The 144,179-nt window shown below is 44.4% G+C and overlaps 1 protein-coding gene and 2 long non-coding RNA genes across 3 annotated transcripts; 1 reads left to right on the forward strand and 2 right to left on the reverse strand.

Annotated features, from left to right (window-relative positions):
* Positions 1-4,063: 4,063 nt before the first annotated feature.
* LTK (leukocyte receptor tyrosine kinase) lies at positions 4,064-103,811 on the reverse strand. Its single transcript, XM_055715732.1, has 29 exons — positions 103,722-103,811; positions 58,482-58,592; positions 54,177-54,332; positions 53,334-53,556; positions 46,246-46,385; positions 44,165-44,302; positions 43,094-43,246; positions 41,904-42,004; positions 39,906-40,072; positions 34,666-34,760; positions 29,601-29,702; positions 27,587-27,764; positions 26,918-27,068; positions 25,272-25,403; positions 24,569-24,725; positions 23,527-23,709; positions 22,885-22,983; positions 22,242-22,394; positions 21,358-21,468; positions 20,515-20,701; positions 19,572-19,662; positions 16,601-16,665; positions 13,993-14,122; positions 11,531-11,628; positions 8,935-9,027; positions 8,210-8,311; positions 6,712-6,846; positions 6,246-6,336; positions 4,064-5,501 (listed from the first exon to the last, which is right to left on the reverse strand). Exons 1-29 carry the CDS (start codon positions 103,762-103,764, stop codon positions 4,725-4,727), a joined length of 4,362 nt encoding a protein of 1,453 aa, XP_055571707.1. The 5' UTR covers positions 103,765-103,811; the 3' UTR covers positions 4,064-4,724.
* Positions 11,322-12,319, forward strand: LOC129736464 (uncharacterized). Its single transcript, XR_008733106.1, has 3 exons — positions 11,322-11,556; positions 11,834-11,967; positions 12,237-12,319. It is a non-coding gene; the product is annotated as an uncharacterized LOC129736464 (long non-coding RNA).
* On the reverse strand, positions 59,848-61,736 carry LOC129736463 (uncharacterized). Its single transcript, XR_008733105.1, has 2 exons — positions 61,289-61,736; positions 59,848-60,230 (listed from the first exon to the last, which is right to left on the reverse strand). It is a non-coding gene; the product is annotated as an uncharacterized LOC129736463 (long non-coding RNA).
* Positions 103,812-144,179: the final 40,368 nt, after the last annotated feature.

The raw sequence follows: 144,179 nt of genomic DNA on the forward strand, positions 1-144,179 counted from the left end.
AAGCAGTCAAACTTCCAGGACTGACAGCACTTCTCCAGCAAGACATTGTCCTTTTACCTGTGTGCAAAGGGTACTTAGCAGAGAGGGAAACAAATTGCCACCATTAGCGTCTCTTTATTTCGTGTTGCAAATATAGAAGTATACACGTGTCCAGCTTTAAATTGCATAGAAGCAGGCGAGTCATCTACTGATGTACAGTAGTCACCCAGAAAGGTGAGTTGGCCAGAAGTGCTGCCATCGTCCAGGGTAATGCCAAATCAAAACCAATTCAGTTAAAAAGTGGTGTGGCGAGACGGGAAGATGTCGGTGATGTTATGCCTAAGCTCTCTGCCTTGGGTTGGAAAGGGCAGGCGGCCAGGAGGAGAGAGCACAGCCGTGCCTGCAGGAGAAGCTGCCTCGCCAAGCCCTGCGGCTGGGGGTCTGAGGAAGTGTGGTTCCTGGCTGGCACGGCTGTGGGGTGCAAATACTCCCAGGAGCAGCGTCTTCTCTTTTGGGTAAGTAGGGGGAGGCATTGGAAGTGGAGTCAGTTACCTCCATTGCATTAGACTTGTGAAGCTTTCTTAGTGCACACCTGCCTGCTGGCAAATCAGTGGAGAACTTACCTCAGGAAAAGGGTTGGTATGAGGGGGACACCTTAAATCTGAGCCGTTAAAAATTCTCTTTCTTTAAAGGGAAGGTAAAGATATAAAACACTTCAGTTGAGGAGAGAAAAAATGACTAAGAAATCAGAAGCAAGAATATCAAGAAATGTGAAAAGAAAGCAGAGAAAGCCAAATGGAAATTTGCATTATTTCATCTTTTGTTACTCAGCCCCCTCTTTAAGATGTAGGTATGAGGTTGTATGAAGCGACATATAGTGCCAATGCTGAGCCCAGAAGAAAAAAAGACCCAACTATATACACACAAATCTAAAACCAAGTTGGTCATGTGTGAAAAGACAAGACACCAGTCAGGAAGGGCAATTAATAATAATCCCATAAATGGCTGATTCTCCAGTAGGGAAGCACTGGAAGATTTTTCATGTGGATTACAGAACTGAATTAATCCCAGATCTCCAGCTCATGTCATTCGTCTAGGAAACAAAATCGGGTTTTGCCTTTCAGTTGCCAAAGTAATCTGATTTTGACTCTGTGGGTTCAACTTATTGATTATGCACTAAAAGCATCTCCCTAAAAACAGTTTAAAGCCAGTTATATTTTTAAATGGTAGCAACTGAGCACTGTGAAACCTGTGGTTGTCTGAACAGTAAGTTTCAGTCTCAGCATTGTAGGACTGATGGTGGTAGTACATGTCATTGCGATTGTTATTTTTCTTTTTAGATAATATAGCTTGGACAGCATGTAGCATTTCAGCATCACAACAGGAGATACATTAGCATTTTATTACATTAGCTCCAGGATATTATTTTAAAATTCATTATTCGTGTGGGTTTTTGAAAAGCAGCTAAGACATCAGATGTACACAGAAAAACTTGCAGCTCAAAGATTCACGGCAACTGTGCTGACAGAAGACGGTTTACCTTTAGTTCCATTTGAGGGAGTTAAGACCTTATATAAAACTTAGGTTGCTAATGCAGATTCTTTTAAAATTCCTGTCTCTTTCTTTTAGTGCCCCTTTGGTATATGTGCAGCTCCATGTTCTGTCTTGTTACAAGACACTGCATCTGGCTCAGTACATCCCTGAGCTATGTGCTGTTGTAAACCAGTGAAGTAGCTCTAGCAAATAAATAATCACTACTCCTACAGCTGCCCTTCAACACCCCACTGTTGGTCACCCTTAGGGGTTAGACAGGGGGAGGATGGAGTTTCATTCTGGCTCAGTGCAGCTTTGTCTATATTCTTCCTGTAAATACGTACCTTGACGCAGCTATGCCGTAAAACCAGGTATTTGTCCAAAGTGCTGGACTGAAGAACTGGCATTTTGTTTATAACACGAAGGCATAGCTGCAGCCCAGGCTGCCTGTGGCGTTGGCAATAGAACTGTGCTCTCCCGTCGCTTTTCAATGGCTTACCTAGTTTTATCATGAGTGGCCTTTCTAGGTTTGTGAATTATGCTGAGGCAGGTGCTGTGTACGGGGAAAACAGCAGCAGCTGAAGCTGGGTAGCCGTATGTACAGCAGGGATCCTGCCTGCTTCCCGCTGGAATCTTAGGGGAGGTACAGGCATTTCCACGAGAAGGACAGAACTCTTGCGCCTGCTACTGAATCTAAGAAGTCTGCAGGAAGGGAAGGTGGTGTGAGGTTCCACGGCTTCGGAACAAGTCAGTACTCACCCCTCTCTCTTACCACCCATTTCCCACCCGTGCCGGTGGCTAAGGAGAACTGAAAGCAGAGTCACATGCGAAAGCGTGGCCGTGAGCCCAGCGCTGTGCTCGGGACAGCCTGGAAAGGGGTCCGGCGCCTGCCCGCTGCAGCTGAACTGGGAGCGCTGCATTCTGCTTGGCCTTGCCCCGCGTGCAGGGAGGAGGGGGCTGAGCTGCTGCTGCCCGGTCCCAGCTGTTGGAGGGTTTGAAGCTCACCTTTGAAGCAAAACCTACTCGTGCATAAACCGTAGGGCTAACATAATCGGAGAGGTAAGGATGTTGTTGATAAACTGATGTTATTCTAGATGGCTAAGAGTAGATGTATTTACTGACTAGCATGTTCCAGAGGTGGCCAGCCTGAAACATGACCAAAACTGTTAGAGGAAAGAATGAGGAAATTTCCTGCTAACTGGGCTTTCCTGCCTCATCCAGCTGAGCTGAGCTGTAGCAGCTCCTGGACATAAGATAGGACAGACATTGAGCTAAATATGAGAGAAGCCAGAGAGCTAAAGTGAAGGTGAAATGGAAAGAAGGGCGTGAGGGAAAGGCAACCATCTCCCTTGGCCACTAAGCCCTTCAGCCCCTGCACCGCTCCTGGAATTTGCCCATGCACAGAGGGACCCCCCTGTCCTGAGCATCTGTCATTGGATTTGGAATTATTTCCATACCATACGGGTCATTACTGAGGGGTGGCCATTGTCACCACTTGGGTCTGGACATGATGGTATATAAAACTATTCACTCTAGAGCCAAAGCCCTAAAACTGTTGGAAGCGTGCAACAGACCACCAGGTGCAAACCCGCACCGAGGACGTATGTCACTCGAGATGGGTTCGGAGCCTTCACTCTGTACTTCCCTCACTGCATCGCAGCCATGTCCATCCCCGAGCGACGCTGGGGACAGGGAGCCTGCGTGGTCGGAGCAAACCCTCCTGCCAGCCCACACTCCGACTGGCCGTACGGGTGATCAGCAGGGACTCTCCCCTCAGGCAGCCTGCCAGCACCCTGCCATAGCCTGTTACATGTCTGTTTGCCACTATAGGCTGGCAGGGCAACATTCAGGAGTGGGACAAGGACAGAATGTCTCTGAGGCCGTTCAGGCTTAATCCAAATTATTTGGATTTATCCAAATAAATATCCAATTTAATTTTTCAGTTTCCTATTTTTCAGGCTTTAACCAGTAAACATCAGTTTAGACCTTAAGCAACAGAACAAAGTCTTAGAAACGAGCTGCCTTCCAAAGACATGACAACTACCAGCAGGTCTGTACGCTTGCAAGGTGAGAAGAAATGCCGACCTGCTCGGGTGTGTGGAGGCAAGTCACGATTTCAGCCTTCTCAAATGGCTGAGCCGTTCTGCCTCCCTGTGTAAAGGGCTCCGTGCCGTACCAGGCTGCCCATCCCTCTGCCCTCCCCTCCATTACCTGGTTTCTAGCGCAGAGGAGCAGGTGCTAAAGCCAAGAGCTCCAGCGCACCAAATGCTCAACAGTTACCAGAGAACCTCAGCTTAAATGCTTACCAACATCGCACAGGAAAGTACTGCTGGATGTTGAAGTACTTACAAAAATGAAGTTCATCCCAAGTAAAGCCCATTAAAGAGAGAGACAGTCAGTTTCTCATCACGCCATGCAGCTCACCCTTTCTCGAAAAATCACCTGTCCCTTCCATGCCAGGAGCTGGGAGGAAAAAGACACCATGAGGCAGGGAGCACACTTCCTTCACTATTCAAAGGGATACTATTAGCTCCACCAAGGTGTTTTGGTCTTTTTAATAGTAAATATGTTTTCCTCTTCATTGCCTGTTTTCAAAGCACATGCTCAGAGGAGTCTGGATTTTTTTTCATCCCTCCTACTGCTCAAAATGGAAACAGTACCTTCATTTTCATCTTTGTCTGCAGGGTCTGCTCATAAAACAGATGCAAAAGTGGCTGCTATTTAGTTACTTCCCTTACAGTGCACAAGCATCATCAGGAAGTCATCAGAACTGTAAAAAGCTCTCAGGAACGCAGCAGCCTTTGCAGGGTGGTTGCTGCTGGCACAGCACGTGGGTTTGGTTTCTAGGGTCAGAAGGAAGCACAACCTGTGTTGGTCATTATTTCCATCCAAATGCTGCGGTCGGAGGGTAGGTCCGTTTCTCTTCACTTGAGCAGACTGAGGAGGAGTCCACTCATTAGTGTCATATGCTGAATCAGAGCAGCGGTGCCACTGTTCTCCACCTCGAAGCTGGTTCAGTGGAACACATTCGATGGACAGAGATAGAAATGCAACTGTCTTTAACGATCTGGGGGTCTGGCAGGTAGAAGGAGGAAGCAGAACGTTGCTGATGTTGAAACATCACCCATCTCAAGGAACCTGAAGGGAGGAAGTAAGTGAAATAGGAAGCAGTCCTTCCAGACATTCCCTCAGCTTTGGAAGAACCGTTTCTGTTATACTGGCGTAACACTCAGGTCATCTGACAAAGACAGACCAGAGTCCCTCTCTCTCACTGTTTTCTCTGCTTTATAAAAAGGCTTTTCCTCCCTGTGCAGACTGGAGCTCCTTAGCACAGCTGCTCCGGCCTCTGCCAGAGCTGAAGGCTGGTGGTCACTGCTGCAGCACAGGTCGTCGTAAGCATAATTTACATTGCCGCAGGGGAACGCCTGGAGTTTCACCAGTTCAATCCCACTGATACCCAGGTGAGGGCAGTTGCTTCGACTTGGAGACGCTGGAGATGCCCGAGAGCTAGGAGAAGAACTGCAATTCCCATCAAAACCCGAATCTTCCCGCTCTGGAGCTGCTTTGAGATTGGAGTTGGGGCTGAAGTGACAGATGTTGTCTAGCACCCACGATCCATAGGTTGGGTTCCAAAGATTTTTTGTTTTGTTTTTAAGTCTGTGAGTGGGTGGATTGCTGAGCTCCACCTTCTGGTTTGAGGTCTGCTGGAAGCAGGACCCGCTGCTGAAATCACTGAGGCATGGCAGGCTGGGCCCTCGGGCAGCCCGGCTGCTCAGGGTCTCCACCAGGAGCTCCTGGGGACACTGGACAAGTTTGTGTCCGGCATGCTGGGAGCCCAGCGCTTCAGGCGTGGTCTGAGGAGTGAGAGAAGGGCTTACCAACAGAGGCACCACCCCACTGGAAATGTTGGGGCGCACGACCATACTCCCTTCATCCTCTGGCGCCGGGCCACACTCCACGGGCAGCTCAGTGTTGATCACATCAGGGTCCTGAAAAAGAGAGACCAGAATCTGTTACACCCCAAGCACCCCCGGGGTGACTGTCACCGCTGCGTTTTAAGAGAAATAGCGATGAGAGTGAAAAAGCTTTTGGCAGAGGCTGCCATCAGGTTTGGGCAGTATTCCTGCATGCCACGCAAGATGCTCTGTGCCCCCTGGGTATCACACGCTCACAGGGCTCGCAGAGATGCTCTCTCATTTACATGCTCCTTTTGGGCAGGGGCTGTGCTTCACTGAAATCAGCAGCTAAGCTGGGGTCACCAGTCTATAATTCCTCCCTTGGGAGGTTGAATCCAGCTCTGTAGCTGTGAAATGCTCCCAGATGATGAACTCACCGTGCCAGCTCATCCCCTCCCTCCACTCCACACCAGTTCAGCTATGGCTTCTGAGCAGCATTAGGCAAGGTCAGAATATGGACCCTAAAAGAGATTCTTAACACCTTTCCATCACAAAATTGAGGACATTTTGCTACTGAACAAGCTGAGAGCTGAAAGCATCCACCTACTCAGAAGCAGTATAATCTCATTTCTGTTGGGCTGAAGATGGGAGAGTGAAGGCAGATACCAGAAAACCCAAATTAAAAGAGCAGCTGAGCCAGCAGCACCACCACAAATGGGAAAGGAATCCACTCAGCCCGGCAGGACTCTTCACTTGTTTTGGGCACTAAATCTAGTTGCTCTTGGACAGCTGGCAGTCCATGGATTACCATTCACCTGGATAACCAAAGAACAGTACCTGTGTGCAATACTTGATTCTTTCCAGGATGGTGGAGAAGTTTGGCCGATACTCTGGGCTGTGCTGCCAGCACTGTGTCATGATCCGGTATCTTAACATAAGAAGAGAAAAAAAAAAAAAAAAAAAAAAGTATTGATCAAGAAAGGTAATTATGCCAAATGTGTTCCAGTATGAAGTGACCATGGGTCCAGAGGAACTGCACCTGGTGCGGGGCCCAATGGAGGGGCCCAAAACTGGCCATGTCATTTCTGCATCCTTGGATCCCAAGCCATTAGGGGACCACTACTTCCAGCAAATCCCAGAGTGCTCTAGGCTCTGTACGGGAGGCAGTGGCTCAAGAGACATTCCAAACTACCCCCCCAACCCTGGGGCAATACCATTCCCTGGCTAAGGGCGTCTAGTTGCCTCTGTCTAACCTGTTTGCCACCCACTATCCCTTGGGCTGTGGGAGTAAGGAAGTACTTACACTGGTCCCGGACAGTTTCTTGGTGGATCCATTCTTCCTCCACTGGTGACAAATTCCAGCACTTCCTGATTGGTTTTGCAGGGGTAGGGCATGTAGCCTAGAGAGAAAATCTCCCAAAGCAGCACACCAAAGGACCTGTGTCAGGGAGCAGCCAACAATACCAGTTAGGTTTGCTTTGTGCTCCACAAACCCGGCATGAAGCCACGTAGGTAACACCACAGCGCCAACCTTCCGAAGCTGTAGGCCAACCACAGTAATGTACAATTAGCATGATTATGAGTCAACTTTGATACAAAAAAATAATCAATCAAAACCTTTGCTCAAGCTCCAAAACTAGCTTTGCAGAGGTTTCAAAATACGTGAATAACTGAAAATGTTCCTTCTGCTGCATTTGTTATGTCAGAGCAGGCATCGTCGGAGCACCCTACCCTACGGATGGGCTGACTGTTGGGTCTGGCATGGCGATTCCCACCTGGCCTGGGAAGGCTCGAGAGGCTTGAGTCAACGTTTGGGAATAGGATGTTCAAGAACAAAACCAAGTAAGAGCCAGCCAGTGAAACCGAAAGGCAGCAGCACTTATTTTTTGTCCTGGTACCTTGCTCTCCTTCTTGACATCTGTGGGTCAGTGCGGCAGTGCAACTGGAAGTTACATGTGACAGACCCAGGGCAGTCCAGAGAGTTCTGACAAGGCTTCAGCAGGGTCAGAATTGTAACAGTCACCATTTGCTGCAAAGGTGGAAGAAATTTCCAGTACTTTTCACTTACAATAGCCTATTACGGCAACTGTAGCACTTCACAACATTTAGTACCGGCTGCTGACAGTGGGATGCCAACAAGCAAGCCCTTCTCTTGCAGCACCACCAAGAGCTTCAGGAAGCTGGGTCAGCGTGGTGCTGAGGGAACGGCTCAGCACACCCTGCGGAGACCCTGCGGGACGGGGAGAGGGAAAGATTCCACCCCCCATGCCTGCACGTGCTGCTGCTGGGGGTGCTGATTTCAAAGAAGGATCAAGTTATATGAGGAACCGATATATAAATATTGTTTCCTCAGCAACCAGCAAGGACTTTGATTAAATCTGCTGTCATTTTATACAGAACAAAAAGAAATTATACGAAAGAGTAATCCTAGGTGGTACATAGAGAGTCATTTACAAGACAGATAAGCAGGCTGTGTCACCGATAGAAACTGAGTGGCAGATCCTGAGGGTTGAGGGAAATGTCTGATGGCATTTTGATTTTTAACTGAGACTTCTTGGGAATCTAAACATGATACTCTACATTTATGTATAGTGAACTTTTATTACCTCCTTTTACATTAGATTTTTTAATTCATTCAGAATCCTTTAGCTGTACTTCTGTTGAGAAGGGAAGACTTCTAATATTCTGTGAAATTCTGACCTTTTTTTAAGGTTCCTGCCGAACAGACTTTTTTATTCTCAAGCAGTACATTTCTTACCCTTATCACTGAGTAGCAGAAGTGATTAAAAGACATTTGTTACCAGGTGTCGGTCTTGGAGGTGAAAATGCCCTCTAGAAAAGCTTCTGGTGGCATCCACTTGACAGGAAGCATGGCTCTGCCTCCCTTGCGGTAATAACTCGCTCTGGGAAGAGAAAACGCGCGGAGAATGTCACACGTTGGAAAGGGCTCAGATATATAAAAGCTGTTCTCACCACAGCAACAGCAGCTGGGGATTGCATGCAGCAATGGGGGCCGAGAGGGAAAACCGAGAAGCCATCCCCACAAAGAGCGCACCGCCGCAGTACCTCCTACCGCGGCAGCTGGGGTGGGAACCCAGGGTGCTGTAGGTGCACAGCTGAAGACATCCAATTTGCCGGTGCTTCGCACACTGTGCTGGTGCAGCAAGTTTTCTTGACATCATAAACTGAGAATTATGGTTGGGGTTTGGTTTTGTTTTATTTTTTCTTTAATTTGAGATTATTTATAATCAACTAGCTAATAAATTTGCCTATGCTTGGTTTAGTGTCCACATGCGATTGCAGCGTTCCCTGGGGCCCAGTCTGGAATAAACACAGCTGAAGCATATCGGCTAGTGGGCACAGATGTGTTAGTGTACAGCCTGTTCACTCCAATTAGTTAACCGGTAATCAAATCCAGACACATGACGGATGTTCCACTGCTTCAGACACCATGAGGCAGTTCACACCAGTCAAAATGACACAGATTACTGAGTTACTCACAGGACTGAAATGGCCTTTCACTTACCTGTAAATATCCCTCGCCATCCCAAAGTCACCGATCTTGGCTATTCGTCCTGCTCCAGTGCAGGTCAAAAGGCAATTCCTTGCAGCTATATCTCTTTAAAAAAAAAATAAAATCTAATTCTAAACTCTTAAATAGCTAAAGGAATAAAGAAAGATTAGATACAGTCCTGCAAACCTTAGCCAAGTCACCTTTACACAAATGAGAAAAGTTTATTAAAAATAAGAAATAAAGCCAGCTAGCTACATTATCATCTTCATTAACCAAAATTCTTAAACTGCATTTCCATTACATTTTCTACCCAGTGTTTTCCAAACATTGGCCGCTCCGGTCTCCTTTCACTAAGGCAGAAAACAGGGTCAGTGTTGGACCAGGGACAGACCCAACCTCTTTTGTTTCAACCACATTATGACAGATTTCTTTCTTGCTGTAATTTTTTTTAGAAGAGCAGCATTGCAGCAGTGTCTCCATCAGTTACAGATGTGATGCTGTTGGGTAATCTTGGTAAGCTGCTTGGGAAGTCCGTGTAGACCCAGATCTGGTAAAGTGTTGCTTTGCTGCTCCTGCTACCTGCGGTGGAGCCAAGCAAAACTACACATGGGAGCAGCCAGCTGCTGGGGCAGGTGTAGCCTGTGACGAGTGGCAGCAATGACTATGTGGCCAAGACTGAAGGATTTGTGTTCACCTTGAATACGCATTCTGAAAAGAAATTCATTAAAAATCATAGCACTGGTGGGGGGGTGTCCTGTTCGCTGCCAAGAAAAAGGAGCTCCTTGAACAACTCATGTTTCTTCCCACTGCCAGCCCTGAAAAATCCCTCCAGATCTGCAAGCCAAGCTCAGCTTTCTCTTCCATCAGCAGCTGTGACTCCTAGACAAGACCTGCCCTTGGTGACATCTCCACAGCCCCACTAGACCACTTTTCCCCCAGGGTACTTGCTGTCCGCAGCAAGAACCTCCCCTTCCCGACCCGCTCCGAGCAGCACTAAGGCGCAGGAGCCTGAGCACGGTTCTCCTGCACTCTTTTCCTGAACTGAGGCTGAAACAAAATGAGTCCCTTCCCAGGTTGCCTATACCATAGATCCAACAGTGCAAAAACTGACCCAGAGCCTTTTATAAAAAAGCTATGCTGCTGTTAAAAGACTCAAGCACGTTTCTTCCATCTCTTTCCTGAAATGGAGATCAACCCTGGGCAGTGACAGCTGACCTGTCCCCTTGGGACCAGCGTTACAAGCTGTATGTGATGGCTGCTGGGCTCAGTGACCTACGATAAGAAAACCAGGGAACATCTACCTGACAGGAGGAAGGAAAATTGGTTTTATAAAACACCTGTGGAGAAAAAGTCTGTGCCGTTTCTATTGGACTTCTGGCAGCAATCAAAATCTGTGCCGGTCATAAACTCAGCAGATCAGGTGGGCAGAGGTTGGTGAAGGACATTGCTATTACAGTAAGGGTTGTTAACAGGTAATGCTGTAGTGATTAACTTTAAAGTTTCCAATTAGAATACGGATCCTCTCAGGTACTTAAAAGATCCAAGAGTCAAAACTTGTGACATGCTTTTACTGTTCCTCCTTTTTAAGGGCAGAAAAGTTTAACCCTTTCTTCAGAGGAACTGATATGTTGTTCCAGGATGAAGGAGGCTGAAAACTTCCTCAGATGCTCTAACCATGAGGCCATAACATATTCCGTACCCCCACGTCATGGCTTTTTGCTCCCATTGCTGCTTGGCACTCGTTCCCCGCAGTCTCCCCAGTCCCTGTCCCTCGTGCCCAGCTCTGCCCCTCTGCTCCCCACAGGTAGCCCGTGTGGGGCGAAGCCAGGCGCCCCCCACACAGCTCCCAGCTGCTCATGCCACCCTCCCGCGCCGGCCGCCCCCGGCTCCGCACAGCAGGGCTGAGCCCACACCGGCCAGCATCACCCAGCAGCCGGCCAGTACCACCCAGCAGCCGGGCGTACGTGGTGCCTGGGACATGGCGAGCCGAAGCAGTTCTTCACCAGAAGCAAAGGAGCCCAGTATCTGACAGGGAACTTTAAAAGGCAACAGTCCCAAATATACACACGTTGTATAGATACATAGATACAATAACCCTTACATCTTCGATAACACTCGCCTTATTTGATTATTTATAAAATAAATTTACATATAATAAGTTTCTTATAAAATAAATTTATTATTTATTATATTTGACGCCTGCCACCTCAACATTTTTTTTGCTCTGCGAACGAGGAGAAAGGGGCGCGACCAGCCCCCTCTCCCCCGTGCTGGCCGGGCGGGGGGCGGTAGGGCAGGGCCGGGCGGGGGGCGCAGCGGCCGCCGCGCCTCAGCGGCTCCCACGGGCGACACCGCCCCCTGGTGGCGCAGACCCACCCGCACACCCGCCCGCCCCGCAGCCCGCCCCGGGGAGGGAGGACGGGGCTCTCCTCGCCCCCCGCAGCCCGAAGGGCAGAGCACGGCCTGACTCCACCGCAAACCAGTGAGACCAGTGGGACCAGCCCGGACAGCCGAGCCCGAGCCCGTGCTGGCAGGGGAAACGCCGTGCTCTGTGTAACCCGTGAGCCCGTCGCCCTCGGGCCACACCGGAAGGGGCCGTTCTCCTCACCTGTGGATGAAATGATTCTCCTCCAGGTATCTGCAGCCGCAGGCGATGTCCCTGGCGATGTTCAGCAGGTCCTGCATGGCCAGCGTGGACGGCTGGTTCTGGGGGAGGCGGCGGGCCGGCGAGGGAGGAAGAGCGGAGCAGGACACGGGCCAGGCGGGGACACCGCAGCGGGCAGGGCGATAAGGCAGAGGCGTACCCGCGGGGCCAGGCGGGAGCAGGGAGGAACATAAGCAGACCAAAGCGAAAAGAAAACTCCTGTTTAAGCCAAGCGACGCTGAGGTTTCCCTTCCCCTCCCCGAGCAGCGCCCAGGGACGCAGGGCCTGGCCCGAGCAGCCCCGGTGCGGGGATCAGCCCCGCTGGGCCCGGCTGCGGGACATCGGAAGCCAAGCGGCCTTCGCAGGTGGGGGGGAGAGAGCATCCCACACACCGCTAAAGAGTTAGTAAGTTTTCTACAGCAATTAGCACATGAACCTCGGGGGGAGCGCGGGATGCGGGTGGGCAGCGTCCCCCACCCGCTGTGGGGAAGGGCAGAGCCCTCGGAGCACGGCAGGCGGGATGCTGAGCCGCGGGGCTGCGGGACGGCACCAGCCCCTCCTTACCCGCTCCCCTCACTAAGCGCAGCGAAGCAGCCCCTCTCCAGCAGCCCTGCTTATCTTCATCCCATAAGCCCTGTTTATCATACATCCCATGTTTACTTCCCCACAGGGAAATTTCCCTGGTGTTTCTCCAGGAACTTCTGTACTGCTCTCAGCAAGGATGGGGAGGAATTACTACACTGCTGATCAAAAGCCCAAGAGATATCAAATAAATTGTTCTTTATAAGGCTGCTTTTGTTTCTGGATGCTGTTATTACTGTAATTTCTCATGCTCAAACCATGTAACATACACTACAGCCACTGAGCACTATTTTTACTGGCCAGGCAAATTATTATACAAAGCGCTTGGATATCTGCCCGGGAGAACTTTGACAGCCATAAGCAGGCATTTCTGGAGAGGAAATGAGGAGCAAGGAGGGGAAATCGAACCCCAGGCGTCCAGACCTCCCTGCTCTGGGATGCCTCTGTCGGAAGAGGTGGGTGGACGTGCCCTTTCCCTGCAGCCAGGGACACTTGCGGTGAAACCCGTTAATGCTGGGGCCACTTCTGTGTTCAGAAAAGGTGCATTGGGGAGCAGGTTTTTCAGTGCTAAGGGGACCTGGACTATTGTATTTGCTATCCACGAGCACACCGGCTAACATAGCGGCAGGTTTGGTTTCACATCATATTTAAAAAAACAGTTCTTTATATTACAACTATACATAATATTCAGATAAGAGTATTTATTTATTTATTATTCTCTGCTGCCCACAGGCTTTATCTGCTCACAGAAATTGTACCAATTTCACTACAAATGCCAAAACTCCTCCATCTGGGTGCTGTAAGCGCGTTTAATTAGTATATTTACTCCTGTATGAGGAAGAGGTTAAGCTCGACCTTTCAACATGTTACTACCAGCACAGGAGCATGTGCATGTGAAGCTGTATGGTCATAACTATTTGGGGTGCACATGTGTGTGGAGAAGCAGCTATGCAACTGCAGCATGCGGTGTAGGAGTGCATGAGGCACCAGCCAGCCACCCCTGGCCCTGCCGGCAGCCAGCACAGGCACCTCAGTACAGCAGGGAGTAACAGCATCAGGCCTAACTCTTATTTTTTTTTTTTTTTTTTTATTTTTGGAAGCCTCCACTCAAGAGATATATACTTATTTAACAGAGGTGCCCAGGATCACACTGTTCAGAAGAACACATACCTGGAAGCAGCTATTAATTATAGGAACACCGAAACTAATTAATTCCAAATATTCATCATACTTGGTTGGCATTAATATTGTATTAGAAATCAGAGATAATTTGCAAAAACCCTCACAACAGCTTTCGTAAAAGTGGTGTTTTCTTAAACAAAAATATTTGACCTGATAATTTCATTTGCATTGATTTAAATCCCTGTCACAGTGCTACTGTGTGCAGGCTCAGCTCTTCAGCTGGTTTTTATGCATCTCCATATGGTGCTGATGCACACCTGCTGGGGACCTCGTGCTACCAATTCCTGTTACTGCCTATCAGTGTCGGAACTTCAGCTCCTTGCGCACCATCATGGCGCACAGAAAACAAGGCAGACATTGAGGAAAGCAAGCCCCGTAATTTGTAGTCTAGTTGGCAGAGAACTCTAGAACGGCAGGACAGGATTTTCCTCTTTCCTCCTCAGTTACTAATAGACTGCTATTATGTTTCTGGCGCTGCTTTCATTTTCTCTCACTGACCATCTGCTTACGTCCAGTGGATAGATGTATGTATCCTGAAGTTTGTAGGGGCTGGGACACATACACAGCCCTGCTTGGCTTCAGGGCCTTTATCCAATTCATAAAAATCATAAAAAGCAGGCATAGTAAAATCAACCACAAGTCTAGCAGGGAAGTTCTCTCACCACTCTGGGTCGATTCTGCCGAAGAAAGCTCTTCATATCTCCTCCAGCCATGAGCTCAAGCAGAATGAAGCGAGGCAGCGTCTGGAGGCTAACCCCGACGCACTGCACGATGTTTTGGTGATTGAACTTGCTGGAATCCAGGATCACAGCACCAGGGGAGAGAAAGACAGCGTCAGGACCTGGCCAACAGCCATCACGCTCACTGTGCCTGGAGCTCTGACAACCTGGATCGGAGCAAATCCTGAGGCAGAGCATGCTACCAGGCAAATTCCTACTCCAGCCATATCGAAATGCCCCCCGGACTATGCCAGCCCATGACCATGGCTATGCTGCCTGGCTTTGCCTCTGAAAAGCTTTCAACAGATGTGAAAAGCTGACAGTAGAGCAGAGCCTTCTGCCTGTGAAGGGGGAATCTAAGGGACACACTGACTGAAAGATGGGGGTGACATGAGAGGGAAAAGGAAGCTTAGCACCTCAAATACACAAATATTATTGGTGTTTGTGAAACAGAACCCTGACCGATGGGGATTTTAATTCAGCATTGGTTATTTTAAGTATACATCTGTCTAGTTTGGTGGACTCAGTTCAGTATGTACTCTGCCAAAGAGGGACTCAGCTAATACCTACTGCACCAGCTGCTTACGTGATGGCTTTCTGCCTCTTACAAAAGGACGCTGAGATTGTCAAGAAGCTCAGTAAGACTCGGTCATTAGGAAGCAGCATCTTCCCTTGGATAATGATTACCTGGATAACACAGGAACTAAAAATGGAAAGGAAGCTGGGGAAGAGAATCACGTGCTACTAAGTGAATCAAAGCACTCTGCAATCGATTGAAATTGCTCTAAAATCCTATACATCAGTGTTACCTCCTGCTCAGCTGCCAAAGGTCTCGAAGACTTTAGGAAGTGACACTGTCATGAGATTCATGCCTTAATAGCAGAAAAACAGCATCTACACATGAGCTCGGCCAGACAATGAGAAGAGGAATTTCTTTGTTGCACAAATTAAAAATGCATAAATTCTGATCACTTACTATTAACCTTCACTATACTACTATTTGAAAGTCATCCTTGACTATACTATTGTTTTAAGGTTCTGGATTTGGATTAATGAAGTAAATTCCAAGACTAGAAGCTTATAACAATAGGAATGGCTGCCTGTTATCTTTTCCAGGCAGGTTTTATAGATCTCATCGTTCACTGTCGGAAGGTTGCATAGATGAGACCTTACAAAGGTTCTGTCAAGCTTGCAAAGACATCAAAAGCCAGAACACATCTAAGAGAAGCAGCCACAGAAGGGCTGTGCCCCACCTCTGCGAGCCACATTCACCGCCTTATCCCTACAGAGATTTCCAAGCATCTCACTCAATTATTTTTGTGCAAAGAAAGGGACCTTCACTGCAAAAAGCGCTTACCTATGGCAAACAGTTCTGCCGATCGGAAAAGCAGAAAGGCTGCACACACACTTAGCTACTAACTGAAAGCCACAATGGGAAAAGCTTTCCACACCTTCTCCTTCTTCAGCTGCCAAACCTGCTCTTACAAAACCTCTCACTGTTATTTGCAAGAGATAATGTAGTTAAAGCCCTGGGCTCCAAGGCTGAAAGCTTCCCCCCAGCACACAGCCTGTGCGTACTGCCCTCCCTGGTGCTGGCCTCCAGAGCCTGGAGCTCTGCGTCACTGCGCAGGGGGCTCTAATCTTTACCTCTCCTATTGCTTGCCATTTCATCATTGAAAATGTTTTGCGAGGGCTTTGGGACATGATCTATACTAAGTAAAAGGGCAATGGGATTCTCTGAAAAAGAAAATGTTTCAAACGCAGAATGTGTTTGTATAAATATGTGCCTTTTTACTCCTCTGAACATAACCAGCAGAACCAACCAGCAGAAGTTGAGATATACTGCTTTGGGCTGGGTTAATTTTCTTCACAGTAACTCATATGCTGCTAAGTTTTGGATTTGTGATGAAAACAGTGTGGATAACACGTTTTAGCCATTGCTGAGCAGGGCTCACACAGCATTAAGGCTGCTCACCCCTCCCCGCAGGGAGCAGCTGGGGGCACAGCCAGGACAGCCCACCCCGACTGACCCCAGGGACACCCCATACCACACGGCATGGTGCTCAGCAATAAAAGCTGGGGGAAGGAGGAAGGAGGGGGTCATTCGGAGTTTGGCATTTGTCTTCCCAAGTCACCGTTATGCACGATGAAACCTCGCTTTCCTGGAGGTGGTGGATGGCCAAACACCTGCTGATGGGAAGCAGTGAATGAATTCTCTGTGGTGCTTTGCTTGTGCATGCAACTTTTGCTATACCTGTTACATTGGTTTTGTCTCAGCTCGTGGTTTTCTGATTGTCTTACCTGTCCCACTGCTGCGTGGGGCTGAGCTGCCTACTGGCATTAAACCACGAGAGATGCGCAACAAAAGAACCTCAGTTACCTCGTTAGAGATGAAAAGTAGCCAAAACCAGTAACTCATATGCTATTAAAATGCCATCTGATGAAAGATAAGGCTGGATTTCTTTTCCAAATCCAAGCAAGTGGATAAATTATTCTTATTACATGCATTACTTTTTCTCCCCCTGCCCACCATCAGAATAAAAACCTGTACCTGATAATCAGCGCTTCCATCAGGAAATCCATCTCATCTTGCTCAGAGCAGACTTCTGGCAGGGTCTGTTGAGAGATAAAGACAGTGAGGACCATCCCACCAAAGAATTGAGAGCATTTAGGTGACTACCAAAGGAAGAGAAAGAGAGAAAGAGAGCAAGGGGGAGAGAGCAAGGGGGAGAGAGCAAGGGGGAGAGAGCAAGGGGGAGAGAGCAAGGGGGAGAGAGCAAGGGGGAGAGAGCGAAGGAGCACGAGCGAGCGAAGGAGAGAGAGCGAAGGAGAGAGAGCGAAGGAGAGAGAGCGAAGGAGAGAGAGCGAAGGAGAGAGAGCGAAGGAGAGAGGGAGCAGGAGAGAGGGAGCAGGAGAGAGGGAGCAGGAGAGAGGGAGCAGGAGAGAGGGAGCAGGAGAGAGGGAGCAGGAGAGAGGGAGCAGGAGAGAGGGAGCAGGAGAGAGGGAGCAGGAGAGAGAACAGGAGAGAGAACAGGAGAGAGAACAGGAGAGAGAACAGGAGAGAGAACAGGGGAGAGAACAGGGGAGAGAACAGGGGAGAGAACAGGGGAGAGAACAGGGGAGAGAACAGGGGAGAGAACAGGGGAGAGCGCGCGAAGGGGAGAGCGCGCGAAGGGGAGAGCGCGCGAAGGGGAGAGCGCGCGAAGGGGAGAGCGCGCGAAGGGGAGAGCAGGAGAGAGAGGGGAGAGCAGGAGAGCGAGGGGAGAGAGAGCAAGAAGGAGAGAGAGAGCAAGAAGGAGAGAGAGAAAGAGAAGAAAGAGCATGTAACGTGAATGATTTCAGGGAACTATGAGGAGGGTCTCCTCTGCAGTGCCCAGTTTCTCAGGCTGCATGTGACCCACTGGATTACAGTTACCGAGGGAACTGGTGACCTGCTCGGAGATCTTTTGTGTGCATGTAACTAAACGCAGCGTTCTGGAGCAAAACAGCTTCAGGTACACATCAAGAAAGGCATTAGGCACTTTAAAATGAGAGGTGTTAACGCATGTCCCTTTTCCATATGTCCCCATCGCAGCACATGCTTGCAGCCAGCTGCGCTAAGCCACGGCGCCAGCGGCCCTAGGGCTGGCTCTCCTGCAGCAGCCCTGGGCAGCACCTGCCACCCATGCACCGCCTGCTGCTGCACCCACTGCTTTAGCATTACGCGCTGCCTTGGGCACAGCTGTGCCTGGCGCCCGCTGCCCAGCTGCACGCGGAGCGCTGGCACGGTCGCTGCCCGCTGGTGTGGCTGGCATGGAACCCATTCCTGTCATCAGTAGTGCCGGCTGCAGAAGGCAGGGTCACAATTTGCTATCAGAAATAAGTGATTGCTTCACCCAGCACACCACAGATGATCTATTGCGTGGGTGGAATACCCACAAACGATGTGTGGGGTGTGTTGCAAACACATTTTTTAATTTATTCCCTGTCTGCACCTGTTTCTTCTGGAAAGTCACATCAGGACTGGCATGCTCCATCAAAAAGCAATGTGAGCATGGTCACAGCGTGGATTTCCACCAGGGAGAGGAGCAGCCTTTTGGGGATGCTCAAGGTGTTGCTTTGCAGGGAACCAGGTGAACAAGCAGCAGGTGGGAGCAGCAGAGGCCTGACAAGTACCCACCGTTGCTGAGACTTTCAGAACTGGTGACACCCTCCCCGATTACCACAGGTGAACAGCAGGGCCATATGCTTCTGCCCGCCACTGCCATGCTGCTGCCTGCAGCCTGGGCAGCTGCAACTGCTCACCAGTGTCTGCTCTGGGCTGTTGTGTACATCCCTTCAGAGGCACAGGGACATTCCTAACAAAATGCCAGAATGTATGGCCCCTGCACTTTTTTCTTTTCTTTTTTTTTTTCTTTTTTTTAAAGACGGTGTTGAAGGACAGGACAAACAGCAACCAAACTTTATATTAATGAAGGCTACGTTTGGGCTGAACTCATAGAAGTTCATAGACTTGGTTCCCTGAGTCACAAGCTTATAAAAGAACAAAAGCAGGTTATGATCATCCTTAACTTCAGGGTTGAGTAACTGACAAATCCTGATGTAACAGTAGCAATTTCACAGAAAACCAGCCTGTTTTCTCTTGCCATTAACAATGTGAAACAGCATGATATCACAGCAGCATATTTAACACTGTGCAATAATAAAAGACTACCCGAAAGTTTCACATACGGTAGACAAACACTACTCTCAGTATAAAGGAAACGTAACTGAGAAACAACACAATTTTTTAAATATGGCAATGTCATGTGAAAACTTAGGAGTAAGCACTCAACACCACTGAAACACAGAAGTAATAATATATAAGTATTACTACAAATGTTTGCTGCTTGCTGTCACATAAATGCTTCATACTAACAGTAATTCTTTTCTTTACACAAGATTTAGAAATCTCCTTCTAGTCCACTATCTCCCCAAAACATCTGTTTGTTGCTATTTTTTCCCCTTAAGTTTCTTTTTTTCTTGGCTGCTCAGATCTATAAATCATTGTGGCAGAAAAGCCATTGTGGCCGATTCTCAGCTGGGGTGAACTGGTGGCACTCTGTTGATTTCCAGGGAGCTATAATTATTTATGTCAAGAGAGAATTTGTTGTTTTATTTTAACTAATTATGTTATGCAGTCTCCAGGTGACCGATTCATGCAACTTCCCATCTGAGGGCACTGATTCTGTCTCTCCTGAGCGGCAGGAACGGAGCTCACAAAGCAGATTGCCCTTTCTGGATTCCCCTCCCGGGCAGACCACACCTTACAGCACTATGCAGCAGACAAGACAGATGCTTTACTTTCAACCTGCTGCTCTTGCCACACAACTCAAAAATCAAAGCTTATAATTCCCGGATGCAGCAGCATGTGGAAACCTGCCTCATACACATGCATATGTCATTATGCATGTGATGAACACGCATCTCCAACTGCAATAGTAATAAGGTAATATGGCTCTTATGGGTAGTTATGGTTGCATAACAAAGGTGTGTTTACTGACCTTGATAGCCACTTGAAGAGGGTTGGGGTCCCCTGCAATGCCCACCACGGTTCCCTCATAAACCTCACCAAATGCACCATGTCCTAGTGCCCTAGAAGGGGGGGGTGGGGGTGGGAAGAGAGAACAGATGTTACTGTGGTCCTGGATCCAGCCTTGGCCAAACTCTTCTCTTCATCCAGTACAAGAATAGGAATAAAACCTGCTGTAAGAGATGGAATCAACAACAGAGTTTTGTTTCCATCTCAAAGCTTCTGAAAATAACTTCTCAGTATTTTCCACCACTGTCACTAAAGCAGGGAGGTTGGGTCCTTAATGGTTCAGAACAAATAAAGCAGCCTGCTCAGTCCTAGGGCACTATCACCACGGATGGAAACAGCAAGCCAGGAAAGAACTGGAGAACAGAGTAAGGTAGCTGCAAGCTAATATCCTCAGAAGATGGTGCAAGACAGCACATAAGAATGATGAAGTTTTTCCTGCTAAAGTTTACATCGCTCTGATCAGTACCATTCGGGCAGTATGGAGCTGAAGGGCAACAGAGCATGTATTTCCATGTGACAGGAAAAGCTGAAACAGAAATACTGCTATAGGTCTGGAAGGGAGTTACTGCCAGGTGGCAAGTGTAACCCAGGGCATCGTGTGAAAATGTGGAGCTGAAATACCCTACGCTGTGTGTGGGAACATGGAACAGGAGGCTCGTGAACTTATACTTCTGCTCGAGGGCTTCATGGTATCAAAATATCTTAGGGAGCGTTAAGTGTCACATCTGTCATATTTTGGCTGGCTTGGACAAGGTGCTTTCCAGCTAGTCAGACAGGTGGCCCTCGCCTTCTTCTCTTGGATGCTTGACAATGAGTAAAACAAGCATGGGAGCGCCATCCCTGCCTTTGCTTCAGGCTGCCTCCCCTCTCCATGGCCAGCGAGCCAGCCCTGCAGCAAGCCTTACCGCAGCAGAGAGATGTTCTTCCGTGGGATCTCCTTCAGCTCGCTCAGAGTGGCGGCCTTCCCTGCAAAGCAGTAGTTGGGGTTGTAGTCTGTCATGATGGCTGATGTGCGGATTTTGCTCAGTTTATATTCTGGGCTCTGCAGTCGTGCTCGGGCTCCTTCCAGTTGCTGCTTCCTAAGGTGATAAACTGCAGGTGGGGAGGAAAATAAAAATGCACAAACAGTATCGACACCTGGAGAGAAAAGATAATGCTGGCCACACAGAACAGAAAGAAACCAACTCTGTAATTAGAAATGCTCAAGAAGCACCTTTAGCTTGCCAGTATCACGCTCTCCTCCATGCTCTGTAGCGATCTAGTACAGGCTATGCAAACTGCCTTATTCCTGCAGAATCCTAATTACCTGGGAGCGATTAGGCACCCTCTGCTTCTCTGTACATTGGCTGAGGAAAGGGTGCTCCACTAGACATCTTGCTGGCATCGAGTCCCCAGAAGCGCACCCTCTCCCTGAATGAATTATAGGCTTTACTACTGCTGTGACTGCAGCCTATATAGCAGTGGCTGCTAAACAAATGCCTGCTAAGAGGGCTTTCCAAGCTCTTTTCTCTGTAGAAAATACCAGGACAGAGCAGTCCCTACCCTTTGGGATGACCCTTGTGCCTGACTGTGGGGTGACGATGTTTTCTATCACTTCTTTCTCCCTGTCCCTCTGATCCCCCCCTTGGGGGATCACAACACTTTGGCTCCAAGCATTAAATAAAGGTGTGTGGCCAGGTGGCCTTCTTTTGTCTGATTTAACCAGGAAAAGCCAAGTCAAAGGGTGATAAGCAGTAAGTGTTCCTTACCGATAGATAGGCTGCCACAAGTGAGGACCATTCCAAGCACCACAATCACAGCCACCACAGCTAAGAGGAGTGGGAGAGGCAGGTGTCCCTCTGGGATAGGACCCTGTGGCACTGGGGAAAAAAAAAACCCAGAGGTGCATTAATCAGAAAGCAACCAGGGCTGCTGTAAAGCACCACTCTAAAGGTCACTCCTACCTCAGAAAACAATACAGACATTATGGCCAGACCGCCTTATAAAAATCACGGCAAATTCCTCTACAGCCCTGGAGATTGCAAAATTACCCAAATAATTCTGAAATCATTTGAAGATAGAAAACTAACTGGTAAAACACAGATTTCTTATCCAATTCTTCACTTTTTTAAATAAATGGGTAACATCACTGCTCAGAAGTTGAAACTCTCTACAGTCTTGATGCTTTGGTGTTCCAAGAGTCTGTGTCAGGAAATAAAAGCAAATATCAGGCATCAGCTGAACAGGCACAGTGGGCAACTGCTGTGGAAGGAAGTAATTTGTGGCTTAAATAACTCAGCAGTAGGGGTGGGTGGGTGTGTGCATATATGTACACACTGGAGAGGTATTTACGCTTGAATATCTGATACACTGTGCCCATTCAGGGAACTTCAACTGTGTCTCTTTATGCATATTTTACCTTCTACCTAATCCAAACCTGAACTTTGGAGATGGTGACAGAGACGCCACTCAGTGTGTAAGGAAAAGGACATCAGGAATTTTCAGTCATATCTTTGACTGACATTTGTCCTAACACTGTGTTTCCTGGAGCCGCTAGCTGTAACCTGGGGAGCTGACCATCAAAAAAGCCAGGAGGAGAGATCATACCAAGAATACAGACATTATCCAATGAGGATAAAACTTGACATCTTACCAGTGCAGGTGACATTGTCATTAGCTAGCACAGCCCCCATCTCGCATTGGCAGACCGGCAGGTTGGTGTCGGGGTCCCGCTTGCAGTTGTCCGAGTGGCAGTGGCTGCAGTTAAGATAGATCTGAACCTCCACCTCGCCGTGACTCTCCATGGCTGAGCAAGGAATCAGACGATAGACGGGCTTAGTTCAGTTTTCCCATCTTGTTCCGGTAAGGACAAAAACCCCAAACCAAAACGCAGCAGGCACCTACAGCTTCTCTCCTTCTCTGCAGGAGAGCAGATAGCCCAGCAGAGTGTGGGCATGACAGAAACCTGGTGGGGGCCAGGAGGGAAGAAGGTATTGGGTCCCTCAAACAGAGAGCTCTGGAAGCAATTTGACCTGAAAAGGTCTGGGACTGAGGATATGCAGTTGAACCTGATGACTGGCATCTCTCCTGGCCTAGAGATTGAGAGGAAAAAGGTCTCAGAGCGCTACAGAAATACTGAAAGAAATGACCACAGCTAAAGATCTGATCTGCAGATCTGCCTGAATAAACCGCATAAAAAAAGCAAAGACAGGAGAAGGAGTGGGAAAGAGGAAACAGAGAGGAAGAAGGAAAAAGGAAGAAGAAAAGAACTAAAAGGAATGAAAAGTATAGTGTACCTGCCAGGGGATGCAAGAAGATCTCTCCAATGGGGTTCACAAAAGAGATGCCATCCTGCCCACCGGCTGTGATATCATCATTATCAGAGGCATGCCCCCCTGGGAAAGGAGAGCATGGCTAGCATCAGTGCTGCATGCTGCAAAAACGTGGTGCTCTGAAGGGCTGCATTCGTTCCTGGCTCTTAGCACCTGGGGTCACTCTGTAACCTCCCAGTGATATTAATACGTATGATGTCCTTGATGGATAAATGCTCACTTGACCCAGCCAGCACCAAGGTAGTGGTGTGTGAAGGGTAGCGAAGTGACTTATTCCAGTGTAGGCTTCTCGGTTTAGCATGGTAAAATATACATGCAGAACAAAGAAATGGAACATCTTTCCTGGGCAACTTGGGAACGAATGGCGGGGTGATTTCCGCACACCTTCCAAATACTGAATCACACAGGAACACTTCTGTAACCTTGATTTCCCCAGTTAAAGAGCGATGGCAGGGAGCAGGGTGGGTTTCACACTGTTCAGCTTGAAGTATCGATGAGCCACCTTCTGCAGCAGTGTACCGCTGCATTGCGGGCTCTAGCCCTTGACTGCGGGTGCTCTGAAGAGCACAAAATCAGGCATCATAACTATTGCTCCAGCAGACTTACCTCTATAGCCTCCACCGCCGCCACCAGAAGTACAAGCTCCTCCTCCCCCACCAAAGCCACCAGAGGTGGCCCACTGGAGCTTGGCTAGAGCTTGGGAACAAGCTTGACCCCCTTCTCCACCTTCCAGAAGGGACTTCCCAGCCTGAGGAAGCAGACTGTCATCTTGCCAGCCACCACCGCCACCTTCAGCCAGAGAAACCAAAACAAGAGCAGGTGAGGGAAGCACAAGCAGAGGAAAGCAGGAGAGAGACTGCAGAGAGGTAGAGATTGGCACTTACTAATTTCTGAACTGCCTGCATTCAAGTTAACTCCTTCTTTAAGGTTAAGAGAATATACAGACAAGCTCCTTGTTGCCATGGATGACAACGAAGTGGAAATGTAACGCACAACCTGTGGCATGCACGGCATAGCCAGCACCTTAGCACTAGTGGCATTAGGGAAACACAGACCCACCCTCCCCTTCAGGGTAAGTGCCTTGGGCTCTCAGCCCTGGGCATGCCGAGTTCCCTGGGGCAGCAGAAGCAAACTGGATTTCCTCATCCCACTCTAGTGGCCCCTCCATGAGGCTATTACAGCAGGAGCTGGAGAATCGCTAGAGTGTCACTGGAGTTTTTGGTCTCTTAGGAATGGATTCTAGGCACAGATGTTACAAGAGTATAAATAAGCTTCCATTTCTGGTGTAATTCCCGTGATAGAATTCTTGTTGTTCGGGTTTCAGGGGAGTAACAGAGGAAAGAGTCTTCTCTTCGAAGGCCCTTGTTACGGTGTGGAGGAGTGGGCTCCATCCCCAAAACATCATTTTCACTGAGTCATTCCATAGCAGAGACGAGTCTGCCTATGCAACAGCCTCTACCAGACCACTGATCACCTTATGCATTCTTCTTTACCTGGTGACACGCCACACAAGACAACATCCATTCCAGACTACAGCACATTTCTGACAACTACTGCCACAGAAAAATCCCCAAAGACCCAAAAGCAGCCCCTCACTTCATGCCTACAGGACAAGGTGTGTGTTCAGACACGTGGTTCTGGTGCTCACCTGCTGCCCCAGTCCTGCCGCTGACGCCGGGCACTGCAGTGCTGTTCTCAAACTGCTCCAAGGGGATGGCATCCAGCGAGCTGTCCTGAGCCTTCAGGTAGGCTTTTCCTCCTCCTCCTGCTGCGATGAGCAAAGGTTCGAAAATCCCATCCTTCTGCTGGAAAACCCCCCATCAAACATCAGAAAAACTTCACGTCCCTTGCATACGTGAATCACATAAACTCATCAAAAATCATGAAAGCATCCCAAAGGAGAGCGGCCCAAGGCCAGGGCAAAGCTACCGACTGTTTCCTAAGTTCATTACAAAAATGTTTTACATTGTATTCCTGTGTACAAAGCAACTGTTTAACTGAACACCAAGGTTTTGGAATTATCTTTTCCTTTAGGACTGCTGCCAGTATTAAAGGTGGTATCCTGATGTGATTCCCAGACCTGGGCTGTCAAGAACCAAGGAACCAGTTCAGCTTTGTGACAGCGACAAGTATGATCAAGGATATGACAAGAGATACAGATTTTAAAATTGAAGAGACAAAGAGAGACAGAAGGAGAAGGAGGCAAGGAGGGGCAGGAGGGTGAGAAGGACATGCCTTTTTCATCACCTCTTTTTAAGAACTGTGTATCGTATCATACACCGTGATCGACAGTGGAAGCTAGTTGCTCTGCCAGACACTGCTCAGGCAGAACACGGAGAGGAAATACTTACCCTAAAGATGTAGGTTGCTCCTCCTCCACCCCCCCCTCCTCCAGCCCAGTCCTTCAGGTGCCTTTTTTTTTGGTAGTCTTCTTCAATGAGAGATGACTCCCCTAAGCAGATCTTCTGGGTTTCAGAATTGCCCTGAAAGGAGACAAGAGGTGCACTTAGATATCAGCAAACTCCAGGTCTTGAGAGTTGTCTGTATATCTCAGTATAATAATAATGTATTGTTTGTGATGTATATCAGGCGTATATAAATCAGTATATAAATTATCTTTGCTGAAAGGGAACTCTTCTATGAGGACCAACATCTGAGGGGTAGGTCTGTCTGTTACCTCTGATTTGCAAACCCACATCACACACATAAGTGAAAATACAGATGCTCACAGAAAAAACCAAAGCTATACAGCAATAACTCATTGATAAATACGTAATTCATATTTTGCAGTGAAGGTTTGGAGCTGCAGAACTTCTTCAGAGAAAGGAAAACAAACATTAGTTACCCAACATATAGATTCATCAGGATTTCCAAAGCCAAAGAAAACTGGGCTTTGGAAGTGGGAAAAATGAACGGAAATTTTTCCAATAGCACCTGCCAAAGGGAGCCGTTTAGTGCTGGGTTATGCTTGGCAATTTGGAGAACCAGTCATGAAGTGCAGGGGAATAACGGACAACTTTGCAGATAATGACCCAAGTCTAGGGAGTGCACTGGAGAGGGAAATGCAGATATATAAATGCATGTTTTAGTACAAGAATTTTATCTAAGTATCTAAAGTGAAGAAAGGCTGGTTTTAGAACCAGTTGCAGCATCTGTATAAGGCATCATATGCTCCAGGCAAGGTAAATGGTAACTTTGAATGCCTACAAGAATAGTGTATACAACCCAAAACTTGGGAGTCTGTCTGGGGGGGAAAGAGAAAACATTTTTTTTTTCTTCCTGGGCAGGGGCTGACAGATCTCATTTCTGGAAAGATATCAAAGAATTCCTGTTGAAGAGGTAATTTTGGGGCTTAAGTGATAAAAGGACTTTCAAATCATTGGGTCTAGAATTAGAGGACACATACAAGCATTCACATCATCAATTTGTTTCTCATGAGTGGGTTTTTTTGTCATTACAAATGTCTGATCCAGGGGCCACTGGCGTTAGTGGGAATATTGCCACTGGGTTTGATAGGCTTTGGATTCAGACCTTAGTCTTTAAGCTTAGAGAGTATCCGGCACAGTGCAGCCACAACACTGCTGGATGCTTCCATAAATAATATAAATTTTCTGAAATCCTGGCAGACAGAAAGAAACCTAGGCTGTGGAAAAATAAGAGTGGGAGCATACAACTCTCACCTACTAGCTCCCTGCTTAAAATAAGCAGAAGAAAGCTGATGAAGAACTTACTTCAAACACCAGGAGCTTAAAGCAAAGTTCCTGTGGGCTTCATATTTGTTTGTTCACTTTGGGATTGTTTTTCTTTTCAGAGTTCTTTATATTTGTTTTGAGATTCTTTCTGACTTGGTTTATTGGTTCTTCCCAGCCTCCTGACTGGATTTCATTGCTGGATTCTGGGATTTCTACCTTTCATCATCAGCCCCCAAGCCACCCACTGAATCTCACTGAATCGTATCTGCAAAGTCTCTGCCCTCATGTGCTTGTGCAGTCCTCACCCCTGGGCAGGCATCCTCCCCCTGCTGCCCCACTAAGATGTACAGCAGCTCATCTTTCTCCAGCTGGAAAGTGGCTGAGATGAAGACCCCGTGGGACCTCTTGTTGTGGTTTTTGGCCCCCTTCCCCCCAGCTGCTCCGTAGGCAGAAATCCTGGAAGAAAAAGTAAGCAGTTAAAGAGAGAAATCTCACACTTCTCATCCCCAAAGCAATTCCATCTGCAAACTCTCCCCAGCCTGCACTTCCAAACAGGCATTGCTTCAGAGCAGGCTCTCCTGCTGCTGCACCTTCTGGCTATTCTTTATCTGAGACCCATGTAGCCCGACGGCGCAAGGGGACGGACCAGCTCTACAGCAGAGCACTACAGGCAGAGACTTCAGGAGCTGCTACGACCAGATCTAGAAGACCGAGGCTTTGGGACTGAAATGACGGCAGTACTTCCACTTGACTGCATGCCCACACTCCTGGTTCTGATCTCTAAGTCACCACTCCACCCTCACATGCTCCGCAGTAGCTCAGGCACAGACCCTTACACTAGTGCTCCTGTTCCCCTCTTACTTCACCGCCCCCGCTCGCTCAGCACGGACGGTCCCCACCCTCATGGTTTCCGAAACCCCCCAGACAAAAAGCAGCCGCACGTGGCCACCGCACCAGCACACACTGGTACTCGCCTGTATCGGTTTGTGGCCGGCACTCTCCAGACCTGCACTCCCCGGAGCCTGCCCTCCTTCTCCACAGTCACCGACACGTTGCTGTTCTTGTAGGCGCTGTCGCACTGAGCTTGAGTTGGCCCATGTGGGCCACTGGCACCACACGTCGTGAACCACCAGAGAACAACAGATGTGCCCCCTGCGGCCGAGACAGCAAGAGTTGGGGCAGATCTGAGCCTCCTGTTATTTCTCAGACACATGCAGTAACTCACAGAACTATGTAACCAAAGGGCAAGTGTCATTGAAACAACCAGCCACCCCTGTGGATATCTTTTTTTCATGATCCTTCAATAACAAAATAAATACTATTATTATTCACAAAGAACATTAATGATTTTTATATAAAAAATCCCAGATGATCAAAAGGAAGACCATATTGCTACAGTGTATGCTATCTACAGAGCTTTAAAATTCAATACATCTATTTGCTCACTTGTTTATTATAATTATAGAATAAAATCCTTAAACTTGCATTTACAATGTTGAGAACTTGAAAGCCAGTACATGCTAAAGTTAAATTACCTGTTCAACTTTAACGTGGCTCCCTTGTAATACAATCCACCGAGATACACCCTTAACTGTACGATCGCAGGGTACTTCCATTATCCCAACCTCGTGCTAGTCCCAGCACCACTACTGCTCTGTGCATAGACACCATCTGCTTTTTTCCCCTCTGGCCTGATTTCCTGCACACCATTTAATAAATCCTGGGCTGCAGAGAAACCCCATCGGCTGCAGGGGGAAGCAGGGGGGGCTTCTGAGAAGGGGTTTTATCCAAGTGTCTCACAGACATCATCACATCTCTTTTCTCGATGCCAGTATGAGGCAAGGAGATACTACTCAACTTCCCAGCTGAGAACCGAAGCGTGTATACAGGAGCAAAGGCTGCAAACACCTGCCATTCAGCTAGTGACCACCTGTGAAACACGGTGGAAGTTTTAAGGGGCTTGGCTCAGGTTCGCACCAGGACCTGTGGCAGCTGCCACAGTCAGAGGACAGGGACAGCCTCTTGCTCCTTTCAGGAGGGACCTTCTCCTCCAAGCAAATTTTTTCCTGGCTCTCATTAAGCATCATTCTTCCATTTCTACAAAAATGCGGCAGATAACCACCTCCTCCATTCCACAGCCCTTGCCCAAGACCCAAACCTACCCATCTTGTCTGGTGACTGAGATGAGGCCGAAGAACAAAACTATTCAGCGATGTATCCGAGGCCTGCAGGCTGCAGGGCAGGCACGAGGGCCAGAGGCAGAAGCAGGGTGGCAGGGGACAACGCTGGCTGCATTACAGCAGTCTCTGCCCCGGAGAGCTGGCAGCAGCACAGATCGGCACGCTTTGGGTGGGCACAGCCCTCAGGAGGGGGCACAGCCACACGCAGGTGTTGGCTGGCAGCAAAGGAGCCTCAGGCACAAGATTCCCTCCCCAGGCCCTGCTTCAGACAGCTCTTCTCAACCACACAGCTGCTCTCCATCCTCCAGAGCGGCAGTAAACTGGTCCCCAGTGTCCCCCGTACTCCTAGTTTTTCATCCATTTTTCCTCCTCAATAGATTTCTAGATCCTCCCTTACTTCCCCTGCCTCCCTCTTCATCTTTACACCCCTACATCTCCGCTCGTTGGTTCAGTTTCACTGCTTACTAAGTCCCAGTAAACCTCTTCCTACCCCCAGCTTTCGGTACTGGTCTACACCTTTCATTCCTGAGCTGACTCTTGAGTCATGCAGCTTCTGCTTTTACTTAAAGCTTCTTTGCTTGAAGATTCTGCTATTGTTCATAAAGATCCTGCTGTTTAAGGGCTGGCAAGTCAGGCTGCAGCAAACTGCTGTCCTGTGGCCAACGGCCACCTGACACGGCCACCACCTCTCTGGGACGGATGAGACCTCGTTGCCCTGTTGCTACAAGGCAGCAGATCGCACACCTGAGGTGGGCAGGGAGCCGCCTTTTACAGCCAAGAGACAGGTTTGCAGTACTGAATCGCATACCTGGGAGGGAGGGCTCTTCCAGGGGGTTCAGAAGATGCTCATCCAGGTTACTAACCTCCCGTGGGTACTGGCGCTTCCCACTAAAATGATTCGGTTGTCTTCCTGTAATTGTAGAATGGATGAGAGAGATGGGAGGACGGTAGAAAAGAGAGATGGATAATTTAAAGATAACATGAATGAACCAAGTACAACCATTTGGTTAAAGTAAGTAAACAATATCTTGGGCAGAAAAGGTGTTCTAAAACAATCATGGGTTTTTATTATTTTTTTGGGTCCATGCCTTGGGTTAGCTCCTTGTGTCTGTGCTGAAGGCAGTGCGTCTTCACACGAACACAAACCCTCCGTGTTACCTAACTCAGCCCACGCAGGCTCACCACCCGGATAAGCCCCTTGGCCAGCCGGCGGCACTGGCTGTGATCAGAAGAGGCTTCAGGAGAAGCAGTGTGGGAGAACAGATAGCAGGTGTTAATGCTCTGCTTTGCAAAGGGCGGGTGGCAATTCTGGGCAGGCAAAGGCGCGGAGGTGTAAAGGACAGCGATCGCATGTTATCTTTGCTTCTGAATGGCATCATGGTAAGTAAACCAGCTTAAGAGATCGCTCCCCTGTCAGCAACCAATTTTGAGCACCTCGGACCTTGCTCAGAGAATAAAATACTAAATAAAATTACATGTCTCACTAACATACACAGTTAAGAAACAGCACCATACCCGTGACACAAGCTGTAAATCTCGGACAAACCTTTTTGAAAAACAGCATCACGCTACATTTCTCACCAGCGAAACAGGCCTTTAAAAATCAGCCCTTTCTCAGGGAGGAGGGGCTTCACAGCAGTTGCTGACCCAAAGCACCTGAGTGCATTGAGAACACCACACTAAAGCTGCCTTACCACAGGAAAAAGTAAGATCAGAACCCTTGCCCTAAAATCTGTAAGCATCCTGTTTCAATAGCCAAATTACCCATTTTATGCAGATATTTGATTGGAAAATCTCTATAAGAAAAAGGAGAGTTTTCCTTCCATTTTCTGAGCCCTTAGTTCATTTAATACTGAACATTTTTCACCAGTTGGAAAACATTACAAATATTTCAATTTGTTCCAGTTGTGAGAATCTAACAGCTGTTTGATGCTCTGTTCAAAAGAGACTCACTCAGTTCCAGCTGGACAATTATCTCCACCACAAAGCCACTGCTCTAAATAGCGATAATTAACACCCTTGTTAGCTGTGTCAGAAAGGCCAAATAACTAATTGAAGCATGGAGACCTTGCTGAGCTCTTACTCCTCAGAATATTCCTCCGAGGTCTGCCTGAAAGCACATTGATGGGTGGAAGTAAAAGGGAGCTTTGTACTGACACACTGTTCATAGCGAGATAGAGAACTTCAAGGGATGAAGTTGTCAAGCCAGCAAAAAATGAAATTAACCCAACACAAATGAACTGGATCAAAGACAAGAAGGAAAATCAAATGAAAAAGACAATGCATGGCCAGAAAAGATGCTTGGTGTCCCAAGGCCTGCACTGAATTACGAATCCCAAGGGTCATCACAGTTTCAGATACTTAGAGATGTACAAGAAGTCTGGTTGTGTTTGCCAGAGCAAAGGAATGTAAATCACTCTCTGAAACAGAGTCGGTCTGTGTGTCTGCACTGATTTTTTTTGCAGCATTCTGACCGAGTATCCCAAGGCAATGCCTCATTTCCAAACAAACAACCTCTCCTCCTCCAAACAGTCACAAACCCTCACGTGCTGGAAGAAGGTTTCTGTTTCCTCCGTGCTTAGCAGCAGACAAGCTGCAAGACAGGCTGAGCATCACCCTGTCCACATGAACTGTTAGAAGGCTGATATTTTATACATATCAGAGGTCAGGTGGCATTTCCTACAAACATGGTGGAGCCCTGGTATCCAGGGGCTGGTGCTCCAGTCTATTTTAGCTTCCATTTCCTCCTCTGATGGCCAGCATGTTGTCTGTAAGTGAATGGAAGGGCACAAGACTTCATTCATGTTAAGGTGTCCAGATATCAGAAAAATGTAACCAGAAAAAGATGAGCACAGGACTCCTTCCTCCAGGATTTAGCTAATGCTGTTGATTTCCACACCGAAAATGGAGTGAGGGAAGTGGAAAGAAGAAAGACAGGGCATCTCCTGTGGGCAAAAAGCTAAAGTAACTCACTCCTACTTCTCTGTCTCTGGGACTGTAGTGAAAAAAGCTGTAGTGGTCCTGTGGCCGGGATTAATCAGAGTAAGGTGCCCCACAGGATCCTCAAAGTGTGCATGGTCTGCTCAGAGATCCCACCTTCCTGAGGCAGGCTGGAAGTCTCTCCAGCTTGTCCTAGAGTGGGACAGAGAATGAGGAAACTGCACCAGCTTTCCCCTTCCCCATCCCTTTGGCTGATCTATTGCATTTCTAGTCAACACCTTCTTAAATCGGCAAAATGAGGCGGTAACGAGGTTTGAACTGCCCCCCCCACCAAGCACCTCAAGCAACGAGGCTGGCAGGTCAACAGAACCAGCCTTTGCTGGGTCAGGGACTCCCAAGTCACGCACCAGAGATAGGCTATACAAAAGCTCTCTTTGGTCACTCTTCCCATTTATAAACCAGTCTTGGAAACTGTAAATGATGCACAGAAGGAAATGTCGTGCCAGGGCAGCAGAGTGCACTTTGACAGACCAGAGACCTGCGATCCTAACGGGAACAGCATTGTCCTCGGAGCAGCAAAAGGTAATAGCAGAAGCAGCGATCACACAAGCGCCGAGGAGGGCAACAACCAGCACCCTATTTGCTGTCCCAGCCCGCATTTTCATATTTAGACACCCAAAATGCAGACCTCTTCTCTGAAAGCACTAGTTAACTGCAGCGATGAGACACCTTTGTGCTGTCCCCTAGAAGTCCTCACAATGAACCAGACCCATGTCACCTGGTCTGTGACACAGTCTTACACGAGGTGATTGTATGAACCAGAAGGTGGTTTCGTCTCACCTTTTTCACAGGGAAAACATATGCCACTGCCCAGGAGGTGCCATCCAAAACCAGTCTGTTTGGTTTGTGTCCTTATTGGTGTCCCTTGAGCTGCCCTCACCACCCACTTGTTTTCCTCCTAAACCTTACTGAATCTTTCCTCCCAAGTTTGAGGTATATGGAAAACCTCACCTTCTTTCATAGCCTGCACGTAGACAAGCAGTGCTTTCAGAGTCTGCACTGGGTTTTGTAGAGCAACTGAATTGAAATAGGTGGAGAAAATAATATTTACATCCTAGTAAGCAGCAAATTCTTCCTTCCTGCCATATAACCTTCCTGCTGCCCTCATGCAAAGAATTTGCTGCTTGGATCTTAATTGGCTCCGTCTCTGACATCTGAAACCTCTCATTGCCAGGGAGAAATAATTTCATTACTGAAAACACAGCAGAGCTGCTGGGCTTCTCTGCCATCTAACTGAATTAAAGTCATGAGAAGACAAATGCAACGTGGTTGCCCTCAGAGGCGAGAAAACGTCAATTTGCAAAGACAATTCAAGGAACAGTGGCAAGTGCAACGTTTCTGAGAAATGTGTTTCCTTCGTGATGTCTGTCTTCTGCGTCAGTCACATATCTCTGGGTCACCCCTCCAGATGGCATCAGTGCCAGCTGCTCCTGGACATAAGTGCTATTTATACTAATTGAAAGCAAGGAGTAACTTGGGGGTTCTGTTGGACAAACTCTGGTAACTTTGCTGCAGCAGCATTTATGCAGCACCTATTTGCCAAAGGATACATCCCTACACCAGAGCCAGCAAAATTCTGTGGGTAAACTGGAGGCTGTATTTGCTTTCAGGAGGGCAGTAAACTCGAGCAGCTGGGGGCACATCAGCTGGCACAAGAGCATCTGGAATCACTCCCTTCAGTATCCTCAAAAGACTTCAAAACCAAGTGTTAGCATGGAGGTCCAAACACTTTGGTGTTTGGGAGCCAGGGCTGTTAAGGAGTTAGGGTGAATAAATGACATTACCATCAGGGAACATCTTTTCCTCTTAATTTCAAATGAAAATGTGCATGCTCAACATTTTATAGATGGGTGGTTTCAGTGCCCACAGACCAAAGGGACCGAGAACAGGAGACCGAAGGGGACAAAGGTGGGAAGGAAAAGGCGCTTTTGTCAATGAGCTTTTAACCCGTCTGTTCTGACATAAGCCTTCCCACGTGTGATGTCAGGCTACAGCTAGCTTCCGCAGAGACGTGCTACCACCCTAAATGCTGACGCACTGCGCGTGCGACACAGGCCCACCGATGCAGTTTGTCTGCAACAGAAGTCACAATTCAAGTGCTGCATAGTCTCCCATTTCTTTACAACAGAGCACACAGGTATTTTCTCCAAGTACAAAAATAAGGCAGCTTCTAATATTTGCAAGTGGTTCAAGTATCTAACCTCTTTCCACTTGTCTGCTAAGAAAATCCAACTCTTACTAACATGCTTCAGAGGGTAGCACTGGCTCTGCTTTACCATGGAATATACTGTTGTCAGCCACGTGTGCAGTAACAAAGCAAAGGAAAACACATCTGTTATATATATATATCTATCTATAACATCTAGCAGCGACAGTGGACGTAACTCCTTGCAGAGCAAAACAAACTTGTTGCAATACTCAAAACTTTACTGTCAGAGTCACTTTATTCCTTTGTTTTCTTCCTTTCCTCCACACTAAAATATGGTGACTTTCCCCTTTGATTTCAACAAATTCTCTTCAGCTCTCAACTGCCGGGGTGCATGGGTCAGCGGGGACTGCTGAAGGACAGGGTGATGTAATCCTTCCACTTAGAGGCTAAGGAATAAGTTGAGTGTTTCTTGCCAAGACACACAGACAGGTCTCAACTACGTGATACAGGATATCCCAGATTAGAGAAAAAAAGAGCACTAGGAGGCTGACACACTATAAAATTGCCTCTACTTGCAATCTCCAGTAGGTCTGAGATCAAATGGCATTGTGCTGCAAAAGCTAACACAAGTGATCCGAGAACAGAGCGTGTGTGTCCTGGATCTGTGGGGTGCTGATTACAGTACCCCAGCTCCTTAAGGGATTCTGCAACATTTGTGGCTCACCGTCAGTGAAGCAGTCCAGTCCAAACGTAATATTGTCGACAGCAATGTCAGCTCGGGAATTCCAGCCCCAAGTTGCCAGGAGTTGCAGTTGAAACCTTTGCAATAAGACAGAAGTTTTAGATAAGACAGACAAAGGGGCAGGGGGGGAAAAAACCCCAAAACCTAAAAATACAATGTTCTCATATCATCAAATCATGATCATCACTATTTAGAACGTTTCCTCCAGACAAGCCCTGCTGAGCAGCCAAAAGGGCTTGCTAGAAGTCTTATCCACATGTCAACAGTTAGTGAGGACCAACCAACATTCATATAATGCTACATTTCATGGGGAACAAAAATAAGAGCCCTATTTCCCCTACTATCTGCATGCACACGTAGAAACACAAGCTACTGTCCTTCACTAACAGTTATACACGCACAAACATCCTTACTCAGTTGCTATAAACAGTCATTAAAACAGGGAACAGGGAATCAGACCTGTGCAAAGTGGAAGAGAAAAAAGAATAAAAACTGAACAGAAAAACAATATCCAAATAAACAGGAATCTGGAGCCTGCTCCTCAGCCAATGTAACTCAACAAGGTGACATGAGTTTATTTCAGCTGAAGGTCAGAACATTTTAAATTTCAGCCATAACTCCCTGAAGTATTATCTTTCTGGGCTGTCTCATCTTTTTCCACCATGACCAGGTGTTTAGCTACTTATCTAGGAGGTCTGCCATGTCCCAAGTGCGTTGCCATGTTGTGAATTCACAAGGAAGAAAGGAAATCGGCTGAGGGATCTCCCTCTAATGGATGGGACCGAGTTGTTTTTCATTAAATTTCAGAAATAAACAGATGTCTCATGTCCAGTCCATTTAGAGCTTATTAAAAGCATATGGAGAGGACCTCTACTGCTGTCACTGGTGAAGCTCAATGATGATTTATGAGAGATCAAGCACTGACCTGCCTATGCATTAATCATTAACCCTAGGAGCGCGCTTGCCCGAAATTATTGGCAATAAAGTATGTGTGCGTATTCCACCCACTGGCCAAATGCTGGTCCATATCCACAGTTAATATAACATTGCATAGCTGCATCAAAATCTTTAGGGATCAGCTGCTTTTACCCCAACTCAGGAATGGTCCCTGGTGCTTAAATGGAAGCGTTCACACCTACAGGGTCTGAGTACTCTGGGAGTAAGTGCTGGTGCAGCAAATGCAAATCAAGGGTCTCTTGAGTAACCACTGCCTTAGCTACGGGTTAGCAGGGGAATTTGCCATCAGATGTCCTTCCCACAGAAGCCTGCCTCTTTCTTAGCAGGTTTAGCAATACTTGTGCATTTTCAGACCTTGTACATCAGTCCACTGAAACTAGGCAGTAACTCCCCCAGTCATTTGATGGAAGAGGAAGTCACGGCACCCTGAGCCTTGGACTAGGGCACTTCTCACTCCGCTCAAGCTGCTGCATCTGGTCCGTGGAGCCAGAGCAGGAGAGGGCCATGGCTCTGCGCCTGCAGGGGGGTTTCTGCTCCAGCTGAGTAGAGTGGGAGCCTGGGGAAGCACTGCCCTCCCCCAGTGCGTGAGAATAGATGGCTCAAAAGCTCTGGGCTCTGTATGCCTCCCCTTCCTCCTAACTTCAGAAAAGGGGAGGAATTTGCCTTTTGAACTCTGCTGTGTTAGCCAGAGGGGTTTCCAGGGCTCCTGCTCATTGAGCTCATTTTGCTGACTCCAGCGTATTACACTCTCCAGCTCTCTGGTGTCTGGTCTTCTGCCTGTCGATTTTCCCTGATAGCAGCCTTTTTCCCTGTGTGTGTGAACCAAGCGACTGAATTTAGATGCCCCGCTGGGAGGCTGATCAGCAGACTGCGTAGTTTGTCCTCCTTCTCTCCTAAGAAATACATTCACTGGAGGAAGCTGTTGCTAAAAACTACTTATATATCCCCTCCATAGTCTTCTCCTATCCGCTAAGGCTGCTTTACTTCTGGCCCCATCAAGCCCTCCATGCCTTGCTACAGCAACTATTTGTGTTGCGACTCATGTCTACCCTTTCTTGTGTGATCTGTCCCCTCCCACCCTCTTTGCTCCGGGCTATCATCCCTTTGAGGAACCAGGGAAAAATATAACCCTTTCTCACAGCAAGAGAAGGACACATGTTTCTTGGAGATTCAGGATACAGAAAAATGACATGCCAGCCCAAACTCTGCACTAAAAAAATTCCCCAAGCACAACATTGCTGGAGTTTGCGTTACCAAGGAGAGCTGCCAGCACCCACAAATATACAGAAAAGGCACCCACGGAGGTTTATACCAAACTGCTACCATCGTACAGCAGTGGCTCACCATATGCCTCCGTTTACAATTGTTTGCAACTTCACCAACCTTCAAGCAATTTAGGCTGAACTTTTCTATTTTGGGTGATTTGGTATGACTTGCCTAGCAGTCAAAATGATTTCCCAGTGTTGAGGATGAGGCAATGCAGGGATTCATCATTTTGACCATGCCCAAAAATGCTGACATTGTTTTAAGTGCTCTGTGCTACCAGGGTTTGCAAGTGGGAACTGAAATTTGTGAGGAAGAGAGTCACATGGCAGGGATGAGCTTTTTTCCCCTTTTGTATGATAAATTTTAGTAAAATGTCCTTGAAAATTTAAATCCCTGCCATTCCATGCCTGGTAGAACCTTTTTAATCCTGCAGTCTCCTCTTCCTTGGATATCTCCAAGTCTGGGGCTAAACAGTACTTTCCACGGCAGTGCTGTTGTGAACTGCGTCAGGTCCTGCTTCAGCTACATGAAGCGAGAACTGCCCTTCCAAAGTAACAAATACACTTTTTCTTCCCCAGTCCTCCTTTCTTTCGCTGAACCTGGCTAAACAGGAGAAAAAAACCTGCCTAAACCGAATCCAGAGCGAAAAAGGTAGCCTCTTGGAGAGGCTGGGGAGTTCCCTTGGTATTTATGGCAGGGGAGCTTGGACTTGGGTGTGCAGCGGGTTTGGGGCCAAGATCTAGGGAGCAGACAAACAGCCAAACAGGAAGGCTGGGATCATCAAAACAAAAATGCACAAGAAATCACCGGAAGGAGAAGGGAACAGGAGTGCAGGGAAGGAATTAAAACTTAACAAAAAAACCAGCACACAGAGACATAGCAGCTGCTGGAAGTGAGATGGAAACAAGCAGCAGGGAGGAGTTCAGAGAGGGAAATTACAACTGGAAGCATGAGAAAGATAAAATGGGTTCACAAATGGGAGCTTGAAGGAGAATGAAGAGAGACGAGTATATGAAAAAAGCAAGCAAGGTGGCGAGTGCTCGCAGAAGCAGGTGAGATGAAGCGGGAGCAGAGCACGGAAAGAACAAGGCAAGAGGCCTGGGACAGAGCCCATGTCCTGGCAGCACAAAGACCAGGTTTTTCCTCACCTGGGGCAAATACCTGCAACACCTGCCAGCAAAGCGTGTGCTGCTTCTGTTTCTGTAATAGATGGGTGCAGCAAATGGCAACTTACCCCTCCTGTTAGCCCCCTGGCCAGCCCAGGCAGCACAGGTCTGCCTGCTCGGCTGAGCAGTTCAGCCTCACCCACCTGGACTGCCACTGTCCCGCCAATCGGTTTAAAATTTGTTTGAAAATGGCATACAAAAAGGTTACATGAAGGGAAACAAGATTGAACTACTTGAAACAGTGTCAAAGCACGTGAACACATGACATACCTACTTCTTTGGTTTTGTCTAGGTGCTCAACCGTTTCAAACATTACAGTATTTCAATACCAGTATTTTCCAAGCAGTGCTGTCCAGTGCTCCCTAAAGCCTCTTGCCATCCATTCCCCCCAGCCACACAAGATCCATTTTGCTTCAGAACTGAGGGCTGATGCAGAAATCGGAGTCTTCAGGCAACAAGCATAAGGGACCGTAATATCAGAGGAGGCAGAAGGTCTTAAATACCCCTGAAGAGCCCCCAGGACTCCGCTGCAGTTAGGTCCGCATGAGAGTACCTCGGGAAAAGAGCTATTCTGGACAAATTCACTGGTCATACTTTACATATGCAGAACTAAACAGATGCTAATCCACAGGGCTCCAGACTGTGTCAGACAAGAATATTAAATACACTGCCAGCATGCAGATCTAGCCTATCCTAACGGAATAATTCATGGCAAAGGTGCATATGGTGAACACATGATAATGCTGAGACCAAAGGCAATCATGAAATTAAACTAGAAAGAGGGTAGAACAACATTTTCTCTTCTCCAAGTTTTACTGCTGCTTGGGTCTGAATTGCTGTCGCTTCCAGAGCCAAATCCCTTAGCGCCTTTTACACAAAGATGCAAAGAATATTTGGAGTTAAAAGGAATCCCCTCACACCTCCTAATCCATGGCGGTTTGAAACATCCTTCATTGCCAATATTAGGTAGATATTTTCCCATTTATAATATTCACTGTATAGACTGAGATTTTTTTCTCCTAAGTGTCATGTGAAACAGGCCTTCCTGAGGAACATGCGCAAACACAGCTGGGAGCAATTTAAAAATAATTTGTGCCGTGCACAATAACCAGCTGAGCTTCCAGCACCGGCTACATGGCTTGAGACTGAATGACACTGGGTCAGGGAGGAGAAATACCTCATCAAAATTAGATTGCGTTGAAAATCTTTGAAACTTCAGTATTTGACTTCATTTGAAAACCAATGTCATGTTGTATTTTCACATGTAAAACTGTGAAAACGTTAGTGCAAGGCTGATTTGGGCAGCAGTCTTTTGCTGAGATTGCTGCATCAGTAACGTGGCAATGAATGGCCGGCAGCTGCCCCGGCTGCACCGACACAGGTCCTCACCAGGCGGCTGTCTGGGCTGACCGTGGGTTTAGACTCATTTGACTCACGTGGCTGGGTTTACTGTGGAACTACAAGGTGCAGCTACGCCAACATACCCGTCTCCCTACTGGGAGCACTTGACCACTGAAAGTACACTGGCTTTCTCAGATGGGTAAAACGTTTCCAGTGCTGACACTCCTGTTCCCCACACCTAAGCGCTGCCCGGGGCTGCGTGGAAGCGCAGACACACGGCGTGGGCCTGTGCTGAGCCGGCTGAGTACGTGCACGAAGATGCATGCATGACAGAATGCTTCCTCAGCAAGCGTAATCACAGCACTCTGCAATTTTTTCAGTAGAAATGGCCTTGGAAGAAGGCAAGAATGAATGTGCTCCTTCACAACAAAGACAGTAACGATTCACTAGATCTCTAGGGAGAGCCCTGGATGCTGCCAGTGGAGCTCTTACCGGTTCTGAAGCACTGGCATCGGAAAGGTGATGAGAAACCAGTGGTCGCTCCAGCTGCCTGCCCTTTCCCACATGGGCCAGGTGACTGGAGCTCCCTTTATCTCTCCCCGGACAGAGAAGGAGACGGTACCGTTGTAGCTGCCAAAAACATGCACTGAGAACTGGACCTGTAACAGAGGAAGAAGAGGAAAGGAATGGTACCCTGTGATAAAAAGGGAAAGGTACTCATTTCTCCCCTCCCCGGGGATCTGAGACACCCATCCTTTGATCCTGGGTCAATCTGTTTAATCACACACACCACCAAGACCCCCTGTTGCCTGCGTATGACTTGTCACTGCTCCTGGCATGGAATTTCCTCAGCGGAGACCCCCTGACTGACACTCCCTGGGACAGCGGCTCTCCTGCCACTGACGGCAATACCCACGGCCTCGGGCAGCCCTGGGCGAGCGGGCGCTTGTTTCCCTGTTACCTCCTTCAGGAACAAGTAGGAAAGCAAAGCAACACAGGCTTCAGCTCGAGAAATGCCTATCATTAGATGCTTCCCCTGGAGTTAGGTTACTGTAGAAACCCAACCCTAACCGCATTCCTCTGGTGTTCTCACCAGCTTAAAGATTCCTGTGAAAGGGTTTGAACCACAGTTTAAATCTTTTAAGGATTCCCACCATAACCACCCAGGTTAAGGCGCTGCATTGCATGGCTCGGTCTATACCCAGACACCATACAGGGCACAGGGGCACCCCAAGGGAGAGTGCCCTGCCCCAGGGACCCTCGAAACAAGGAATTGTCTCCTGAGGCAGGAAACCTCAGTCCAGACCTTTGCTCCAAGTCATAGGCACCATCTGGACTGTAGCACCCATATAACAGGTGGGCAACCGGATCACCAGGCATTTTGAAGCAGGACTCGTTCCTCTTAGGAGAAGCCACTTCCACCTTGGCACAAGAGCGGACTGCTATTTCCACCGCTGCTTTGAGTGCTCCCCTGCCCCTTCTGCTACAGAGGCCCGCAGCAGCAGCAGCAAAGGGAGCACGCACAGGCACACGCTGTAACAAACAGCCACGGGAACGTCCTCGCTCCTGACACGGGGATTCAAGTCCTTGGCAGCGGAGGAGAGAATGGGTCCAGGTCTCCTGTGACCTGTACACCACAAGCAACAGTTACTGCTTCTCCTCCTCCTGGCTTTGTGAACCTAGCTGAAGCACATTTTATTTTGTTGGAATTACGCAGAAAACTTGACCTAGATTTATAAATAAATATAAATGCTGGTTACATTTTTGGCACCTGCACTTTATTTCTTTTGCCAGCTCTAATTAGGAGGCATCAAAGCTTTCTGTTTTTCTCTAGCAGGGCTGGACGCCAGCTCAAACTTGCAGCTTAATTTTCTTAAGTGTTATGAGTACAGTATTATTTAATACTTTTAATTCCAGCATCTCAGAGCTCCTCTTATTCTTTGTAGAGATTTGGGCCGAAGGCAGGTTATGTTATTTTATCTATGCCAGGTTGCCCTCACCTTTCAAAATTCCTGAAGAATATGAACAGAATTTATTATCTTAATCTATTCCTGGAAAATCTAATCCCTACGAACTTCACACTCCTGTTCTCCATGAAACTGTCAAGTTTATTAACTGTTATGAAAGTGTTGCAGAATTTATGAAGAGAAGTCTCAGCAGCAGGCATCCTGCATGGCTCGGCAGCCCAGCCAGCCAGCTCCCTTTCCTACAAATCCAGGCCATCTCACCCGACCCAGGTGCCGGCAGCCCTTCCAAGGAACAGTCGGTGCAGCCAGGCTGGGGAGCTTTCCATACTGAGGGGCTGACTGGGGGCTCTGCTTTCGCTCACTGAGGATGCACCTCACGTCTCCTTTCCAGTTTCCAACAAGCAGCTAGTTGGGCGGTAGAGCCAACTCTTCTGCTTTCCAGTGTCCTGTAGGGTGTGCAGAGGCACAGGAGAACGGGCCGTGCAAACAGAGCCTACAAAAGTGCTAAGGCAGAGCGCTATACCTGGTAGTCTTCAGTGGCAATACTGGCTGGCAAGCTGGTACTGTAAGCCTTGGCCATACCACTCGTCTGATTGCTGTCTGCTCGAAGGTAGAGGAAGTGTCCTGTGAGCAGAAAAGCAAATCAGAAAACAATAGATGATGTTTTGCTTTTTTTTATACTCTCTTGGAATAATGTAACATCATTGTGCTGAAGCTCAGTATAAGATGACAAACATGGCTTGAGAGCAAATCTATTAATGATGATACAAAAAGCACCCCTGGTAGATTTCAGCAGCACAAAAGCCAACATCCCAAATGCCTTCCTGGAAGGCGAGTGCATCAGCCTCAGATCTCAAGTATCTTCCCATATCGGGGCTCTCACCAACCCACAATGAACTCCTGATCAGTCCTAATTCTTACACCATGAGCATAAAGGAGACTTGCAGAGACAAACACTGGGCTGGAAGAGCTTATCTGCAGCTTTTATTCGCAGGGACAGTTTCTACAAGTTCTCAAGAGACAAAGAGGACACTCATTTGAACACCCTTCATTTTGATAGGGAACTCTGAGGCAAGACTCATCTGTGCTAACACTCCTGACTTTCAACCTGAACATGTGAGTGTTTGGCCTCCTTATTTACCAAGCTGACAGTTCTGGGAATTATCTGACTCTTTTTCTTGTTGTTGTTGTGGTATTCTATGGCACACAACATGTATGATTATCTTGGGATACACTCACATGGGGTGCTCTTCCTAACCCACTGGCAGAGCCTGGCAAGGGCCTCCAAAGCATTTGTTTCTACAAGCAGCCTTATTCTGTCAGGCAATTTTTACTTTGTGATGCAGCAGCCATCATGTTGCTGCTGAAGCACTCTGCAATTGCACAGCTCATGAGAGGAAGAAGGAGGGAAGAAGTATATACAGAGAAAAGATAATCCATTATATAATTCTTTAAGGTGATGGAGAATCCTAGTCTCTGATAGTTTCATGCTAACTTTGTTGCAGAACTTGTTCCATATAACGTTTTGAATCATGTTCAAAAGTTAATTTTAGCTACATTTAAAGTTGTTATAGGTAATACTGATGCTAAAAGTTCATTTGGCCATGATGCCAGAAATTTTAAATCAATTAAAAAAACCTCATTCAAGGCTGTTGTATATATACATACACACACACATTCACAGAGAGTGAGAGAGAGCTATCAGGAACCTACCACCAGTGGCTTGCAAGGTAGACCCTACAAATGAGTGATGTTGAATTATTTCAGTAGAGCCCCAAATAGACCAAGGAGATGCTGCAGTTTCGTTCAGTGTCCACCCACATGGACCCTCTTCAAAAGAGCAATGTGAACCCTCTGGGAGGCTGTCTACAATGGAGAATAAGAAAAAGCAGGAAAATAGGAGAAACTTGATTGCAGAAGAACACAAACAGCAGCAAAAGTAAAACTCACTGCGGCTGTTTAAGCTACCCAGCCTATGCTACACAGTTTTTCAATGTCAAAATATTAATAGGTCTCATTCATTTATTTCCAGAGTCACCATCAGAAAGCCAGAACTTTGCTTCTGGAGATATATGAGACTTTGCAGTTCTGTCCCGCTCTAAATACTGTGCAAAACTGCAGCTCCCACAACCGAAAGAATGGTGAATCACTGCCATGTGTTTGTAAAGGCCTTACTGCACATCAAATTGCAGGCATCACAGAGTTTTCCATGTCCACTTAAAGGAAGGCAAATCAGTTATCATTTTAGATCTCTGCCACTGTACTTGCAACAAAGGTAAATGATGCTTCTTAACACCACACATACTGAGTAAGGAAGGGGATTTCTCTGTCATGGTGTGCAGTAAGGACTGAACTGGGATCTTGGGGGGACAGATCTGCAACCATGTTGGTGGCTGGGGCACTAGAAAGGTGATCAGTGCCTTCCACTGAAGGCAGGTTCAGACCTTGGATCCAGAAGGAATTTCTCACCCAACTGCAGACATGTATATAAGGTTTCGCCTTTCTCTGAAATAGCACCAACTATGAAAAGCAGGTTACTGGGCTCCTTACCACAATATTTTAAAAAAGCAAAGCAAACCAAAAACCCCAAAGCCATTTTATCCTATATAGGGTGAATTTTCAAAGAGAATATTGGTATCCAATTAATGTAAATAGGCTAAAGTAATTTAGGCAGCCAAATACTGAATTAATCTAGAGATGAAATTAATCTAAGCTATTTTTAATTCTAAATTATTTCTTCTAATGGGAGGAAGGTTCCTATGAAGCACCATGCCACATACTCACCACACCTCACTCCTTCCTGTTCTCCGGGGGGGCAGTCACTGATGAATTCACAGAGTCGTAGGTGGCTGACACAGCCTCCATGAAGGCAGGGGAAGGTGGAGCCTTTGTCATATACAGAAAGACCTTGGTTTTCTTTATCTAAAGGAAAAAAGAGAAAGAAGCCCAGAGATGAGTTGGCAGAATGTGTATGACCCTTCAACTGTATCAGCCTTTGCATCTAGGACCTCAGAAAGTGTCCTTTGGGTGACAAACGATACTCACCTCCACTTTCTACCACTTAGGTTTCTACCCAGCATGAGATTCCTACAGATCACCACAGTTCTCACGAAGACCAAATTTATTGCTCCTTTCTCTCTCATGCACTGTCTTCTCTGTTTGTGCTGTCTTTAGATAATCCATTTTTTTAAAAAAAATAATAAAAGAAGGACCTTGCAGTGTCCTACCGTGGTGCTGTCGGCTCTGCATGTGTGACTGCGCTCCCACCAGGCAGCTGTGGCATGCTGCACGACACTGCTGTGGGGGGCAGAGGTACCCTCCAGTCCCGACAGACGCATCTGCTGTGCCCTACTGCGGCTCAGCCTCAACTGCCACTCACGCTGCGGGCATGTTCCCGTGCCAGCTCTGTGCCATCAGCCCAGGAACACAGCTGCCACCCCAGCGACCCGGCTCGCTGTGCGGGACCTCCACTCGTGCACCCCAGGTAGCCTGGTCGGCTGTACTCCGGGGGCACCTGACTGACTGCACAGGGACCCAGCAACCAGGCTGGACACAATTTTTAAGTCTGATATTTCCCAAAAGTATAGCTCTTAGTGCAGCCAGCCTGTCCTGTAGATGTGCGTGTGTGTGCCTGTTATGGACCTGCAGGTTTCTGTAGGTCTCTTCTGGACTTGCTCCCCTTTAGCAGAGCCTGGCACAGAAGTTCCACTAGGATTATTACCGCTCTGGAATAAATGCAGAAAGTTAGGGAACCAATTCCAGAAGAAAGAGAAAAGGACATCTCTGCAACTATCCAGGTAACATGGTCAGAAATGGTGTTTCTTCATGGCACTGTGTTGTGCTGGGTACATGCACCAGCTTATTTTGAAATGGAGTGTTTAGCATAGTGCTTCAGGCTGTATGCATCCCCTCAAAACTCCATGACTGTCAAAACCCCGTTACATTAAAAATATAACATTTGTTAAATTAAAAGATTAATGACTGCAATAAAATTATATCTCTAGCATGATCAAAACCAGTCTCATGATATATTATGAAACAGCTCTGTGAAATCAGTATTCTCTTTTCACATTACACTCCAAGCTATTCCTGCAGTGTCTGCAAAACGGAGGCAAGAACATTTTATTAATGCACCAAGACCAGGGAGTGAAGATGATAATGTCTCCAGCCTGCAGGCTCCCTGCGCTGACAGACTCTTGTACTTCCAAGAAGCCTAAATGACATTAGCCAGCTTCTGCACAGCTACCGAGGACCATTCGCATGACAGCACTCCACGTGCCAGGTAAAACTGAGGGTTTCTAAGCTGAGCACTCAGTACTTTGGAGAAAATAATTATGTTCCAATTATTTTCAGTTTAGACAGAAGTTCTCAGCCTGGCAGTAGCAAATGCAGAGTGCAAATCAATGTTTCTTTTCATTATAGATTTGCATGATAGAGCCCCAGTATGCAAAAAGCTTTGGAAACACAGGGTAGTCTTTTGTTCTTGATTAATTAAGAAAGGAAAGTATTAAATGCTAAAATAATCTAGGCAAAGACTTTTTTTCCATGCAGCGTAATCCTTGACATTTTCTCACACAAAGATCAAACAAAGCAAAGCTGAAAAGCGGAGAGGATCGCTTCAATCAGTTCTATAATTCTGAGCTTCACCACTACCTTTGGAGCATGTACACTTGCATGCACACACATAACACACCCACCAATGTGACCCTTGAAAGGTAAGCACTGCCAGAAATCCCAGAGGAGACTCAACTTGCATTTAAATCCCATCTGATCGACTCCCTGACCATTCTCACCAATTTTGGCGAGGATGCTGCTCTTTTCTGGCTGCGTTTGGTTATTCCAAACCTGACTGTATTGCAACATACCATGAAAGCAGTTCCTGAGTTGCAAGGAGCCCACTGCCAACACTTCAAGCTCTTCTGCTCCACAGTTTGAATACAGCAAGGTGATTTTAAAAGGTCTTTCTATTCGGCCAATCTGGGCCGTCAGGTATTTCCATTTCATCCTAGAAGACAACAAGAGCTATCAGACACACACAGAGCACACTGCAATCCATAGACTCTCTAGCATAAAGGTTCTGCACTATCCCAAACAGAAGCAATAGTATCCACATGGGGAATAGATCAACGCGTGTAAACTCCAACATAACAAGCAGGTGTTACTATAAAACAGGGGGTGTGCAGCCTAACAAGCTCACGTTCAATTATCTTCACTGCAGATCTTATTGCTAACGATGAAAAGATACAACCATTCCCAATGATTCTTAAGTTAAAATGAGGCTTCAATTAGCACCAATTTCGGACACGCCTCCAAACGTGCCTTCCACATGCATGGTTGTGTTCTGTTGCTCTTGCAAGTAGAGATCAACCAAGCAGCTGCACAAGTCTCTGGATCTCTTCAAGCTAACCCTGACACTGTGTGCTCTGGAAGTAAATGTCTGGCCTTGAACGTTTTTCGGTTGTGTCAAGTGTGAGAACCTTTTCCTGTGTGTTCTCTATGTCATCTCCCAGCTTAACAAGCCCGAGTGCACCCACAAAGCAAGAGGAAGAAGAGAAGTGGTGTTCCAGAAAACGCAGATTGCTCTGGCAATTTACATTTCACAGCAGAACAAATGCCACAGCCCCTAGACAGCAAAGGTTTTGCAGCTGCACAGCACTTGTGGCAGTTGAGAAAGACAGACGGTCCCACACACTCCAATTTTAAAGGTGGTTGTTAGGCATTGAAAGCTAGAGAGAGATACTGAATGGGAATTTTCAAAGTGCCTCACTCAAATCAGCCTGATGGAAGTCAGGGTATTCAGGTACCATTAAAAAAATCCAGTGGGATTCTTAAAAATCTTTTAATTTTAATTTTATTTTTAAAAATTGTCCTTCTACCTCATGTTAAGACAATAAAATACAGTTAAAACCATATGTTATTATTTTGTAAAGGGGTTGTAGCAAGGGTGGTGACAAAGGAATCCTTCTAAGCTCTCCTGAAGAGTCCCAGACAGAGATAAATTTACCCGTACCCTATGTGCTGCTGTTGCTGCCAGGGACACCCTGGGCAAGTGACTCTAAGTCAGTGCCAGTGGGATGATAAGGAGGCCAGGCCACCGTGTTCAGATGTGCTGCTCCTAGTATATCTTTTCATTTGGGAAACACCTTCAGCTGCCATGAAGTGATCACCTAGCCCTCATCCTGCACCAGAAACACATTAGAGAGCAACATCCGGGCAAACACAAACATCTCTGCTGGACACAATATAAACATCACAGACCACCTAATTTGTAACTTACAAAAAACTCCAAAGCTACTTCATTTTTTTATTTCTCTGTCCGCTTTTGCTTGCCACTGATTAGTTACCTAACTCATTCTTCCCTCCACAAACTAACTATACACCTTCTTTTGGTGAGAGTTTCTTACTATCCCGTCTATGGCATGCCCCCGTCTTCCCCATTTGCCATTGTACACACATAAATACACACAGACACCATAAACTCATCTGAAGTCGAGCTACTCTTATCAAGATGACCCTATTTCTTGTTTCCTGCCCTATCATATCATATTCAATAGTTCAACTTAATTTAATTCACTTTCAGAAACATCCAGCCCTGAACCACAACTGCACCATCTCTAGGACCTACCAGAGCAGAACAGCTGCTTTACTTTCATTTTGTATTACAGTGCAGCTTCAGGAATGTCCAGCACTTATAAATATATCTTCTAAATACACTTCTAAATACATGCCTCCCCACCACACTGTGGCACAACATCCAGGACCGTTCAGCTCTGACCCAGAATGAATCCCCCCGCCGCATGGCACTGCTTGCTTCATCCTCCGCTGCATCCTGTTGGCCACAAAAACCAACGGGCCTTAATCAAATCAGTTCAATGAGCCACTGAAAGTAAGGGAACTCTCTAAATCTTTCAAAATTACCTATTAGAGCATACTAGACCTTCCAAGCACCGAGACATAGTCCTAGTACCTCCACCAAGTTCCAACCCACCCTGCAGCTGAAGCATCACAGTACTGCCGGTGTTATGACAGCCCCGAGCGCAGCAGCCTGCAGCCCACAGCCTCTGATTCACAGCCCATGTCCCAGCTAGCAGCACAGCCGAAGAGATACTGCCCACAGCTGAAAACAATGACTAGTTCAGCTGCTGCACCTTAATCCTACATGGTTTATGAGCCAGACGCTTTGGAACTTGCTGTCTGTAGCCTGGTATATCAAAATAAATGAAAACCACTAGTGATCTAAGTCAATAAAGCAAGCTCTGAAACATCACAACTGAGAAAGACACACCGCCCATTCTGCCATCTCTGCTGGGAGAACAGGGGCAGCTGGTAGAAGAGCAAGGCCACTGTCTTAAACCACTACTGTGTCAACTGGCAGCTTTTCTGAGGCAGAGCCCTAAGGTCCCGTGAAACATTCCAGTTCTGCACTGAAATATCTCTAGCACTGAAACTCGATTCCATTTATAACACCGCAGCAACAGCTGGCAAGCATCCAGAGACTGCAAAAATGATGAGTAGCTTTGCATCACCCAAAATACCTCTGTGTATGGAGTCTCATCATCATCAAGGTATTCCCCTTCAGAGAAAGCCTTGCCCCTAAGATCCAATGGCACCAAGATTTCTAATGCTGTAAATAATTACACCTTCTTTTCTTGGTCCCACTATCCCTACAGGGGCTAGTCAGAGCCAATTTAATTTTCTTAATGGCATCAGGAATGAAGCCCACTGTTGATCTAGGAGAAGATGGATCACTGCAGCAGGCTTCCAGATAAGGCAAGCTTGGCAATACCTTTACTATCGATCTTATGTCAAACCAGATCTCAAGTAACGGGGTAATATTACTCTTCTTCTAAATAGAGATGTAAAAATTGATCTGTATGTATGAGAGTCATCAGAGTCTGATATAATCTTGAGAAATTTGCATGGATAGAAAGTTTGGAGTTGAAAGCAACCCAATGCTTAAGGCAAAAGTATTCAAGATTAACCCTGCAAACCCGTGTTTTCAACATTTGGTTTGTACTTTCAACTTTGATTTTCATTAGCCTCTCAATCTCCTCTGAAGAGCAAAAGTTTTCTTCCCGCTCCTTACCACGCTCTCTAAGCCATGCCTTCCCATACCCAACAGAGTTAACTGATCATTAATTTTAAGGAAGACTTTAATATTAAAAGAACATTTTATCCATTCAAAGTGAAAAACTGAATAGAGCAGAACAGGAAAACTGAAACCTTTTCTGAAATCGGGTGACTCACTGCCTGGGTTATTGCCCAAAGGTATGAAGGCTAAATGCTTCTGGGCTCAGCCAGAGAACACACCACCTAGCAGCTCCGCGTTACTTCCCTACATGCAGGAAGCTGTTGCCTGCAAGTCTTCGCAAGCACCCAGTTCTAGTCACTGCAATTGAAAGGAAACAGCAGAGAGCAGAACATGTGCCTAGCCCTCCTGCCTTCACCACCCCGTCAGAGGGTTCTTATTTGACCCAGTGTATTTTTGGGTGCCATTTCAACAGAAGCATGAGGGGCAGTAAATCATACTCCCAGATTAGTGTTCAAAAATCATAGTCTTTTAGAACAGCTGCACAGCCTCTCCTTTTCTAGCTGTGTTTTTTAATTGAAATGGCTGTTCTCATTGTTGTCAGTACGTATTAGGCATTTTCTGAGGATGCTTACCAGGCTACTCCTTTTCAAAGGCTTATGTAGTTGGGCACCTAATTTATGAAACCCAAATGACCATACATGTTTCTAGATGTTCAGATTAGCTATATGGCAATGCTTCCATGTATGACAGTAGAAGTTAAATAACTTCTCTGGATAAACCAATCACATTAGTAGAACAGAGGTGTCAAAGACAGTAAGTTTCTACAAGTGTCTCAGAAGCTGGCAGGGTGCCTTAGGGCACATACATCCCCCACCCCTCAAAAAAAAGGGGGAAGACACAAAAACCTAAGCAATAGTTGTTTTGTGATGCTAACTAACCGAAAACCCATGGGTGCACAGGGCCATGAACTGTTTGCTTTTCAACCTAACAAGACTATCATGGCCAGTACTTTATATTTCAGAAAGAAAACAGAACAAAATCAACTTGGCTTATTGACCATGGAAAGGGAAAAAGATTATCCCTGCCCCAAGTGATGCTTTTTTATTTTCACTGAAGTGTGGAGTACCTAACAGTTGAAAGAAACTAGCTCCTTACTGAAACAGCTTCGGCTGACAACACTGAAATAACTGTGGTCAACAGCAAACAGGAGAACGTGAAACCATTCAAAACAGAAGCAGACAGGACTCAGAAGAATTTCCAGCTGTGACTGTTCCTGGGTTGGCGTGATGAAGAGGGAAAAGGTGGGGTAAGCAAAATAGTAAAAAAGACATTAGATGTGACCTGAACAAACACTGTAACTGTAAAGACAGACTTCAGAGACAAGCGCCAGATGAAGAAGGTTTCAACTTGTGATGTTTGAGTTCTACTGAGATAATGAGAAATATAGTTTCATATATTTTTTGTAAATACATAGAATTTTAAACACCTCGCTCCCTCAGTGGTTCTCCCTCTAACGGCAGTAACTCAGAACACCCACGCCCTATAGATGTGGTATATAACAATAAATGCTGTGACTTTGTCCTGCTTGTCCAGAGGACATGGTATCCGAATCTTTGTTCTTTCGCTAGGGTTTATGTGTGAAAAAATGAGCGGCAGTTTCAATACGACCAGTTTAACAAAAAACCGTAGTAGTTAGCCAGGTGGACAGGACAGCAGCTTTCTCTCGTGTATGACACATATCTAAGCTTTTGGGAGCTGTGTAGCTGCTGGATCCTGAAGGAGAAAACACCATCAGGAGAAGATTTCTAAGTCCAGAAAGAGGACAGTTCACTGAAGGGGTCTGGTGCAGCTGGAATTTATGATGAAGTAGCTTGATCCTGAAATTGAGGGATGACAAAAGGGACTAAAGCAGGATTATCCAGAGTGCCTGATTATCTGGAAAAGCGTCACCTAGCCTTTTTTCTATATCTAAGTTTCCACTCCGGTCTCAAGACAATCCCTTGGCAGTAATTGTCAATGATTAAACCATGTACTACACATAGGCATCTGTCTCAAGATTATTTGCTCATTGTCCTCCTTGTTCTGCTCTAAATTGTGCAGTAGTGTTTGGTTAACACAGAAAACATGTAGAATTCTCACTCCCTGTGGAAAGCTCCTGGAAAGCATGTACGCTTTTGGATGGTCTCTCTTCTTAAGAGCCAACCTGTTAAAATCTTAATCATGCAGAGAATGTTCATTTCAGACTACCTGCCCAGTAAGAAGCAGCTCAATCACTGTGTTAGAAATAAATTTTGTTCTGCCTGCGCACCCAGATTTTTCTGGAATTGTACAGAGGTTTTAAAGAATTTACCTGTAATGAGGGGGGAGAAAAAGCATTTGACCTAACATGGCTCCTAGCCCTGTTTTACCTCTTCTCTATCTCTCCTTTCTACCCTGATTTAAAACAGGACTCAATCACCTTCCACCTTCAAAACCTTAATGCTAAACCCTCTGAGCTAACTAGTGCTTCATTTCCCTCACTAAGAAATAGGAATGCCAGTGTCTATGCCAACTCCCAGTACAGCTATCGCCATTCTAAAACACCTAAATGCCATCGTTTTCAGAGAGATTATAACCTTGATTTCACATAGAATTGTTTTGCAGTGCTCAAATAAGCTGTTAAACAACATCCACGATCCATCCCAGACATGCTGCAGTGATCAAGCCTGGTCCGGCCAGCTAGGTCTATCAGCAGCTTATTTTATGAGTTCATATAGAGGATGACCTATAGAGCTGTGCCTGCAGTTGTGGAGGCTTGTCAAATGCTCAAAGCAGTAAGGGCAGCTGTAGGTAAAAAAGGACATTAGAAATTGATCCCGGAAAAGGCAACAGATTCCTTGAAATTGGCAAGAAGAAAGGGAAGGAGTAGGCAGGAAGGAAGTGAGCAATAGCTAAAAGCAGGGGGAGAGAGAGAGAGGGAGCTGAAAGAATATAAACACTTTTTTTTCCATCAAACTCTGCTATCTTTGGCTGACCAGGAGTCTTGGCTACAGATCCCCATGGCAGCCTGGGGAGTACCAAAGAATTCAAAGAAAACAAGCACTGGGATCTGTTGCTTAAGTTCTCCACGGGAGTCAGTCAGGTGATGGAAATAGAAAGCTCTGTTACATGTCTGACCCAGGTTCACACAAGGCAGATTGCAACAAAGGAAAAACAAGTACATGGAAAATGGCAAAATCAGATGACATGTGGACTTCTCTCCTTTTCCTGTTTTGTGATTCATTCCCTTTGCCCATTTCTCCTCCTTACTGCATTCTGCTACGCACAGGAATGACAGAGGAATACACTGGGAAGATCAAAGAGAAGAGAATACAGGACAAGATCCACAGTTGCTGCACTTTCTTTTTTTGTCTTTACCCCTTCTCTCCTCTAGCCTCTTTTTTTCCCTTCCCTGAACTCCACAAGTGAAGCAAAAGAGGATGCTCCTGAGCTCAGCAGCTGGAGGAGGAAATTACAGAAGAGGTAATGTTAACCCTACCTCAAAATGAGAAACGTGACCCTTGTAACAATGATGGGATCCCGTGGATACTTAGAAATACCAGTCACGCTGCCCCGGCAGCCTTTGGACAGAATGCACTTTACAGCTACAGCCCCAGCGCCAGTGGGAGAGCCAGCCACTCCCGACCCTTCCAAACGTGAGGGAGGAAGAGCGAGTCCTACACAAGTGCGTTGTTTGCAAAGGGGACACGCAAAACCTGGGTCTGTTTCAGCCACCCTGTCAGGAAGCTGCATGCCTCAGCCCTGGTGGTTCTACCTTAATTTTCTGCTGTAACAGCAGCACTGATCTCAAGAAGAGAGAAGACACCGATAAACAGTGGCTTGGAGGGGCTCCACCCTACCCTGCAAGTCAAAGTCTGAACAGCTGCAAATTGATTGTCTTACCCGGCATCCTCCTCATGGCCAAGTCTCAGAGAAATTATTATATTTCTGTTTGTCTCCACATATCTGATTTCAACTGTGAACCTCTGGAGGAGAGGAACAGCATCCTGTGAACATATGGCCAGTTCCAGCAAGCAAGAGTCCGAGCTCCCAGGCAGGATGGGGCTATGCAGGCTGAACTCACATCTATCTGGGAGCCTACTGGTGTTCAGGAGGAAAATGTCCCCTGTGAGGGAATAAAAAAAAAAAAAAAAAAAAGAAGAGACACACAGTGTGGATGGAAGAGAGATAATAAGAGTAAAATGGACAAGGAGTTTGAAGAAAGGAACCATGAGAAGAAAGGAAAGGACTATGCACAAAACCCAAAAAATAACAGAAAGTAGAGATAGAAGAATAAAGTAAAAATGAGGGAAATAGGTAAAGAAGTGATACAAGGAATGAGAAGAAACCAAACAAAGCAGCGTGAAGACATGTCCAACAAACCAAAAGCCAAAGATTTTGCAAGTCAGACAGCAGACACATGGAGCCAGCCCTGGCTTGTAAAGGACTGAGTTTCCTAAGAAAACCCCCGTCTCTTTTTATCCTAAAACAGGGAGATATAAACGGGCGTATCAAGGAGCTGGCTGTTTCCATACGTGCACAGCTCAGGTGCGCACACGTGTTACATGGCCCTTGGTGGCTCCGGGGCACTGCAGCGCTCCAGGGAGGCGGGTGCCATGCCCACACCAGACAGCGGCAGCATTTTTAGTGCCCTGTGCCAGAGGCCTCAGCCTGCTGGCTCCTGTTGCTGCCCCAGCACTGGGAGAAAGCCGGTGCCCATCCAAGGTGAGCTGCAACTCTGCCTACCTTCAACATCTCCATGGGAGGAACGGTTTTCCAGAAGCAGCTGCTGCCTCTCCTGAGGCACCAGGACACCAACTGGAGATAACACCCAGTCCGGTTTTCCAAAGCTGTCGGTAGACGTCACCCATGAACAGCTTGAGCCGATGATGCAAGGGATCTCTGTGTGAGAAACCAAAGGTTTCATTGAGGTCTTCCCCGTTCCAGGGGCAGGGGTGACACGGACACACGAATAAGCAGGCGTATGGAGGCGGGAGGGGGGGCTCTCTCCCAGGGAATGGAGGAGTTGAAGGGAAAAAAGGAAAGTTTGTCTGGCACAATAACAACAGTCTCTCCCAGGGCGGGTGAAGGAACATGCCAGAATGAAAAATAACCCTGCAAATTCTTGGCAGGTGTAAATCAGCATCCTCCCACCAGTATTAACAGTGAATTTACATCAGTGGAAGGTCTCGCCCACATGTACATGAAATCCTCAATGGGGACAATGCCTAGCGCAGCAAGGATATTGCAACTGTATGGATTTAGCATTTTGGCAGAGAGGAACAAATGAAACTCTAAGGTCAACCCTCTCTCAGCAGCAGAAAGGGCTTGACAGGGTCTCAAGCAGAATAGCGGAGCAATGCAAGCTTTATATATATATATATATATTCTTTTAACAGTTTTGCTTTCCCCCAACAGGATGGACAAGAACACCCTCTGAACAAATCCCAGAGTCCGTTCACAGCACTGAGAACACTAGATCATCCTGGGCAGATTTTTTCATAATCAGCATATTATAAACCAGACAAGAAGTAATTCACTGTTCTCTCATCAATCTAATATAGACTCCCTGAAGGGATGTTAGCTGCACAAAGCTCTCCTACACAGAGTGGGGCTGAATAGATAAGGCGAACTGGTATTAACTTGCCCGATATTTATTTTCGGTAGTAATAATAATATTACAGTAATAACTGGAGCACCCCCAGGCCATGGTGAAAGATAATAGGAGACTAAACATTCATATTTGGGATCCTGATGTTCAGAGGGTATTCAGACCTTGCAAATATGAATGACACAATGTTATCCCCTTGGCAGCCTCCTGGGGAGGGGGAAAGACAGGTATAAAGAACAGAATCCACGTCAGGGTTATAACAAGGATAGGTGGTTGCACAGGCAACTCAGGCGAGGCAGAAATAAATCATAAGAGACTCCAGAAGATTAGCTATACTTTAACTAAACTTTCGGAAAAAGAAGAAACAGACGCACCTTTTGAGTGGAACAGCCCAAGCAGAAAAGTTTTCCTTTTACAGTTAATTGTAACGACATTTTTATAAAAACCCACCCAGTGTGCAGGGGTAAGAGAAACACGGGTGTCACAGGGCTGCACATCACCATGGCTTGGGACAGGCTGTGAGCTCCCACTTGAGGAGATGCCCCCGGTTCCTCGGCACGCGCCCCAGCCCGCTCTGCCGGCTTGCCGCTGGGCGTTACTGCCCCTCAACCTGCCACCCGGGCCAGCCACCCGGACGGGTCCCCACCCCACCAAACCCGCAGCGCTGAGCAAGGCTCTACAGCGGTGCTCAGCCCCGCACTGTTGTATGGAAGCCACAGGCAGATGAACCGGCAGATCACGCGTGTGTGCATATGCACGGCCAGCTTCCAGCAGGGCACCCGCCACTGCCCCGGCTCTGCTGGATCTCGGGAAAGCCGCCTGCACACAGCTTCAGGTATGGCCCGGTGAGCAGTGACAGAGCTTTAGGGATCTCAGCAGGTCAGAAATTCCATGGCTGTGCGAGACAGCAGCGTTCTGATCCAGATCCGCTGTGCTCTTCCAAGTTTATTAAAGTTTGACAGGTTAACTTAGTACCCACACACTTACTGTCAGTAGTAGCAATATTTTTATCAGGTAAAAATCTAGTTGGCCATAAAACCCAGAAAGCAGTTTCTCTCACAACAGCATGACACTGCGAGAGAGCAAAGTGAGAGCTGAGGAGAGAAGGAATTCCTTTTCTTTATTTCAGTAGGGGGTTACTTGAAACTAATATTTATGACAAAAGTGTTTCATTAAATCTTACTAATACCCTGCCTGCAGGAGTAAGGACTGTACCAATGCGGATTTAATCCTTCGAACGTGCCTCACATAACAAAGCAGTTCGCAGCTCAGGTAAGTGAGCACGACGTGCTCCTTCAGAAGCACCCAACTCCCATAGTCTCCAGGTTTTGTAAAGCCTATCTGCTGTGACCCGAGGCCTGAGAGGATCTGAGTGCCTGGAAGAAGAGTCTAAAATAGATCAGGGAAGTTGTTGACACCCAGTAAAAACAGAACTCTGAGCTTTCTGCCAACAGATCATGTGCGACGCAAGATCAATCAATGGGAAGCTGTGGTTTAGCATGAATCACCAAGCAAAAGAACTGGGTACACTGGTGGTCACAGTGAAAGAACACAGAAAGCTGCAATCTCTGACGTCACTGTGTACCACCTTACAGTGCTTCATGTCCGACTTTGCTTAGCACCAATGAACTTGGAGAACCTCGAGCACAGGTCCACAGAAAGGCAAAATGAGGCAGAAATGAGAAGGAAAAAGCAAAATATATATAAAGAAAAATATCTGTATTACTACAACCAGCAAAGGACATATTTTAAGATGCTACAAAAATGCTCTGAAGCAGCTTGGGTTGAAGAAAGCTCATGGCCAGTCCAGGGCATGTCAGAAAGGAGAATCGCACTTTGAAGAATTAGGTATTTAGATACCATCTGCAAGATGTTACTATAAGGAATTCCTCTCTCGCAAAGCCAGGTTACCCTGCCACCTCCTGTGAGGAATGTGACTTTTCTAACATGCCCAGGCCCTTCTTGATTGTTTAACATCTTCATTCATGACCTGGACAAGGGGACAGAGCACACCCCCAGCAAGCTCACAGAGGTTACCAAGCAGGTGGAGCAGCTGGTGCCCCAGGAGGCTGTGCTGCCGTTCAGAGCAGTCTGGACAGGCTGGCCATTGGGCCCCAGGAGCCCCTTGAAGTGCAACAGGAGGTAAGTGCCAAGTCCTGTGCCTCGGGAGGAATAACCCCCAGCACCAGCACCTGCTGGGGGCTGACTGGCTGGAAAGCAGCTCTGAAGAGAAGGACTTTGGGGTCCTGGGGGACAACAAGCTATCCCTGAGCCAGCAATGCATCCTTGTGACAAAGGCAGCCAACAACCTTCTGGGCTGCATTAGGAAGAGCAGCAGACTGAGAGAAGCGATCCTTCTTCTCTGCTCAGTACTGGTGAGACCATAGCTATGGTCCGTCCCAGCTCTGGGCTCTCTCATACAAGAAAGATGGATTGAGTCCAGCATAGGTCCGCAGAGATGACTGAGGGACTGGAGCATCTCTCATGAGAGGAGAGGCTGACCGCTGGGACCGTTCAGCCTGTAGAAGAGAAGGCTCAGGGGGATTTTATCAATCTGTGCAAACACCTGATGGGAGGGAATGAAAAGGAGGCCAGACACTTCTCATTAGTGCCCACTGATGGGACAAAAGGGAACGGACAGAAATTTAAAATCGAGAAATTTGATCTGAACACAAGAAAACCCCTTTTTACTCTAAGAGTGGTCAAATACTGGAACAGGTTACCCAGAGCAGCAGTGCAGTCTCCATCTGTGGAGATATTCAGAAGCTATCTGGACATGGTCATGGGCAACCTGCTCTAGCTGACTCTACTTGAGGTAGGGGGTTGAACTACATGAAATCAAAAGGTCCGTTCCAACCTCAACCATTTTGTGATTATTTCACTAAATGAAAAGGCATTGCTTCAGTTTCCAAGTTTCCACACCACCAGTAACAACTGGCTCATTTCTCTCAGACATTTATAAAGTTAAGCATATACTACATCTATCCTGGCAGTAAGACCAAATTCATCCTACCTATCTCACAAGCATTTTGTCCAGCTCACTGGGCTTTTATGATGCCTAGAAAAAGAAAATTCCAGTTGAAAAAACAAACCTTCATTTGATATCAAGAAATGTAGTTTGTTCTATAATAGCTGGAAAGCAGCTCCACTGATCAGCTTCAAGAACTCCCAACCCCAAATCTGCTGGATTTCACTGGGCTGATGGGGAAGATTATTCTTTTTCATTCCTTTTTTTCCTTATTTTTTTCCTTTTTTTTTTAGTAACAAAGTAAGGAACTCCTTAAGGTTACACTAGCCTTCCTGCGTCATTGCTCCACTTCCAGTCAGAAATCCAGTGGCACAACTTTCTTGTAAAGGGTCCTTGTGACTGCCAGCATCTATCTTGTACCTAGATTCTGAAGTAGAAAACAGGATGATGTAAGGAAGAGGACTTGTGGTACCTGGTTTAGAAGGCTGATGCAATGAAACGATCCTATTTTTTGTTAGGGAGAGCTTCTGAGGTGGATTTGGTGAAGAAGAGTTTTCTTCATGTGATCCAGAACAGGAGACAACTACAACACAACAAAAAGAACAGGGAAAGGGTTTGATGTTTCTGTACAAAAAAAACTGTGGTATCTTGTTAAGCATGAACATATATTTGACAAAGCCCTGTTATATCTCCCTCACCCTCAGGACAGTGGGTGCAGTACCGTCCCGATATGTTTCAGAATAGCCCTATCATGGCATAACTACAACAAAAGATTTTACTTACTAGTGTGTTCTTTACTGTTATTTATCCACTCCCGTTTTTACCAGTAATAACCTCGAAAGAGACACCTTATATTCCAGTAGTGCTCACCTTGCAGTAACTGTTGCCATTTGCCGGAACGGAGGGAAGAAGCAGTCACTCAATATGAGAGATCAGCATACTTCGTTTATTCAACTACGGTTACAGCTTTTATAGCACTTATAATTAGCTCATACATATTGCAAAAGTTAAGCTCCTTATTGGCTGGCCAGCTAAAAAGTTAACTTACGTCTATGCTCTTTGTTTCTAGACAAAATTCTTATTCTTGTTAACCACAAGTTCCCTGTGCTAACCTCCTCAAAGATAACAAGGACAGAGTGTCCTTGTAAATCATTGACTCTCACATAAGCTGCTTTCGATATTTCTTAAGGTCTTGATGACTCAACATTCCGATGTTAACATGTCCTTGTTCGGTTAACCAATTCTCCACAATTCCCCCGTTTTTATTTTGTGCTAGCCAAACGTTATTAGTTACTTGAGTAACAAGACGCTTAATACATGATAAAGCACAGCTAAGAATCAAAAGTCCTATTACAAGCATTACTAAAATTAAAACTAAGCTTTGAATTAACCCTTTTAGCCATCCTCCTAGACCCAATCGATTAGTTAGATCTTCTAACCCAAAAAACCCAACATCCTGCTGTATTTTCTGCGAATGCTCCATTAATTGTTTGATTTCCTTGTGTATGGAGCTAGAGTTATCCTCCAGATCCATACAACACATCCCATCAAAATCCTCACATCCATGGCCATGGGCCAAAAGCAAAAAATCAATGGCAAATATCTGCTACAACTAAGATACTACTTATTATCTTACGGGTAGCTTTCACTAAATAGATTTTGCCTGACTTTTAGTCAACTTCCAAGCAAATCGCTGTTTACACTTTTCTTTTACTCGAATCCAGTCCTCCTCAGGGACAGGCCAAATAGCCGGCACTAGACAAGTTTTACTACACTCGAGACTGCCAACCAATATTATCTTTGCTTGTTCGATTATTAGTTTAACCCAGCAAGTTCGATAGTGAGGATATCGGTCGCTGTTCAAAGGTTCATGCCCTGTCACAAACAAAAGTCTAGTTAACAAAAACTGTTCGTTTAGACAACTTTCACACCAGCGATTTGCAAGCTTTTTACGACGCCACCACGCCTTTCCACAGGTGTAACATTTACATAAAATCCAAGGATCACACTGGTAACATACAGTACACGTTACATTGGCAACTGACAGTTCTTTTGGCTCGCTCACATATGAGCCTTCTTCTGTGATAACATTCAACGTGGTACTATGTCTCTCCACGGTTGGGAGCGGTGTTCCGTGTCGTTCCTTGTTGCTCTTCGGAGCTGTCTTTATTGTTTTCTTCTACTGCAGGCTTTACCCATCGGCTAGGGACCCAAAGCGTACCTGTAGGAGTGGAAACTTCCAAGGATCTCTGGTACCTGCTTCATTTTGATGTAGTTAATTTTTCGAGTTAACAGTTGAGAACTTCTTTTGATGCTAAAGTCCATTCAGCCCAGATGTTTCCAGTCTTACTCTGCGTGCGCCCCCGAGGACTACACTTCCCGGCGTGCCCAGCTCCACGGGGCGGTGCTATGCAAATGTCGCCGCCGGTCGCGGCTCGGCGCTACTGGGCGTGTGGGGAGCGCAGCGCGGGGCCCGGGCGGCGGGACATGAGCAGGCCGTCAGCCCGCCGCCGCCGCCGCCGCCGCTAGCCCGCTGCCGCCTGGCCCGTGCTGGCGCTTCAGTCATGAGATTGGCTGCAGCCTCTCGATCGCCTGAGCTCATAGCCGCCTCCGTAACCTTTTGCCAACTTCGCTGGCGTTCTGAAACAAGGTCTAACACATTCTGGTTTAAAAAGGGATTATTTCCTCGTTTAGATACTGGCGTGAGTGATGGTTGTTTTGTCTCGCCGGTTCCGACTACCTCTGCAGAGGCAGGGGGAGCCGTGGGCATCTCCCCTATAGTTACCTCGTCAGCTTGATGTGATCTTGCCGACTCATTTCCTAAAGAGGAATCTAAATGGGAGAGATCCCAAGGTCCACTAGGATTCTGCGGAACAACCAGGGTGCGTACGGAAGGGGGCAAAGGACAGTCAGGCGAAGGAGCAGCACTCGCTTGATGTGCAGAGGGCATTCCGGTAGAAACCGTACCGTCCAGCCTCTCAGCTGCAGCAGCAGCAACTTTTTGTTCAGCTTTATGCATAGTGATAGTATTTATAACTGCCCGCCACGGTTTCATTAATTTCTTTGCTGTTTTCTCCTCATTTATAACAGCATCAAATAATTTATCCCCAAACTTTCGCCATTCGCTTTCCTCAAAAACTGTATTAGGATCTGTAAAAAATCCCCTGACTACACCATAGCTTAATAAATCGGGAAGTTCCTTTTTCAGATCTATCCCTTCAGTGCCCCGCTTTTCTAAAAAGCATTTGAGCAAATTATACGCCGCTTGTCTGTTCATACCTCTATTTGTGCACAATTGCAGCCTTTGCAGACTTCGGCGGCGCGTAGCAGGCGGGCCAGCCTCTATAGGTGCTCCCGGGCGCGGGGAAGATATCCCTTTCGCCTCCTGCGCTGCTTACAGGACCGCACTCAACTTCTCCGCCGACCGTGGCTCCCGGACTCCGCTATCGGGTCGCCGGGTCCGGACTCCGCTATCGGGTCGCCGGTCCTATGTCCTCTGGTCCCTGTTCGGGCGCCAATTTGTTGCCATTTGCCGGAACGGAGGGAAGAAGCAGTCACTCAATATGAGAGATCAGCATACTTCGTTTATTCAACTACGGTTACAGCTTTTATAGCACTTATAATTAGCTCATACATATTGCAAAAGTTAAGCTCCTTATTGGCTGGCCAGCTAAAAAGTTAACTTACGTCTATGCTCTTTGTTTCTAGACAAAATTCTTATTCTTGTTAACCACAAGTTCCCTGTGCTAACCTCCTCAAAGATAACAAGGACAGAGTGTCCTTGTAAATCATTGACTCTCACATAAGCTGCTTTCGATATTTCTTAAGGTCTTGATGACTCAACATTCCGATGTTAACATGTCCTTGTTCGGTTAACCAATTCTCCACAAGTAACAGCATACATAGCTGCTGGCCAACAACCATCAACTAAAGCCTTCAGGTCGGACAAGGCTTGGAGCAAGCTGGTCTAGTGAAAGATGTCCCTGCCCATGGTGGGGGATGGGAACTAGATGACCTTTAAAGGCCCCTTCTGACCCAAGCTGTGATACATTAACTAGAAGAAGAGTTCAATGTAAAACGTATGTTATCTACACAACATGGATTTATCAGCAGTCCTTTGGGAGGACCTGCATAAGTGCTCTCATCTTCACCACACAAGAACACCGCACCTGAAACTAACACTAATGAAACCTTTGCATCATGGCACACCTCCAGAGAACAGACTTCTTTCTTACTGCCAGGCACGAAGGCTGGGATTTTCAAAGGAATCTGGTAACGTTCCTGTATCTCATATCTAGAATTACATACTCTCTCCAAGACCCTTTTTACTAATCCCCCTGCACCACTCTATCTCAGGGGTCCCTTTGTCCTATATCTATAAAACCCTTCATTGATAACTGTGATATTTGATCACAATTATGGTACAAATACATACACATTTGTGCATTTTTATTCAGATCAAATCTTAGAGTCCTGATGTAACGTTTGGTTGTGCTGGAAAAAAAGACCAAAATCTCAGAAGATATAAAGGCCATAGAAATTGTTTTCTACTTCACCAATATGAATGGTAAATCCAGCATGCTAAGATTAGCTGGTTTTAAATGGAGGTGGTGTTCTGGATCAAATTTTTGTTATTCAAGGTAAAACAAGTTTACCAAAATTATTATCCACCATAGTACTTCTGACAATTACATATTCAGTACCTTCTGACTTCTCTTTGAAACAGCTCATACCAACAATGGCTTATTTATTTATTGAACCTGTGAAAATATACAAGTCCTAAATTAAACACGCAATAATCTTAATTTAAGATTGTCCCTGATCTTTTCTAGGAATCATAAACAAGTTGACTAAAACAAACATATTTGTTTTCAAAAGGTGTTCACAGACAGAGAGATGCAAAATGAACTGCTTTCAAACCCTCAGCCATGTGGGTGATGAACTCAGCAATATAAAAATGTGAAATCATGTCAGAGGAGACAGAAATCCAATTCACGAATTGCAGTTGAGACAGAGTTGTATATACGTGCCATCGGTAGCAGCTAAGATATTCTCAGCAGAACTAATTTGAACAGCAATATTATGAAAACACACAGAAGGATCTAGAAAAAGAAAACAAAAAAAAGCCCCCAAAACATGAACATATGTTCAACTTTGACAAACTTACCACTGCTTCTAGTTTTTCAGCAATATCTAGTCTGATTTTAAACTGCTAATATTATTTTCATTTTAGTATGTACGACAATGGGCATCACACAGCCAGTAAAATGCTGTGAAATGTTTCATAGCATGAGACTGCTCTATCCTCCTGTCCTTTGTTACAGTCCAAGAGAGCCCTCGGTCTTCACAGGGCTCCGAGGAAAGGATGACTTCGGAACAGAGCAGCAGCATGCTGCAGCAGACACGTGCCATGCTAGGACAGACCTGCGCTCTCCACACACCAACTGGCAAACACAATGTTTTGTCCTGCCTCTGTGTTCAAATACGTAGTGTTGGAAAAGCTGATTCTGCACTGTTTCTAAGACGCTGACACTGCTCTGCTAAGTAAGGTATCTTAAATAATGGGATGAAATCCTCAAAAAGAATGCGAATTCTTACGTGACACTTAGCTGGTCAAAGTTTGGCCAGCTTTATGAAAAACGCAATTGCTAAAAAGCAATCCTATATTGCAAACAAATCTATTAACTGTATTAAAAGAAATTCTGCTGTGGAAAGAGAACAAGACCTTTTGACAGCTTGAGTCTGCTTCTCCCAGCTCATGTTCTGTGTCTGTTGAGGTGTTGCTCGGTTTGGTACTCCCCGATCTTCGCCGAGCACCGCTGTAGCTTCAGCATTTACCTCCCTCAGGGCTCTCCGTAAAGCCTGTTCCACCCACCCATCTCACACGCTCCAAGCTGCTCGTGTGTTTTGGAAATACCCTGAATGTCGTGGGACCCACAAAACATAGTACAGCCACGGCAGAAGTTCTGCCGAAGACATTCCTCCCGATAAAACTAAAACTTAATCAAAGTATTTGGCTTCCACCCACCCCAACCCCCGCCCCCCATTACACGAACAGTGTTGGGATGTCCCTCTTCTTACTCACTAGCAGACACAAGTTCCCATGGCATATGACCAAGAACAGAGGCCTAAGCGACTTGAAACATGAATTTACTGCTTTAGTGTGAAAAAATAAAATCCATTGCTATCGGTGATGGCTGGGACAAACATGGTACAAGAGGCTTTTGTGCTGTTGAGACACGTGTCTATGAAGTTTGCTGGTCTGGTATTAAGATATATTTAAGCTTAATTATTGCTTTGTCACAAAGAGTGCTGCATGGAATGACCTGCTAATTACACTGTCCACGCACAGACTGTCCGTGACACCCGCCGAGTCCTGCCAAGGAGCCAGGAGGGCTCCCTGAGGGCCTGGTGACAACCCTGCCCAGGCTGGGAGGTGCCACTCGGCCAGTGCCCGGCGAGGGGGCAAGCAGTCACCGCAGCCAGCTCACCGAGCAGCAAGACGCGCCTGGACAGAAGATCCCAGGCTCAGTGACAGGCAAAGGATTTGTGCGTAGGCACCCACAGAAACATGCCCCCATTCATTTATTTCCCCACAGTGAGGAATTTCTGGCTATGGCTGAGCAGAGGAGGACTCACAGCATGACGAATCCACGCGGGAAGCCTGTATGGCTGCTCTGCAGCACTCCAGCCAGCCTACGCCCTTACTTTAGAGCTCAGTCATTTTTCAACCTGGCTCATTCAACCCCTCTAATTGAACTAAATATCTAGTGCACACGGTCACTAGAAGAAACTTTGTCACTTTCTTCTGAAACTGGCAACTCCAGAGATGCTTCCAGTAACCCCACATCACATCCTCTCGTACGTGCTTGTACACGGTTCTTGTCTGACACGCATTTCAACATGAAACAACACAGAATATTGCTTATCAGCTGTGTGATCTCTCTGTCTTGATCTAAGGTAATTACTTAAGTGGAAAGATATAAAAGACGGAGAAAAAGGAAATCTGCACTTTTAAGCTAAGTCTTCCATCAAGGAACATAAAATGATCAGGAGGAAACAGTAAACATAACAATATTCAAACTGCCACAGCAAAATTACGGGATCTTTGAACAGTACAGCACAAACCCCTCACTTTTTCGGTAATTGAACACAGTAAACCCAGAAGCCTCCAGCACTCAGAAGGTAATTCCATTTCTTTCATTATCTTACAGAAAAAAGCACTCGTACACCTGCGGGGCTGAAATTTTTCCTGAATCCTGATGTTACTTTGCAGAAGAGAAGAAAATTACAGAAAATACTTATAGAACTCACGATGGGAAATCAATTCCAGGTCAGCCAAGCCATCTTCCTGCCAAAACAGGAATTTCCTTTAGAGCATTTTCCAGAGCTTTTCCCCATCTGATATCAAAATAGCAACTCGATATTTCTCACTGCTTCTCTGAGAAGATAAATTGATCCACAGACTAATAGATCTGACTGGCAGGAAGTCAGACTAGGTGAAAAGAAGACTCTTTGTCTAATACCTATCCTAGTATTTTTCAATTACTCCTAAACCTTTCACTTCCAGCTCAATGAATAATCTCTCTCCTTTATGAGTATTTACAGCTTTAAGTTATTAACCCTTCACCCTGAAAATGTCACTGTGATCTCCTGCTGCTTGCTATTAAACTCTTTTATTCTTTTCTCATTATCTGGCTGCTCCCCACATCCCTTGCTTATGTCATTACTCTTTGTATTCTGTCCAGGTAGGTCGCAGGTAATAGTCAAAAACCAAAACAACACGACAAAATGCAGTTTTTCCAGAGCTTATTACAGAAGGTGATACTTTAGGATCATCTCAGAGACCTCCCCACTTTTTCAGGGTGCTTGCTGAAAGGCAGACGTCCACACATGCTAATGCCATGCTGCGCAGAACGGCCACGCTGCTCCCTCCCGAGATTTCCCTGTTCATCCGTGCAACAATCTCATCGGGCATTTTGGCCGAAATCAATCCACTTAGCTGATCATCCACCGTGACATCTGGCATATTTCCTTCCAGTACAGGTATTCCCACCCTCCATATCTATATTATTTCCCTTTGAGATATCTGGTTTGATTGCACTCGTGAGTTGGACTCTGCCTTATTTTTCCCTACCTTAATCTTCATGTTATCAGCAGATCATCAGTACAGGTTTTATGTTATCTTCTGAGTTATTGCTCAAACTGTTAAACAGCATGTAGCCCAGAACTCACCCTTACAGGAAACTTGCAGGCAGAGCTAATCGGCGATTCCTATTTATGCTTCTATTTTAAACCTACATGTGACGTAGCGATTTGTCCCAGCCCAGCACACATAACAAGTTACCAATAGCAAGTTACCAATGTAAGTACATGACTGAAGTCAGAATGTCCTACGTTCACACTATGAGTTTTGTCAAACTTGTAAATTCATTTGTAAAAAATGACACTGCAATAAGGAGTCTTCTCAACTAAGTCCTTTAGGCTGACCTGTAATTATAAACCCTTTCCTAGTTCTTTGATCCTGTATCAAGTATTCTGGTATTTTTATTCAGACTGATGTTAAGGCAGCAATCTTCTTACTACCAAGCTGTCTTCTTCACATGAGTAGAGAGTATGTCAGCACATGTAATTAAGTACAGCCATCCAGCATATTCCATTTACCCCTTTTAAATACTAATGCAACATTAGCTTTCTTCCAGTTCTCCGGAATTTCTTCCATATTCCAGCACTGACTGAAAAAATCAACACAGATGTCTTTTAAAGCTCTTTAGCTAGTTCTTTCAAAATTCTTGAGCACAAGCTGTCTTGATCAGTTGATTTACAAACTAGGCATTTTAATAACTGTTTTTTCACTACATCTTTGTGTTGTTACGAAAATTATTGCATAACTTCTATGTGACAGTGAAGCATCAGTTATTGAGGGTTTATTTCCTAGAAGAGAAATATTTTTTGAACTCTCTTTACTTTTGTCTGTTATTGACAAACCTACCCCACACCTCTACAACAGATTCATCTTTGCTACGAGGTTTTTGCTACTAATGCACTTGGAAAACTTCCTTAGACTTCCTAACTTCACTGCTGCCAATTTCTTAATTTCTTTTGCTTCCTTCATCTATTGCTAAACAAACTTTTGACTTTTCAATTTCCTTTTACTGCAAGAAATGTACTTTTTTTTCCTTATTTTTTTGTACCAACATTGCCTCCCCTTTAAGCTATAGCTTTGCAGCTTTCTAGCTGTTTACACAAACCACCCAATTTTTACCTGCATTTTTCTGCCCACAGCCCATTGCTCGGCTGAGGCAGTGTGACACCGAGGCGTGGATCCAAGCCACAGTTACCTCTACTTGTATAACATCTGGTTTAGTTCTGAGCTCAGTTCTTACCCCAATTCATTATTTGCTGACAACAGGTCTAAGACATACCCTAATATGAGGATTTGAATTCAGATACCATCATCTGCTCAACATTTGCAAAGATGCTCCCCTGCTGCAGAGTGAAACCCCCAGTATGCCACTGGTATTGAAGGCTTCACACATGCACAGACAAAGAAAAAAGGGGGCTGGGGGGGGGACACACAAATCAGAGGGAAGAAGCAGCTTTTTTCCTCCCCTTACTCACAACAGTGTAGGTAGTATTTCATTCAGGTCTTTAGTTGGATTTGACAGTCTATAGCAGTCATAAGCAAGCACATTAACATTTATTTTAGGTATTAATTGATCTTTCGCCTTCAAGATCATTTGGTTCAATGGCTGGGAAAAGAGGAAATGTCATTTTTGCCACGTGATGCTGTTGCCAACCTACTTCTGTCCTTTGATTCCAATCGCAGGAATCTTTCCTCCTCATCTAAGAAATTCCAGCTTATCAGTGTTTAGGTTTAGAAATCAGTAATTCCATTCCATTGCCACTTTTTTTAATAGCCAGCCTCATCACGTTGGCAGTAGACAGTTAAAGAACTCCTCTTTCAGTTCTTGATGCCTTGATTAATTTTATTCTTGACACCTTGACTCTCTGCTAAACAAGCGAGTTTTATTCTCGCTTTTCTATCATTTCCCTTGGCTGCTAATTTAACACCATCGGAACAAGCCTGGCGTGACAAGTCTAGGAGGTTGCTTCCCCAGGGGCCTGGAGGCCAGTCAAACCGTACAGCCCCTTTTCCCCACAGAACAGACATGTGTTCCATAGAGCCGAGACTTCTAAAATGTACCTGGCTAGCAGAATACTTACAGATTTATTTATTTATTTTAACTTTCTACATTGTTTTATGTGCAGAATGTGAATGACATCTAAGAACGTACCTTCTATGTCCTTCTTTGGCACCATTAGAAGATATCTAAAAATTAGTTATATTCTGCAAAATTAAACCCAGTCATTTATGCTGGTATGGTCCATCCTTGGCAGCTCCTTGCTTCTGTACTTGAGAGACCCTCTCAGCTGTTGCAATCCTACCTGGTATCCCATCCACAGGAGACAGAACACCATCTCCTTGCCCACTTGCTAACAGGAAACTTCCTCGAAGGGTGCTAAGTGGATCAGCCTGATGAGCTTTTCATAACCAGGCACTGAGCAACTCCCTGTCATAATATTCACTGGGCTGACCAAGGATTACCTGCAGTTTCCATGCCACCTGCTGTGCTTTGCCCCTCGCCTCCTCGCTCCCCCCGCCAGCGGCCGGTTCCTCCCTGGACAGACATGTTTCTCAAGCACGTTGCCCAAGCACCTTTTATCACCTCCAATGCTTTGTAGAGTGTGTGCTCATCCTTTCAAGCCTCAGATCATTGTTTCTAATAAAATCACTGGCAAAACCCAAAGACTCCAAGCTCTGGCACAAAATACAGCCCGCTGCAGGCTGCCACCACCGCGCCACAGCTGTCTGGCAGAACTCGCCCAGAAAAGCTCTGCCCCGGCCACGTCCCTTTTGTCACACAAAACTCACCTGTTAGATAAGACACAAGATGGAATTATCAGGTTCTCCTCTTGATACTACTTCCCTAACTTGGCATACTGCTTTTGAATAGCAACTTGCAAATTATAATTTCTTATTCATTTTTCAGTGTACGTGTACATCTACTGAAATAGATCTGAATTACTATTTTAATTACAGTTGAGCAATAGGATGCCAAAAACATTTCTTGATATCCAGAAATATGCCATCTACTAATTGTGTGGTGTATACATGCACATACTCGTGTGCATATATTGCCACATTAACTTAGAAAGATTCCTCTTTTTATAGCACAGCTGCTCATTACTTATATGTCTATTTTTATCACACTAACTGCTTATTACTCACAGATAATAAGGGCCAGGTTTTCCATTCTGTCTCACCTCTATTAAAGCTTCCAGGAGTCAATCATATGCTACGCAACTGTCTGAAGGCTTTCCAAGGACCTTTGGGAGGCACTGTCTGAGGGAGCTCCATCCTGCTCCACTTTGTACTTTCTCCTCTCTGTCCAGGCTGGGGTGGCTGATAGCAGCGGAGGCTCCTACTCCATCTCTGCCAGCTGCATACAGGCACGATACTGACAGCTAACCCCTGTTGTACCAATGTTGGTTCTGAATAAGAGGGATCTGTCCACATAACCTACAGCTTCACCAGCAATCAACTTCTGGGTTTCGTGGTAGAATGTCGTTGCCACAAGGCACAGACTTGCATCTCAAAGCTAGTCACCCTGGGGTGATCGCGTGTGAAAACCACATTTATTGCTTATATCACATCTGTGTTGGAGACAGTAGCATTCCAAATCCTGAACTCTTCATCTTGTACCTTTTCTTTCCTTGCTTCTCCATACCCATTAATGAGGAAGCAAAAGTTTAAAATAAGTTGAGGCGCGTAAGTGTGTTTTTCACAAAAGTGTTCAATGAACCAAAAAGTGAAAAAAAATTATTTTTTTTTAGTTATTTGCAACATTTTATTCCCTTTTCAAAGCTTAAAACACATTCTCACTTTTCTGCAATAAACCCACTATCCATTCTTAAGGAAAATTTTCCTTTCTCATTGGTTAAATTTTTGAGACTAACCTTTCAATATTCTCAATCTAGTTTACAGTCGGGCTACACAAACGGTGACAGTGTCAAAACCAGAAGGGTGACAAGCTGCGGGGGGAGTAAGTATGCAAGCCTTTCAAGCTGTGTCACGAGAGGAAAGGGATGTGAAGTTGCACCTTAAGCTACCAGTTTTAAAACAAAGTGTCAAAGAACCATCACCACAGAGGGAGCGTAGTGGGGGTGACTGGCTAACGTTAAGATGTGTAACTCGGAGATTAATAAAATTAAGGGAGATGTGTTCAACTCTTAATAGAGGTTTTCAAGCAGCTCCAAAGAAGAACCAAGAAGGAATACGGGATGGAAACGCATTTTGCTTTCCAAGGGTACGGCTCTTCAAAACTGTCGTGCTTTTGTGCAAAAATTTAGAGGAAAACAATACAATTGTTTTATTCCTTCAGAACAGATCTCATTATGGGGGTTTTCAATTGCAGCTTAAAAGGAGGTATGTATGTGTGAATTCACACATGCAGATGTGACAGGCATAATTAGTCACAAGGGGAGGTGAAGGAAGGTACAAAGCCTGTAGGTGCAGAGGCAGAAAGGGGAAGAGAAAGGCTCCCAGAAAAGACTGTCTGTAGCCTCACCGCTGATCACTGCAGAATGCTCAGCAGTGACTATTTCATCATCGCATGTTTTTATATGAAAATGCCAGTTCCATTACTTAATGGGAAATAGTAAAATCTTCCAAATATTCACGTGGAAACCAATATAGCATTTTGTTAAGGCTGGAACATGCTTCTTTACTCTGAACTCAGCAGATTATGGAGTTTGTAACATTAGTGCAGTAAAATGGTGAAACACCTAGCTGAAGGAAAATATTTTAAAACTTTCAAAACAGACTTTGCCATACTAAATGACTCATTTTCATTAAGCCAAAGCATAAATTTGGAACAATTTGGTTTGTGAAAAATGTTAAGATTTTGAGTCTTTACCATAATTAGAAATGAAACCAGATTTCCAAAGTCTGTTCCCCATGAGACAGAATATTTAGTTTTCAACAAAATTCTACACTAAGATGTCAAAACCCCCTCTGTGAACCACCCAGAGTGACCAACAGAGGTAGGCAGAAGAGAAATGGAAGCCACAGTCACCAGAGCGCTGCCCTGCAGAAGCGCGCAGCTGCCGGGCCGGGGGGCCCTGCTGGAGTGGCCCGTGGCAGGAGCCATCGCCCTGCCCTCAGCTCTGGTGCCATGGCAATGCCACATGCTGCAGTGAAAGAGAAATTCTGTGCCAGCAGGAAAGTGAAAGAAATATAGTTTTCAGATCCAGGTTTTGATTGAATTATTACAGTGAATGTGGAATTGATCCTGTAGAATTCAATTTAGCAAGAAGAAAAATCTTTTCAATTACTTGATTTCAGTGGAGAGGGCAAAAGTGACTTTAAGCTGTCCTTGAGCTCCCTTGATCTTTGAGATTACTTAATGTTCCTTTCCACCCTTGTTTTACTAGGAACAGCCTTAGGAATGCTCTAAACGTACGCACTGCTCCAAGAATCCCTCAGGGCTGCTCTGCTCGCGGAGGCTACCTAAGCACAAAACATATTTCCTGCGCTTCTTTTTTCTTTGATCTACTTTTGACACAATGACGACTGCCAACAGCTCTTCATCATCTCAGGATTCCCTTTTGAGAACCTAACCCTTGCACAGTAGCATAAGCGAGCTTAAGGATGCTCCATACATCATTGAAAGGAGCTTTATTAGATGCACACCTTCCTCTGGTAACTCTTCCCCAGCAGAAACAGAGGCTCTCACGCCACAGCATCGTGCCCAGCAGAGACACGTTCAGGAACGGCGTTCCCGTTCCCATTCGGCCACTAGCCCTCTGACTCACTGTGTGTAACACCGCAAATGATGGGAACAACCTCTTGGGGAAGGCGCTTTTAGCAAAATGGAGGTAAAGTGTGATGCAAAGACTTGGTTACTGTTGTCTGGTCAACCCTCGCGGCTCATCTCAAGGAGAAGGAAGGACTAGCACAGCCACCACTAATTTCCTTTTCTCAGACTCTTGGCCATCAAATCCTACAAGCTTTTCTCCAATATGCAGCTTCTGTGAGAATCTGTTAGGACATTACTGAAGGATCAAAACCTAATCTATACGTGGCAGATAATTCCATCCTTTTGCGATTTCCTATCGGAAGCAATGTAATCTCCTAGTTTCATTAAAACCTACCAAAATCCACTCTCTGCTGAAAAGCACATGACTAACTGTGAATTCTGCCACACTGAGAGGATACTGGTAGCAGAAGAGAAATGCCTAAAAATTTCCATGCTCCCCCAGACAGCTCCCATAGGAACATTCAGAGCCCTGGGCACAAACCACACGCAAAGTGCTTCTCAGTTTTACCTTGAAGGGAGCATAGAAAGAATCTTAGAATCATTTAGGCCACCATTAAACCATGTCCCTACACACTACATTTATGTATTTTTTAAACACGTCCAGGGATGGTGATTCCACCACCTCCCCGGGCAGCCTGTTCCAATGCTTGGCTATCCTTTCAGTGGGGAATTTTTTCCTAAAAAGCATGCCCAGCTGTGCACTGTGTCCTCACACACAAATGCAATACTCGCACACAAAGCCATTTCCACAACACTCTGCCCAGTAATGAAAGAAGAAAAATGTATTTTACCTGATCTATTTTTAATAATGAGAAAACACTCAGATATCAAATTAAATAGAGGATATATAAAACATCCAGCTCAATATATGATGTTGTTTCCAAGATGTGGCAATGAGAAATTTAGCAGAGAAAAGAATGAAACTACCACTTTGGGAAAGCATCAGGTGCTGTGTTTGAAGCTGAAAAATTCACGTTTAATCAGAAAAGGACAGTCTAATATGCATAACGTCATTTCTAAAGAGTAAGTACACATTTCATCTGACCATATAAATCTTTAAGAACACTATTTGTGATTCACTGCTATTTGGCATACTGTATATTCTCTTCTAAATCACAAAACCCTCCTTGTGGAATCAGTAGTAAACACTGTGAACTGCCCCTAGCTCCTTCACTGTCAACACCCTTACTAATGATTGACTGCTTTATTAAGAAGATCAGGCTATCCTCGCATTTTCTTTAAAACAGGCTCTGTTCTCAGCTTCCTTTTAATGAAAAACAAAGAGGGAAGAAGAAAAAAAGTGTATAGAAAAGCAAAAGAGGGAAAGAGCCTCCTAGTTAGTTGCTTCTATTCACCTCTATTCATCACTTCCCAACCACAGACAGCATTCATCTTAACCCAAGGAGGAGCAAGGGATTAGGAAATGTCTAAATAAATCTATCAAAAAGAAAACTTACACGTATTGCAACATCATCATTAAAATAATAAACCAACGAAAGAAACTATTCCCACCCCAAAAACAACTTTAAAAACCCAAACACCACCAAACAACATCCATACAACTTAGCAGAGTAGTTAATAAGGGAGGGAAGATGCAGAGATACTAGTTTCATTTTTTTTCCAGGAGACTGTGGAAAATGCTGTTAAACCATCAATTATATAAGGATACTTAATGTTACATGGCTGCTTCTAATGCTGTGCTGGTACACGAAGAGCTTCTGTAAAGGCAGCAAACATTCTTGCAGCAGAAAAAGCTCCCAGTTATTGTCCTCCTAGTACCGAAATGCAGTCTGATATCAGAAGCACAACACGTGATTTAAAGTACCGATCTGAGTATGAAGTGTAAGAATGAGGCTCAAATCTCCTATTCTAACATAGCACAAATACTCCTGTTGGACAAGAGCATGCAGAGAGGGGGTCAGCAGCAGGGAGAGAGCACACAGTGTAGAACGAGGGAGACCTGCTAGAGCCGCAACATTCCTGGTTATCCGGGGGCTGATGCTGGTATAGAGCTGATGCTGGTATAGAGCTGATCAGGAATGGTACCTATAATTATTGAGCTCCTAGTATTACTCTTCTGAAGCGGAGTTTCATGGTAATAACATAGCATAACATTGTAAACTGCATTTTGATTACTACAGCTATGGTTACAGTTCACATTTTGGTTAATTAATAAGAAAAGTTCAAACATATCAAGGTAAGTGAGCTGGACAAGTAATTTGACCTGATAGTTATGGCAACATTATCATTCATCACTTACCAATTCAGAGCCAGAAGAGAGAGGAGAATGCAGCTGTTACTGCCTGTGCTACTGTCTTTGCACCTAAAGACAAATGAACTGGGAGGTCACTAAAACATGAACATTCTGGGAAACCAGAACAGAAAGCCTTTACCAAGAGTGTCACCCAGTTACCCCGCTAGCAGAAGCGAGTGTCAGGATTTGCAAGGGACAGTCAATAGCAAACTTTAACAGTAGCAACTTTACAATTTGCATGAAGAGTTTAGTGTCTGGAATTTTTAAAAGAGAGTTCAGAACCAAAAATTCTAAAGGAAATTTTTGCGGGGCAGGGGGCAGCTCGGGTGCCGCTTCGCCAGGTTGCTTCCCTGGCTTCCTCTCTTGACCACCCATTTGTGCATAGCTAGTGTGCTACTCTGTGAGTGACAGGTTCTATTTGCATTGTTTTAAAAGGAATAAAAATAGCAACAATCAGTAGGATTAGTTGTTAGTAGTCTCTTTCATCTAACAAGCTTGTTATCTAGGGCCAGGACAAAAATTGGCCTTTTATCAGTTCTTTCATGAAATTTCCCCTTTATCTCAGCTCAGTTCACTGGCAAGCTTCCTACGCTTTCTCACAATAGCATTGAGAGCTTGAATAGAATATCTGACTTCAAAATATTTCACAGAGTTACAGCTGCAATGTTAGCCTTCTTGTCAACATGGAGAGGCATACCAGAAAGGTAACATATCCCAGACAACAAATAAAGAGTAAGAGGCATTAAAATTCAGGGAAATAAAAAGTTGTGGGTAACAAGAAACTTGCTATCCAAACATGTGTGTTTCTATAACCAAGAGAGGAATGTGAAAAACAACCACTGTTACTGCTTTATTTACTTTTTCCCTTTTTCCTGCCTGGTCATCCTCATGTGCAAACCACTCTGGGCCCTATGACTTCAAAGGGTAATATCTTGTACACAAGGAAAGATACCTTCACCGTTTGACTTGTCATTTAATATTATGATAATGTTTTCTTTTAATGAAAGAGCAGAGAGTGTTTATTTGAAAGTTGGCTGCTGGCCATCTCTTTTTGAGCTATATGGGGCTGTGGTTTCTTAGAGCTGTGTGAAACATCTTTTATGAAATTCAGGGGTGGGGAGAGAAACCCTTGACCTGAAGAACTGGGTCCCATTTTCAGCTCTTCCATTGATTATTAACAGTTTAGGTATGGGCAGAAGCGCTGACCAGTAATACATTCCACACAGACAACACTGGTAAATAGGACCAGGCTCTACCCAGTGCAAAGCAAGGCAAAACCCCGGCTCAGAAGACCTCACGTTCTCAGATGAGAGACAATGAAGAAATGTCACGGCAAATAAAGCTGCGTGGAGAGAAGAGGAATAAACACATATGCTAGGAGAGAAGAGACAGACACAACTTGGACTTGAGGTCTTTTCTAGCCTAAATGATTCTAACTAAATTGCACTTTAATATTAATTATTTATTTATTTATTTTTAAAGAACTTTGAGAAGTAAACTATCAACCTTAGGTAGTGCCTATTGTTTTGAGAATACAACACTGGGCTCCCAAAGTGAATATTCAGCTGTCACAAGCTGTGCTGTCAGCTCCTACTTTACCAAGCAGAAGACTAGATAGGTTCTGTGGTTTCCAGGGGTAGCCTAACAGGACTGTTGGTGGTAAAGGGTACTTAACAAAACTTACTACTACATTGCAGCAAAGGTACTTCTGTAGGTTCTCATTCACAAGCAGCCAAAGGCTGTAGCTAGATTGGGGGTAACCACGTAAGAGAGTACAGACCTATGCCTTTTTAAAGGAGCAGCGCTCGTGTTTTGCCATAAATACTGACTTCCTCAGAATCGTTTTGCTCCGCAGCCCCACCCACCACTCTTTAGTAAACCCACTGACACGGGAAAAATTTACCACACCACAATTGTGGTGGGTTTCCACATGAGGAGACGGGATCTGAGTGTATACTGGCAGGCCCACTTCACACATTACTGCAGCCTTTAACGCAGAGGGATCGCTGGGCATGCCTGCCAACGTGCCTCCGTGTCTGCCTGCACATGCCAGTGACTGAGACTTCGTTACGTTTGCTTTGTGCAAAAGAGAAAGTCACGCAGACGTGCTGTTACGCAGAGACTCATTTCAGTCGTGCAATCACTTCTTCCCTAACTGATAAAACTGACTTTTTTAGTGCCAACACGATGCCTTTTGGGGAGTTGGGAAAGCCTCACTGATCATTTTTTAAAACCCCAAAAGGCATTTTCATGGCCAGAAGCTCAGACCTTGAACATGTGTCACTACCGCCTAAGCCTCGCCGGGAGGGCAGGTAACAGCTCAGGGCTGCCCAGCCGCTCTCAGCCCCCCCTCGCAGCAGCCCCCACACCCCCGCCAGCCCCGCTGCCTGCTGCGGGGCTCCCCACACCGGGCAGGATGGCTGCTGGCTCCACACGGGGAAAAGCTCCCTTCTGTGAAGGAAAGAAGCAAAGGCAGAAAAAAAGTGGACCAGAAGTCTAGGTAGAAATGGCAAGGGATAATCAAAGGACCGAACTCCCAAAAGTTTTTATATTTTATATTGCAAAATCATATTTTAGAAGTTGTAAACATACAAGGGGGGGAGAATTACGTCTTTTCCTACTGTATATTCTCCTTATCTCTTGCTCTTGTCCATTCCAAAGAAGCTACCTGCTCTTCTCAAAGGGCCAGAGATTCCAACACTTCCTTATAGGAAATAGACATTGCTAAATGTAATAAAGGAAGCAGGAGTATGAATAGCACAGCCCAGAAGAACTGTGCAGGGGGAAAGAGAGCAGAAGAGTTTTGATGGTGATAAGAACTTCTGAAATGTAACAGATTTGCTCTTGCCTGGGATACTTTACCCCACTTCTGAGAAAAGGATATTTTAGGAATTACCAGGAATCTTAGGAAAAATCATCTGCATGCAAATCACATTTCTCTTCTTGACTGAAATCACAACCAAAGACATTTAGAATCTGCCCAACACTATGTACTGAAAATGCTCTCCTGGGAATACAAAAGGAAAAGGAATATACAGGATACACTCCCCTAGATCATATGAGAAAATGTTTCCCAATTTTACATCCAGTTGTGAAAGTTTCGTTTAGGTAATAAATAGAAAAAGATGTTAAAGCCAATTTACTTGCTTGATCTCTTGGCAGAAAAATGTAGTTATTTTTTTAAAGGATATACATTTTACCCCCTTCTTCAGCAGACAATTTGATTCTTTCTTCAGGGCACTGTCTGTAATTCCTGCGGACGTCCATCATGTCTGGTAGCCCAAGAAGTGCTCTCCCCCTCCTGAAAAGAGCAGCCCTTATTCTGTCCACATTCTCTGAAGCCATAATGCTTTTAATTGATGGGTTTTCTCTCTTCCTTTACTTAAGCATGCTTTTAAAGTCACTTTACAAACTTTAGACACTCAACAAACGCTTTAGTTACATTCTCTAACGTATGTATATGTGTGTGAAACCCATTGCTTTACATCTTCAGCTCAAAACCCTTCAAACAAGCTGGGAAAACCTTAACAAGCTTTATTTCTCAATTAGTTGGGTTTTTTTCCAGAGACAGGGAAAGGTAGCAGGTGTTGCAAAGGAAAGAAATGAAAAACAGTCTCAACCCTGTATCCTATATCTTCTCAAAAAGGTGTCCCCTCCCACCTAGTTTGCGAGCTCTGTTATTATGAATCAGCAGAGGAGTCAAGGCAATGGCCATGAAAGCAGGTCCTGGAGCCCATGACGAGGAGCTTTCTACACACCTGCTTCATTCATGAATTGCACACCAGCGTCAGATGGACCACAAGCAAGAGAGGCCCCTGCCTTACAACTCAATGGGGAAAGTCACAATCTCTTGGTGTCCATAAGACTTTGTGGAGAAATCACCTGCCTTGATAGTTTTTGCATTCAACACATAAGCCAAGACTGAATAAAATGCCTTCTGCCCATGCTTCTTCTGCCATTCCCAGTAATGTGGCTATTTGAGACTGGGAAGGAACAAGGCAGTTCAGTGAACATCCAACTGAACTTGCAGCTCGTACGAAGGGGATCAGCAAATACCCCCAAAACACATCTTACCTTTTCATTGGGTTATGCCATTAGTGCAGACATCCATGGGAAATACCGTTACTGGTGTTAGAACCTAACTGCTCTTTCTTTAGAAATTAGTCTAATAACTGAGTTACAGAGGAGCAAGGAAGGATGACCTAATTTCTTCACTACCTCGAAAAATCAGGGCAGCAGGCATGCTGCACGTTAGTACATCATTTCCTCTCTGGTAGGACTGGTACGTACATAGGACAATTTGCTTGGAAAATTTAAAACCAGCATTTTAGAAATTAAGCAAAGTAATTTCCATTTAGCATATGCCATTAAACAGGAAGAGTCTTAGCATGTGGGATACTGTTATTTAATCTGTCCAAAATTGATTTCAGATGTTTAGAAAGATCAGGCTAGAGAAAAGGACTTATACCATTACTTTTTGTTGCTCCCACAAGTATTAGACAGAGCACATGTTCAGTTACTCACTTTAGACTGATACTCCTGCAGTACTGCAGCAGCCTTTGTGATACGTTCAACTCAAGCTACCATTTAATGAGGCAATTACCTTTTTCAGGTGGAATGATGCAACTGGCACATGGAAATGAGATCAGACTTATTCCTCGGCTCCTGCACTTGGCCTGGGTCAGAAAACCCATAAGACAACTCTGCTCCATTGCCAGAGATTTGAGACTTTAGCATCGCAGTCAGCTCTTGCTTTTTTTGTGTTTCCAGCACTCCCAGCAGTGGGCGGATGTTTTGTGGTCCCTTCTCATTTAAATTTCCATGACAGGGCTGCCTGGGACTGGGGCAGGCTGCATTCAATAACCCAAGGGACCCAGTCAGCCCCATAGTCCTCTGTTTTTTGCAGCAGGCTTGGCTGCTCAAGTGAACCCGCTCTAAGTCTCACACCTGACTCCTCCTCGCCTTGGCAGGTTACACCACCATTGCGTAAGCCTAAGAAGTCTGGCATGAACACCAAACCAGACAAAAAGCCATGAAGAAATCAGGCTGTAAGGCTGCTTTAGCATCAGTGACACACCAACGTTTTTCAACAGTGTCCTGCATACCCTCAATCAATAGAGAGACAAGGTGTCCTCCTGGGACACATATCTGTCCTCCTGTTTTCCATATATCTGCTTTTTGCAGAATAGACCTTCATCTGCAGAAGCCTTTCACCTCTACTGAAATCCAGTCTTCATCCCCACCCGTGGGCTGACATTATTGTAGCTTTTCCTCTGTTCTACCTCCTTAGCACCCTGTATTCACTTGCAAGCATTTCAGGATTAACCAGCTTTCACTGAAGGCGCCTGTTAAATATAAAAGCTTTTGACCTCCAACCAGGTCAATATGTGACTGTGATGAGTCATTTTGAATGACATTATGATATTTCAGTGAAGCTAAATATTGGGGGTTTAGCTGTTTTTTCTTTTGCTAATTATACAAACATTTCTGCTCACTCAGTTCAAAGTACAGTAAGGACCTAGTTTTATGTGTGTGAACTATGTATTGAAGGGATTTGCCCAAATAAGCGACTAGCAGTTTGTGGATAATTACCTGTTATTAGTTAATTTTGGATCTTATCATGAGCAAACTGCAACTTACAAGGTATTCTTTTGCTGCTGCTGGAAGTATTGTGCAATATGTGGAAACAAAGGATTTAATTTAAAGATAACCAAATACCTTTCAAATACCAAAGCAAAACTACATTTTTTTTCCCCTCAAGGCTTCTGGATTTAAAAGAACAAAGAATATACAAAACATAGATCTATGCACTCTGCATAGATTTTCTTTCTAAAATCTAGTAAGGAAATATTAACTATGAACCAAGATATCAGTAGGCCAAAACTGGTTTAAATTCGCTAAATTAAAATCTAACTACAGCCAAGTCTAGGTCACAAAGAATTTGGATCAATAAATCAAATGGGTTAATGGTGATGTCTTAAATAATCAAATTCTGAAATCATCAAATGAATGCATCAGCTAATCAAATAAAATCAAGGTTAACACAGACAGAATTGCTTTTCATCAATCCCCTACCAAGAGATTGAAAGTGATAGCTGTCTTCCTCCGATCTGACGCTACACCTCGGTTCCGACCTAGCACAGTGGTCTTGGAGCAGCTGTCGTGGGACACGACATTCCAGGCTGGCTTTAAACCCTTAAACAAGTTTTAAGAGAGGGCAGCAAGCTGCTTTCTTTTATCACATGGTTGTTACACAAACTACTATTATGCCATTCGTCTTCCTCCTGATCTTGCATACAAAACCCCGAACACGTAACCAAGGTCACGATTGCCCAGGCTGGTAACTCACAGTACTAGCTCTGAATAGCACTTCTTCACCTGCTTACTAGTTTCCAAATGTCCTATCCAGTTCTCATTTACATGCAGGGAACTGTTAACCGCATTGTTTCCCACCATTTCAACCGTGCCCACACTCTGCGTGTTGTGTAGGGTAACACACAAGGAGGTTTCCTTCCTTCGAGGTTAAAGGAAAAGAGAACAAGACTTAGGTTTGGGGCTTTTTGTGCTTTGCCACCTTGGAAGCTTTGATGCAGATGACTGCAATTACTGGCACAAAACAATGAGTAGCTTGCTAAGAAAATGAAAACTAGTAAGTAAAATGAGACTTATCTAAATAGACAGGTGTCCAAATGACACTGTTGAGCAGCTCCCCGCATAGGCTCTGAGAGGAAGAAAGTCCCTGTAGACATCAGTTCATTGCATATCTGCCAGTCATGGATGACTGACAGAATTGAATCCTTTTGGGACAGCCTAGGTGGGATGAATCCCAGTGTTTCAGGACCAAACTGTTACATGGATATAGCCACAGACAAGTGCCTTCACTTCCCAGACACTCAGAAGTGAACTGGAGATATTTTTCTACTCAACAGAATTGTAAGGACGAACGCTGCTTCCTAATAACTATATTTTTTCTTTTAAAAACAAAAATAAATTTCAAGTGTCAGGACTGGAATGGACTTCCACTTACCCAGGGGTTCAGGGACCCTGTTACATCAGAAATCCAGGGACAGTTTACAGACTTCTGCATCCCAAAAATAGCCAGCGTAAGTCTAATTCTCTCTGAAGTTGCATGCTTTTGGCTACCTTAGCCAGAGCTTTTAAATACATTTAAAAACAACAAAACCACAGTACTCTGGCATTTGCCTTTCAAAACTTGGCCTGTGTCACCACAAAGAACCTCAGTGATGATGACACTGTCAAAAGAGCCCATGGTGCAACGAGCAGCAGTGAATGTTACACAAACATTACCAGCTGGTGTGAACAGGAGACAACACCGGGGCGCTCCCCCCATCCTTTCCATGGGGTAGTGGCTGCACAGGACAGGCACTAGCAACTTCATGTAAGAAGATGCTGGGATCTCCATAGCTGGAACTCGCAGGTGAACCAGTCCTTTCCACTCCTACCACAGCCCATACAGTCTACCAGCAGCTCTGAAAATAAACACCCAGCCACCCCAAACCACCCACATGCACGTTCGCAAACCTCTTGACCACCGTCCTCTCACTGTCCCTGAGAAAATGAGGGAAGCAGAGAAAGCCTCATCTGAATTAGGCGAGAATAAATTTTGCTCTCAACTTTTCCAGTGTGAATGTCACTTGATTTATGAAAATTAAAGTTTACCCAGATGCAGTTGGATGGGAGTTACTCCAATTCAGTTGCAAATAAACTGGAGTAACAGCTAATAAAAGGAACCTTTCCTGTTTATTTCAAGTAGACTAACACCCACTATGGACTAACACTGGTAGGAATTTAACGGAGCTTCCTGAATTGGCTACGTATTTCTAAAACTTGGTATTTACTCATAATGGCAACAGCTACACTGACAGAATTCAGAAGTTTCCGTCTTTTTCTGAGTAAAAATTTGGGCACTGAAGCTAAGATATGAAACTTCTGATTGCATACTGTATTATGTTTTCCCACAGTCATATGCATACTGTCATTAAATATTCAGCAAATTAATTGTGCTAGGCATGTGACATGTTTATGCTTGGAAGGTTGGCCAGTTGCATATAACACTCTCTTAAAGTTCTGTGTTTGATAAGTTTGTTTCTCATGGTGCCATTTTCTCCAGAAACGGGTACTGCCGTTTTCTATTTAAACTGCTTGTTTCCATCATTGAGACACAGGTTCGTTGTGGGAGGGATCAACCCCCACAATTCAAACTCGAGTTAACCCCTTCATTATTTAATAGCTTATCTGTTTCCAAGCACGCCTCCAAGAAAACTTACCATCTCTATTCTTAGCAAGTCCTTTTGCAACATATGTTCGTTTTCTGGAGTGTAGATGCTGCTACAGTATCTGTAATGGGGTCTGAGTGTTTACTGCTGTGTGATTTCTACCCATAAACAAACTTCTATCAATTAGTCTCCAAAGCCTTTTTCCTCACTCTGGCCACAATCCCATGTTGCTATTGCCAACGCTTAAAGAATCTCCCCTCGCCCAGAGGAAAACAGTTCATACCTTATCATCCATTCAGTTCTTTCTGTTAATTTCAAAATCACCACATTTCACAAGTGTTGTGAAAAATAGTAAAAAGATCACTTAATTTTTTTCTTTAATCAATCACATCAAAGCCGTTCTGTGCTGTCTGAACTCCTGCTTTACGAAACTGTAATTATGGTAACCCAAGAATGAACATGCTCAGATGTTAACATGCACTGCCCTGTTGTCTCCTGCTTTTAAGGTCTTTCTGCTTCTAATTCAGTTGCTTCTATGTAAACTTTTATCTGTCTTTGCAACATTGCTGTCACAAAGTACAGGGGGTGCTGTCTAACCATCCCTGGCCACTTCAAAGCTTTTTTTGGTGACCTGCTGCAGAGCAGAATTCAACACTCATTCTCTTCGTATCGGTTAGGAATTAACATTCACTTCTACATCACACAGCCCGTAGCGATCAGACCCCTGGTGCTGTGGTGCACGTCAGTGGCTGACACCATTCCAACAGCTATTTGTTCACACACGTAACAGCTGTGAAATCTGTCAAATCTACTAACACTTTTTATTAACCCCTCACCCTTTTCTTTGCTGATGTATGCACAAAACTTCCTCAAATGATTTTAAGAAGTCATGGTTGATGCTTTTATACTCATATGACAGTGATACATATCAGATAACCACAAGGGTATAGATGAGCAATAAAATAACCACAGTACAGAAATAAAAGAAGTGAATGGATGTTCTCTAATATAGAGAAGAAAGAGAATCTGAGGTCATTCAGCCAGGTTAGAAGTATCAAATTATTAACAGATACCCAGTGAACCAGTAACTGGCATATTTGTCTCTGTAATTAGCTCCTGGGTACACACCTTTCCAGAACCCCTGAGATACAAAGGAAGCTGATAGGAGATTAGAAATAGGAAGGATAGGCTGCGTTGGCCAAAAGAAAAGGCTCCTCAGTGCCACGCTGTATGACACCACTGCTGCCTCAGTCCTGCAAGCCTGGCATGCCCATGGCTCGGTATTAGGCAGCACACAGCATGAGAGGGAATAAGGACATGGCCATTTAGGTGCTCAGTAACGATGCTGAAAAGGCAAATTGTTCCGTTAACAGTAGATTCTGTATTTACTAGGGGGAAAAACCCTACAGTAAATTTAAGAAGGTAAAAGCACTACCTCCTCAAGCATAAACAATCTAAAAATCAAGGGCTCTAGACTGCTTGAACCCCAAAGTCCTTACAAACTGGCTGGTGGCACTTCTGCCACAACACTCACTTTAGAAAGTCTCAGAACATTGGAAGTATCTTAGTATGAAAAGAGGGTGAGTGTTTTCTTGATGTTTAAAAAGGGTAAAAGAGGGAACCAAATGATATATTGGATCCTGATTACAACCTTGAGCAAAAAAATTGTATTATGGTAATACGTTTGCTTAATTAACAATAGGAATACAGTTAAAAAGACAATATTTCATGGAATAAAAAGTTGTCTTAAACCCACCTTATTCTTTGGAGACTATACTGCCATTGTCCATGCGAACATTCCCTACAGCTCCTGAATGCTTTTCAGTCTGCCAACACCCTGAAATTGCAACAAACCCACCAATTTAAAACCATGCTGGCAGCTGGTGATTTTCTAACAAGGACATACTTGATTAGCTTTCCAAAACATGGCAGAAAATTACTCCTGAGATCTTTTTGACTGCACCTGTACAAAAACACATCCTTCCTTCCTTCATGGATTTTTCTTTTTAATGGCATTCATTAGTTTATTTGTTGCTATTGCATTCTTTACAATCCACTGTGGGGTGCGGATATTAAAGAACATGCTAGGTCTCCAGGGAATAGACCAGGAAACATTAGGGCTGCAAGCTCCTGGCTTCCACAGTGACATTCAGCTGCTTTGCATGGAATAGAAAATAATAATAATAAACTGATGCACTTTGACAGGGACCTTCTAGGTCTGTTCATGGAGAGCAGGTTTCAGAACCCTACAACCTTTGCATTTTCTGTTTCTTTTTCGAGAGGACCCTTTGCCATCATATTTCTAACAATCTGATCTGATCGCTGAAATTTATGTACTCTTGATTACAGCCTGTGTGCCAGGCACAGGTTATTAGCAGGTGTGCTGTTGATTTTAATATCAGGGAAATGCAGCTCATACCAACCTTAGAAATGGCTAACTTTCCTGCTAATGCCCAGCCTATTTTTCACAGTAACTTGCTTCATCCTACATGTCATTTACACCACAAGTATTGCAATCTTTAATTTAGCTTTCCAGTTAACAGATCAGATTTTTGTGGCTGTATCAGAGCTTGTGGGTTTCCTTTGTCAGAAAGGACCATCTTTCTCAAATTATATTTTCATATGAGACCATGAATACAGGATTTTTTTGCTAAACTCCACTAGAAGTATGCCTACCACCAGCACCTTGGCAGTAGCTATATGGAGCCGCATGGAAGATTCCATCCTCTACAATTTCTCTTCAATACCGCCAGGAAACTATGGAAGTACTGCCACAAGTCTCCTCTTGGTATCTGCCAAAATCCTTTCCAGAAGAACGGATTCCAATTGCTCCATGCCAAAATTTAGTTTTCATAGGCATAAGTTGTGAAAAGGCGGGGTGTGCAAGAGTACTGTTAAGACATTCAAGTATTTCTTACCATAAATTGTCCGGTAAATACATAAGAGTGATATTTATAACTTCAGCCACCTAGTACTTAGGTGTTATATCTAAGCTAGTTAACAGAGAGAGGAAAGTACTACAGGAAGGGTCTAGAAGACTAGTTTAAACTGCTCACCTACTAAGTGGCTTGAGTTGGCCAAAAGGAATCCTACTGTAAGTGCCATGCAGTGGACTGGTTTGTCACGAGCTCAATTTGTACCTCTTAACATGTGCTGAAAATCTCTGACCTGACAGCAGAAGACTGCTGCCTGGATCAGCCCTCCAGTGGCAAAACTGGGTTGGAGAAGAGTACAAGATTAAAAACTGCATCTTCTGGCAGCATCCCTTGCATTCTTCATGATCAAGACACTGGATTAAATTTCCCAGTGTGTTATCAACACTCTGTGTTACCTGGGGTTTGTTCTGCTAGCCCAGGTTGCTGTCTGTATAAAGAGAGCAGAAGAACTTTTCACCCTGCTCATTCTTGGTGTCTCCTGTAAGTTCTTCTGAGTCTCATCCGATTCTTTTTCTCCATGCCATCTCTTCACCAGAAAAAAAAAAAAAAAAAAAAAGAAAAGAAAAAAAAAAAAGGAGAGCATGTTTATATTTTGCTGTGGAAAACTTTAGCATCAACCAGTAGCTTTGAAGAATAATTCTGAGGATGAAAGATGTAGATGAAGGACCAGACCCTGTCTAGCAGTGGCATGGCATAAAAAGAATGGCTTTGAAGGAAATGGATGTTTGGGAAGTAATTTGAATTTTTATAAAAAGATTTCTATGTGCAGCCCAGGGAAATTCAGAGTTTTATCAGCACTGGCAGAGCCTCCAGTGAAAGAGTTAGCAAACCTGGAAGAAAAAAGGCTCACATAACATCCACTGAACTATGACTAGGTACATCACTAGCTTAACTGCATGGAAAAGTGCTTCCAGTTAATCTGCACTGGTCTCTAACCACCTAATGCCCAGGACATACCTACTTATTGAATAAAGATAAAGGGATGGAAATTATGTCAAGGAAGAGAAAAAACAGGATAATGAAACCCAATCATGACAATTAACAAAGAGACATAAAGAAGTAATGTGCATAAGCTGAAAATTAGAATAGAGACTCCCTAGATCAGACATCTACTGATTTCTGAAGGAATCCTGCAAGGTAGGCTATGACTACAGCAAAATACATGAATTGAGAAGAGGGATGGAAAGAAAGGATAAAAGAGGAGAGAGAGATGTTTGAAGTTTAATAACAATGACTAACTTTCCAATTTTGTGTCTATATATATAAACACACACGTATTTAAAGATACAAATGGAACAATGTAACACATGCAAATAGCATAATTGTCAAACAAGAAGACAGTTCACAATCTCTTCAAATCCCAACCCTACACTTGGAAAAGTCAGAATAGATTTAAAAAAAAAAAAACAAAAAAAAAACCCCACCCAACTTTTAAATCCAGAAATTATCTAAATTACAGGCTACTCCAGCCTCTCTTCAGAAGCAGACATGTTTACATGAATTGTAATTAAGAAACTGGAGGAATATTTTGCACAGTCTATCACAACTGACAAAAAAGAGCACCACAAATAAATTACAGACCTTGGTACATTAGTCCTAAATGCTGCAGATGTAGCTGCAAGGGAGGAAGATACTCCAAACGAGAAACTGATACCCAAAAGGCAACAAGACACGTGACAATGAGGAAGCTGCTAGAAGGTAGCTTTGTACCCTCCCAGTGCACCCGACTACAAGTACAGAGCATAAACCAGCGGGCCCAGAGTACTGGGACTGGTCCCCTTGGACACAGCGTGCTGCAGCCCACAGGGAAAAAAGACGGGCCCAGGGATTTTAAAGAAGGGAAGCGCTGGGGCAGAGCAGGTGCCCAGAGCCACGTGCCGTGGCCCTGCTGCAGGCACAGACACACCACGCGCCAGCAGGTCTGTGCGCAGCCACGGACCAGGCGCTGGAGAGTGTCGGCAAGAGGCAGCGCTTACGGCAGTGCCGAGTCCCAACCTCGGACTGCCAGCAGCAATGCAGGCAGCACTGAAGGCAAGGGCATTGTTGGGGCGGGCAGGCACCTGTTCCAGACTGAGGAGGTCAAAAATCAGAAAGACAAAGGAAAGGTCTCAGCCAGAGGGAAGAGCGTCCCTGAGAAGGACAGCAGTGACCAAGGGGAAGTCCCTCCTCAACAGCAACGGGACAAACAAAAAGTGGAGACTGGTTTAGAGATCACAGCTGGTGTCCTTTGTCAGCGTGGCCACCACACAGCGGCATGGCAAGAAAGGCACTTTCTAAGGTACAGTACCTTAGTACAGAGGCTGGTGAAAGATCCGTTGCAAAGAAAAGCTGTGAACTGCCACGGACCTTGAGGGGGAAAGAAAAGTAAGACTTGAAGCAGTCATCAGGAAATCAGCGTGTGCAGGGCTAGGATGCTAACTTGAGTCACAGCACCAACACAAACAGTCATCTTAATAACGAGACAATTTAATAAGTACGGAGCCCTGATGGTAAGCTGAACATTAAAGAGAGTGATGTTTTCCTTGCTCGCTGTTTCGGAGTAGCACGAGCGCCAAGCCTGCGGAGGAAGGTGAGTCTGGGCAGTCTCCTAAAATCTGCATGTTTATCTTATGGAAAGGATTAGGACTAAGCCTGTTCACACCGTTCAAAATATTTGCCACCTGAGAGGTGACTCTCTAGTATGAATACCTTAACTCACAGCCAGCACAATGTAAGAGGTGCAGAATCATTTTTCTAACTGCAACTGGGAGCAATGAACTCTGTGTAACAGACTCTCGGTGGGAGGGAGAACCTGGTGGGAGGACTTCCTGAATGGACTAAAAGTCAGGGATGACTGTTTGGCAAATTGTTTCTTTATTATCAAAGGCACTTCTGTCATTTGTGCCAAGACCTGAACTTTTATTTTGGATTGCAAAAAATCACCTTTGGGTTGAAAAAACGTGACACAGGTTTTGCTCATGGCCTAAAATAACATAACCAAGATTATGAATTGCACCAGTCCACTTTTGGTAGGAAACTGACTTTGCGAACAGAAGAGTGGTCACCTATATTTCAGATTTTTCATTCGCTTTCCCCTCCAGCAAAGCAACACAGAAAAAATGTGGAGATGTTAGCCAGATGATGCCACTGTTCTCAGAACACATGAAACAGAAGACAGTCATGTTGCAAAGAATTACTATGACTAGAAGGATACTTCCTTATCTTGGCTTTTAATTTTATTTTATTTTTGGCTTCCAAGAGAGCAAGGTGAGGTTTAGAGAGGAGGTCTTTGGGCTACTATACCAAACTGCCCAACTGGAAAACAGCTAAGGGGGGTAAGCCCTTAAATATAAGGAGCCCTTTCTTTCCTTAAGGGACCCCTTCAGGATCAGTGCCAAAATAGAAGTGGTGGAATTAGGAATTTCTTTCCTCCCAAGGAAAAGGGCCTCAGAATACTGTCTCTCATTACTGCCAGGATGAGCTTCAGGGTCTGACAACTTTATGAATTATTCTAGTACGCTGGCACAGCCAACACTATTGTGGCTATTCTGATATTCTTAACACCCACAAATTGTGCTTGGAAAAATATCCCCCAGCTCTTACATCCAGACAGCTTTATGGAAGGGAATGAGTAGTAGAAAACCCAAATGACTGATAACTAGACCATACCAGCACTGATCTGATACATCTTAAGACAAGGGGGCCTACCTCATTCATTCCTTTCCAAGATGTTTCAGCCTGTCTTAAGCTTCATGCTGAAGATGAGAATGTCACAAAAAAAAAAAAAACAAAACACCCGAGTGTGAAATCAGTGCAAGGACATCAAAGCAGAAGAAACCAGTATGAGTGTCTGCAAAGAAACAAAAATTCTTGGGAACTTTTCTAACTTCCTTTCAGACCATGGGTAAATTGATTAAGCCTAAATGAAAATGGTTGGGGGCAGTCCCTCCAACCAGTCCTGAGCTATTTCATTTGCAGGTAGTAGGGAAACACATCTGGATGTGTATCTGAATACACCTGGAAAGTGCCTGTATGCACGACAAACAAGCACACAAAAACCACTGGATGCAAACACATGAAACAGAACACATGAATGTTGAATTCTCTGGATATCTCAACTCAAGCTCTTAGATTTGTTCAAGAGAAAATAAAACCATCTTCTATAGGAGTGAATTAATGAAACACTGAGTCTGCTGGAGACCAGACCTGCCCTACCACTTACCTTCTGAAGCGCTACATTCTTTTGAAGTCAAGAGAAAAGCACTGGCTCTCTGGAAATGATCAGTGGGGAAATGGCATGAGACCACCAGCTCCTTTCAGTAATTACTCACTTTAACCACATCTTTGTCAGAAAATTATGAAAGAGGCTGCATATCCCAGGAGAGTCTCCCTGAAGGTCAGTGCCTGACTACCATTGGCCTGCAGCTGGAGTTTCTTCTCTGTCAGGGGTCACTCCAGACCTGTTTACACAAGGGAGAAAAATGAGGTTCCTATTCCTCAGCCCTTAAACAAGCAAGCCAAGATGAACAGCAGACAGCCTTAGTTCTTTGCTCCCAGAACACCAGCCAGCACGCAAGAGCCAGCACAATGAGGAAAACAAACAACATGAGGTCAAGAGCTCGTGCAGTTTTCTTCTCTGCTGGCCCCCAGTAAAAGCCTGAATCACGACAAGTCCTAAAGCAAACCTGGCTCTGCCCCCAGTGCAGTATATCAGTGCGGAGTCCCTTACGTAAGGCAGCTTGCAAGGTGATAAAATGCCTCACAGCAACATGTAGCTCTCAGTGTTAACACAGGCACTGCCTGAAAGGTGCTTTAGTTCCACGCAACTCTTACATTTCCAGTGCACACTTTTCTGGCACCCAGAAAGGAGGTGCCAGACCCAGCATAGGTTCCTTGACTCACTGTGCCCACCAAATGCAGCACACCTGTTACAGTTGCTGTACATTTAGACCATGCAAGCCTGATCACCCAGCATCTCCTTTTATGTTTTCAGCTGTAAACAGCCTGAAATTGGACTTGTAATTAGCAGGTTATCATCCACTGGAAAAGACCAAATACATATTGGAGTATGTATTTTCTATACATGATTGTCAACAGTTTCCACTGCCCACCTGGTACTCCACTAGATATCATCCCAGTGGAGGAGAGAGTAATATGGAAAAATCATTGGTGTCATTTCAGTCTCCCATCACTGCTCCACAGAGCTTCTTCCAGAGCACTCTCAGAATCACACATCTCAAAATGTCCCTTCTGCGCCAGCTCCCCCTGAAGAAACCTCAACTCCTCTGCATCAGGAAGTTGCAAATGATGCTGTAAATACCAGAAGTGTCCCAAGCACTTCCAAGAATCTCTGTCACCACAACAGCCAGCTACCAACTCAACAAACGTTGCTTTGCAAGCAGAGGACGAACTCCCCTTTATCTACAGCCATGAGAAAGCGTGATGGAGCATGCACAGCACATGCATCCTGAGGGAACGGCACGGTCAGTAGTAGATAGTATATTCTTTTGGAAGCAGATGTTGAAGCACTTCACTAGAAGAAACAGGTGCTGGAGCATGTCCAGAGATAGGCAGCAGGGCTGGGGCACAAGGCTAATGGGGGACATCGGGGGAGCTGGGAGGCTCAGCCTGGAGAGGAGGGGGCTGGTGGGGCCTGGTCACTCCCTACAGTTGCCTGACAGGGGCTGTGGGCAGGGGGGGGGGTCGGTCTCTGCTCCCAGGGAACAAGTGACAGGACAAGGGGACACAGCCTCAAGTTGTGCAAGGGGAGGTTTAGATTGGATGTTAGGAAAAATGTTTTCACCAAAAGGGTTGTCAAGCACTGGAACAGGCGGTCCAGGGAAGCGGTGGAGTCACTGTCCCTGGAGATACCTAAAAGACACGTAGAGGCGGTGCTTAGGGATGTGGTTTAGTGCTGGGCTTGGCACGGCTCAGGTAATGGTTGGACTTGATGATCTTAAAGGGCTTTTCCAACCTCAATGATTGTATAATTCAATTATTCTATTTGATTGCCCTCCACCTAGGAATGGTTTTAACAAGTAATTTCATTGTGCATGAAGAAAAAGAGAGCCATGTAACCTGCCATAACCACATCTGAAGTATCCAAGCTAAGATCTGTTACTGTGACCTTCCATATCACAATATTTTGGGATGGGTGGGTAGAGAGAAGTTGCTGTTGGGGCACCAAATTCCTACTTTACTGCCATCTACTCAGAGCAAGACTAGGTTTTAAAGTTACTCTGTGAGGCATGATGGAAAGCCAGTAGTTCCCAGGACACTAGTAAGGCAGAATTCATTGCTAGAGCCCTGCAAGGGAGCAGGCTGCAGCATGCTGAGCACAGGGGGGCCTGCACTTGGCTTTGAAGGCAGTCATGGCCCCTGCTATACCTCAACATCAACATGCTGAGGACACACGGTGCAGTGCCCAGGCCTGTGACTCTGAAGAAGAGATGCTGTTACCCTGCCAGTGAAGATGGACAAACACCTACCCCTACTATCATCTCCCCCAGCACAGCCCTGGTAGCTCTAGGCAAGAGTCAAATACCTTTCAAACATCTTCCTTATAGCCTCAGCTAGAAATTATTGCCAGCTTCCAAGGTAGGGACCACAGCTCTGCCAGCAGGTGCTCCAGCAGCATGTGGAGCCTGCCTGTGCCAGCTGAGACTCCCACCGGCTCCCTGCAGCACAGCCCCTCGGTGCCAGCTGGACGCCAGAAGAGGAAAGCAGTCAAACAAACACTCAGAGGAGGCTAAGAAGGTGGAATGTGAAACCGAGCACAAATTTCAGCAGGGTATTTAACAGTTTGGCAGCCAAGATTTGAAATGTCTTCCTTGCATCATGGCTAGCGTTCTCTGTTGCTGTAAGCAATGCTCGCCTCCAAAGCATGCTCACCCTGAGCAACGTGTACTTTATTCTTTGCATACACGTATTTCTTTCTCTTTATGCATCTGAGACTCTGGGCTTTGAAACTAAAGGCGCAGAGACACCAAGTGATTGCTTTGCATTCTTTTAAAGCTCGTGCCAGGTGTGAGTAATGGAAGCAGAGAAAAAGTTGTGTCCTTCTTACAAGACCCAAAGACATTGGAGCATCCTTCACTGAGCTCAGCCTGCCAGGTGCTCCCACCCACCGTGCCTAAGGGATACCGAGCCACAGGAGAAAGAGCAAGAAGGTACAGTAGGGCTGACAAGGTGCAGGGGATTGGGAATGGCTTTGCACAGCAGGCAAAATAGTCAGAAAGGTTCCAAGATCCACAGAAACAAATTTGACTTAGTAAAACTGGTAACGTTCAGCACACCGTTCTGTCAAAAAGATGAGGGAGGCTGAGAAAGAGAAGCAGATTACTGTACCTGAGTTAGTGGTCACAGCATGTGATACTTTCTAATAGCACCAGCATTTGGTTGTGCCTGGAAATGCACCACCAGCATTACAGCTGTATTCTCTCCTCTCCTCCTGCCTGTCCTGGTCTTGGCTGGGATCGAGACAAGTCTGTTCCCAGCAGCTGTGTTTAGGATTTGGTATGAGAACGATGTTGACAGCACACGGATGGTTTAGTTGTTGCTGAGTCGCTCTTACCCCAGGTCCCGTGCACCGCCAGCGCAGGGGCACAAGGAGCTGGGAGGGAGCAGAGCAGCACAGCCGACCCCAGCTGGCCAAAGGGATATTCCACAGCGCAGAACGTCATGCCCGGTATGTAAACTGGAGGTGGCTGGCTAGGCATTGGTCAGCAGGGGGTAAGCAACTGCAGTGTGCATCACTCGGGTTTTGGGTTTTATTCCTCCCTCTTTCTCGCTCCTTTTCATTACTATTGTTGTTATTAGTAGTAGTAGTATTTTATTCCAATTATTAAAGTGTCCTTATCGCAACCCCTGAGTTTTACCTTTTTCTTCTATTCTCCTCCCCATCCCGTGGAGACACGCAGGGTAGAGTAAGTGAGCAGCTCCCTGGTATGTAGTTGCTGGCTGGGGTTAAACCATGACACTTCCTAAGATGAAACTATACTCTGAAAATTGACTCTGTCACAAATGACTGAGCTGGCATGAAGAATATCAATCACGTCACCAGAGAAACGAGGGAATTTTGCATCTATTCATTGGTGCTGTGCCTTCTCAAGAGCAGATAAGGATACATTATGGAAAAGCAATACAAATGCACACCTTTAAGAAGAACATGTCTGTTTCGTCCATGAATGGAAAAGCCAATGCTGTCAGAAAGCTCTTAGCAGTAACACAACATTCAATGTGAAAGAATAAACTTTTCTTTTTTTTTTTTTTTTTCTTCAAAGTAACACACTTAAATTTCCACTGGAATTGACTTACAGATTCTTCTTAATTACATTTCATTTTAAAAAGGCCAAGAAAATAAAAATAATTCTGTGCACTGGATCTATTTCAAGGAAGTAGAACATTGTTTTATGTCTCACCACATCTGAATAAGGGAGATAAATAGGTAAAACAGGACAAGGTTTAAGGCAGCAAGACTAAGTAGCCTTCTCCAAATCATATGGAAAGCTTGTGGCAGAACTGGAAACCAGCCCTAGGAAACCTGACTCTCCTCACCGTATCATGAAAGAGCTAGATAATACAACTTCCCAGTTCACTTTGCTGAACTTAAAGTCACATTAGAAGGAAAAATGGATTTATGCTGTACATTTACTTTTAGTAGTATGTTAGGATGACTGAAAGAATGACAAATGTCTTTAGCACTGCCAGTGTTTTTCTTAAACATGTAGTTTCTGGAGCCATGTAATGACATGAAAATTACAGCAACAAAAAATTTTTAATAGTTACCCAGGACAGCAAACACAAACTGGAGACACTCAGAAACCAGATGGCTCATAAATATGTTTGGTTTAATTTGATGATTTTTAACCCTATCTTGTGATGTGAAACCTGGAGCTTGGAGAGTTTACTACCAGGAGAACGGTGCTTGCTATACATTTACCCTTTGCCAAGCTCAGACAGACTAAGTAAGGTACTTTCAGCTGTCACTTCTCAACAGCTTGCTTTCTTGCTCCTTTGTGTGTTTGCAGCACCACAAGAAAAAGGACATGCTTAAGAGTATTTTTAAATGTAGCCGACCTTTATTTGAAAACTCATGGGAGCAGTTCTGTGCAAGCTAGAACTTATAAAACATTTTGCAGAAAAAATTTAAGCCTGGACCCAAAATTATTTTACCATCTCCCTTTTAGATGATAAATGTAAACCCCAGCTCTCCACCTTCAGAACAGACACAGTCCTGCCCCTAACTGTTCCACAGCATCTCTTCTAACAACAGCCTGTACGTGGTATGGGCCAAAGCTGAAAACAGACTATTTTGGCTGAAGGGCTAAGAGGAGCCTTGAAGGCACGCAAGAACACGGTATATCTCTTATTTCTCAGTCCTGTAGCATCACTGGTAGGATTCAGACTACTAGTCTGAATTTTGTGTTCCCTGAAACTGTTAAAAGTTTTGGAAATGGGATGCCAAAATATGACAAGGTCCAAAATCAAGAAATTGTCATAAATAGAACTAGATAGCTAACAAAGATGTTTTTCGATTTATTAAAACAAGTTTGTAGGTATTTTCACAGTAGTACAAATTCATATGGAGGTTGTCAGCTCCCTGACATCTGGCTGACGAGGCTGACGTGGAGCATTTGCTCCCTCGCCACGGAAGCAGGCATCATGAAGCTAGATCCCGGTGTGTTCGCACAGTCTAAGCCCAGGTGTCTAACCCTACAGGTTCATTTCACAAGACACTTATTTCAGTGACTGGGGGGAGAGATTCAGAAAAACCCAAGTTTAAGAGTTTCCGGAAACAATTCCTTTCCCACCCTCCCTCCTGCCTTCCTCTGGCCCCACTGGGAGACTGGCTCCCTTCTTGTCCTTGCTCAGCAGTCCCCGTCTACCCAGTTGTATCTGCACAAGCTGTATAGGTTTACAGTGTAACTGGACCATTAACATGTTTACAAAAAGAAAGCCAGCTTTTAACCTAGATAACTTCAAAGCATCCCTGCACCCTGACCAACGCAGGATCAGGCCATGCTGCTGCATGGGGGTTGGCAGGAGAGCTTGAGGTGGGCACAAATGCTGGAGAGCTGAGCTAAACACTGCCTGGATGGTGACCTTCTTCAAGTTCACTCAGTCTCAAAAGCCAGCAGAAAGGCCAATGGAATAACCAGCACTTCTACACTTGAAATTCTACCACTACTTGCCATTAGGCACCCAACGCCATTCTCAGTGGAAGAACGTCAGTAACATCACTGTCAGGTGACAATTCTTGTCAATCCTCCTTGTGCAGCCACAAAGCAGTTTCTATCAGTAATGAAGTGACTTCTCTAGCTTACTCTGCCTGGGCCCTGGTACTGCAGGGAACATAAATTGTGCTGAAGCTTAAATAAAAAAATAACTATTAGCTGGATTTACCATAGCTGATAGCCTGTAGAGTCGCACGCCACATAAGTCCCTGCAAAATTATTATCTATATATTAAATATATAATTAAAATATTATTGCAAACAATCATGAGCAACCCCCGAGTATTGAAGAGTTTTGGTAACTGCATCCACCAAGGAAAGCATAGAAGACAGCTTGTTGAAAGCAAAGCTTTTTTCCATATCTTTTCAGATCCTAAGCTAAGGGAAAAAAGTTAATCTCCATCAGGCAAAAAACCCCCAGATTTTTCCTTTCATTAATTTTCATGCATACATATGCAGGAAGGGACACAACAGAGGACAAAGAATTACAATGCGGAGGGAAGAAATTAAAAAAGCTATGCCCTGTCCAAAACTTATCAGGAAATCAAAAATTAAAATAGCTTTTAGAGGGGAAGCTAAATGCTCGTGTGTAGTCAGATCAATCTAGCACAGCTCTAGATCAGGTGAAAAGAGCTAGATCTGCATAAGTCTTTCACTTTTCTACCCACCTGAATACCCAGAATACAAGCCCTTTTGAAATAACTAAATAGAGGCCAGCTTGCTTTATTTACCCCATTTTGCTTATAGTTAATTCACAAAGTTATTTTTTTTTGTGAATTTTACTGACTTTACTGACTTTATTCTCTGGGATGGCAACAGGCTGACAAACACAACCTGTCAGACTCTGAGAAAGTCTAAACTCTTCTAAGAACCTGATAGATCTTGAAGGGCCAGGAGGCATGTGCGACTTCAGGAAAGTTGGGAAAAAAAATGGTGGTAGCAAGTATTCTGCAATGACTATGCTATGAGGGCTTATGAGATTCATAAAGTTCAGTGTCCCCTTAAATTCTAGGCTGAACTGTTAGCCTGCATGGGGTTAAAGATAGCTTCTTTTAGAACTTTTAAATACTATTTGGCCTCCTGCAGTGACTGTAAACACAGAAAATGCTCCCGTTGTGAATTACATACTTTAAAATGTTACTCACTTAAAGAGAACTGAACTCCAGCACAGCACACATCAAAGTGCCATACAGCAAACCTTAAAGACATGCTAAAGACCAAGGAAATTTCAAGCAGTCATGCTTCTCTAAGATTCTATTTGCTGAAATCAAAGTAGCAAATATGTATTTATTAATCACTTAGAGCTCAGTAGGAAAGAAATTATAAATAGCAGATACTTGGAAAATTAAAACTGCGGTTTAATATAACAACAGAAACAGAAAATCCCCAAAAAATCAAGACATCTAAGGTATTAGAAGTGCATAAGCATAATTGTCGATGTTTCTTATATTGTCTAAAAATTAGTCAAGACACCAGGGTCTGCAAAACCGCCAAATGAAGTATGTGGCGAAGCAAAGCAGTTTTGCAGTTCAGTTCCAGTTTGAATTCAGCTTTGCCAAAGGTTGCTCAGGTTCAGGCTGACAACTGCTAACCCTTTTTTTGGTAATCCCAAACCACACTCACATGGGCTCACGGTCTCCACTGGAAAAAAAGTTCCTCCATCCTGCTTCTCCGCCCAGCCCTGGCACCCCCCATCCTCTCCAGGTATCCCCACATTCCTCCTGGCTCCTTAAGGCCAGGAAAGCAGAGCAGAAGCCATGAGGCAGAATGAAAAAGGGGAGCACCCGAGCAGTCAGAGTTCACCCTCAGCACGGAGAAGGTGGTCTTGGTCCTGGCCACAGGGCGAAGCCTCTCAGATGCCCGCCATGGCCTGAGGCTGCTCCCCTGCCAACAGCACCTCTGCTGTGGGAAGCCGGATTTCAGCGAGCTGGGACTCTGCACCAGTAACCTGCAGGGCTCAGTTCTCATTGAGGTCCCAATATGACTGCCATTGCTGGTTCAAGCTGTGAAAAAAAGTTCTACTTTGTGTTTCATTAGGGTTCTGAATGGCACAAAAACTCTTGACCATGACAACGCCGGAACAGATGCTTCTCACCTCCTGCTTTATTCTGTGCACCAAAACACCACCCCACCCCTCCACATCACTTCCTAGCACGGATCTCACTCAGTAACTTTATCACTCCTAATTTTTAATACATAAATAGGTATCTCCATAAACAGACACAGGGGAGAGGCATGGATGCTTTAACCCCAGAAAGTTTGGCTGTTTATGCCCTCAAGCACATGCTGTGCTACAGACTGGGGAAAAACACCCCAAGTGAGCAACTGAAACACATGAATAAATGCATCATTCTTGGCTGATATGCCAAAAGCTTACGGGATTTCAGATACCAATTAGCTGAAAATTTGTGATGTCTTACTAACAGACATGGCTCTCCCATTAGGTGGGGCAAAAGTTAAGCCGAGTTGCAGGATAGATCTGTACTTTTTGGAAAGACTTCAGGCTTTAATTATTTACTTGTCTCATTCTTGACTACCTTTAACTCTGATGAGCCTGCTGTGCCTATAGGGGCCTTCCCTGTTTTTTTAAAACTCTATCAGTGCCATTGTCAGGGAGTGTTTTTCCTTCATATAGAACAGAACAGTTCAGTTGGAAGGGAACTACAGCGATCATGTAGTCCAACCGCCTAAAATAAATATAAAGCCAGTTAGAAATCTTGACAAACTTTTCACCAACAAGTGGAAGACAAAGTTGTACAGAAATGTGTAAAGTTTTGTCATTTTCCAGCCAGCCTTATATTAAGGAGCACGTCTAGAAAATCAACCTGAAATTCTCTTAAAAAGAGAAAGCCCAGCCTGTAGATGAGTATCTTACTGACGTCCTGAATTCTTTATTTCCTCAGTACATACAATAGAGTTGCTTTTTCTAGGTGAGGAGGACCAGAGTGCCATTTCTGTTTCCTTTCATGCCATTTCTCTGTTTTCATTACTCCTCATGGGCCCAGCTGTGCTGGTATCGTACACGCTGGAAGAAGCTGCAGTGTGGAGATACACTGCCTTGAGGAAAGCCCTTCGGAACAGCACACCTGAGGGAGGCAAAATGCTGCACGACACCCTGCACTCGCTTGGGAGCTGCAGGCCATTAGGCATTGCAGAGACCCAAGGAGGTCCAGATGCCACATCTGCTCAGTTGTAAAGGTCCTGCACCTCGGGCTCCCCTCATGCACATGTGGCATGAAGAGGCAGGAACCTAGCATTCCCCACACATAGCCCCTCCAGTCCCAGTGGTGCTGAGCCAGTCATAATCTGAACTAAAGGCTCTACATGTTCCTGCTGCATACATATAACCCACCAGCGTGATCTGTCCCCACGCTCACAAGGGATCTCGGTTCTCCCTTTTCACTCTGAGCACACCTATCAAATCAGCTGCAAGCCACCTCTTATCAACACCCCAATTTGCCACTTTTCCAAGCTAGCCTGCTGTCCTACCTGCCACGGGTTTCATCTTTGTGCACACCCTGTCCTGCTGATAGCAGGCCACATCAAAGCACTGGCTTTGTTACTCGCCAGGAGAGGAGAGAAGCAGAGGAGTAATTATAATGGAATGGGAGGAAGAGGAATTGTAAGAGGAAGGACTGATGCTGAGAGACAGGAAAAGACTATAAGCCTGATCCAATTAATTAACATAATTAATGTCATTATTTTCCTCCTTGGATTTAAGCATTCAATACAGAAATCATGCTTACTTGTAAGAGCCTCAGGTAAAAGTCTCCAGATACAGAAGGCAAAATGTTGCACTGCTGTAACTGTAATCCCAGAAAGGTCTATCAATTTGCATTAACTATGAACCCTCTGGACTCCTTCCTCTCATTTATTTCTAGAAAGAGCTCACCTGTCTCTCATCTTAGCAGCTGCTTTCTGCTTTGGCTTTTACTAAAGGTTTGCAGAAAGTTCACTTTATCTTTGCTTCCTTTATTTCTGAGAAATTCGATCCAATACCAAGCTACAAACAAGAGTACCAGCCACTGTGTCTGTGTGCGGTAATGAACATCAGCCTGAGCACAACCACCTGCGCGCACAAACCCAGGTACAAATCGGTACACAGCATTACAAGATAACTGAGCAGCTTTAGTACAGGATTTTCCAAGTACTGGCAAGCCTAAAGAAATTTAAACAAACCCAAACTGTCACAGGTCAATCTGAAAAATTTTCAGAAGTTTTATAAAATTGCAAAGACCAACACATTTAGGGAGTGTTGAACTATAACATTTCATGTCAAAACTGAACATTTGATACTAATTCGTGTTTTAATATTTTTAAATAAAGATTTAAGATATTTGAATAAAAGACTAATCAAAAGTCTGCATTAAAAAAGAAATTAAAACAGCTAGACTCATTTGAATGTCTTAATATGAACTAACCAGTGCACACAGAAACAAACCTCCATACGTAACAGCTCAAAACCTTTATAAAGCATTTTAGTGTCACCATATCATTATTTTTCACTAAAATTAATTCAAGGTGAAAATTTCTCTCCACTCTAGTCACAGACACCCAAGATGCCATTCTACACACCAGCACAGTCAGCGTGCACCCCACCGCACACACAGGCTGAAGGCAGGGACCCCCTGTATATCTGTTCAGGACTCAGTGGTGTGGGAGAGGAATGTTTTTGAAACATCACTGGAGCGGGGCATCCTTTCCTCCAACTTTAATCTTATGGACTAATTAGAAACTCTGCAACTATGTAACACTGACAGAAAGAAAGACAGATTTCTCCTAAGGCTGACCACAAAACATTCTCTTTGGCTCTATAGTAACAGTACACACAGCTCACTACCAGATTTCTTCCTCCTCCACCTTAGTCCTCCCCTCTGTGATGTAGTTTACAAATCCCCAGTGGTTTTCTGCGTGTGCTCCCTCACTGTGGGATTTCCATATCTCTCATTTATCCTTTTCCACTGTATTTCAAAGGGTCCTCAACTTTGTAACATCTGTGACTTAGAAAGAACTGTCTTTTTTATTTCCAGGCACCCTCCCCGTGTTTGGCTTTCAGCAGCAGCCATAGTGCCTTAAATTGCATATCCAGACTGGGCACAGCATCCGCAGGTGTGCTGTCATTTGCACAGTAAAGAACCACAGACCTAACTCTTCAAAACAAATTTCAAGGATCATTTGGTGCTGTCCTGGTTGGAACTATTTACATGAAAATACGAAAACCACTACTGTACCTGTGTGCTACTTCAACTGAGCAGAGATAGGCATGAGAAGAAAATAAGTGAGCAGCTTTTCAATGAAGAGGCAGAAGAGAACGTAGGGCCCCCCTCCCTCCCACTCCTGGCACGCTCTCCTCTAGACAGACAAAGGGACGCACAAAGCAGTAAAGGTTTGTCTACGTGAGCGAGGTGTGTTGGTTTATTTCAAGTTGGCTTACACCAAGATGAGGTACCCCTGTGTAAGTATCTTCAGGCATATGTGGACTGATTAAACTTAAACCCGCTTATATCACTCTACAGAACAGGCCAGCTCAATTCTGAGAGGCAGACAAACCTGGACAGAGGAAGAAAACGTTTGGGGCTTCTGAAAGCTGTTTGTTAGACAAACCCAGGAATGGGGAGTTCACCATGGCCATTCCACAAACACCATTCCACAAATGAAGCTGGCTGTCTTACTCCTAAACCTGCCACCCAGCTCCCTATGCTTCTCTGCCTTAGAAAGGAATCATCAAAACCCCAAACTGTAACTATTCCTCAGGCTGAAATTAAACATATCATTTTCTGTGACAGCTCCACTGCAAGTATAGGAAAGGGCCGTAAAGAAAGACTTGACAAAATGCTTCTGCTAATATCTGTGGTTACACTCAATAGCTAAACTCTGAGCAATGACATAAACATGACTGCACTTTTGGAAAGGTGTTTGAGGTTTGCCTGGGATGTATGTTGTGCTGCAATTTTGCAGGTAGTTTGCCCTCCACACCAAAATGGAAGAGCATGACATGTGGCCAAACGCAACCCAGTTTTTCATAGAGGAGAATAGGACTGAGCTACCCCTCCACCAAGTTCAAGTAATCAAAGGAAAATCATCCAATATGAAGACTCAAAGCAACACTGATGCTTAAAAAGAAAATTGTCCCACACATTCACGTGGTGGCTTTTTTCACCTTCTTCCTAGCCATCTCCTGAGGCTAGTGTGCAACCTCAGCCTCCAGATGACTGTGAAGCTGCTTTGACAGTGAACAACATACATTTGCGCACTAAGTCTTTCCCTGGTTTTGTTGCTGTTGGGTTTATGGTTCTTTTTCTGAGGTTGGTGTTTTGTGGGGGTTTTTTTCTGCTGTTGTTCTCTACAACTTTCTGAATTTTTTCATAGAGCCTTAATTTTTGCACCAAAAGGAGTTCCAACCTCCTCCACCGTTTTGGCGTGCCAAAAATTTTCAATGGATGGGAACTCTGAAATTACCCTTTTAGGCTACAGCTCATTAGAAAGGCATATGCCAGATAGTAAAACAGAAGACAGAAAAATGGACCTGTAAATTCCCTCATCACCAAGACTTTGGGCTTTCCAAATACAAAAAGGAAATGTGAAGCCACTCAGAATATGCTCCAGGAAAACTTTCTTAATGGAAACACGAGTGGTTTTTAAAATAATTGACTGCAGAGTCTGAGAGCTGACCATAATAACTCAGTGAGACAAGCAACCCCCATGTGAAGACTTCTGACAGCAGCTACACAGTTAAATACTCATGCATCCAAGTCTCTCCCTGGGTGATTTGGATTATTTTTGGCAGAAGGTTGGACAGAGATTGTAAAACGTACAAGTTTTTTCATTTAGCTCTTTACTTGCTTTCTCTGAAACACACCTTTTTTATCTCTGTCCTAATACAGTCATGCTTCAAATCACAGACCTGAAGATACAGCAAGTATAAGGATTGTTCCTTAAACTAACCTTACTTGCATGTTGAGAGTCACCCCACCAAAAACACTGGGATGATATTTAGCAGCTCTTGATGAGACCGCATGCCATGAGAACTGAGGCTGTGGGGACACAGTTCTGCTTGCATGAGGGGCACTTGCCCTGGGACCCTTTGGCAGTAAAGCAATCTCTTCCTGACCAGAAAAAGCCTGAGATCAAAACCTCTGCACTATGCCTTGGCATTCAATTATAAACAAAACTAAATGATGAAACCTGCTTAAAAACTGATGTCCCAGCATGCCTTCTTGTGAACGAAGGCTCAGCATTCAGCCAGAGAATGTTCACTGCACTAGCAAGCGCTAACTGGAGCGCCCAACAACCCGTCCACCTTATCTCCTTCCCTGCCTGGAAGTAATCCCGTTTGTTACACTGAGAAATACAGAAGCATCTCCTGATCCTTGTCGAAGGGTCAAGCTGACGTCCCTGTCTCTGAGCTGGGGGTACTATTGCAACTGCAGCTCTCCGAGAAGTTCAGCATGTCCGATACAGGTTTTTCATAGCAAGTTTGCTTGTGATTGTGCCTACTCAGTGAACGTGTCCTACTCCTACTTTCTTCTCCTGTCTCTGCTTGGGTGCGTGCTGCTGCTTCCCAATTTCTTTCCTATTCCTGCAGCTTCCCTCCTCTCCTACTGTTATTTCCTTCCTCTTGCTGCATTTCAGGACCAAAAGTGGCAGTGACAGCGCGGCACAAAGATTCCTCTCAAAACTCACCCTGAGCACCCCCCTCTAGGTGGGAGCTTGCAACTCCACCTTTCATAGTCCCGATACCTCCTTCTCCCTTTATGTGTCTCCCTCACCTCCCTCCTCAGACTCAGACAAGCACCCTCCCCGGAATACCCTTCCCCGAGAGCAGGTTCCCGGCCCCGGGGCGCTGCCCTCCGGCGCCTCCCCCAGCAGCCCGCAGCGCGGCCGGGGCGCAGCCGCTCCTGCCCTGCGGAGCCCCGCACGGTGGCAGCGCCGGCCGCCAGCCGCAGCCCCGGCTCCGCTGCTCGCCTCGGCCAGCGAGATGTATTCGGGATCCACAACCGTCAAGACTTATCCCACACGCCACCCGCCTTACAGGTTCACGCCAGTACTTTCTCCGCCCTTTCCCCCGCTGCTTCCAAACGGCGCTTTCCTGCTTTTAAAGGTTGAAGGGAAGGGACGAGAAAGCGAGCCGAGCCCCGGCACGGGCAGCTGGCCCCTCGGGACCGGGGGAAGCCAGCCCAGCCACTTACCGAGCGCGGTGACCCGCAGCAGCAGCGGCGGCAGGCGGCCCATGGCGCGGCGGGGCGGCCCCGGGCGGGTGCGCTCCGCCGGCGGCTCCGCGGAGCTCTGAGCCCGGGCTCAGCTCCTGCTGCTCCGAGCACAATTCCCACCTCCTGCTCGGGCGGGGTCGCATGGGTCCTAGAGCCACCCTCCCCTCCCCTCTCTTCCTCCTCCTCCTCCTCCCCCCTTCCTGCGTACCGCTCCTGCACGATCAGCAAATGCATACGGCGGTTGCTTCAGACAGGCACGCACCCATCCGTAATTTTGGGGGCATTAGTATTCACCGGGAAAGGCTGAAATCAGCATCTTACTGAGTTGTTCCCCCTTCTCAGTCTTCCCTCGCAGTTGCCTCAATGACACACACGCGCTGCCTGGACCAAACTCAGCTCCTACTTAAGATGGCAGAGGAGATCCCCTTGGCCTGGGAGCACCCGCTGCCTGCCCTGCCGGAGAGGGCAGAGCTGCTGGCACAGCACAGCGACCCGACCAGCCTTGCCCTCCTTGACTGCTCTGCAACAGCCCCAGTCCCCAGCAAGAGCCTCAGCTGGCAGGACACACGACAGGGACATGCGACAGGACTGTGGCGCAGTACGGCATGAGTACTCGGCCTGCAAGCTCCTGCGTTTGCTCTTTAACCACTTGCCTTGTGAAACCCCTTGTCCTTCTGGTCCATCACCATCTCAATTACATTAGTTCTCTCTGCCTTCAATTTGTTTGCATGTGGGTTTTTCTGTCGCAGGAGTTTAGTTTAAAACAGCAGTTCTTTCTACAATCAAAATATCTCCTTTCTGATTCATTCTTCAGGTGGATACCCTTACTCTGGATTAGGAGTGCTTTAGTCCAAATTAGCATAATCTATTGTGGCTGTGGGCTACAATGATTCAGCTTGGAAACTGCTGTGAATTTAACAGGTAGTACCTGAGTGTTAAGTAAAATACCACTCATGTTGTAGGCACTGCAGAAATTTGGAGCTGCCAGGAATTAAAGCCCTGCTAGGTCTGGCGCTTTCAAGGCAGAGGCCTGCATTGTATATTCAATTGTAGTTCATAGATTAGACTAAAACTTTGGTGAATTTACTTAACCTTCTGTGAATCTTCCACTGATGTCTATGAAAAGTGTGCACTGCTCAAGGGTAGAATTTGCTTTTGTACCATAACCATATATTTAACTCCAAATCTGCTCATTGCTCAGCAGCACATTGCTACGTTCAACAGATTTACAGAGGCATGTTTCTAAGCATAACCTGGATGATTTGGAAGAAAACGTCATTTTTGAGGCTTTCCTCTATGGCCACATCAATTACAAAAGTATGGTAGCAAGAAAGACAGATGTTGTTGGTTGCTTATCAGCTAAGTTTATATAAACCATCCCTCAAGCAAAGTAATAGACCAAGAATAGTGAGTGTTCCTACCCAAGAAAAAAAAAATATAAGAAGGCTGCCAGCTTTCCATCTCTTCATAAATAACTTTCTTGGCTGAGGCTCTGGGACTGCAAAGCAGGTAATTTTTTTAGTCCAATTGGTAAAAAAGTAGAGGCACCTCAGGAATTTCTGTATTTGCCTAAACCCTCCTATGAACAGCAACATAAAAAGTCTGTATCTGCAAGGAACTGGTAGCAGCAGCAGACAGACGAATTAACAGTTTCTGACAATACTAAGTTTTAAAGAAGTTCATATTTTCCATGTTTTCCAGTTAGTGTGGCCAAGACAGATGAGTTCTGAGGCTCATTACAGAAATGTGAGGTATTCTATAAAAATGAAATAGATGCATGTGATGCTTTTAAGCAGAGAGTAAAAGCAGAGAAGGTGACTAATCTCTGACCAACTGGCTCATTAGCCAGATTTGAGGGTTTGAGTTCTGGCTCAGAAAAGTAAGCCTTGGTCTATTGGAAGGTCCACAGCTAATCCTCAGCAAGGCAATCCGTATCTGTCAAGCAAAGGAAGTCGCCCAATCTAGACAAAAGACTGTTATTTTAGGGAATCAAAAATTTTAAAGACAGAGGGACAGGATGTGGAAACCCAAACGTTTCACGATGAGAAACGCAAGAAGATACACAGTGTGACAACAATGGAAGTCAGACCAATGCCCAGCATTGGGCAATAGGTGCGTGAACTACAAGCAAATGCCACTCACCAACAGTTTGCAAGTGGTACAAGAGCATTCACAGCAAGAGCCAAAACCCAACAACAACAAGGGAATGACACCAACACCACTAATTTAGAGGAAATCTCCATAGAAGTAATTTAGACTTGACAGTCCTGGGTTAACAGTTGGACTGGATAATCTTAAAGGTCTTTTCCAACCTAAATGATTCTATGGTTAATTAGGAGCAATGGACAATGCTGAATCAGCAGAGAACTGAACTGTCAGTCTGGAATCAACTGTGATAATTATATGCTTTTAAGTTGGGCACTGATGCACAAGCTAAAGCACTGCCAGAATCCAGATACCAGCAATTGAAAAAATTGAAAAAAACCACTGGTCTTAAATAATTATACTTCCTCTGGCCCAGCAACTCCGGAACAACCTACTGGAGCCCAGGAGAGGGAAGTAGATATACTTATATTGTTCCTACATTCTGAGGACATCCGTTGTTGTCCACTGTTGCAAACACAACATAGAGGGCAGCACAGAACTTTGCTAACCCTGTAACACCTCAAAAACATTCAGAACAGGGTTGCAAGACAAGTTCCCACCACACTACCAAGAAAATTCCTCAGAACTGAAGGGAAAAGGGGTAGAAGCATTTACCCCCAGAGCAAGCAGAACTCCAGCAATGGGGGTCTAGTCACTTCCAGGAAAAAAAAAAGATGAAGTTTTCACTTATTGTGTGCACTCAGGAGACAACAATTTTAAACAGTGGAAAATATTCCCCATATACAAGAAAAAGCACTGGAGTGATGACTGACACCAAATGCATTTCTGCATGGCACACAAAACAGAGCACATGCTCACCTAGCTTCAGCACCTTCTTTGGGAGATGCTGTTCCCTTTCGGGCTGTGCACTGCATAGAAAGAGCATGTTCTGCTAGCATGTACAGCACAAAAGTCTGTATCATGACATTTTGATCTAAGAAAAACATGAGAAAAATGCAGTCAGAGACTTCATAAACCTTGCACAGAAAATGGGCTGTAAGGCAAAAGTTAAACAAATACCATGAAAATTCCTTATGATGGAAATAATATCCAGCAGAGCAAGGTGAATGTGGCAAGATGATGCAGACTGGCAACACTAAGACCAAGGAGTACAGACTCATTTGAAACACAAAGTATGTAAAGAAATGTGCCCTCAATCAACCTGCCTCAGCATCCTGAACACTGCTTTACAAAGCCGTCTGACAGGCATAGGCTTTAACTGCTACAAAAACATCTGGAAATCTGAAGACATTCACCAAAGATGGCCTAGTCAGAGATATCCTGTCTAAGCATAACATAAGCATGTCCTCGTATTTTTGTACTGAGAATATTGATAACTTTTTCAAAGTTCTAGTCAGACTTGGAGAGCAGTCACTTATCCATAAAAGAAATTGGGTGTTAGTGTACATAAATAAAGAAAGAAGCTTTGGCTTTACTCCATAGCCATTAAAGCATCACGTCTTCATGCATGGAAGAACTGTGTGAGCTAAAAACTGATCATAAAACTCTTTAACAGCCTAAGGGACGTGGCAATTCTCAGCCTAACCTTTCTCACAAGCAAGAAGGCTACAGAAGTATTTTGGTTTCAAATACATGATTGCAATGTTGCATAAAAACTAATCAAGACCTGGTGATGGTTAGACACGTGGTCTCTGGAGTACTTGACAGAAGAACTACAAAGCAAAAATATCCAAAACTAGATTTTATATCTGTTATACACACAAGCACTTTAAAAAAGTATCTGTCTGGTTTCAGACAAAATATGAGCTTTGATGGCTGCAGACATTGCTGTGGGCAAACTTTCACAGAATGTAGTTGTGGCCAGTGCTCCAGATAATACTAGTTGCTCCAAATGGTGCATAAAAGCTAATAGAGTGGCTTTACCCCTTAAAATTATAATAGGTAATAAAGAGTTAAATTTCGTTGTTAAATGTGACTGTTTCAATGTGTATGAAATCCTCAGACATCAGAGAGGTGTTAAGGACACACAGAGAATCATTTAGGGATTTAAAATCTGAAATTAGGACCAATGATACTTCATACCAGCCTCAGATAAGCAGCGGGTTTGGGAAATTGTTGTTATGCTTGTGGCATAGGCCAGAAGGAGGAGTAAAGACACAGATGGTGTAAGGGGGGGGGTACAGTAAGCCCCAGAGCAGAGTAGCACAGATTTGTCACTGCTGGCTGGGAGCAAACCAACTTATTTCTGTCCCAGACTACCAAAGTCATTCCCACGTAGAAGAAGGTATTTCTGAGGAGTCTACCCTTGCTGCATTTCAGGGTACCTGTGTTAGTAGTGTCTGACAACAGGACACCTTCAATGAACTTGAGTTTTAGCAGTTTGCAGTGAAGCACTTTCGAGGCATGTCACCACAAGTCCCCGTTATTTCCAGTACCAACAGGTCAGTAGAAAGCAGTGTCAAAACAATAAAGCACGTACTAATGAAAAATGATAGAGGCCATATTCAGCACTGTTAAATCAGAGCATGGCACCAGCAAAGCATCGCTTGTCATGTGCTGACATTTCATTCAATGGAAAATTGAAAACAAAAGTGTCTGTTCTACTGGAAATGGATGTCAAGAGCCCTTGGAGACTTGTAGATATCTAAGGAGACAGATGAGGAAAAACAGAAATCAAAAAATTACTTGGAGTACCTGGAGCTCCTGCCATTTGCCCAAGAGAGAAAGCTCATAACTGTGAAGGCAAAAGAGCAGAACAGCAGCCAAGACAGTTCACAAGTCACAGGAATGTGTCACACAAGACAAGTAATGAAGAAAAAGGCCACCCTGTGAGTCAGTTGCTGTGTAACAGGCCCAGGCAACTGCGCTTTCTGAAGTGTCTGCTGGGTACAATTAGAATTAATGAGTCCATCTGACATGTATGGCTGCCATTTACTAAAACCCCGTGGATGCAAACGCCCTCTTCTTTCAACAGCACCCTCTTAAGCTCACAGACCACCTGAACAACTCACGGTTTTTTGCTGAGCTCCTGGGTTTAAACCACAAGCCATCACCCACAGCAGTGGCTGGGCCATCTGCTCTTGCAGCAACACCATGAGCTGGCGCGTGGTGTTTCCCGTAAGGGCCAGTGTCCCCGGTACAGGAACCAGGCACGAGGGATAGCCCGAGTGCAGTGAGGTAGCGCAGCCTGCCCACTGAACAGCTTTTCATCAAGCTGTAAGGGGGCTGAGAGAGTGGCATGAGAATCAGTATTTACCCTTCTAAACCAGGACACCCCTTCCAACTGGTGTTTTCACTGCCTGCCTCTTTTTCCCTTCTCTGTGATCTAATTCAGGTGCTCCGTTGCTGCTTCCATCCTGCTAAGTCTTTGCTTCCAGCTGCTGTTTCTGACCCTCCTGCTTAAGGCTGACAAACTGGTTCCTTTCAATGATCCAACAGCCAAAACCAGGCCTGATTTATGCTCGATTTCTTATTTGTCCTTCCTGTAATACCACTTCAGAAAACATTTCTATGTTCCACTAATTACTGTCTTTCACCCTGCTTATTTTTCCTGCACATTTTGGAAGCATTGCTTTATAAGATGGGAAACTCTCCTGCCGTGTCTACACAGAGCTTTCTGCCGTTTAGTGCTCCTTTGGAAGCAACAGGAAATTATAGTGCCACCGCTCTGATGCTTTAAATAGCTTCATTGCTCAGTGTGATTTAACAAAACAAAACAGAAGTCCAAAATATTGAACTTCTCCTAGAGACTTCAGTCTTTTAGGAGTTACATAACCTTATAATATATGCTGTTTATACAACAGTCTCTTCTAAACAAGTTGGAGTTAAACAAATTAAAGGTCCTTATACCCATACAAACTTCACCTGTAGTCATGATGCAACATAAACTGCCTTCTGGTTGCTGAACATCCTTCTTCTTCCCTGCACAGGGAAGCAGAGTTCTCATCCAGTGCCTAGATGCCTCACTTCTTTCTTTCAAATTTACATTGTTTTTCACAGGGTGCTCTCTCACACAGCTACCAGTTGGCATATGAGGACATCCAGTCCACAAGGTAACTCCAACTGTAAATCAGTAAACTTTGATTGCTTATTTATGCCACCTAGACAAGCCTGCAGGACCAAACCCAATCTGTTAGTGCCCTGTCTTAAGGGGGAAATAAATTCAAAATGCACACACAGAGGAGCTGAGCAGCCTTCTAGATTCCAGGCCAGGAAGAAAGAAACAGGCACCCAGATTGGGAGCCTCTGATATAGGGAGAGACTGGATGATCCTTAAGAAGCTCAGTTTGACAAAAGTATGCAAGCAAGCCTCAGAAGTGATGGCTGCAAAATGGTAGGTACTAAGAAGCCGGGGGAACTCTGAGGACTTTATTGTAATTCAGAAAGTGACTAAAAAAAGCCAGATTAAGAGAAAGCCTGAAGAAAAGGCACTGCAAGGCTGTGGGGGGATGAGAAGAAATTTGTTTAGAATTCTTTTAATTTTTATCTATTTGATCGTCTACATCTGAGTTTTCTCTGTCTCAAAACCGCCTTTTTCTAGTTCAAATTCTAATATAACCTTACACTGTGAAAGCCCTTCTCATGTTTACCATATGGTAATGAAAACAGACAGGAGGATCTATCTCAAAAAAAGTTCCACCTCAAAGTCCTGTTACAGATGAATGTACTTATTATGTAACTAAAATAAGTCTGCAATTTCATTGCAAGTATCTCCATCACTGTCTCACAAGCAGGATAAAGGAAGAAGCAGAATTCTACACTAATTGTTCACTCACCTCATATTTTAAAAATAGTGTAAATGAGAGAGAAGTTAAATTAAGTAAACAAACCTTTGTGGAACAACCCTAGGTACTGGTAGAGTGCTCATAGAGTGCTATTTTTACAATAGGGCTCAGCCTGAGGAACTCTAGCCATTTAGGAAGGATGAAGCAGAAATCTCAAAAAGTGGTTCCTTTCTGATGCTGAGGCTGAATTGCACACCCAAGTAAAGTAGAAGTCATGACTGTGATCCTTACTTTTGAGACTTTGCCTGTTCAAACGTTATTTTTGGCATGTGCTGCGAGTATGGACTTCCCTGGTAGGAACAACTGGTTTTCAGGCATCTGCTATTTAATTTCTCTAAACCACCTCAAGTGGCACCTTCCAAACAAAAATAGTATATATTTCAGCTGTGTCTTTAAAAAAAAGGATCCTAACTTTCTCTACAAATTTTACATATAGTTGATGTTAGTCTTCAGTGCAATGTATCAGTCAAAGTTCTAGAACACCTATAGATTATTGAAAGTACCTTATACACCCCACCTTCTTAGTACATATTTACTATGGCATGACCACTAGCTGTGAACAGCACAGTTTGTGGGGTCTCTTGGCCCAACACATGTGAAGTACAGATAAGACAGAACTGTGACTTAAGGTTGAGTCTAAGTATTATATTTACAATCTTAGCCAACTTATGCTTACTGTGACAGCGTCTCAGTGCACCATTCAGTTATAGTGAGCAAAAAAAGAGGATAGGTTTTGACATTTTCTGACAGGAGTGATGAAATGATTTTTCAAGGAGTCGTTAAGTCAGCAACAAATATCATAAGTCCTACCATAGTCCACATGAAAACAACTTTTTAGTTGCTCCTTGTGGGCTGTCAGATGAAAGACAGGATACAAAGTGGGTCATGCCAGTAACTCCTGCACAGCTGCAAAGCACAGATTTCCTGATGGTTTTTTTGGTAGCTACTTCAAAGTAAAGGAAGTTTACCATAAAATCATCTATAATTATTCATACAGTAGCAGGAAATTATATGTGTTTTCCCCTGAGATTCGTCAATAGTAAAAATTATATACCTAATAGATCAAAACTTCCATATATTAGAGACAGTAGATTGACTCCTCTTTCTGTTGTTAATTAAACAATGAAAAAAATTGCATAAAATAAGTACTTTTCTCTTTAGACTCTGATCTCTCAAACGACAGTATCACAATATTTATGCTAATTGTTTTGTCAGAACATAGCTGAAATAGAATAGTCTGTTATCTCCTTGAGTGTTCTCAAGACAGCAATAGAACTGCATTAAGAACATATGAAAATGTAAAGAATATGGTAAAATAGAATCATATTAATATTGTCAACGAATTGGTGCTTATACTGATAAGTATTAATTCTATTTGTGGAACATCCAACACCATCTACAAATTAATGGAAAATGAGAATGAATAATTACTTTCAGCTTACTGTCTAGGACATACATGCAAAGCAAGCAACAGGTAAGCCATCATTTTTTCTTGAAGCTAAGACACTATGTCATATTCCTCATTTACAAAAAAAGTGACAGAGGAGATTTCAATCTGTCAGTCTTATGTACATGAAGACCTTGAGGTACGTCCCTGAAGATGGTAACCTTTATACCCTGCAATTTAAAAGATACTGAAATACTTCTCACAATTAGGATGAATTCTCTTCATGTGAGGTGAACATGGCTTAGTTGAAACCCTTAAATTCTTTAAGAACAATGAAGATAAGAGTGGAGAGACTTTTCCACTGAAGAATACTAACTGCTAGTGCTTACTTTTTTTTTTTTTAAGCAACTGTCAATTCCTGCTGTAAAACCATTTAAATACAAAGACAGTGACTGTAAACAAAACTGTCATTTCATTAGCAACATTAGCCAAGTGGCCCTGTTGACTGATGGTGTGGATTAGACAGGTTAAATGAGTTCAAAGAGAATTCATATCATATCTTTTTTCTCTATGACATGATCACAAAATTTCATTCATACATATAACCAGCCACCTTACTGTTTAAGTATTTCACATGTATCTGACAGTTTCAGATTATGTGGTGCCACCATCCTCCTATGTTAATATTCATTGGGGTTTTATGAATATTTCCAATATTCCAGCATGCTTATCTTACCTCTTGTTCCAGCTTTGGGTGTTCTTGAATTGATTCCGTATGTTACTACTTAAGCAGGTAAGTGGATCATAGAATCATACAATACCAGGTTGGAAGGGACCAACCTTTCCTGACAAAAGCATGGTCTCGACAAGATGGCCCAGCAGCCTCTCCAGCCGAATCTTAAAACTGTCCAATGTCGAGGAACCTGCTTGTTGTCATGAAAAATTTTCCTCTTCTGTCCATGGGAATCTCCCCAGAAATAACTCGTACTCCTTACCCCTGATCTTTTCCATGTGACTCATGTGACCATGTAAAAAGGGAGTCTCAGTCTTCTTTGTAACTGCCCTTGGTTACAAAGTTACCGGCACACGGTGGCAAGGTCTCCCCTAAGCCTTCTTTTCCCAAGGCTGAACAAACACAGTTCCCACAGCTTCCCTCATACAGCAGGCTTCCCAGTTCGCTGATCATCTTTGTGGCCCTTCTCTGGACCCTCTCCAGCCTGTCCACGTTGTTTGTTGTATAGCAGGGACCACAAGTGAACACAGCATTCCAAGTGTGGCCTGACAAGCGCTGAGTAGAGTAGGATAATGACTTCTTTATCCCTGCTGGTGACACGCTTGTTGATGCAACCCAGCATCCTGTTGACTTCTTTTCCACAGCAGCACACTGTTTACTCCTATTGAACTTGCTGTCCACCAGGACCCCTAGGTCCCTTTCCACGGAGCTTCTCCCCAGCCAGGTAGATCCCTGCCTGTCCTGCACTCCTGAATTATGTTTTCCCAGGTGCAAGACCTTACATTTGTCTTGGTTGAATTTCATAAGGTTCTTGTTAGCCCACTCTTCCAGCCTATCCAGGTCTTCCTGCAGGCTGGCTCTCCCTTCTGAAATATCCACTTCCCCACTCAGTTTGGTATCATCAACAAACTTCATCAGGACACATGAAAATATTGGACATAATGCGTTGTTAGACAAGTACCTTAAACAGAAGATTAAAGTCTGGGACAGAGCAGCTCTCTACAGATGCTGTGACTGGGAAAGGATTTACCCCGCTAGACATGCTCAGATAACACTAGCATCTTACAACTTGTTTACTCTTGTGATAATAAGGCACGCTGTTAGAGTGACTGGCAGAGTTAGTCTTCAGGTCCATTCAGCCGCTGGCCCCTCTCTCTGCCTGCTCTGTAAATCTGTAGTCTTTTGTAACATTGGGCTGTTACCGTATTTTTTAATGTCATAGATATGGCTTACATTTTCCATTCTAAATGCAAGGCACAGCTCTGCAACTTGAAATTAAATACAGGGAAATATGCACATTTAGGGGTGGGGAATAAACTCCTATCCAACCATGCCACTACATGATGTCTCCTGTTCATCTCCTGGGACAGGATAAAGGATGGAAAAACATGGATCTACCTGCCCTGAGCAGACATCAGATGTCAACAGATCTCAGTCACTCTTCAAGTAAATTCAAAGCCATCTTCTATACTAATCCTTTAAGCTGTTTGCATTCCCTTGTATGTATACGCATACAGACACAAGTATAGAGAATACATCTCATCTCTTACAGAATTTCCATAAAATAAGACTGGACACATGTAGAGGATTGAAGCTGGGTTAATTAACATTGATAACATACAGCTGTCGGCTGGCTGCAGGGGCGGCAGAGTGGCCGATGTAGACAAGGTGCAGCTGTGGCTGGTTCTGTTAAGAGGTTGGGCAGCCAACGAAGAGAGGAGGAAAAAGAAGCAGAGAGAGAGCACACCCTGGATGAGGAGACTACGAGAAGGCAGCAGAGGGACTGGCATGAAGAGTACGATGGTATGAGATGGTAAAAGACCTTGTTGTAGCTGGCTAGTTTGGAAAGTGCTGTGACAGACACAGGGCTATTTTGCAGTCTATGAGTGCAGCTTGATGTTTGATTCTGGCATGGTGTCACCTTGAAAACAACTGATTTTTTTATCAGCGTACTCTTTTGTGCGCCTCTTGTAGCACAGAGTTGCTTTTTGGTTCCTAAACTGTCTGCTTTAACCACAACAGCCATGTGCGGCATTAGATGGGCTGTAGAGGTTTCTGGTGACCTTCACAGCTTGGTATGGTCATGAAAATGCTCTCATCTACATTGAGACTTAATCTTTTGCAGAGATGGCCTCGGATCTTGTTGCCTGTGGTCTTGGCTTCATGAGACCTCCTTGGGCTCAGCTAAGTATTTAGGCTGTGTGAGCAGGTAAGCAACAATGAATAAAATGCATTTGCAGTATTAGAAGGCTTTCCATTTCTAACTGATAGAAATACTAAACCTCAAAATATTACTGGGAAGATTAACCCAAATACCATGAATACAAGCAAAACTGATCTTATCTGGAATGTAAAGTACTTTTATAGTGGGCAGAGGAAAGAAGCAATCCTGATACTATTTTTGAAAAAAAAAAAAAACCAAAAAACAACAAACCAACAAAACCAAACATAATGCAATCCCAAGCGGGAGATGTTTGTTAAGGATTTATCTGTCCAGTCTTTCCTATTTCATTTAACATGCTTTTAGTTAATTAGCTCAGAAAGTCTGTGACCTAATGGAAATTATCAAACCGGTCAGCATAAAATGAGTTGGAAATGGTCTACATCATGATTAAAAGGAATCCCACAGAAAGTAGCTGCTGCAACATCTGGTGTGTCTTGTTTATTTTTATTCACAGTGCCTCTCCTGACTGTTTTTCCCTTCTTACTGTATTTTATTATGTAATTCCTATCACAATCTTATGATCTGGTGTCACTGAGTATAGGTTGCCAGTCTTTTCCCTTGACTTTGGAACATGCCAATCTTTAGCATTGAAAATGTTGCCACATTAAGTACCTTTGAAGTAACAAGAGTCTTGATTGTAGAACTAACTCAACTTCTCATGGCCCTGGGCAAGTCCCAAGACACCTTGATAATCAGCACTACCTTCCATGTTCCTTCTAATTCCAAGAACTGATGCTTGGAGTACTTTTGTTCTATTTGAGGTAGAGGCTCATAGCCCAGAGAGAGCAATGTCTTATGACTTTCTTCTTGAACTGTTACGATTAAGAGGGTGTCTACTTAGCTTCACCTCATGACCTGACAGGTCAAAGGAATAAAAAAAATAAACCATAAAACTGTAGAAGAGGTGGCTGATAATATCTTACATGGACTGACTTATTTTCAAGAGTGCACAATGGTGGGACTCAAACAACAAAATGTTGTGCTGCGGAGGCCTACCTACACATAAGCTTGTCTCCCAGCCGGATACAAAGGTGACTGGGCTGATGGTGAATGGTGAGATGCATCTTTCCCATGACCATTGTTAAAGCTGTAAAAACAGTGACTCTGTTTGCAGCTCAATACACGTTCAGTGCTTTCTATCTCCTCGAATTAGGGACTGAATCAAAGGCCTTCTTGCAGGCTACATGCACGATCCCTAGGTTTTCTGCACTCTGAATTCCTCTTAACCAGCCTCCCAAAAATTATGCTAAGCTGGCTTGCACTGTAAATAATAGATAACCTGCTCAGTTCATTTCCCTACATATTTTTTTGTCTGCTGTTCTCTTCCCTTGCTTCTTCTAACTTGCAGTTTCTCTCCCTCTAATTTTTCCTCTTCTTTTCTGCCACAGTGTTGAGGAGCCCTAGGCTTCTGCTGTGTTGCCTGCTGTACAGCAAGCCTTTTTCCTATCTCTTGCATTTTGGCATTTTTTTGTGTAGCTTTATATCTCCTTGTTCTTTTCTTAAGGTTTTATCATTGGTTCTCTCTGATATGTTTTCTAACATTCTTTCCTTTTTCTTCTGAAATATTTTAAACAAATTCTTATATTATTACAAAGTAACCTTCTTTCTTGGGTTTGGTGCTTTCCACTGAGGGAGATTCAAAACACCTGGCAAGCATGAGTCCACTTATCTTCTCAAGTCTCACCTGCCATAGGAGGAAATTTAAGCAACTCCCCTGCTGTTCTCATACTGGCCTAAAAGGATTTAGGCACTAAAAGATTCTTACCAGCCTTTGTTTAGCAGGACACCTAATTTCTAGCTAAAGGCAGCTTGGGACCCAGTTCTGCATTTTCATCATGACATCATTCCTTCTTCACAGATCATTATTTTTCACAAAGTAAAGCCCACTCTGGAAAAAGCATTTCAGAGAACATATCTAATGCCTTTTAGCTGGTACTAACTGACATGGTTGCACCAACAAACATCATGATGATTTACACTAAGCCTTTGATGATCCCATACCAATATGGTGGCACCTGCAACTCTGACTAGGCTTCAAAAAAAACCACCTAGATGGAATGTTTTGGATTAAAATTGTGAAGACTTAAGACCTGCAGAAAAAAAATGACACAGAGACAATTTTTGAACGCTGTGCTATACCAGCATGAAAGTGCATATAGAGAAACAGATTAAAGAAACGTTCTACAGAATAAAATGATGCAGGGCAGCATGATAAATGCAAGCTAAGGCAGGCAGCCAAAAGCAGTAACAGCTGCCGCCGTTCTGTCTGTCAGTGTTCTGCACGGTACACAGGTAGGCTCGAACGGTTTGGTTTACAGAGGCAGAAGTGGCAAGGCAGCCACCGAGCAGTGCTGTGCTGTGTCAGGGAGGGGGGAAACCCTGGCTCTGTGAATGAAGGCCAGGAGCAGTGGATGCTCAGAGGTGGTGCCGCTTGTCACGTGTGCCTCCACTACACCGAGCGCACCAGGCCGGTGGCTGGTTAGCACAGAGCTGTCAGTGTTCCATGGGCACTAACTGAACAACACAGAGCTTCGGGCTGACATATGATAGCTGGTTTTACGGTGACTGAGGACACTCATTTTCCCTTCGGTGAGAACAACATTATAGCAGCAGACAGTCTCTATGTACATAGCTAGTAAACTATAGGCTGAATCACATGACTTACGCTAAACATGCTGTCAAGAAAGAGCAAGGTACTCTGGTTAAGACTGAAAGCTTAAATCTTTTCTCAGCTAATCCTTACTTTGGTGTTGTCAAAGCTCTCCCAAAGCTTTATGCTGTGTTAAAGACCCTTTGTTACTCTGATTGGGAGAAACTGCTCTATGTGAGCATACATTCCCTGTAGATCCCGATTCTTGAGTTCAAGTGTGCATGACACAAGATAGGCTTTCTTGAAAATAAATGTAAAGATTGGAATGCAATATAAATGTCTGACAGTGGATGTATCTGTCATTGTTTACACACACAGTTCATTCAGGGACCCACCTTCTCTATGATAATTCTGTGCTGCAGCAACTTCCCATTTTGTCAAAAGCTAATTGCCAGCATTCTTCCAGTGAGCTCCACTGACTGTTGTTGTCCTCCATTGTAGGCCTCCAGTTTTCAGAGACACATCATCTGTGTGTCTCTCCTAAACCAGCAGAGAAACCTGAAAATACATGGAAAAATTGGCTATTGGCACAGATTATTGTAACATATTCTTATGGTAAGTCATTACAACAAGTTGACATCTCTCCCAAAATACAAGAGACACCAGTAATTACTCGTATATTTCAAATGCTTGGTGAACACAACAACATAGGTTTATATTTTATGTGCTTATTTTACCAAAATGAGATGCTCAAACTCACTAAATAAATTCCAGAATTCTCTACCATGCCAGGAAAAGACCAAAAAAAGAAAATGTAGCTGGCCATAAGGCCAACTTCTGTTGTAACTTGTTTTTTCATGATTCTCTATTCATTTTCGGATATGTTGTAGCAAATGTGTGTTAAGGCTGGTTTGTGCTTTGCATGGAATAATCAGCCACAGTCTTTCTCCAAAGCTGTGAATATAAAACAAGAAATAATTTGGCCAAGAGTCAAATACTCAACAGGTCTGTCTCCTCAGAGAGCAAGATGCCTCACACAAGACATGCTCTGGCGTAGATTCCAGCTATAGCCAGTAAAAATTATTTTTCAGATTTGCACAATCCTGACTTTATAACAGAGTTACTGTTTGTTCTCTTTTGAGGACCAGAAGAATGCAAGACCATACAGCACCACTTCCTCTGAATTCTCTCACAAAGCAAAGCCTGCTCCTACTCTGTGTTTTACAAAACCAGCTTTCTGTATACCCACAGACATTACACAAGGGTCTGCATTGCAAACTTGGTTCCCCTGAATTTACACATGCAATAATACTACTTGCTAAAGGTGACCATCTGATTAGCGGGAAGCAACAGATCATCATTCATGCAGAGGAACTGCAAACACCACAAAAAAACTGTCTAGTGTAGGTATATCAGGTGGGGAAGAACATGCATTAATAAGCAAATATAGTGCTGTCTTCTAAGTCTTCAAAGACTAGGAAAAGCAATAGTCGTTGGGAAATGTCCTCAGAAACTCTGTTTATCTGCCTAAATGATATTTCCTTTCAATGGTATAATATCCCAGATTAAGTCTTTCCTTAGATGCTTGGGATTATATCTTCTTCAGCATTTTGCTCGCAAGTGCCATGCACTTACACCCTATACTTTCTTGATGACCTTGTCATGTGCAAATGGTGGTTTGGATACAGTGTATGTACTACAGTTAGAACATACTTAAGTACACCGTACTGCAGGCCAGTTAAGAAAACAATTATTCAGCACTACTCTAGGGAATCATTTATAAAAGCCAAACCCTCCTGAGACTTCAGTTTGTCCAGAAGACCTTGCTCCACATTGAACAGCAGCAGACTAGGAATATAGACAGAAAAATGGAAAGTATTTTCTACAGAAAAGACCTCTGTGGTCATGGCACCTGAATATGTAGATCCACACGTCTCAAGCAATACCCAATGATCTCCTGTATGCCCAGCTGCAAGTGAAAGCATGCGAAGCTACAACAGTCTGAGGGATCGCATCAGCTGCTGGCTGTGGACATAAGCCACTGTAGACCATCTCCTGTCAGCTCTGCGGAAGAAAGCTGCAGGAAGGTACTAAAGCAGTGTCAGCGTGGTCAAGTAACACAGACAAGGGAGGGGACATGGACTCAGTGCAGAAAACAGTGCAGAAACTCCTAAGGAGCTGGTGCAGCAAAGCTGCTTTCAACAGCAGCTAGCTGAGATGAGATGACTTTGCTGAACTTTTCTGATGCTGCATAATCCAGGACTAACTGAAACAAGAATGAAGCTTCCCTTCAGCTTCTCTGAAGATTCTTTATGCTTCACTACATAAGACTATAGGTACTCCTGCAATCCACTAAAATTTACTATGCAAGGATACTACAGTGGATAATACTTACAGAATTAAAGATGTTAATTGTCTGACTGAGCATGCAAAACCCAAGGTTCCTTGTTGTTGCAGACAAACAATTTCCTTTAGCAAGGTGTTGAAATGCACATTTATGATGGATTGCATCTCATTTTGTACAGACTACTCTTACTGTATATGCATACCAAAGGCCTCTATTCTGAAACTGACCTTGGTGTATGGTTTTTGCTCCCATAAACCTAATCACTACATCGTCCAAAACATTGGCTTCAGCAGCTGGCCATGTTTCCTCCCAATTCCTTCTGTAGCTTCTACATCTGTCGGCTTTTCTTTTCCCACATTACAGTCTCACATCTTTTGCAACAGCTCGTGCAGTAACAGCCCCAAATCTCATTTACCACTTAGAATGAAGCTCCAGAATTTTGGATGCCTGATACCCACTTCAGGCTCAGGCTCATGGTAGTGGCTGTGTGTATGTCTCCGTCTGTAACTAAATCAAGGTTATAGCGCAAGTTTGTATCAAACTCGCATTGCAGCTTTTACTCCTCATGCCCCTGGGTTTCCTAAGGCCAGATTTCTTTCTGATGCAATTTTTCTACAGTTGAAAAAAAAATCCCACCAAAGATGCATCAGAACTGCCTTCTTTCTTCTCTTGTGAGTGGTCTTGGTGAGAAGGGAAACAATGAGACTTTAAGGTCTTTTGTTTCACATCAGTAGGGGCAGAAGGGAAGAAGTTCTCTTGGAGGAGTACACCGAATAGAACATGTAACTACAATGCAGTATAAGTATATTCTTTGCAAATTATTAAATTTCACATTTCATGGTAGCTTTGCACTATTAGAAAGCATAAGGTGGGTACATCCTTTAAGTGCATTTATACAGACAGGCACAAAACCACTTAGGGATCATAAGAAACTTTTCTCAGCTCAAGTGACAGTTGACAAATGGACAGTGAAGAGACAATATAGAAATAGAGACCTCCCAAATCCACCTCTAATTTGGTTTGGGCATCAGGTTCCAGCCCACCATTACTGCCATGGATCCCATGGAAAAGCAGCAATAACAGGAAAGACAGGAAAGCTTCAGTCAGATTTTAAATCTTTCATAGTTTTCTAATAGGAAATATTTTGGCATTTGAGGTTTTTTTTTTTAATTAAGAATGCAAAGTTTATAAGCATTGGTTTTAGATGAGAAAGGTGATCTGGTCCTTTATTTCTGGGTCATTTTCCACTTAAATACTCAAAATTATAACCACATGTTCTGAATGTTTAGCATATGACAGATGGTTCTACTCTAACTGAATCTAAGTCTTATCCAGCAAGGAAGAAAAAAAATACTGGGGTTTTTTTCACCTCTCTGCTGTCTCCAGCTTTCCCTTAATTTCTTATTGTTGAACAAGAGGAACACAGTAACTTCCCCAAAACATTAGGTTCACTGTTTAAGAAATGCCTGCCTGTAGAAAGTACCTAAGCCATTTATTCACCCAAATCCTAAACAAAACATTTGTAGCAGTTCTGATGAGTTCCATTAATCTTTTCAAATAAGCTAATTTTATTTTTACGTGCTTTTGCACTTAGAAGCAAAAATGCCAAAACAGTATAAAAAATGTTCTACTTGTGATACTTCCCATTTTACCTGCATCAAGAAGGAGTGGATACCTCACTGGGAAACCTGCTTTTATGATCAGGCCAGTCACCTTTACAGCTAAGAGATTCACCTATGACAGACATGTTTCCAGTACCACTAGAACAACAAGACAGCAATGTGCGAAAGAAGTTTGTCTCACTTGCAACTGGATTCTCAGGTGTACCAAGCCCACAAACGCACCTTCTGGCAGACCAGGGCTTTTCATTGCTACAGCATTCAGATGCACCTATCTGCATATTCCCAGCATGCCGAAGTATCTGGGTTTGGTGCCTACGGCTAGCCATCCAGAAGGAAGGACTCCAGCACTCTGAGGTTCCAGTTTAGTACCAAGCTTTCCCAGACATCACTGGAGGTCAAAACCAGAGCACCAACAGAGTCCCAAAAGTTAGCAGAGTACAGCAATATAGACATACACAGGATGGTGGTTCTAAGGGTGCATCATAGTGAATTGACTTTGTTCAAAAGAATAGCTCACTCCTCCTTGCTTCCCATAAAAGGAAACACGCTTCTGGGTAGCACTGAACTTAAGCATTTTTTGTTTCATGAAGAATAAAACATCTTGTACAGCTAGCTCCAAAAGTGGTTTGCTTTGATTTCGTGTTATCCTCAGCAACAGCCGCAGAACCTGCAAGGAGGCGGCAACAGCTTGTGTCCTTCCAATAACATTATCAGAGAAACAACGAGAGAAACGAAGTCAAATATTATATAAACTGGTTGTCACAACACTCCTGTGGGAGACATGTCACAGGCAATTTCAAGGCAAATAAAGGATCTGAACTCAGGTCTCCAGTACCTCAAAAGCTGGGAGAGGCAATACCATCACCTGCAGCACCTCTTTCTTCTCCCAGACCACCTGGCTTCATTTTGTATTTTTATGTTTATGACTAGTCTAACCTTTGTTTTTTAATCTTTCCTTATAGACCAAAGAGAATTAGTGAGTTAAGCTGATACTTATGGAAACCTAAGCCATATTCTCTCTTGAATAAAATATTTGCTGAAAAATAAAATCACCCTAATGAAAAGAGGAAATGAACTAGAGGCAATCAAAAGAAATGGGGGAGTAGGGAACAGGCCTGAGAAAGGATATAGAAAACTTTCATCATTCAATATGTTACTAATCAGCATAATTAAAAAGTAGTTAACATTCAAGTGCACAGATATAAAAAAAAAAAAAAAGTCTTGTACGTTTTTGTTAGACCACAGACAAAGTAAAATGTGTGATAGTGCAGATACCATCAAGAAATTTCGCTAGGGAATCAGCATGAGTTTATAGCCTATTTAAAAAAGAAAAAACGCTTTTAAATTCTTCACACCAAACTTACAATGAGGTTTCTTTTTGAGGAGGGCAAAGACACTCTGAAAGGGTTGGTGTTAAAGCTGATCAATGGTGTTGGGAATGGTCCCTTAACACATTCTCGTTTTCCCCCTCCAGATTCCCCTTCTGGAAAGTTCAGAGCACAGAGAAGTGTGCTTGTGCCTCAGTCCCATGGAAAAATTTATCACATTTAATCAGATTCAGAATAGACATAAAAGAATACAGTAGCACAATGGAAAGGACAGGGGAGATCTGTTTAGAGAGCCTAAACTTGTTTGTTTTCTCCAGCCTCAGATTTGAAAACAAGCCTGCTTCCAAAGAGAGCTATGCCGACAGCCTTGATGGAGCCACACACAGGCACTGCAGCCTGTGCCCTCTCCTACGACCCATGGGGTAACCCCCCCACGCAGAGTCAGGTTTAGGACCGTTTCTTTCAATGAAGAATTGTGGCAAACACAAGGCAAGCAAGTGCAACAACCATCTAATGCTACCAGTGAGATTATTGTAACAGTCCCAAGGCAGATCATGGAAAGGAAGACTGTGGTCGGTGTACATGAGGAAGGATTTAACAGACCACTTCAGCATCAACAGGCACTGAAAAATAGATTAGAAATACAAAATAGTTTTCCATCTTTGTGGGCTTAAAATGCATCACTTTGTGGATGTGGGAAATGTCACTGATCCTTCAGCTAGTTTCCTACCTTCTTTCCTAGTTTCAAATCAAAGCTCACATTTGAAGTCAGTACCCAGGAATTTGCACCCTGGGCCCTGAAGTTAAAGCAGAATCCCTGAAGGTGGTGTGTCCTGGCTCAAATGAACACCTTCCAGGCATCTGGGTTAAAAAAAAAAAAAAAAAAAAAAAAAAAAAATGTGAAAACAAACCCTTGAAAAAAGTAGGATCCTGAACCTGTGGGAAGGGGCCCAGAGGCCTGCAGCATGCAAATCACCAGTCACATTCACTGCAGGCTGCAGTGCCCTAAGCCAAAGCTTGTTGGGTTCCTGAGGGGCTGAGGAAGGTGTAGCCGAGTTTCGGGCACCCCAGCAGCCCGCCCAGAAGCCACCATGCCTGAGCCACGGCGCCACAGCCAGGAGGCCAAGCCAGAACCAGCTGCCCCAGAAGGGAGGCCGAGGCGCCAGCAGCCACCTCCGAGAGACAAGCCCAGCCACGGTGCCGTGCGCTGCTGGCATGGCAGCAGGCACCGTGCTCGTGGCCCCAGATGGCAGAGGCTGGGGACGGTACGAGGGAAGCCTGCTGGGGCCAAAGGCTCTGGGAACAGGCAGAGTTGCTGGGCACCACAGGTACCTCCCGCGCCTCCGGACAGGCCTCCCTCTGCCAAGTGCAAGTGCAGAGCCAGCGCCGCGTTCTGGGGAACAAAATAATAAAATAGCACCATTCTGTGACAGGTAACCACCGGAGCCCTCGTGGCTGGGATGCCCATGTTAAGGCCATATATACAGAGGACTATAAGCCTTAGGCATTTAAAAGAACCTTTGCAATCCAGGTTTGAAGACTTGGCTTTATCCAGCTGCAATTTTACATACCGCTCCTTTGCAGTATCTAAACGTGCTTTACAGAGATGGGGACGCCTGTGGGTGAAGAGCGCAGGGCAAGCACTATCAGTCGCAGCAGGGAGGAGGCAAGCTGAAAATGTAATCGATCATTCTAAATAATCCTCCCACCCTTTTCATTTAATGCATACTCTTTCCAGTGACTTTTGCTGTAGGGTAGTATTTGCATGTGAAGTGTGCAATTATGAGCTCATGAGAGACAACTGAAACCATCTACCAGCTTCATGAAATTTCCAACTACTTGGAAATGCAGCTCTCAAAAATACAGGATTATTAGTAACGGTACATCCAGATTGTCCAACACCATTATACCACAGTTTCCTTCCTTGAACATTATCCTTTTCTAAAAGTCCATTAAATTGAAAAGAATTTGTGCAATTGATGTTATTGCTATCCCACTGGTCCTCATTTTACTGGGAATTTGTCTTTAAAGCAGAAATGATGCAGACTCAATTGTCTCACTGCTCTGAAGAAACTTAATGAATTTTTAACAACATACTGGCGTGGTTTCTCATGCCAAACCCCCTCCTTTTTTACCCTAGTATCAGTCTGCATTAAATTTAGGCAATACCTAAAACTACACCCATGAATCATTTAAGTTATTAACAGGTTTGCATAGCAAATCTCTCAGAGGAGTACCTTGCAGAGAGCCTGTGCTCCAGAGGGAGGCAGGCAGTTGGTTTTCTAATGGTTCTTGTATGACTTTTTCAGAATCTATGAATGTTCAATGTCAAACTAAATTACAAACTAAGTTTCTGAGCTGAAGAACAATGTCTCTACCTGAGGACACTTTTTCCACCACAGATATCTTAGACGTGATCGTAAATCCCTACTGACAAAAGCAGTCATAATGAAATCAGATCCTTTCTCCAGAACAACTATAGGGAATTAGGATTAAAATCTCTTTAATTTAAAATCTATTGTTATCTTCAGGACAACTGTTAATACTGGGCCACATGCTCACCTGGTGAAGCTACTAAAATCAGTGAGACCTATTCTTACCGTTGGTGTTTAAAAATCCAGTTAACTACATTTAATCAAAGTGAGATGCATACTATCACTCTTCACTGAAATATGACCACCACATTTTGAAATTGTGGCATTGTTTCTGTTTCCTTAAGAAACTTGTCACCAGAGCTAATTCATTTTAAATATTATGATTGTATTAACATTTTATAAAAGATGCATAAAGAGAAAACAATTATTCTTACCTAAGTAAAAAAAAAAAGAAAAAAACCCACTATGTATAATATACAAAATCCAAGGCTTTCCACAAACCACCAGCTTCCAATGTCAACTGCAGTCAAAGCAGTTATGAAAAAACTCTGGTACAGTAGAGAGCAGCGAGCACAGTGGCTGCTATTCAAATGTCAGAAACCAGTCATCATTCAAAATATATACAAGTAGGCAAGGGGGTTACACTAAATTATTTTCCAATAATGTTTGTGCCTCTAGAAGAGGCTGAAACACAAGACAGTTCAAGAGCTTACAGACATCAAATAAAGCATGCCACATAAATTGAACAAATACAATAACCAGTCCTCAAAAAAACCCTGAACAGTGTTCCAGCAATGGAGGGCTGCCTGCAGAACGTTATCCTTAAACTCTGATATTTGCCCGATGATCAGTAATATCAAGTTCTGAATTGGAAATGGAGTTCTTTATCCAGAGTGCCTTGACATTCGTCCCAAAGGCACATGGCAAATTGGTGTCCAGGACACAAATAAATTAGGTCTTCCATCTTCTAAGCTGCTGCACAGTCTACCATGTTGATGTTTACTGATGCCCACAATCAATCAATCAATCACAAGATTCTCATCTGCTCATCTAAAGCACGAGTTTTCCAGGCAGCTACTTTCTAAGCTTCTTCTCATGCTGACTACTGCATCTTTTGCACATTTTAAATACAGGGCAGTACTATGGACCTTTGGAAAAAAAATGTACTAGGAGTACTTGTTATATACAGCAGAGATTTGCCTTGAGGGCTACATATCTCAAATACACTTCCAGGAAGGAAAATTCTTCCACCCCGACATTAAATAAAGAATTTTTCAGTCTGTGACCTGTTTAGCATTTTAAGACTGGGGCAGTTAGCTCTATATGCTCCTGCTGCAGTGCTGGCTAAAACTGATACATCATCTTTACACTTAGTGACATGCCTGGTTTGACAGTGGAGCTGCACGCATGAAAAAGATAAAAGCTATTATGAAATCCTGGTTCTCCCTAAAACAGTATTTCTAAGATGCTGATGTGCTCAATTAGCTTGTTACCTAATAGGCTTTGCATGCTGTTATTTTAGCTCTTAATTGTAAAAGGCTGTCTCCTATGGGCTTGAAATGTCAACTCTTCCAAGCAAATATCAAAACATTATTTCTGTCATATACTCATTTGAGTTACTCTTTAGCAAGGTTTAAAATTAACCAGTTACGACACACTGCAATTAAAACTGCCTTCAGAGAGACACGTTCTCATAGGCACGTGTATGACTTCACCCTTTAGAAGATATTTTTGCTATTTGTCCAAATCCCTAAAGGCATCATCATGACAAATAGGGATGAGCAGTGACATTTCTCAGTGGTTTTATTCAATTATAAGGAATGGAGCTTTCTTCAAACTTGAGTTTTATTTAATGCTGGCTGTATCAATTGGTAAATTCTTCACGGAGATCTTTAACCTGTTAAGTAAGAGCCCAAACTGCACATAAATTACTAAACTGTTATATTCAGCTAGGCACAACCCAGTTTCCTTTATTTTCTTGACAATTTAACAATTTTAGGAAACTGTAATGTGGGAAATTGAGAAATTTAAGCAAGCCTCAGCTCAGCCTACATACTGAGCCTTTCTCTGTCCATATAGATCCCCCTGCAAAAAGTAATTAAGCTAAAATTAGTCTTGAAAGCACACACAGAGTCACAGTGCAGCTTAGTGAGTTAGAAGGAAATCACAGCATCTGATGACCTTTAAAAAATCAAACTAACTAAAAATTAAAATTGATGTAACCTCTATGAAATCTTGAGAAAGATCTTTTAAATCAGGGAATATTTCTGATGATCACATTAAATTCTGATGATCTCATGGATTCTAAAGTCAATGTTTGTGTCCCTGGCAAACTTTACTTTTTATTATATACCTTATTTTAGGTAGATCAGTGCTTGATGCAATTGTTCAATTGCAGTACAATGTAATTAAGGCAGGAATACTTTCCAGATACTCATCCAATGCTACCAATTACAGACAAAGTTAAGCAGGAAGATCAGTGGCAAGAACTCTAAGCAACAACAGATCAGACTTGAAAGACCACGCTTCTGGGATGGGAGGCACAAACTGCCCTCCCGGCCCACACACGGCCTCAGCGCCAGCAGAGAGCAGCTGCTCTGCCACCCGTAAGCCGAAAGGGGAGTGCAGTGAGGTACAGGACCCCCCGCTGACACAACAGGCCCAAGGCAGAAAGCAGACAGCTGAAAGCACCAGCGCTGGGGGACCATTTTCAATACGGATGTGGAGCCAACTATTAGCATGAGTCCTTTCCCCGAGATTAATGCATCCAGGAAACATAAGAAAGAGTAGTTTCCACTCTCCCATCTACTATTTCTGCATGTGCTGTGTTGTTAGGGAGAATCATATCTTGTAAAGAGCAATTCTTTAACTGGCCTTGGGTCACACAAGCACCACAAGATAACTTGCTGCTGTTCTCTAGAGCAAGAGGCTCAGTGAGTGGAAGAGAACAGACAGGTTGTCAAGGTAAACATTTAGCACCTAATCCAAGGTGCAGCAACAGCTGCCAGAGAAGCTGGAGCAGCAGCTGAGGTGCAGAGCCTTACACATGCTGTGTAGTTTCTCCTGTTCCCTCAGCTTGAGAAATTAACCCAGAATAGATGTTGATGGGGACGTAAACTAGCAATGCTAATAGGTAGCTACTCCTCCTGATGTTTTCTTGCTTGCAGAATACCATCCTGTGTTGTCTTGCTTTCCTTGACACCTAACACGTTAGGAAGCTTGCTCATAATAAATATTTTGAAAACAAGTTATCACGATCAGTAGCATTGATCTTTGAATTTAACAAATTAGAACTTCTCAGCCTAAATTGAGATGGATGGTCACACATTGCCTCTTATATTCTTATAATGATTCTAATCTTGCCTGATCAACTTTTGCTATTAGCATCAGTGGGAGCTAGACCCGTTTTTTTGCTCAAATTTGTGGGCAGAAATAGCCACATGGCAATCTATGGGAAGAAAAGATGCATGTCCTGGATTCGTCCCCATAGCGATAAAGCCTAGACATGGTCAACAAGGCAGTGAAGGACTCTGATAACCTGGAGGGCCCTCCTCGTCTCCAGGAAGCCCAGAGCCCTCAGGCATGCCATCGCCTGAGATCCTGCCCATCCCCACAGCCACCTTGGCACTAGCAGTACATCATGCAGTACTCTCAGCCATAGCTTGCACAGTCTCTGGGCTCAGTTAGTTTACACAAGCAGTGCCAGAGCAGAATATAATATGCTGTGTGTCCATGAGTAGCTGAAGGCCTAGCTGCATTTTTTTTTTTTTTGGTGTACCAAGAAGCAGAATCATAGAAATGCCTAAATGTATGTGCTAGCTCTCTGCAGGGGCTGAACTGAATAACCTTTTTGTTTGCCACATTCTGGATGACAATAGTGGTACAGCTAAAGAGATGATGCCATCTTTTTTCTTTTTGTTTTTCCTTATTTTTGGGTGCTAAACTGATCTGTCATTTTCCTGTGAAAGCTCAAACTATGTCCACACATTTTCCTGCACCTGAGTATGGATAAGCGAAGTTTTCAGGCCTCAGACTGGATGTTAAGAGGCTGAGGTAAATAAAAAACTCATTGTCAACTAAAGGTTCCTCTCCCTGTTCTCATCAGACCTTTCTCCCTTTACCACAGAAAGGAACCAAGACTGATGAGTACTTTATGACTTCTCATTCTCGTACACGAGAGGGGGGGGGCAATAAAAACAGAGGTTGACTCAAAACTCAGTAGCATATTTCAAGATTCTTATTTACTTCAGACATCTCCACGAAATGGATCACTAAAAAATGAAGCACAGGGAAAGAAGATTGGGTTAAATCAATTATGTACCATGTCAGAATTCAAAGATAACTCCGAGCAACTGGGATATTTTCAACACACTACAGCTCCAGAGGACATCACAGCTCAAGATAATGTATCCTGCATGAGCAGATAAGCATATCAAAACGCTGAAAAGTAAATCCTACAAAGCACTGCACATTGCAATGTTCAGGCCAGTTCCCCCATGTCTTCAGCTGCATTGCCTGTTTCATTCTCTCCTGGCTATCCATGGAGCACCAGGAGAGAAGGAAAGAAGGGCAGTAGGGAGTGCACAGAGCAGCCAACCTGACTTTCTCGCTCTCTGTTTCACGATCATGCTGCTTCCATGCTATTTATCATTTTTTTCCTTCCTGTCTTCTTGTGTCTGTGAAAAGCCCTCACTTCTGCATTTCCAGCTATAGGAAACACATCTTTTTTTATATCCATGCTTCATGACAATTGTCTCATTCACTGATAATCACAGTGGGGAATCACTCTCTTCTATTCCTAACATCTTATTTTTATAATTTGAAGCCTTTATCTAAATCTGAAACTATTACCAATTTAAATAATCCCATTGATGCAAACGAAACTACCTGGGTGTAGTTAACTCCTGGAAATTGGAGGACGTTTCCTAATCATTTAACACATGTTAACAAATTCTATGGTTTTCCTCTTTTGACCATGCAGCAAAAGAGAAGTGAGCAATTTCTAACATACTCTCTAAATCATAATCACCTTTAAACTGTTGGAAGAAAGAGATAGAAGCAGTTGGGGTAAGGCACCCCATTTCACAAGTACCTCTAGGATTCGAGCCAGGTTTTCCAAACCTTAGTTCACCAGCAGTTAAAGACATTAAATAACAATAACCTGATTTAAAGAAAATAACATCACTACATTTCAGACCACTGTCAGAATACTGAAGAGGATTTTGCTCTAGGATACAGAACAGTTTCTTCTACAATCTGGACACAAGGTTATATTAAGTTAGAGTGGCCAAAATGACATCTAAGGGACCTACACCAGTTCCAACTCAGCCTAACGCCAAGTTCGGCTCAATGCCAGTGCCAACCCCATCTCCGTGCAGTCCTGGTGTGCTCTATCAGGTTCTTAGAATTAATGAGATAATTTTGTTCCAAGACCTGTGCTCTGTCTATAAACCACTCTTCATGCTAATGGGAAGAAATATGATGCCTGTTCTTTGTCTTTGGATAGACAACTTCTAGGCTGCCCTACACTAAACATATGGAAAAAACGGCTAATAGTAATAATAAAATAGCTGTTTAACACTGTTTATTCATGCCTGCCCTAAAAGAAGGCAGCCTTTAGAAAAAGCCTTCTTTCCAGGCTCTAATGCCTTGAAAATATTTTCCCAACAATCCTGACCACTCAGTTAAGAAAAGCAGAGATTTATTTATCATGAGGAATATAAACTAGAAATGGTGCATGCTAGGACAGAAGTTTAAATTAGTTCCAGGCTGAAGGTGTATCAGGTAGTTTCAATTCTTTAGTACCAATTCTAAATTAAAGACTTCTGGCAGTAACTATTTATTCTGCACCACGAATACCTTGCAGTCTCTGTTTTGGTCATCTTTAAACGTCTCTACAAGGCAGTCCAGAGGAACACAGCTTACAGTGGAATAAGTAACTGAGCTTAAGGTGTCTGAAAGCCTAGATAGCTGCCTCATCCTTAGATTGCCTGCGGCCTCCGCACACTATACATCCAGCAAGTCACTAGCCTGTATGATGTTCCTGAGAAACATATGCCCACTATATGTACTTAAAAGTGGGCATCATCAGAGCAAGTTTTGCTTCAAGTTAAAGCACGTCAGTCCTCACCAGGGGAAAGAACTGCAGAAACTGGAAGTAAGGGATTCGGTGTATAAGGCCCATTCAGTCCCCAGCATCAGTGCAGAGGCTAACTATGAGAACGTCAATCAGTGGAAACTGCAGCCTGAGAGCTCCCTGGACACATGACCAACACAAAGTGAAACCGAACCTCAATTTCTTTTCAGAGAGGGAAGTTTATTAGGCAAGAAACAACATATCTCTGCTTGCTTTGTTGCTGAACAATTCTCCTTTGCCTGCTTCCCTGATCAAAGCACAGATTCCCTTTTGCCTTAAAAGGAACAGTTGCTTAAAAACTGACATACATAGAAAAAGAGAGAATCTCATTCTGCCACAGATCAGTGGAATGCTGCTTCTCATTTTCTTTAAGCTACCTCCCTTCTTTCTGTCTGCAGAGACCCTCCAGTCTGACTTTGTCCTTTTCTCAGCTCCTAGTCACACGTTAGCTACTCTCATCCAATGCACAACTTGGGGTTTATTTATTTTATTTTTTCCAGACCTTAAATGCAACACTGATGCATAATCACTCAGCTTTACATATTTGCTGCAGTTTCCACTCTGGTGAGAGATTTAACAAAGCAGGGAAAACCCCGATGATTCACTGGCATCCAGAATTTTCAAATAATTTTCACATTTTACAGTCCCATACAGCTGAAATTCTGTCCAAAAGACCCTAAGAAAGGGAAAGCACTGCTATTTGGCCAGAAAAAGTGAATTGCTGTTGAACAGCAGTATCTCCACCCTCAATATCCTCTTCTGCTTGAGGTCTGTGCTGCAGGAGGTGGATTCACCATACATAAAAGTAGAAACCAAGAGCAACATTTCAATCATTTTCTGTTGGTGTAATTTGAACAGTATCATTAAGTTACATTGCTGTACTTGGTGGATGTAATAATGGGGAGACCGGATGGTGAGGGCTTAAACTGCAGATGACATCACCATTAAAATGATTCATGTTATCATGAGATTAGGTCAAATAACAGGGTTGCAAATGCCACAGTACTTGTCAGAACCATCTCTTGCTGCACCCTCTCTGAGTGGTGCCAGTGACACATTCAGGACTTGTTCTGTGATGGTCCAAGTGTTTAAGGACTAGAAAATGATGCACGGGATAAATGGACATCCCAGGGGATCATTAATAGGCTATCAGGCTTTCACTTTTCATCTTGAGTTACAGCCAGGATAGGTCAATGACAACCATGAGCCCTTTCTATCTGCCTTGGGGGAGCAGGCGGGTAGTGCTGATGGGTTACCCAAAGTCGAAGTAGCCACAACACAAAAAAAGGCACTTTAAATGGGAAGTACAGTAGAGACCGAAACCTAAATAAGCCAGCTCTTGCTCCAGGCTTCCAGCTATGAAAACTTTTGTCATGCGCTGTACACTGCCAAGAGTAGGGTATTCTTAGAGAAACTGGGGGTGACAACTGAGGGAGTATCATCCACCAAATGAGATCAAGTGTCTTGGTCCTGTCTTACCCTGCTCCATCCCTTGCACATGCTGTTCTTGATACTCTCCAGCTTCTACAGAAAGGAAGTTCTGCTCCCTAACAACACACAGGTCCCTCTATGGGCTTATTCAACCCACGGTGCAGATGCATACGGTCTTAGTTGGCACCCGCTACATGATGAATTTCTAAAGATAAAAAGACAGAAAAAGGAGCCTTCAGAGACACAAACACCCTTGTATGTGCCTCATGAAAAAAAAAAAAAAAGAAGAAAGAAAAAAGGAATTTTTTTTAAACGTAAAGATAGCTGTCAAAATTATACACAGAATAACATGGACACAACAGAAGAGCACACACCAGACACCCGCATGAATAGAGCAATCAAAATGTAACCCAGAAAGGAAAGAACCGGTAAACTCATCTCTTGAGGATGAAGCTACTTGATCTCCTTCTCCATGACCTACAGGAGAAGCTGCTATTACATCTCCATAACACAAGCTGCTGGTGGCAAGGTCACCCATCAATAATTCAGCCAGTTTGCCCACAAGAAGAAAATGAAAATCATTATGTGATAGCTTGCTTCTGCTAACATCTCTCTGGTAAGCTACATGGTAACGTGTTTGCCCATATACTAGCACTGCAGCTGGCTTAAGGAAGTCAGTTCTATCATTCAAATACTCCCTGCAAATACATATACTTACATATATAGTTATACACCGTATGTGTAATTTTTATGTATAGGAGTCTCCATAATATGTCTAAATGTTTAATCCCCGGTGCACAGTTTCTCTCTGGAAATTGTTAGTTATTCTAGTGGTGCCTAGAGGCACTTGCAGAACTCCCCTCCCAAGACAGGGAAGCTTCCCTGTTTCTTGTTGAATTCTTTTTAACAACTTGATATTGGGTATCAGGGTGCCTGTCAGGGTAAGCTACCCCCCAACTAGATCTACTGGGAATGAATGTATGAAGTCAGGCAGCAACAGGAGGTGGCCAGGTATGAACAGGAGATATAATGAGAAGGCACAACTTATTCCAGATTTTTTCTTTTACTTTAGATGCTCCTGAAGTCCAAGAGAATATGAAGCAAACAGGGCTGAACCAAGGGACTGCACAGAAGGCAGGGTGACAGGTTGATGTTGCAGTAGCTGCAGTAAAGCTGTTTGGCTGAGGACTATTTCTTTTTAAAGTAGATTAACAACTGCAAGGTATTCCATCACTCTTCCTCAATCACTTTACATTAACATTCCTCTGATTTTAGCTTCGATGAAGTCACTAGGGAAAGTGTTCCTGATTGACTAATCTATGAGGAAGAAGAAAAACAGCACACCAGCAAAGCAGAGTACCATGGCTCTAACCAGCCATTAGGATGGGGTCAGCAAGCCTCTTCACAGCACCGATTATGTCTGAATGGAGATGAGACTCCCAAACGAAGTTTTGAAGTACAGCAATAGTAACTCAGAGGAACTTAGAAACACAGTACTGGGAGGAGAGGCAGAGAGGGAGAGGAGGTAATTTTGGGTCCAGATGTCTTTGATCCAGAAGAGCAAGTTCAACGTCTTTCTCTCCCCCATATTCTGGGAAAATACTTGAACAATTCAGATACCCAATATGAAACAATCTGTTATCAGGCAATTCTATGACATAACAAGTTTAGATTTGACTGGCTTTTCCTGTAATTATCTGAAAAGAAAAATACTTTGTGGCAAACGAAACATTACATTGAAGCCAAATGATCTTTTTTTCTGTTTCTAATTTTGGGGGGTGGGGGGGATTAAAAATAAAAATTACTTCAGTCCAGCATTTGGCTTCATGAGACTTAGGATTTGAAAATGGTGTTAATTAATAGACCTTTTCTGTTTTTCTGTACACCCCTTCTTAGAAACCACAGGATTGTATAGATTTATTAGTGGAGCAGCATGGACACCCCACTGCCACGCTACAAATGATGACCAGACTACACTGCTTTGGCCTCTTGTGAGCCTTGTAACTCACAGGTTACATAGGTACCACCTAACAGGAGCTGACTGAATGAGTAAAAGTAACATAGGAAGAAAAAGATGTTAAGTCTAGAGTTTCTTCTGTTCCTGTTGTAGCTAAGAGTTTTCAGGGCAGGGGTTACTCTTCAGTCAGCTTGCATATCCAATGCCTCATTCAATGCCCTAGACATGTTTATTATTTATGGACTACCTGACAGCTAGGTAGGTAGGTAGCCCACATATGCGTTCTCAGAAGCCAAGGGGCAGATATCACCAAGGGCTAACTTCTACCTGTTACCCATTGGGAACATAACTTGTAATCAGTCTTGGCTCCCGGCATCACCATTGCTTTTAAAAACCTCTGACAGATAATCGTGGAAGACCAGGGGTTGCTCAGAGAGATGTTTAAGTCATAGGTACATACAGTTGCAAAAAGCAGTACTGTAAGAGTGGAGATGTGATGGCAGCACCCTGCTGTGGCACACAAGGACATGATCTGCCCACACACAGGTGTCCCCCCTTGCCCCAGGCCCCACAAAAGGCAGTGCAATTCAGATTGGTGTGAAAGAGCCCATAGGCCATCTTCAGTTATTTCAAGACAAACCACCCACCAAGTTGGTGTTGGTTTTGGTCCTGGCAAAAAAACCACAATAGGAGGGTAAAAAGGAAAAAGCACAAAGGCTCAGGAACATATTGGTCTTTGGCATGAGCAGGATTTGGCTTCCACTCTGCTGCCACCTGGAATGAAGAGAAATTGCTTCCACTTCACCTCGGGATTTTCCATAAACAAGACACAATTATATATGAAACAGGCTAGAAAAAACAAAGGCAGCACTAATGGGGCTCTAAAAGGGTTTTGTTAAAGCGGAGAGCATGAGCTTAGCTGTTTAATGGCAAAGCCACTGGAAACAAAATGTCAGCAGATTCACACCTGACATTTGCTCTCCCATCCCGTGTGCCCCCCCAACCCTGATCCTGGGGGGGCACAGAGTCAGCAAAACTCGCACAGGCTCTGTGCTTAATTCACTCAGGCAGCTGGGACCATACACTTCCACAAGTCCTTCTCTCTCTCTACCATTTTCTCCGCTAAGCAATGATACCCGCTGGTGAATGGTACACGCTTCCGCAGGAGAAAAGCTCTTCTCTGCTTGCTCTCCCAGTGCGAAGGGGAGAGCCTGAACAGTGAGAGCTGTCAGTTCCTATCTTTCTTTGCCACTCAGCTTATTTCCTGATTCCTAAAATGAAGCTGCAGCTGCACTGGATGGATGTGCTTAAATGCAAGCCTCCGGAGATGGGGAAGTGCTGACTGGTGAATTGCCTTCTTTCACCTTGTTCTGATGCCATGCTCTACTCTCTCAACTTTCCTCCCTGCCCCCTCCTCCCTTTCCAAAGGGGAACCAGCAACCTGTTTACTTTTAATTTTTTGTACAAGTTGTCCCTGGTGAATGCTCCCTCATATGCTTCTCTAAAATGACATCTAGTCTGGCTTCCCTGAGCTTCAGCGATGTGAAAGTCCAATAATTAGGACTTTGTATGTATGCAGTTAACTACTCCCACCATTCCTGCCCCACACCAAAGAAACAGAACCTAATTACTTCATGTTCTCTGTTCCTCAATTATTTCACATTCCCCAAAGGAAGCAGTTATACTGCAGCCGTACTCCTTCAAGGCACCACTCTTGAGACCAAGAGCCTAGCTATTATACTGGGTTCCCAATATATATATAAAAAATATACATATGTATACAAATATATATAATATTATAATATATATGCTAGAGGTTTCCAGTCTGACATCAATCCTTCCAAGTGATCTGACTTACATTTTTATCTGTAGTTTTACACTCGTGCAGCAAAGCCTGAAACTGAATATTAGGCATTTATTTTTAAACATAACCTGAACATTTTTCAAGGATTGTTGGGAACAAAATAGAAATTAAGCTATGAAAAGGAAGTAAAAAATAATAAACATTATTTTCAGAACCTAAGAGAAGAGGAAGAAAGAGAAATTTGGTCAAATCTACAATCTTTAAATGAAACCATATGAAAGTTTGGGGTTTTACAGCACCTCCTCTCCTGCCACTTTCCCACATGATTAAAATCATACATTTAAACAATCTGTTCCTCTCCCCTCCCCTCTGCCAGAAGATATGATTTAAAGACTTGACTCCTAGCTGTCTAAACAAAATGCTGCACAGCAACAGCTCCTACCGCTATCACCCGATCAAAATAGATCTGGGCCATAAAATCTCTAAGTCGAGCTTTTCTCTGTTTTCATATTGCACGGCTGAGAAATTCAGACTCCCAGGGCAGACCCAGCATCAATGTGGTAAAAGTGAGCCCCAGTAATTTCTTGGGGGTTAATGAGAACCGCTCAGTCTGTTACATATGTTATACCTTAGGTATCTGAGAGGCCTACAGGGACTTTAGTAAGAACCAATCTACCACCCTTACCAAATAATCAATCTAACACCCTTACTAAATACCGGCACCAATTCAAAATGGCCAGTTTCTCAGTTCTGGAACCAGTTCAGCCTCCAAAAACCAAGTGCTGTTCTAGTTCCAGCACCGAGTTATCCTAGCCCAAAACCCCCACTGAGGCTATCCCACTACCACAGCGGCAGCCAACAAAGCGGTTAATGTAGCTAATGAACACTCACGTGAGCAAGCAACAGCCTGAGCATCATGTGCTGCTTCCTAAGCCTGAAACTGAAGCTTTCCCAAACCCAGCCAGCCGTGCGTTTGGAGCAGCTGTCAATCACACCATGAAGTCATGTCCGATCAGCCTTTCGCCTGGGAGCCGCAGGGTGCCAGACTCCTCAGAGCACCAAGAGCGACATTAATTCTGTGAGTCACACTGGTAAATTTATGGCATCCTCATCCAAAAATGAGATGTTAATTCACAAAAAAAAAAAAAAAGAAAAAAAAAGGAAAAGAAAAAAGTGAGCAAGAAAAGCAAAGATGACAGTAAAACTGAGCTTTGCGATCACAAAGCAGTGCTGGGATAGAACAGGGGCTCCTGGCATTACATGCTGGGAACCATGCAGCTACAGAAGGCACAACTCCCTCCTACCTCCGTGTCCTTCCTCAAAGATTTTGGAGGTGGCAGACCCCCTCAGAAACATCCCAGAACCTCACCTCCTCCCATCCATAGTTAAAAGCTCCCATTCTGCTTCTAGTTAAATCAGCCTTGCACACGTACATGCATGCATGTCCCATGGCCCCTACACAGCTTTACTCTCTTTTATGAGTTCAAGTTTAGCACCAACCTATGAAGTATTCTGCGAAAGGGCAAAACATTCTAGTTTTCCTCTTCTCCTACCTGTATTTGCAACTATAACATTATACTAGAATTTTCAAAATAGCTCAAAAAATCTTTTTACTCTCTAAGTTTGAAAATTTGTAAAAACTTCGATTTTCACATAAAGAAACCCTAAGGTGAGAAAATGCAAAACTACAATCATTCAAATTTTCTTCAGCTTTGCTTCACGTTATAATGAAACTAAACATTCTGGCGTGGCAAAAATGACACAGGTAGAAGAACTGAGGTATAGAAAATAAAAAGGCCTTGCATATTCAAAACTCTTTTGTAGTCTCAACAGGGGGTGATACAAGAGCTAGAGCAGCTGACCTATAATGTGTCCGAAATAACCTTCTAGGACGGAGGCTACTGTATCCAGCCCTTATGTGTGTGCACCCAAGCAGAGTAAACCAAAATGGAAGAGGCTTGCTTCAGGAACCAAGCCTTCATTAAGGCCTGGTTACATTAACTGAACCCAAATGCTTGGAAAAACACTTTGAAGTTATTATTACTGCTGGTAGCCCTGGCAAAAGTATTGTGCCAAAAACTTAAAATTCAGAGAGTTTTTTTCCTCCAACCTTCATGCAAGCCCATAATAACCGCACAGTAGCAAAACCAAATAGAGATCTGACAAAAGCATTATGTAGATGAGTACACAGCTAGGTTCAAGAAATTACTGGAAAAATATATTTGATTGCTACTGGTACTGCTCAAACTTCTCAGAATTTCCAATCACCTTGCAAAGTGATTGAAAGAACATACCAAAGTCTCCAATGCATAATCATGGTCAGACTTCTTGCAAAACAGACTCTCCATATTCATATACTCCACCATCAATGGAGTTCACAGCCAGAGGTTAAAGCCTATGAGTTTTAATGAATATACATGAAAGAAAACTGGTACACTTAAAATCAAGAAGGAAAAACTGCTCTCAATGCCTTTCAGAGAACCCCCATTTTAGTTCTGTTAAGAAAACGGGAAATTTAAAGTTAAACTGGTTGAAAGTGAACATGGAATTCAATGTCTAGTCTTTTTAAAAAAATAAAAGAGATGATGGTGTTTTCTTTTAAAAAAATAATCAAAAATGTGTCTGTTCAATCAGAGCAAACTAGATAAAGCAAAAATTCATAGAAACTACTATTGCAGGTAACTGGGACTGAAAAGAGTTGTAGGGTGTAAACAGAGTTGTCATTCCAAGAGCCATGGCAGTACCAGCAGAGCTGAAAACCCATTTCCTGGCCAGAGAAGACACAAAATGGCTTCAGATGTAGGGGAAGCTGTCATTCTACACAGGACAGGTTTTGCATTTTAGGTGACGGTGGCAGGAAGAAAGGTAGATACTGTCAACAGAAGCACCATTTGAGTTAAAAGAGCTCAGAGTCTGAGCAAAGCAGGCCAACCTGGTACGCACACCGCGCGCTAGCAGTAGGAAATTCTCTGAATCTCATTTCCGAGGCCTTTCCCTCAGAAAGTCATTAAGCTGTAATTAATGGCTCTGTGAGGTGGAGGGATCCGCTTCGGCATCCATTAGGATGGAGTCTCATATGTCAGAGCAGCAATGGCATTAGGCAGTCTGGCATTTTGCCCAGTGCAGGATTAGTGTTCAGCATCCTTTGAAATCTTTAGCCCTGTAAGAAAATCTGCCAGTTTTCCTCCTGCCGGTGCGGTGGAGGACAGTAACCTGCTGGCCCAGCCCAGCGTGGCCCAGCTGCAGGGTCCTTCTTCAAAAGTTAAAAGCAGCCACAACCTGAACCCTGAAGATGCCATGGGCCTGGAAAGAGCAAGACCTTTACGGGAAGGGCTCCCCACATTTTGGGAGCTGGCTAAGAAAGTAAGGGAGGAGGACAGGGGGCAGAAAATGGCCTAAAGAGCTGGGAACAAAGCACTACACTGGCAGCGGGGCCAGCGGTGGGGCATGAGGAAGCACCTGCCCGCAAGCAAAGGAGGGAAGCACAGAGTGACCGACGTTCTACTTGCCCTCCAGCTGGAGGTAAGCAGGCTGTGAATCATCCCTTTGATGTTAATTTTCAGTAGAACCTGCCAGCCTGTCAGCAATCAGTTAGGCAAGGTACTAACCCAGACACCAGTGTACTGACAGCCCACCCTCTTCCACATCAGTCATGCTCCCCCACTCCCTAGCTGCCTCTGCTGTCTCTCCTTGGCCTCTAGCTCCCGTGACCTTCCTTCTTCCTAATTTGCAGAATTTCATTACTAAGTCACCCCCTTTTAATGAGAAATCCCACTCAGAATTGCATATTGGACTAGCCTAGGTAAAAGATACCAAGCTGCCAGTTCACTTCTGCTCTGAGTAGCAGTGCAATGGTGATGTTAAATGTATTTTTCCCCTGCAATTGAGATACATCACTAAGAGCTGCTCAAAATAACTTTTGTCACCTCTGTGCAACCATGTTTTGTTCCTGGGTCTGCCGGTCCTATTCCCCCACCTATACAAATGTAGGTCTACTGAATGAAGTAGTACATCCGAGTCCTCGAGAGAGAAGAAGGAAAGATGCTGAACCCTCATACTGCTGATCCAGCTGGATTGTCATGAACTCAACCCCGAAGGGAGATCCAGCCAGTCATCCTGAGGCAGTGATAAAACAAAAAACAGCCCTTGTGAAAGTTAAAATACATGACTTTGCATCTCTCTCCCTTCAACGATCTCAAAGACAAATCACAAAGCAACTCTGAAATGCCACAGAAATTTGTAGTAACATGCCAGTTTTCTGCAAGGAAACAAGGCATGGGATGAGTGAGAGGCCTTTTCTCCAGACAAAGAATGCAAGCAGTGTTCCCAATGCATGTTTTAGGCACAGTTGCGTATAACTTATTTTTCAGCAATGGTCAAGGCAGGAGCAGAACTCCCATCTCCTGAGCCTAAGTCTTATCTTTTAAGTCCTAATCTTCCTTTAGAGCTGCCAAAAAAAATCAAATTACTAGTTTAAAATTCATGACAAGAGAAACATTTAAGAGTTTGGGAGTTTTACTTGCTTCCAGCTTTCTGATTTAATCTCAGTTTGTGGTCATCACAGAGCCTTTGAAAGAAAGCTCTTTTCATTGTCCCTTTATTTTCTCACCTGTAAAATACACGTTATAGAATCTCACCTGTGCTTCAAAGGACAACTATAAGAGAACAGCAACTTTATTCAAATGTGAGGAGTCACTAAGAATGATGCCTATGGTGATAAGTACAACTGTCAACCTCTTCTAAACTTGTTTCTTCCTTGGGGAAGCTCAGCACCCAACTTTTCTATCCATGTCTACCCATAACTTGACAAATTGAAGAACTCAGGCAACATGGAAACTTTTTTCTTTTTTACCCCTGGCAGCAGGGGGAAAAACATCTTTCCACCATCAGGGGAAAGTATCAAAGCAACTGCATGGACATTTTGAAATTCAGTACAGTCAGTCTGACAGCTTCTCTCAGTCCATTGTTTCCAACTGCAGAACCATCCAAGTGCATTAACAGGTTAAACACCAGTAAAGTATAAGTGGTATGGACCCTAGCAAGCAAGAAAAAAAAGAAAAACAGCATCAAAAAAGCAGGATGAGATTTTCCCCGCTATTCATACTCTCTGCCACCACATAAACCTCTTCCTTGCAAGTGGAGGTCCTCACAGATCATGGAAGAGTTTTTATCCCTGCAAACGGGACACTGCCAGCAGCCAAAATGAGGCATCATCCAGCTACATTTATTTTAATTATTTCTTTGCTCTCCTCCCATTAACCCCCACTGAAAATAAGTGATCAGTGAAAAATAGGAGAAATCAGTGAAATAGGAGATCAGACTGGACCAACAGTGAAATTAGACAACTGGCCCTCAGATAAGCACACGCAAATGCCAAACCGTGCCAGCTGGTTAAGCAAGTAGATGCTGGCTAGGAAAAGGGCTGTGAGGAAGAGGCAGGATGATCCCCACCATACTCGGAGCAAGCAAGGCAGCCAGAGTGAGGCCCAGTGCCAGTGGCTCCCCATTCAGATGGGCACCAGTCAACACAGGGATGTACAGTTTAACCGGGCAGGAAGCAGAGCAGGTTTGCAAACTGAGTTTTTGGTAACTGCTGCTACAGCCATGGGAGAGAGGCAGCAAAGGAGTGAGAAGCCACACTTGGGCTGTCTCAACACCCACAACCACAACCACAGTTGGGCATTGTTTTAAAAGGCCCACATGGAGCTATGATCAGAGTGACAGTGATGGGTAAATGCAAACCCACTCTGCCACTTCTGTCACCTGGCACACAGTAGCTCTCTCTCTTTCACACCAAGAAACACCAAACCAAATCAAGATATGAAAACAGCTGCCTGTGGTCCAAGCTTGAGGAAGAACAGCTACAAAACCAGACCAAACAGCTTTAGAACTTTTCTTTAAAAATGGAGGTACACTGGCTTGAGATAAGACAAGACCCAGACTGAACCATCACACATGGTAGAAGCGATAACCTCAGGGTCAGAAGCAGCATGGAGCTGCACCTCAGTCCAGGCATTTCTGGGGCTTGCTTTGCTCCTGCACATTTCTTATTTCCTTTGATTTCTTCCCTTTTTCATGCCTCTTCTTCATACCCATGTCTGGAAGCTGCAGCAGAAAGACTGACAAATTTAGCTGTGAAAAAGTTTCCATGTTGCTTTGTGGAGCAAAATAGAAGCAGAGAAGTACAGAAGAAAAAATATTATCAAGCTGGATTTTTTGAAATATATTTGCTATTAGTCTGAGCAGCCATCCGCTTGTGATATTATGTGCATATCGACATGCAGAGCTGGAAAGCAGATGAGTAACCAACAGCAGGAAGACACAAAGTCAGAAAGAACACAGTAAGTAGAATCACGTTAGAAAGAGTCAACTTAAGAGGCAACAGCTAAACAAATTGAACAGGCAGATGACAGGGGGCATGGAAACAGCAGCTTTGTCACACAGCTTTACAAGCAGACGCAGAGAGTTCACGTGTTGTGCCAGAGACTGCACCGCCAGCAGCAAGGCTCAGAACTCAGGTATCTGCACCAGTCCCAGAGCACCAGTACCCCCCAGTTTGCCTGGCAGTGGCAGTGTTACAGCATTTCACACCTACTGCAGATGAAAAGAAGAAAAAAGAAAAGCCACACACCAACCCCTATATTAGCTGAGTTCCAGTCAAAGTCGTTACAATGCAAGGCTTGACCTAGCCTTTGAGAGGCAGGTCACATGTTGCATATTCCTGCGAGGCAGCAACGTAAGCATGAATGCCATCAGCGTTAGCACTGCAGGCTGCTGCACAACATCTTCTCTACAGGGTGGACAGACAGTGCATGAACTGAAGTTTCCTACATGCTGGACAACGCGTAGTAAGAAAACTGACTTAGGCCTTGTTTGTGTATGTAAAATACATTTAATTAATAAATCTAACAGTGGATCCAGTTTTCTGCAAGGAACACCTTCGCATCAGCTTCAAGCCATCATAAACATGCCTTTAAGCAAGCAGTCCTAAGGGTTCTGCTACACAAGAAAAATGCACTAGCTTTAAGCTAGCACAGAGCTTTGATTCACAAAGCCACGTTGATCTAGCTGTGGCGACAAGGACAGCAGTCCCCAGTTTGCTACTGTACCTCCCTACCTGCGATTGCCTTCCCCACAAAATGCTTAGTGCATCGCTCTCCTAAATGTTGTAGCTCACAGGCCAGTCAGCGAAGCCACCAACTCCCCGCAGGCAGACAGTAGCAATGATAACTGGGAGACAGCCACTCTGCTACCTCACCGTCAGGCAGTAACTGCAGCGTGGATGGGGCAGGCTGGGAAGGCGAGGTGAGGTCTATCTCATAACCTTGAGCCCTTGAGCTGGGGCAAGCACCTGTTTTTCAGTCCCAGTGGTTTATTATTGTCTTTATGTTGGATGTTACACGTAATATTTGTGAAATCAATAGAGAGATGCTTGTAGCTGCCTGCAAAAGCAATACTAAGTGGCTGTCTGTAATTTCAAAAAGTCAGTCTGGATTGATTAACAACGCTAATGAACATGTGAGATGCATCAGCATGTCAGGATGAAGGAAGCTCTGCAAGTTTCTGGAAGTGGACCAGCATACTAAGTGAATACAGTGTCCTCTCATCTTTTT

Source organism: Falco cherrug, chromosome 7, assembly GCF_023634085.1.
Source record: "Falco cherrug isolate bFalChe1 chromosome 7, bFalChe1.pri, whole genome shotgun sequence".
Lineage (NCBI taxonomy): Eukaryota > Metazoa > Chordata > Aves > Falconiformes > Falconidae > Falco > Falco cherrug.

Bases quoted from the DNA above. Each gene is read 5' to 3' on its own strand.
- LTK (XM_055715732.1), bottom strand. From the start codon at position 103,764: ATGGGCCGCCTGCCGCCGCTGCTGCTGCGGGTCACCGCGCTCG. The intron at 43,247-44,164 runs GTGAGTATGTGG...TCTCCATTGTAG, and splicing joins ACAGGAAGGAGTGAGGTGTG to ACAGCCTCCCAGAGGGTTCA. The intron at 20,702-21,357 runs GTAAGGAACACT...CCCCACCTGCAG, and splicing joins TTGTGGCAGCCTATCTATCG to TTTATCACCTTAGGAAGCAG.